Genomic DNA, 144,179 nt, shown 5'->3' with positions numbered 1-144,179 from the left:
CAATTGGTAATACTTTTGACCAAGGCAACCCAGTTGATTCAGTTAGCTTTGCCAAATGTTGTAGTTACAATACCTTGTTTAACTGTTTTACAGCTTGTTCAGTGAAACCAGTACCTCCATCACTGAAGATTTCTTCAGTCATGTTCCCTAAGAGAAACACATTTTCCAATCACCTTTCAGCTACTGTTATAGCACTGGTCTTCCCGCCTGAGAAAGCTTCACTACAACCAGAAAGCATGAATTGAAGACAGTAATTGAATGAAATCCATTTGTAACTGTTTAAATAATCCAGGAGGTACCAAAAAGATACCACCTGAGTTTTTTGTTGTCTTAATTATGAGTTTGAGAAACAAAACAATAAAGCACTTAAGCAATTTTAGAACAGTTACCACACTATTTTTTTTTCATAACTTGTATAATTTTATCTATCCCATGATAAGTCACAGAGTATGATGGAAGATTTAAGGACCAGTCAGCCATTCGGGTTCTCTATGAGTCCACACTTAACAGTGGATTAATATGCTTTTGAATGCAAGTTTTGTTTCTCCAATTCAGGTGCATAGCACTCTTTATCATAGGTAATTTGACTTGGATCAGTCTTATAAAGTTTATTAAAATTGCATATGTTAACAATTTCAGTACTGGCTGGGAGCATAGACATCTTCTGAAGCATTTCCTTGGAAGTCACTAGTTCTCATTCTGTTTGATGTTGGGTTAGCAGGTGTATGAACCAGTTTCTTCATTAAAGTTCTAAGAATTCTTACTGAGATGAGTGGTATGATATTAAAGTTATCAGAAACCTGTACTTGTCAGATTCCTTTCCATGAATCCCCTTGAAGACAAGGATGTCAGATTCACAGTTGTTTGTAATACAACAACTTTCAGGAAAAGTGTTCATTACAGTTCTAAGAATCCTTACTGAGATGAGGGGCATGATCTTAAAGTTATCAGAAACTGTACTTGTCAGATTCCTTTCCATGAATCCCCTTGAAGATAAAGCATGTCAGATTTACAGTTGTTTGTAATACAACAACTTTCATGAAAAGACTAGAGTAAAACAATTAATTCTTTGTGAACAATAATACTTAAAATTGCCATGGCTAAAGATCTGATGAGCATTTACTATAACAATGATGCAATTGATAAGGAGATTTGATTATTTCTGTGATGCACAGTGTTTTGGGGTAATACCTAGAATTATGACTCACTGCACACCAGGACTATCACATTTTTATGAATTTTATATAATTTATGAAGCACATATTAATAATACATCTATACAAATATGACTCAAAGAATGTTTAGCATTACTCATTATTTGACAGTGCTTCCCATATAATTTAATATATTAAATTAACCCAGTTAGTTTAACATATCTCTTTAGTATAAGGAAAGATATCCTTTTGAGATGTTCTAAGGGTCCATCTCAAAAATTCCAAAGTCAATTTGAAATCAAGAGAAAGAAAATTTATAATTTGATTTTTGAATGTTTGTCAAAATATCAAGGGTTTACAATACTTGATCAAACTAAGATCACAGGTAACTGTAAAATAATAATCATTTGTTTAACCAGATGTTTAAGTAAAAGACTTCAAAGGCAAATACAGAAAGTTACATAACCGGAGAAAAATCTTAAGTCTAAAGAAGCTGAACTGGTTCTCTAGAGAAGCACAGGTTCTGGGTCCATAGTTCTTAAACATAAAATTGGTTGAAGTTCCAGATGCAAGAGTTCTAGTCTCCTTCAATCAAGACAAACTTATGATTCCCTGTATTCCAGTAATCTTACCCGCCTATTCTGAACCCAGTCCAGTTTTGGTCTGATCCTGTTAGATACCTGAGGCCTTCCCTACCAGACTCAGATCTGTTTCTGTCACCACTTCTGAAGCCAGCACAGACTTATTTATTTTACGATTAAATTTGGAGGGTTTAAAACACATATTGTTGGAACTCAAATCTGACAGAGAACTCACCCATGACCCCAGAGGGTACTTTTGTTTGGTTACTTGCTGCTTCTGGGATAGGGGCCACTGAAGGTCTAACTTGGATTCTACTTCTTTTTTGTATTTTGGAGATGTAGTCTCTCTCTGTCACCCAGGCTGGAGTGCAATGGTGCAATCTAGGCCACTACAACCCCCGCCTCCTGGGTTCAAGTGATTATCCTGCCTCAGTCCCCTGAGTAGCTGGGATTAAAGGCTCACACCACCACACCCAGCTAATATTTTGTGTTTTTAGTAGAAATGGGGTTTCACCATGTTGGCCAGGATGGTCTCGGACTCCTGACCTCATGATCTGCCTGCCTTAGCCTCCCAAAGTGCTGGGATTACAGGTGTAAGCCACCGTGCCCGGCTTTGGATCCTACTTCTAATGATGAACTATCAAAAGAAAAACTTTAGACAAATTAAGCACTCAAAAATTTATTTAAGTAAAGAACAATTCACAAATCAGCCAGCTCTCAGAAACATAAGAGAATCAGAGAGCTCCATTCAGCATGTGGGCAGGCATTATTTATAGATACAAAAGGAAGTGACGTAAAAAAAACAACTTGATTGAGCCAGGCACCATGGGAGGCTGAGGCAGGAGAATCCTTTGAACCCAGGAAGTTGTGAGCCGAGATCACACCACTGCACTCCAGCCTGGGCAACAGGGCAAGACACTGTCTAAAAAAACAAACAAAAACAGCTTGATTGTTACAGCTCAGCATTTACCTTATTTGGACATGGTGTGATGAGACTTTTTTTAGAGACATAGCCTGATCAGTTGATAGCCTGTGATTGGCTGAGACTCAGGTCTCTGTTCCAAGATATGTTATTAAGTTAGTTTGCAGTTTGTTTGCATACTGTTAGGTTGCAGTTTTCTATGAACCAGGCAGCTTTAGGACAAATGTAACATAACGTAATAGCCGTAAAGAAACAGTGTTAGCAAAGGATGGGGCTATGCACTAAATTGCAAGTTAAAAGGGGATTAGAAGGTAAAATGGAAACAGAGAAATACATTTCCACAGACTTTATTCTGGGTACATTTGAATAATTATTTATATAATGAATAGTTGTTTTATGTAATATGAATTACATCATGCTAAAACATCAGTAGGTGGAAAGGTGTAATTTCACCCTTGTTAGCCAGTTATGCTTTAGCATGAGTTCATTTGTCAAATTATCAAGTTAGTCATTTAGTTTGTGCAGAGGAAGAGAAGAAAAGAAAGAACTAAAAGTTAATTTTTTCCATTTTGTAGTCATGCCTGAGAATGGCCTTAGATAGAGTGCTGGGCAAAAGGCCAATGAACACTACCCTCATATGTTCTATCTGGATGAGGCCAAAGAACATCCGTCCCTCAAGGCCCATGTTAAAGGCCCCAATTATGATCATCTCCCTCACACCCAATAAAGAATTCTTCTCCGAAATCCTAGGAGGTTTTATTCACATCTTTTAATATAACGTATAACCATCTACTTTGTATGATGATTATTTGCTTGTATGTGCTACTATCTGCGTGTATGTAAATATTTTTACATGGATTATGTGTCCTGTGAGAGAATAAGCATTGTAATCAGAATCCACCTGTGACTCCTCTTCATCATTTTCATAGCATCTTACATAGTCTCTTTATATACATGGGCTCAAAATATATTTAGTGATTGGCTAAATAAATCATATTTGAAAGCTCTATTCGCCCAGGAATTTCCTTTGCTTTATCTCTTTTATGATTTCTTTAGCAGTCAATTTTAAAGTCATACTCTAAAGACAGTTTAGATTGTAGGGCATAACAAATAAAAAGATTATACATTTACTTTCCCATTCATTTCAACTTGTTATGTGAAAATACACACAGATACACATACATCCTCTAAAATCATAAAACAAGAAAATGTTATTGGCTTCATTTTCCTTATTCCTGAACACCTGTGTCAATACCTATTTATTAAATAGAGGCAGGTGAAAAGTCACAAAGCAGCGATACACATTTGCACCAATGCCAGAGTGTAGACCCTGGGTATTACAAACTCTGAGTCAGTCTTTCAAGAAAAGCATCAGCTGGTTATCCAAGCCATCACACAAACTGGGCTTTTCCTTTTTTATACTTTTTTTTTTTTTTTTTTTTTTTTTTTGCGTTATAGTTTGAGGCTGATGCCCAGTGGGAAATGATAAAATTCAGGAGGACTCTCCTGTTGAATGATAAGCATATTTTCTTTGATTCACTCTTTGACAAAATTTTCAAATTCTTTTTTGAGATCAAGGTTTTAATTTCAATTAGTATAGAAAGGTTCTAAAGAAAGACTCATCCCATTTAGTTATTTCAGTTCATAGAATACGTCTCTGTTTTTAATGCAGTCTTTGCCTCTCGGCCCTATACTCGGAGGCAAAGAGCAAACCTCATTTCAAAGGTATCAGTGCTCCTCCAGGCTCTAATCCCTTCTGTGTAATGGGGCATTTGTTTCTCTTCATTGAACAGTAAACCTGTAATTCCCTTTAATCCTAAACGAGGCTTGAAGAGTGAGGATTTCAAGGCACGCCCACCTACCTTCTACAGGCTTTTCATAGTCACGGAAGACCCTTCAGAATTTTCACAAATCCCAGAATATCTGTCTAGTCAGTCACTAAAACGATGCATCAAATGGAGTTGAGTCAAAGTCAAGTCCATTATCTAGGGACTTATTGAACTGTGTTCAGATTTGGCTGGAATTTGTGACGAACTGATGCCTGATAACTGGTAACCGAATTTTAAAGCATTTATGGTTAGAATTTATCTAAAATTATAGATAAAATGAAATGTATCTACATATGGATATGGATATAATAAATATAAATATAGAGGAATAGCTTTTTTTTAATTAAAATGCCCTCCTTCACTCTAAGCTTTTGTGAAATTCCTAATGTAATAAAACCCAGAAATCTACTAGCAAATGAGAATAATTTTTTAACTGAATCCAGCAATAGCAGAAAAATAAGAAAAAATAAATAAAAACAGTATTTAAAAAGATCCTTTGCTTTTGGCAAACTTTAAAAGCAAATTGTCACTTTGTTTTGAAATAAGATTTCTAGGCCAAAGACATTTTTTACAACCCTATTTCAAGCATATTTTAACTGCATGTTAAGGAATTTTGAATATTAGAACAATCCAAATTTTCTACTCCTTTGGGGGCTAAGAGACTTAAATATTTGGCAACAATGTAGTTTTCATATCTTGCTCCTCAAATAGAGAGAGGCCTTTGTGTAATTTTTGATTTGATCCCTGCACAAATTTACCTTTCTTACTAGGAAACTTGAGAAGTTGAATAATGTGTGGAATTTATTCACCAGCGTCTTTATGTTACAGATCTCAGGTAATTCTTCCATTGAGTTCTTCAGTGTAGCAAATGCGCTATTCTACTCTAACAGTGATCTTCTGAAAATGATTTTTTTTCCTACATTGTAGTCCAAATTAATGACATTAGCAGTGTCAGTGAAGGATGAAGAGAAACATCTATTTTAATAATAATAAATTGCTCTCTTTTCCCATTATAGATATAAATTAAATACTTATTTCTGGTATCTACTAAAATTTAACTTTAGTGAAACACAACTCACAGAAAGACAAGGTGTTGTTATAACTGGAGAAGAAGATGGAGCTTGCTTTCAGTTTGATCTTTCTAGTTTCCTGCGCTAACCAGTGACTGATTTCTCTTGACGCATATCTAGACATGCAAGAGACTTCCGTTTGGGTGTTAATTAGAATCTTTGCCTTAAGTGTGCTTCCGACAGTGTTTGCATATAACCCTTTCCTAACGGAAAATGTCTGCAGCTTTAAAGCAATCTTACTTATTATAGATGAAGAGAGAAACGGGAAGGGGAAGAGAAGACCCACCAATGCCCAAGTGTAGAAGGTAGTTAGGAGGATTAAGAGGAAGGTGTCTTTGGACAGAGCTAAATCAGTAGTTAGGGAGTAAAAGAAAGGTGCTTTCTGGTCCAGGATGGAAATTAGAACATGTGATTTAATGACTCTGCTCTTACAAATGCTAATTGAAGTAATCCAAATAATAGGGGAAGAAGTGCAAATGAACCCTGCTGACAATGGAAGAGCCTCACTTCCCCTCAGAGATATTGAGGAATTCATGGAAGATGTGATGCGAAAAAGGACAAAGGTGAGAGGAGAACTAGTAAACTGGGGCCTTCATGGTTTTTCAGGGAAATGACTGCTTGTGTGTGGTGAGCGGATTCTTGTCTTGGGCAAACAATCCTAACAAATTTTGGATGGAATGGATTGCTTAAAAGACTATATAAGAGAATAAGATAAGACGGCACTTTTTAAATAATTTTCATTTTTAGTTTTGGGGCACTAAAGTGCAGGATGTGCAGGTTTGTTCCATAGGTAAATGTGTGCCATGGTGCTTTGCTGCACCCATCAATCCATCACCCAGGTATTATGCCCAACATGTGTCAGCTGTTTTTCCTGATGCTCTCTCTCCTCCAACCCCAGCCCCCGACAGGCCCCAGTGTATGTTGTTTCCCTTCCTGTGTCAATGTGTTCTCACTGTTATAAGAATAGAAAACAAAGCACTGCATGTCCTCACTTAAAAGCTCCCACTTAGATTCCTGCATTGGTTTCCTGCTGCATCCATGTCCCTGGAAAGGACATGATCTCATTTCTTTTTGTGGCTGTATAGTATTCCATGGCATACATGTACCACATTTTCTTTATCCAGTTTATCACTGTTGGGCATTTGGGTTGATTCCATATCTTTGCTATTGTGAGTATTGCTGCAATAAATGTACTAGGTGTTGCAATGAATGTACTAAGTACTGCCATGAATGTACTAGGTAGTATATTTTAGAAAACATTCAATAATTATATGGGCATTTATCTTTGTAATAGAATGATTTGTATTCCTCTGGGTATATACCCACTAATGGGATTGCTGGGTCAAATGGTAGTTCTGGTTCTAGATCTTTGAGGAATCACCAGATCATCTTCCATAATGGTTGAACTAATTTACATTCTCACCAACAGTGTAAAGGCGTTCCTATTTCTCCACAGCCCAACCAGCATCTGTTGTTTCTTGATTGTTTTAAACAAAGGCCATTCTGATTGGCATGAGATGGTGTCTCATTGTGCTTTTGATTTACATTTCTCTACTGATCAGTAATGTTGAGAATTTTTTTCATGTTTGTTAGTTGCATTAATATTTTCATTTGAGAAGTGTCTGTTTATGTCCTTTGCCCACTTATTAATGGGATTGTTTGTTTTTGTAAATTTAATCCCAAAATAAAGAAGGTTGAGAAATGTACTGAATGCTGAATCTCAGTGGGATACTATGTAATAGTAACAATAACAACATCTAACACTGATATAGTGTTCAGTATGTGCTGGGCACAGATTAAGTGGATTGTATAGATATTAACTCAATATTAACTCATTACAATAAACCTGTAGGTGAATACTTTGATTAGGCATCTTTAAGGATTAGGAGAAACTAACTCTTAGAGAGGTTAAGTGATCATGATAGGCTATAAGAAAATGATATGACTATCTCTCTGGACAGATAGATTCAACCCCAAATAATTAGAACTTAAAAGAGCTCTGAATTATATATCAGTTATTTAATAGATATCATGTAATAAGCAACCAGTTGGAAAATACTATGGGGAAAAGAACCCCTTAACACTAACAATTCACATAAAATGGTAAGAATAAATTTAATAAGAGTATGTAGGGTGCAGAATGAAATTATGCAATTTTACTGAAGGACATAAATAAACCAATAAATAAAAAGAGAGGGATAACAAGTCCTGTATGGGAATACTTAGTATTATAACAATATTTCTTCTCCTTTTCTATTTAGTCCATAAATTAAATGTACTATCAATCAATATCTGATTACAATTTTGAGGAGAGGACAGAATGTAATAAAAGTATCTTTCATTTTTAATTACAGAAATAATACACAAATACATAATCTAATAATTTAAAAGCTGGGTTATGGAAGTTGGCCTTACTCTTGCTCATCAGTCACCCTGCCTGTGAAAGTGCAGAGCATAAGTGCGTTATCTTACATAAGTGTAAGTAGTGAAATCATGAAGAACAGTGAGAAGCAGAGCGGTGGCGAGAAAGATGATACTCAAGGAGCTAAATTCAAGACTATATTTGATAATCACACCGAGGTACAATAGGGAGATTATGGAATTTGAACATATGATAATGGGCTTTGAAATAACTGGGATTTGTTTTAGGTAAGATGGCTGAAAAATGACATAAAAATTGCTAAAGAAGTTGGAGGTATTTATTATCTACCAGGAAAGGCACTCTGGGTCATAATTCATACTTTATGCTTCTTAGCTCTATCTTATAACCTATATATTCCCATTACTTTGATAAAAATAAAATTTAATTAAAATATCACTGGTGAAACAATGGATGCATTTGTCAATAGAATGTCATTATAATAATATTAGATGGTAAAATGTGGATAGATTGCTCAAAAAACAGTGCTAAAATAAATGGCTAACCACTGAGGTAAAAGCAGATATTTACTTCGAATCAAATCCCAAAGATCATTGCATATTAACCAAAAATTTAAACATTAAAATAATAAAATGAGTAGGAACAAATATAGCTGAATATTTTCATGATCTTAGAATGAAAAAGTCTTTCATCCACTTATTACCGTAGAAAGCAATCCAAAAGAAATACAATTAAAATTAAAATTAAAAACATAAATGAAGAAAATATATTTGCAATATAAGACAAATAAGTACTATTTATAGATTAAGAATTGTTTTAGATCAACAAGAAAAACATGAACACCTCAATTAAAAATCAGTGAAGAAAATGAATAGACAATTCCTAGAGAAAGAAATAGGAACAGCCAATAAGCATTATTTCCAAAAGTTCAGGATTGCTAGAACTCAAAGATACATAAAGTAAAAACACTATGTGCTATAGTATGCATCTGGAAAAATTTTAAATGTTTTCAAATAATATTTTCTAATGCTTGTAAGTGCAGGAAAATGGACATTCTTGTACACTCTGGTTGTAGTTATAGACAAAAGAAGAAAGAAAAGGGCAATTTTCTTTCCCAACTATTTTACATGAGCTTTAAATATTTGCTAAATCAATACATTCATTAATAAAAGTGTTTTCAAAGAATGAGAATAGAAAACTTAATATGAGTTTTATAAAAATTAATTTATAACAGATCCACTGTATGAACCAGTATATAAGATTCTGGATATATCTTGTATAATCATTGAGATGAGGAGACGATTTTTTTTTCTCTTTTTGTTTTGCTTTGTTTTCTTTTCCTTTCTTTTCTTTTCTGGAGGTAGGGTTTCGCTCTGTTGCTCAGGCTGAAGTGCAGTGGTGCAATCTCAGTTCATGGCAACCTCTGTCCCTGAGCTCAGGTGATCCACCTCAGCCTCTTGAGTAGCTGGAATTACAGGTGTGTGACACCATGGTCAGCTAGTTTTTGTTTTTGTTTTTGTTTTTGTTTTTGTTTTTTGCAGAAACTGGTTCTCAGCAGGCTGCCCAGGCTGTCTCAAACTTCTGGGCTCAAGCGATACACCCACCTCAGGTTCCCAAAGTGTTGGGGTTACAGGTGCGAGCCTGTAACTCCACATCTGTCCAAGGAGATGGTTTTTCACCCACTGAAATTCCTCTCATGGAAAGCCCAGCTCATTTGTGTATTTGCTTTTTTCTTATCTGCTTTTAAGTTAAATACGTAACTGGTCACAAAATATAATCATTAAACACATCTGATGAGGCATCCTCTCATTTTTAACCCTGAAGTGAGCAGCAGGCATAGAGAAAGTGAGATGGGAATGAAGAGGAGTTGCAACAGTGATCAGAGACTGACAGGGCTCCACTAATATCAATTTACACAATGATGAACCCGAGAAGACTTTTTTAAACAGTGAAAGAGCCTGGGCGCAGTGGCTCACACCTGTAATCCTAGCACTTTGGGAGGCTGAAGAGGGCTGATCACTTGTGAAGGTCAGGAGTTTGAAAGCAGCCTAGCCAACACGGTGAAACCCTGTCTCTACTAAAAATACAAAAAAAAAAAAAAAAAAAAAAAAAATTAGGGCCAGTCTTGGTGTCTCACACCTCTAATCCCAGCACTTTGGGAGGCCAAGGTCGGCGGATTACCTGAGGTCAGGAGTTTGAGACCAACTTGGCCAACATGGTGAAACCTCGTCTCTACTTTTTAGTATTTTTATACAAAAATTAGCCAGTGTGGTGGTGCATGCCTGTAATCTCAGCTACTAGGGAGGTTGAGGCAGGAGACTCACTGGAACCCGGGAGGCAGAGATTGCAGTGAGCCGAAATTGCACACTCCAGCCTGGGCAATGGAGCAAAACTCCCTCTCAAAAAACAAACAAACAAACAAACAAAAATAAAACAAAAAAGTTAGCTGGGCTTTGTGGCTGGCATCTGTATTCCCAGATACTCAGGAGGCTGAGGCAGGAGAATAGCTTGAACCCAAAAGGCAGAGGTTGCAGATAGCGGACATCATGCCACTGCACTCCAGCCTCGGCAACAGAGTGAGACTCCATCAAGAGAAAGAAAGAAGAAAAGAAGAAAGGAAGGGAGGGAGGGAGGGAAGGAAGGAAGAAAGGAAGGAAGGAAGGAAAGAAGGCAGGAAGGAAGGAAGGAAGAAAGAAAAGAAAAAGAGAACCGTGAAAGAACTGAGCTTCCAATGAAATGACGTAAGAATGCAATATGAGAGTGTGGAGTCTGAGGCAGGAAGCTTGTGAGGACACGACCTGGGAATTCCCAGAAATCGTGGGAAGGAGTTGGGGATTTCAGTGGCCCTGGATAATTATCCAGCTCTCCAATGCCACAATAACTCAGACTGCATTTTGTAATCTTAACATTTTTATTATTCTTGTTTTTCATTTGGTATGCACTTTTTTTTTGCATCTAAATAATGTTGTTTACCTTGAAAAAGTACAAAACAGCAAGGAAAAACATTTACACAGGAAATATTACATGCAGAGCATTTTATAAGCCACTTACATTACTAGATGCATTTTCCATTTTTCTGTATAAAGATTTCATCTAGCACCCTACACCTACTCCCCTTTCTTAATACTCTCCCGAGTTTAACACTTGGCCTCCTTAGCTCATTGGTTGGCTGTGGTTTGTTTTGTTTTAACAAAGTGGAACCCGAGTCCTACATCCTAGTGGTTGCAGTTTGATTCCATAAGTGGCTTCATACTGTGAGGTGGAGTGAATGCTTTACTGCCTTTCCATCAAGCTGTAGTTAGCCAACAAACCCCTTACATGCCCCAGCTGATTACCTGGCAGTGTGTAAACTCTGAAGTTAGTTAGACACCATTCACTAGGGAATAATCATCAATTCAGGTGACCGTCATAAACAATTCACATCCTTCATTCATTGGTGGGACTCAAAAAGCACTATTTGGTTTCTCAGATTAATTCAGGTCCTTGATTCTTAAAATCCTTCATGGTTAGTTTGTAAATTAATCAAACTTCAAGGTCACTTTCCAATTATCTTTTTTGATTTGATAGATTACTTGATTACTTGAAGATGCTCAAAGACCTAAAAAGACTTATGAATACTAGGTGCTTTGAAAAATATAATAATGGCAATGAAGGGTGTAATTTCTGTAGAAAAAAAAGCCACATTCATGCATTTTTAAATAAGGAAACAAAATCTGTTTTTTAATTAAAGAAAAAGAGTGACTATCCCAGAATAAAAAAGGCCTTGAAAGAGGCGAGCCAAACCTGAACTGTCAGAATAGTTCTCAAGCAGACTTTGTTTAATTTATACATTTATAAATTACAGTCTACTCACTGCCCCTGCCTTTATTTTCAAGGCCACAGTCAATGCCTCTAAGATAAGAATCGTAAATTTCCACACGGAATCACAAGCAGCCAGACCTTTGGGGATCTCTTTCTTTTCTGAGATCGGAGTCTCTGCGTGCTTACGGGAAGTGACAGGACGGGTTTGTGGAGCCTCCGAGATAACCTTGCTTTATTTCACCTGACATGCTATAGATGTAAAACCATAGCTGCTCCCCCTGCAGTAAGACAGCCTACTCGCTCACTTTCCAACATATATTTTCCCACTTTCTAGCATTTATCATCCTTATTCCACAGTGTACTATAATGATTGCATCCCAGGTTGTATAGATAACCTGAATAAAATACGGTAGTTTGACAATCTTTAAAATTATGACTTTCAGGTGACACGTGTGTGCACATATTCTAGCATCTTACAGAAAGTAGGCCTAGATGCAGAGAAGCAATGTGTCTGACTTTAATTTCTTTATACACTAGTTCTTGCTCAGAATGCTACCTGTGTATGCATAGGCGATATTGTTTAGTACAGAATTCCCTTTTCTGGTCTTCCAGACATAATCAGGCATGCCTGAATTCTAGAATGAAGACAGCTATGACCACATTTACCCATTCATTTAGTTTTCATTCAATTCTTCATGGCATATTTATTGAGCACTTACTATGTGTCGGGCAGGATGAAAAGTAAAGGGGACATAGAAAAAAAATCAAGGAGGATGAGAAGGATAAAGCATCTTCCCTAGAAGGGCTTACGTGTCTATGCAGGAGTCAGACAATTCAAAAGTATGGAAATAAATCGCCAAAAATAATTAAGCTTACAGTAAGGGGTAAGAAAGCAAGAGAGTTTTAAGGCAAAGGATATCTTGGATGGGCGGAGGGTCAGAAAAAACCTTTCCAAAGCGATGGTATTAAAGCTGAGATCTGAGGAACTAAATAAATAAAAAAGCCAGTCACACTATTCTAACATATTTGTGTAACAGAACTCGTTTTGAAAATGAAAGCATTAGTGAAACACCACTCAAAAGCAAGCAAAACAGACCTGCTTTGATAGAAGTTATTTAGGGCTTCTGCTCTGCTCACTCAGCCTCTCCTAACCCCAAGGAGGCTCTGGATATTCTTGGAGATCTTTTTCCAGCATCAGGATGAGTTGTCCCAATAAATAATCCTCCAAAAAATAATCCAGGGCTCCGTGGAACAGGGATTGAAAAACAATGGCCTGGGTGAAGCCAGGAGGCAACTGTTTCATGTTGTCCTGCCTGGTAATTCAACACAAACATACGTACCTTTCACTCAGCAGTTGAGCCTGTGTTTGGCCCTGGCACAGATTTTAATCTTTCCCTTTTATGTCCTGAAAGTTTAGATACACAAAGCACCACCGCTATGTTCTTTGTCTAAAGCGTCAGTGATTAATACCCTAGCTAAATTGCTTTAGATACTTGAATTAACATGAGATCATTAATGATAATAATAAATGGCTCTTAATTGTATTTAAATATAGTGAACCTTAATTAAATATTGAGAGAAGAAGCACTTCCCTTGGACATCTCCTTTTGGATATAATGGAAGAGGGCTTCACTTCCATACCTCTGCTTTCTGTTCATTCATTCTCGTTCTGTACTGCATAAGACAAACCTAAGCAATTTATACTTTTGAGTAGTCAACATGCTTTCTTTTTTTTATTTTAATTTCATTAACATATGTCAAAGAATGAAATACTTCAAAAAACATAGTACTTAATTTCGGCTGGTTGTTGTTAATTTGTTATGGTAGAAGTATCCGAGCATAAAGAAAGAATAATTTAATCAAATCACTCACACTAGGTTTAAGAAGCAGTATTTGCCTTTGTGCACTATATAGCTAATTACCTTACACTGCCATTTAAATAGTGATTAACAAACAAACATCCAGATTTTTCTTATAGAATCCAGTCAAACTACATTTCATTTGTACTGAAACATTTTTAAGTCATGAATGACTAAAGTCCATCAAATACATGATAACTAAGGATGCACAATTTTTCTTCAGGATCACTGGAATTTAAATAAGACAGAGTGCTTTGGTAAACTGATTATAAAAACATCATAAGAAGCATCATCTTTTCAATGTCATAAAGAGCTAATGTTCCCCTGGTGAAATCCAAATAAATATAAGCTATATCCGGCTTTGATCTATGGTTTTATTTTACTAGAACTCCATTTTAAAAGTTTGTGCCTATCATTTTTAGCATTAAGTTGCCAGTCACTATATCATACATGCAACATAGAAGATAATGCAATGAATTGAATCACTATTCCAAGGCCAGGAGACTTAGGAAGGGAAAGTGGTATGTAGTGGGTTATTAGAAAGCAATGGAAGAACCGGGCGCTGTGGCTCACACCTGTAATCCCAGCACTTTGGGAGGCTGAGATGGGCGGATCATGGGGTCAAGAGATTGAGACCAACCTGGCCAACATAGTGAAACCCCGTCTCTACTAAAAATACAAAAATTAGCTGGGTGTGGTGGTGCGCGCCTGTAGTCCCACAGGACTCGGGAGGCTGAGGCAGGAGAATTGCTTGAACGTGGGAGGCGGAGGTTGCAGCTGTGATTCATGTGACACAAGTTTCTTCCCAAGCCTAAGCTCTCCCAGTTTACACACACACACACACACACACACACACGCACACACACACACATCCTCCTTGCTCTCTTCTCAAAAAGCTGCATTCCTTTTCAGACCAGAGAATACAATTTGTACCTTTGTGCAGTGCCCTACAAAATCAGGGATCAGTGACCAACAGCCCCTGGGCTGGAACTGGAGCTCTTGAAACTGCACATAATAAGCTATAGTGATTAAGAAGGTAAGGAGAAATGGGACTGAACTTTAACTGAGATTCTCCTGCTGTGTATTTGCAAAAGCTCTTAGGGGCCACCACTTGAGAGGTTTTTTTTAGCAGCTGGAATTCACTGACACAGAAAGAAAAATCTTCAGAGCTTTTTATATTGTCCTGAGGAAGCCACACAAGGTTCAAACTGGTTACACCAACCCTTTCTGAGAAGTTCAGAGCATCTCAGTGAAGGACACTTAACCATGAGTTACAGCCTCCTTCTCACAAACATCCTTACAGGTCATCGTGCTTGATGGTATGTGACTCTGTCCAAGAGATAAATTAAACTAGATTGAGTTCTTGACCACAGAACAAAATGTGTATGCTGGTGAGTGGCCTGAAGGATGGAGCATGATAACACATATACCCAACTAGAATCTTCCCTATTGGATGGTGGCTGTCTAATCCAATTGTATCTCCCGTCTCTTAAGGAGTCAGAATACAAAATTATAAATAACACAAAGAGCAGAGTATTGTATAAATCAGCACACACAGCTATAAGAAACAAACAAAACCCGATTGCATAGGCTAAAATAATTTATTGGAAGGATATTGGGGCTCCCAGGATTGATTTGAGGCTAGAGGACTAGGCTGGGAAAATAGCAGGATGCAGGGATCTGTGGAAGACTGGACGGCAGGAGACACAGCAGGAACACAGTGTCCCTGAGGCGTTGTGTTGTAGCAGTGGTGAAATGACCTCCAGACGTCTCGTACAACATAGAATGGTTTTCTCTGAGATTCAAGGACCCCAGGCTCCTGGACTAACTCTGTATCAAATATTCATTCCTTGGTTATCCGGGTAGGGAAGGGGCCAGGTTAGCTCCAGTGGACTTTGCAGCAGGAGCTGGGTACTAGCACCTTTGATGATCACACACAATGAAAGATTATTCTGAAGGATCGAAGTGCCATTTGGAAGAGGGGCTTGGAACATTTGTCAACTACAAATTCTGTATGTCAAATGCCAACTGTCTTCACTCCATTTTACTGCTTAACATGCACACTTACACCGTTTTTCCCAAATCTACATGAAAAGTAGAAAACAAAACAAAAATAGAAAACTCCACTGCCTATACAATGCCATTGTGCTTTACAGTTCAGTGAACTGCTTCCCTTTGCTTTGTAAGAATTATACTCAAATTCCTATAAATTACTTGCCTCAGCTCTGAATTGAGGATTTCTGGGCCATTCACCAACTTTCCAGAATTATCAAACCAACTTTATTTTATAATATTCACCTACATTTCCTGTGTCTAGTAGAAGAAATGAAAAGGAAAGTCAAGGAAAATTAGTTACAATATATAAATATATTCATTAACCATTGAGGAAGGGAATAGGGTGGCAGAGTTTTTGTTTCTGAAATTACTGTGAACTGAATTTATGACTCCCATCTTGCCTTACCACATTCCCCCTGCATTTGGCAAGAACGTTAGCTGATCAGTGTTCTTTGAGCATTAAAATATCAATTTAATTTCTGATGGATCTTGGCCACAAATGGCCAAGAAGTGTTGTCAGCTTCTTAATTCAATAGTATCATGGCTTTGTTTCCTGTTCGAAGCAGTTTTTGCTTAGGGACTAGAACATCTAAACCAATGGAGTCCAGATTCGTATGCTAACTAAAATTCACCATGACTTAGAACTGTTTCTTGAAAGAATATGACATATTTGCAAAAGGCCATAGCACTCCCTTTTCTCTCTATCAGGGACTCAAAATACAGGAAAATTAGGCTATATACATGTATATGGAACTTGAAGCTTTCCCGTAGGTCACTGATACTCTGCTCATGATTTTTTTTTTTTTTTGCCGTTTTCTTCTGTATTTGAATGGTTTCTATTGCAACGTCTTCCAGTTCACAAATCTTTGCTTATGTAGTGTCTTATCTGCCATTAATCCCATTTACTGCATTTAAAAATCTCACTGTAGTTTTCATCTTTAGAATTTTAATTTGGTTATTTTAAAAACATTTAATATGTCACTCCTTAACTTTCTGAATACATAAAAGAGAGTTACAATAAGCGTTTTAGTTTTCTGTCTGATAATTGCAACATCTGTGTCAGTACTGAAACAGTTTTTATTGATTTTTCTCCTCCTTTGGGTCACAGTTTCCTGATTCTTTTCATGCATTAAAACATTTTCACTGGATGCCAGACATTGTGATTTTACCGTGTTGGTTGCTGGATGTCTTTGGATTTCGAAAAGTTATCTTCACTTTTGTACTAGAACATGTTAAGTTACTTGGAAATAATCTGATCCCTTTTTGCTTTGCTTCCACTTGTAGGAAGAAAGCATTTGATACTCTACTATTAAGTATGCTGTTTTCTATGGGTTTTTCACAGATGCCTTTTATCGGGTTGAGAAAGCTCCATTCTATTTCTAGATTGCTCAGAGTTTTCTTCATGAATGTGTGTTGACTTTTGTCAGATACTTTCTCCATCTATTACGATGATAACATAATTTTTTTTTACTCTGTAAACATGCATATATATTTTCTTTTCTCTCATTTTTTAGTTTTGTTTTTTGTTTTTCAGATGGAGTTTCACTCTTGTCACCCAGGCTGGAGTTCAATGGTGCAATCTCAGCTCACTGCAACCTCCACCTCCTGGATTCAAGTGTTTCTCCTGCCTCAGCCTCCTGAGTAGCTGGGGTTTTCAGCTGCTCGCCACCATGCCCAGCTAATTTTTGTATTTTTTAGCAGAAATGGAGTTTTGTCACGTTAGCTTGGCTAGTCTTGAACTCCTGACCTGAGGTGATCCTTAGCCTCCCAAAGAGCTGGGATTACAGGCATGAGCCACCACACCTAGCTAACATGCATATATATTTTCTATTATAATCTGTTAATCAAGTGAGTTACATTTATCGATTTTGAAACTTTAAGCAAACTACATTTCTGGTATATTTTTTCTGCCATATTTTTATGATGTACTACCCCTTTTATGTATTACTGTATTTGATTTTTTAATATTTCGTAAATAAATATCTGAGTCAATATTGATGAGGTATATCAATATATAGTTTTATTTTTTTCTTACAATGTCTTTTCTGGTTTTGATGCAGAATAATGCTGGACTCATAAAATTAGTTGGAAATTGTTTCTCTCTCTATATATAAATAAACAATTTGTACATAATTGCTCCGATTTAGTTCTTAAATATTTATGGAATTTATCAGTGAAGACATCTGGGCCTATCGTTTTCTTTATGGAAAAATGTTAAACTATGAATTCAGTTTATTTAATATATACAGGGAAATTGAAGTTATCTATTTCTTCTTGAGTGAGCTCTGATAGTTTCCATCTTTCAAGTAGTTTGTTCATTTAATCCAAGTTGTAGATTTGGTGACACATTATTTAGAATATTTCTCTTTCTGTTATTAATTTTAGTTTAGTTTATTTCTTTTGTGGTCATAGAAAAACATAGAAAGACTTCAATCTTTTTAAATGTATTGAAACGTGTTTTATGAGCCAGAATATGGTCTATCTTAGTAGATATTCCATATGTACTTGAAAAGAATGTATATTCCTCTGCTGTTGGATGAATTCCATTGTGAATGAGTTAAATTTCATAACTACGTTGTTAAGCCTTCTATTTCTTTAGTGATATTTTGCCTACTCTTTCCCAAATTACTGAGTAATGACTGTTGAAATACAAAAAAATTGAATTTTTAATTTCTATTTGTTTTTGCTTAATCTATTTTGAAGCTCTGTATTTAGGTGCTTACATAGTATTATTAGGTCTTCTTGATGAATCAACTCCCGTAAATGTTCTTCTTTATTCCTGCTACTTTTTAAAATCTGAATTCCTTTTGGTCTGACATCAATTTAAAAACTTTATCACTTATTTAATTAATTTTGCATTTTCTAACATATTGGTTACTTTATATTTAAAATGGGTTTCTTATAAATGATAGACTTCTTGGAAACAATATATAATTGAGTTTTTTCTTTTAACGCAATCTAAATCTATATTTTTAAATTGTTGTAACCCATGTATACTGAATGTAATTATCAATATATTAGATTTAAATCTATCATTTTGCTATTTTCTTTAGATTTGCTCCATCTGTTCTTGGTTTCCGTTTTCATTCTTTGGTTCCTTCTCTTAAAGAGAGCTAAAAAATTCTCTTGTATCATTAAAAGTATATCATTTTACCTCTACTATTGACTTATAATTTATATTTCTTGTTTCCTTATTTTGTGTTTCCTGTGAGCTTTCTACTATAAATTTTTAAGTCATTATAGTCTATTTTCAAGCACTATTATACTGAATAATGTATAATTCAGTACACTTTTATTCCACTTTTCTGCTTTTTGTTGTGTTTTGTCTTGATTCTGTTCTTGTTCTTATGAATTTTACTTCTGCATGTGCTTTAAACCCCAATCATATTGTTATTAGTTTTGAATTATGATTCATCTTTTAAAGATACTAAAAATGGAAAAAACATATTTATGTAGATATTTACCATTTCTGATGCTCTTCATTTCATCATATAGATTCAAGTTTTTACTTGATAACTTTTTATTTCAGCCTAAATAATTTTCTTTAATGTTTCTTTTTTTTCTTTTTCTTTCTTTTTCTTTCTTTCTTTTTTTTTTTTTTAAGACAGAGTCTTGCTCTGTTGCCCAGGCTGGAGTGCAATGGCATGATCTCAGCTCACTGCAACCTCTGCCTCCTGGGTTCAAGTAATTACTCCACCTCATCCTCCCAAGTAGCTGGAATTACAGACACTCCTTATCATGTGCAGCTAATTCTTGTATTTTTTGAATTGTTAGTGGAAATGGGGTTTCACCATGTTGGCCAGGCTGGTCTTGAACTCCTGACCTCAGGTGATCCACCCACCTTGGCCACTCAATTCTTTAACATTTCTTGTAGTGCAAGACTGCTGCAATAAATTCTGTCTGCTTTTGCTTGTCTGGAGGAAACTTGATTCAATAGTTATTTTTCAAAGGCATTTCTATTGCATATAGAATTGTAGTTTGATAATATCTTTCAATGCTAAAAAGGTGTTACTTCATTTTTTTTTTGGATAACGTGCTTTCTGATGAGCTATCTACTACAAATTGTTCTGTTTCTGGATATAATGTATTATGGCTTTCTGATTGCTTTAAATATTTTCTTTATTACTCATTTTCAGCAATGTGATAATGTGTCTTGTTGTAGGTTTATTAATGTTTATTTTGTTTGTGGTTTATAGAGCTTCTTAGATCATGGGTTTACAGTTTTCAATAGATTTTACAGGTGACCTGTTATTTCTTCAAGTGGTTTTCTGTTTCAACTTCTCTTTCTCTCTGTCTCTATCTCTACCTCTATCTCTATCTCTATCTCTATCTCTATCTCTATCTCTATCTCTATCTCTATCTCTATCTCTATCTCCATCTCTATCATCTCTATCTCTATCTCTCATTCTCTTGATTGAATTACACGTTTATTAGAGTGACTAATACCCTATGCAGTACAAGGTCTCTCCAGTTTAAATGATGGGGGAAAATATGAGTGAGTCTGGGGAATTATTCAACCTACTTCTTTTCTATCTCCTTTCTCAAGACTTGTAGAATTTCATGCCAGGCAGGCACAGAAAAGCTTTGCTCAAAGATTCAAGAGCATTTCTTGCAGGTCTCTGTAGCCTTTGCTCTATGTAGCTTCCTTCTCTTCAATATTGTACCCTACAAATTTTAAGAATCAAAGTTTTTTAAGTTTCAATCTCAGTCTCAACCCAGCCAAGTCTTTGGGTGTGGCGATCCAAGCTGCATCTGTATTAAGGGGCACTTCAAGCAGAAGCAAGCTACTTGGCTCTGCTTGAGTGTCTCTTCTTGCATCGCAGCGTAGAAACTTGATAGCAACATAAACTGACATTTCATTGTTTAATTTGGTCATTTAACAGGCATTTATTGAGCACCTACTCTGTATGAAGTATTGCTTGATGTACTAAGTATTCACAGTGAATAAAGCAGAAAAATTTCCCAGCCTCATGAACTTGACATTGTAATACTTCACAAAAATAGTGGGGGGTGGGGGGGTGTAATTTACGGGACCAATATCTCTAAGAGGCACAGAGGAAATATAGCAGATGTTTAGGAAATGCAGAGAGTCTGGAAAATAAACAGGGGTAAAGGAACAGGAGCAATATATATTGCACTTGTGCCTGCTGTTGAGATGACTAGCCCTCTATCCATCTTCTAATTCTTGTACATTTGCTCAAGATTGGAAGTCTTAGAAAAAAGAGCCATCTTGACAATATCTAAGTCCATGCTCACCCCCAGAGTCCTCAAAGGCAGAAAGAGAAAGAAATCAGGACTTAATTTCTGAAGTGGAATGAGGCATTATTTCTACCAAGACAACACCAAATCAAGAAGTATTTATAAGGGGGATTAGGAGGGAGAGTTGTGGAGAGATATTGGACAGTCAGAAAATTGACAAAGTTCACTACAATTGCATGGAAGAGTTGAGACTCACAGAGATGACAGAAAGGAAGAAACAAAAAGAAAGTAGAAGCTAAATTCAAAAGCCAGAGAAAAAAAGAATAAAAGTCAGCTAGTCATTAGCAGAGACAAAATGAACAAAAAGGAGAGGAGAAGTGAGTTCTGAGCAACTGGGGTGGTTGTTACGTCATTCACAGTGTTGCAGGCTAACCAGAGCTACTGCCGTGTGTTGGACAGCAATGACTCCTGTTCCCACTGCTCGGGAGGACTGGATTTGTGACAAACATGACATATTTCTCTGCCTTTTTATTATCATATGTATTTGTGAACCTATCCTTGAACAAAGAAACTGGAGTATATCTTCTCCTTGATATCTGAAAGAGCTGAAAAAATCCTGCTCTGCTAAATAATGAGGAAGTTACGTAAGGGTCAGGAAATGCCAGAAGCTCTCCAACTGTGTGAAGTTTTTTTGGTCTCAGAAACTGATAGATCCTCCAAGGGTGTCAGCTGGGAACCTCCACATCTTTCCACCTACAACGGGCTTGCTATTCTGCTATTCTAGGACTTTCATTTTAAAGGATATAGCAAAAGATATCAATGTTTTACTACTGTTTCACTGTTGATTGCCGAACAAGCATAATTTACTCAAAATAAGTCACCGAGCGTGAAAGTTTTCCCTCTCATATTTAGAGAAATTAAGCATTCTACTTTGATTTTAGACTTTCTTTTTTTTTGCCATGTCAAAGGGTTGGACACAGCGGAAGTTCTCTCCCAAGAATCAACTCTTCCCTTAAGCACAATTGGCTGGAAATTGGGAGTTTGTAAAGTGGAGAGGACAATCAAAATCAATGACAAAATGCAGATCCTGCCAAGACTAGCTTGCCCAGTTAACAGACAGCACTAAGATGCCTGTGGTGCACCGAGAACACCCTGGGCTAGCTGGTTGCTCAGCTGGGAATGCACTAATTGCTTTTATTAATGAGGTGAGCTCCCCTTCCTCCACCAATGTTTCTTGAACTTCCATCTCATACTCAGTTGGTGAAGCATAAACCACTACAAGCCAAACCAAAATTATAATATCTCTCTCCTCATCAAAATCAGTGAGCATATTTTGAATGAAGAAATGGGGAAAACAATAAATTTGAATTCTTAACTATTCTTTTAAATTGTGGTCATTTTAGAGTCAAAAATCAAGGTATTATCAAATGAATTTAACATGACTGAGATGTGGAGGGTTCAGAGTCAGAGCAAGAGGGCAGAATAGAATGCTCAACCTTGCCCCTGCAAAGACACCAATTTTACAACTATCTACATTTTTAAAAAGCACCTTCATAGGGGCCAAAAATAAAGTGAGCATTCGCAGTGCCTGGTTTTAACTTAATGGTGTTGATAGAGGCACTGAAGAGGTAGGAAAAACAATCTTGAGTTGCTGATGCCATTCCTCTCCCATTCCCTGGCAGCCACTGCTTGGCACAAAGAAAGAATCTATGTGCTTAGAAGAGGAAGAGTGCAGCAATTGTGAGACACTGCATTGGACTCAGTGCTGCTCTATTATAGCAGTAAGTAAAACCAGACCAAAGTCACCAGATACCCACCCACAGGAGTATTTAAACAAGCTCTATCCAAAAGAGAAGAGCCTATGCCAGTGGTCAGAACTCCAGTTTCTACAACCCTGGCCACCTCTGATTAGAGTGATCTGGTGCCCTAAGTAAGTTTGAAAGGAAATCTGGATCATAAGGACTCTAACTCCTGGATGAGTCCTAGTGCTGAACGGATCTCAGAGCCAGTGCACTAGAGGGGCACATGAGCTACTGAGACACCAGCCAGGGCAGCCAGAGGAATGCTGGCACCACTCCTGCCTTAACCACAGGCTGCACAACTTGTGGCTCCAAAAGAGACCTTTGCTTTCCACTTGAGGAGAGGAGAAGAAATAATGGGGAGGACATTATCTGACATCTTTGACACCAGCTCAGTCACAGCAGAATAAGACACTAGTTAGCATTGTGAGGCCCTCTTTCCAGCCTCTAGCTCCTGGAGGACATTTCTAGATATGCCCTCGGCCAGAAGAGAGCCCACTCTCTTGAAGGGAAGAACCCAGTCCCGGCAGAATTCATCACTGGCACGGAAGAGCCTTTGGTCCTTGAATAAACAGTAGTAATATACATGAGCCTTGGGTGAGTCCAATACACAGGTAGTATGTCATGGGCCTTGGGGGAAATTTGCTGGCTTCGGGTGAGAATCAGCACATTCACAAATATGGTGAATACACAGGGAGATTCTGCTTGAAGAAAGCAAAGGAAAAAGTAAAGTGACTTTGTCTTGCACCTTAGGTACCAGCTCTGCCACAGGGAGTTAGAGCACCAAGCAGGCTCTTGGGGTCCCTGATTCCAGGCCTTGGCTCTTAGATGACATTTCTGGACCTGTCTGGACCAAAGGGGAGCCCATTGCCTTGAAAGGTTAGTCCCAGGCCAGGAAGCTTTCATCCCAACCTGACGTAACAGCTCTTGAGTCTTAAGGGAACAGTGGAGGTTGCTTGGCAGTGCTCCTATGTGCCTGTGGTGGCCAGTAGCCATGGGGTGTGGCTCCTCCAGCTTTGGAAAAGGGATAAAAGAGTGGGAAGGACCACATCTTTGGGTTTGTGTGCCAGCTCAGCCATGGTACAATAGAACACCAGGTAGATTTCTAAAGTTTTTGACTCTACTCCTTGGCTCCTGAATGGCATCTCAGGGCATGCCCAGAGCCTGGGATATCTTGCCACCTTAAAAGAAGGACACAGCATTGTCAGGCTTCACTATCTGCTGATTGTGGAACCCCAGAGCCTTGAGAAAACATAGGTAAATAGCCAGGGAGTGGTTACAACAGGCCTTAGGTGAGACCCAGTGCTGTACTGGTTTCAGATCTGACTCAGCGCAGTCATAGTGGTTGTGTCCACAGGGGTGCTATATTCATTGGCAGATAGTAGCCACAGTAGCCCCTAATGATCCTGTGAATTTCTGTGGTATCTTTTGTAATGCCTCCTTTTTCATTTATGATTTTATTTCAGTCTTCTTTCTCTTTTTCTGAGTTAGTCTGACTAAAGTCTGACTAAATTCAAAACCTGAACAGACCAATAACAAGTAAAATATGTAAGTTTTCATCAAAAGACTTCTAGCAATAACAAAAGCCTATCAGTTGACTTATATTCATTAACCCCAAGCTTCAAGTGGCTCAGAACAAAATGAGGAACTCCAATTTTGTGGGATAAAGTAAGGGAAGAGAACAAGAGTCTCTGGATAATAATCCAAAGAATTATTTCGAGTAATGCCCAAGACCACAAGACAATACCTCTAAAAGTTTGAAAAAAAACACAGCATTACTAGGCTTGAGGTGCCCCTAATTCAGATGCAGCTTAGATCACCACACCCAAGTCTTTTTTAATACCTGGAAAGCCTTCCTAAGAAGGACAAGTATAAACAAGCCTACACTGTGAAAACAATGATAAATACCTAAGTCTTCAAAGCCTAGACATAGAAGAACATGCACAAGTATCAAGGCCATCCAGGAATACAAGACCTCAAAAAATGAACCAAATAAGGCACTGGGCACCAAGAAACATAGATATGTGACCTTTCAAACAACAGGGAATTCAAAATAGCTGTTTTGAGGAAACTCAAAGAGATTCAAGATAACACAGAGAAAAAGTTCAGAATTTTGTGAGATAAATTTAACAAAGGCATGGGAATAATTAAAAAGAATCAAGCAAAAATTCTGAAGCTGAAAAGTGCAATTGAGACATTGAAGAAGGCACCAAAGTCTTTCAGTAACAGAATTGATCAATTTGAAGAGTTAGTATGAAGACAGGCTATTTGAAAAAGACTACTAGATGGAAAAGTGGTCGAATGGAATAAAAAAGAAAACTCAGAAAAAAATGGAACATCCAAAAACATGAAAAGTAAGGCAATAACGAAACATTTCATACTTTATAAACTGGCAATAATCTGATACCTAAATTTACTAAATGCTGGTGAGGATGTCTGAAATGAACTCTCAGATATTAGGGGTATGTTTAAATTGGTATCTATACTTTGAAGCACATTTTGGTAATGCCTAGTAAAGCTAGGACATTTGAGCATTGAATGCCATTGGATGCCTACTAGTATCCTTTCTCAATCTCTTACTTTTTTTTTTTTTTTAATAGAAATCTGATTTTGTTTGCCCAGCCATTCATTCCCCAGTACTATCCTGTGTTTCAATGGAAGAAGATATAACCCCAGTTCCAGGAATGGGATTGATTTTTTTTTCTTTTTTCTTTTCTTTTCTTTTTTTTTTTTTTTGAGACGGAGTTTCGCTCTTGTTACCCAGGCTGGAGTGCAATGGCGCAATCTCAGCTCACCGCAACCTCCGCCTCCTGGGTTCAGGCAATTCTCTTTCCTTAGCTTCCTGAGTAGCTGGGATTACAGGCACGCACCACCATGCCCAGCTAATTTTTTGCATTTTTAGTAGAGACAGGGTTTCACCATGTTGACCAGGCTGGTCTCGATCTCTTGACCTCGTGATCCACCCGCCTCGGCCTCCCAAAGTGCTGGGATTACAGGCTTGAGCCACCGCGCCCGGCCGGTTGATTTTTTTTTTTTCTAAAAGTGATTGTATTGCTATTGGCAGTGACACAATTGCAGCCAATGAATTATAAGGGGAGGTCTTCTGGCAGTATCCTGCAGAAAGGCAAAACAGCCTTCCCTCTTCTACTGGGCACTTTTATTTGGATGCAACATATGCAAATGTTTTCATCATTCCACTACTAGCCTGAGAAAAAGCTGCACCCAGCACAGCTGGGTGGAAGATGGAAGGGAATAATTCCTTGACAACCTTACTGAGTCTTGAATAAACCAACCCTAAAATGCCAACCCACCTTAAAACGTCCTTTCAAGTAAAATGATAAACACTTTCATTTAAGCTAGGTTGACTGAAAGTTTTCATTTTTATTGGCAATATCTAGGTCTGTATGCCTGAGAACTCCCACTCAGGTATAAGTGGATGTATGTAGAATGATACATTTTGTAGCAATCTTTGCGAAATCCCCAAACTGCAAACAATTAAATTGTCTATTTTCAATTGAAAATATACTCTAGTATAATTAAGTAATGGAAGACTATAAAGCAATTAAAAATTTATTAAAATGAACACATTTGATCTGTTTTTATGGACATAGGTATATATCAAAATGATAACATACAGTGTAAAAAGAACAAGTTCCTGAACAATATGTACAGCATATCATTTGTGTAAACTAGGTAAGCACACAAAACAATTCTATTTGGGGCCAATTTAATCACATCAAAAATGACCAGTAAGAACATACATACAATCATAATAAAGTGAGTGGAGAAACATGCTAGAGTTACAAAGACAAGTCTAAGTGTATCTGTAATATTTTATTTCTTATAAAGATGTAAACCATATATGAAGAAATGTTATCATTTGTTAATGCAGCTTAATGACAATGGAGTTTTCTTATACTACTCTAATTTTCTGAATGTCTAAAATAACTCCTATTTTCAAAAACTAAAATAAATATTAAAATAAAGCTAATTAGCAAAAAGACAGAAAAGAGATAAAGGGAATGGAATTGGGGATGGGATTGCCTTTCACTATTAAATTAAAAGAGTTCTTTATTGTTTGAATACTGCAACAAGCATGGGTTTCATTGATAATTTCTTCAAAGCAGAGGATTTTGAAGAGAAGTTCAGTCTGTTTCAGACCACCAATTCCCTCTGCGTTGCAACTCCTTCCCTAGTTTGACTGAGCAGTATGGTGGTTTGCTGTGATCCCTGCTTTACAGGAACTTGTAACTTTCTATGCGTCTTTGAGAAGTTTACAACATGCTGAAAATAAACATCAACATATGAGACTGCTGGAGAACACTACACTCCTGGCATTCCTTCAAATCTTCCCTGATGATTTTCTCCCTAGCTCAAACCAATAGTCAAATTTCTCTTTTCCTAAGCCTAGCTATTAAGAAAATAATAAGGAAATATAAGAAAATAATCACTACAGTGCTAATTTAGTACAGGACTCAGTCCATCCTCTGTGTGCTTTGGGTGGCATCCTGCATTCGTGCCTGAGATGTTCATTACCACCATACACTTTGTCTCTCAGATAGTGTAACTCCAGTCTGATCTCTACACTCAGCCTCAGTCTAGGCTTCAGCTTCACTATTAGACTTCTCTATCCAGTTATGTCAGGTAGAACACATCGTTTTACCCAAAGTAAGAATGGGCATGGTTAGGATCAGTACTGGTGATCTATAAATGGAAGCTGGGCAAGATACAGAATCACGGACTGATCAATGCAATTCGTTTAAAGATGGCCGTAACTTTCTGACACTTTTTCATTGGATCTGAAATTTTTGACCCTCTTCTCGTGAGACTTAGGGCCCATGACTCTTCTTCTTGAATATGTGTGGACTTTCTAACTGTTTTGATCAATAAAGCATGGCAAATGTTAGCACTGTGCCAAATTCTGAGCCTAAACCTTAAGTCACTGGTGGCTTTCATTTCCTCCCTCTCAGCACCCTGTCTCTGAGAGTTTTGCCACCACATCAGAAGTCTGGTTACCAAGACCGCCATGCTGAAGAGACCCTGTGGAGCTTCCTCTGCTGCCAGTCTTCCAACCACACTCCGAAAGTTACAGCTCTGTGAATAAATCATCTTGAGCACTCTGGACAAACCCACCCACCAGCTGAAGACCACTGGGTGACCCTGCAGAGCCATGTGGAGCAGAAGAATCATGCACTGAGCCCTGCTCACATCTCTGACCCATGAAATTATGAACTACAACAAATAAGTTTAAGATACTAAGTTTCTGAATTTGTTATTGAACAATGGACAACAAGACAACTTTCTCCTCCCCAGGGCTATTTAGGGGGCCTCCTAGAGCTATGCTTACTTCTCTTCCCAGAAACATTTTCCAATTGTCATGAGTTATTAAAAAATAATTACATATTCCCTCAATGCTAGAAAAAATTATATAAAATAAAATTTTAAGATTCTCTTTTATTCCCTGTTTCCATCCCTTTCTTCATCTCAAAGTTAATCACTGCTTCTATTAATGGATATTTAGATTATTTCTAGTTTTTTTTTTTATTAACTAAAACAAGGCTGCAGTAAACAGGCTTGTACATATTCTCTGTAAATTTCAGATCCACAGAAGTCAAATTACTAACGCATAAGTTATTAAAATTATAATATGTGATACCAAATTGCTCTCCCCCAAAATTAAAATGTTTGCAAATTTCTAATATTACCAATATTTCACAATAGTATTCATTCACCTAAATACCAGCCACAAATGGATGTTGTCATTTAAATTTTGCCACTATGAGTAAAAAAAAGTAGTAGCTTACTGTTTTAATTGAGATTTCTGATTATTTGTGAAGTTGGGAGCATCTTTTCATATATTTATTACTACTTGGGTTTCTTCTTCAGTGAATTCACTGTTGATTATCCTTTTCTAGGAAAAAAAATTTATTAGATTGCCTTTCTGTTTATTGATTTGTGGTAGCTCTTTGCATTCTGACTATTAATTTGTTGCATGCTCCATATGCCACAAATACTTTTTTCCAGTCTGCGATTTGTCCTATATTCATTGATTAATTTATTTAAAAGGTATTTATTGGAAACTTTGTGCCGGGCATTGTCACTGCATACTGGGAATACAGATGTAAGACAAAGTCCCACTCACCTAGACTTAGTTTCTTGCGGAAGATGTACAGTAAACAATGAAATGCAGACATCATGTTTTATAAGTGTTACAAAGAGTAACAGAGTTGTGTAAGTGACATACAATGATGAAGTGTGCTATTTAGATGGGGCAGTCAGGGAGGCCATCTGAGCACTGAAATGAGTTAATATCTGGAGGAAAAACATTTCCTCTGAGGATGTAGTATATGCAAAGGCCTTGAGATGAGAGCATAACTGTTGTGTTCCAGAAACTTGCAAGGAAGCTGGTTTGGCGAGAGGACCACAGGTAAAGACAGAGGTAGTAAGATGCCAGCCTAGAGCGACAGCCAGGGCCCAGAAAATTTAAATTGTAAATTGTGGACTGTGGATTTATTTCATTGGAGGATAAAAGCTATTCAGGATTTTGCATAAGGAAGTAATGCAATCTGATTTCCATCTGAGAAGGACCAGGCTGGCCACTGGGCAGGATAGGCTGTGTGTGTGCATGTATGTGCAAGGCAGTGTCGTGAAGAATGGGAGCTGAAGGATCACAGGGAAAGTCGTCACCTTACCTCAGAGGTTATTTCAGTTGTCCAGGCAAGAGATAACTAGACTGGGGTTTTGGCAATAAAGGTAGTAAAATATCACCAGATTACAAATATACTGTGAGTGTAAAGCTGACAAGTGCAGTTGATGGATGAGGAGAAAGAGAGAAAAGATCATTCTGAGATGTTTGTTTGGTCTGAACACTAGGTGAGTGGTGGTACCCTTTGCTGAGATGAAGCCTGGAAGGAAGAGCAAGGAAGAGCCTCACACATGTTGAACTTGAGAAGCTTATTTGCCCTCTCACTGTCTTCTAGGCAGAAATGTGAAGGAATCTGGAGTTCAAGGGGGGGGGTGGTGGAGGAGGTAGCAGGAGCCTGTGAGTCACCAGTGTATAGATGGTATTTAAAGCCATGGAACTCTAGAAATCAGTGTAGGCCTGAACGTGAAGCTATCCAAGATCAAGTCCCAAAGCACGTCAATGTCCATGGGGGAAGAACAAGAGGAGACTCATCATGGAGGCCTTAGAAGAAGTGACCAGTGAGATGGGAGAAAACACAGGAAAGTATGGGATCCCAAAAGCCAAGGAAAGCATTTAGAGCAGGGCCTGCTACACAGTAAATTCAAGTTATTATGTAGCTGTTAGTATTTATCCTTTTGAAGCTCTATGATCTCCACGTAGTCCTTTCTTCTCTGACTTCAACTAGGACTGGAATCTGTGATAGCTTTGACCAGTAGAATATGGCAGAGATATGGTTCATATCAGATTCCAAGCTCAAATATTAAGTGACCAAGAAATAGATTTAAATTGAGGATTTAGAAGAGACTATTGAGAAGGTCATTGGTTATTTTGAGAAAAGAAGTTTTAGTGGAGGAAGACAGAAATTCTAAGTGAATTGGTCTCTAGAGAAAATGGCAGAGGAAATGGGCATGCCAAGTCCATTTTGGAGAAATTTTGCTTTAGAGCACAGAAAACTCTTCAGAGCAATTTAATTGTTTTAAAGCAATAAGAAGATTTACTTTATTTTTGTAATATGGAAATGTTCTAAGATGTTTGCATGGTAACAACAATGAGCCAATAGATTAATGATGTTGAAGAGAGCAGATAATTGCAGAAACAACTTCGTTGAGCAGATTGGAAGCTACCTGATTAAGTGCACACGTGAAGCCTCTGAATTTAGCTAAGAGCACAGATTTTTCATCCATTTGTAGGAAGAAGCAACAAGTATAATATCCACATGCACATCAGGTGGACGGGTTGATGTGTTGGTCAGAGAACAAGGAAGTTTGCTCTAATTTATTGATTCTGTTTTCTCAGTGAAATGGGAAAGTCATCAGCCGAGAATGAGAAGGAAGGAGTGGGTGTTAGAGGTATGTAAAGAAAGTGGCATGAATGGACTACTTGACTTGGGTAATGTAACTTCAGTATGAAACTTTTCAGGGCACCCTGAGAGGCCGTTAGATACGTGTGCTCACATGAAAGTTGGTCTGGCTTGTTCTTATTCAACCATTGTTGTTTTCAGCTGCATGGTTTATGTTAATTATGACATCTTTAGTCACATGGAAGGTGTTTTTTTTTTTCCCTCTTTGTGCAGTTAACTCAGATTGGCTAATTTTTTCCACATAGATTCTTGAATTTCCACGTTCTTAAGAAGGCTCCACTTCCACCTCGAAATTACAAAACAAAACAAACAAACAAGAAACTTCCCTATTTTCTTCTAATCTTGTCATAATACATACATTTTATTTCACATGGCCTTTTTTTGTATTTATAAGTGTGTGACTTTATTTTTCCCGTAATGGATAAAATGATGTTTCAATATTATTTTTCAAAAATCCACCCTTTCTTCTCTGAAACGTCACGTTGGTCTTGTGCAGGGGCTTACTTTTGGGCTCCTGCGGCTGTTTCACTGGTCCTTCCTGCATTCTTACCACTTTGGCTTCATTTCTGTGGTATTTTTTCAGTAGCTATAGTAAAACTAACCATCCAGATCTCTTTTTCAAAAGCTTTATGGCAATCCTTGAGAATTTTATCTTTCAGGTGAAATTGAAATTTATCTTCCAGATGAGTACAATTCACTATAATAATTTCTTTGTAAAGCATCATTTATAATTCAGAAAAGATTTTGGTTGGGATTTAACTGAATGTATAGATTAGTTTGGGGCATATTGACATTTACAGTCTGCTATTTTTCCATAGAGAAGCCTGTTATTTACAATATTTATTTGGGTCTTCATTTATGCACTTTAAAATGGTTTTATAGGTTTGTTCAATGCAGAAACTTCATGGCATCTTAAAGGTATTTCTTGATTCTGACACCGTAAAACAAAACTCATCTATTATCTTCTATGTGGCACCTTAAGTACACTAACATGTTTGTGCCATAGTTTCCTAGTCTGTTGAAAGAAAACTTATAAGGAATAAACAAGCTAATACACATGAAATGCTTAAAACAATGCCGGGTGTTGCTATTACTATTTCCCCTTTTGAAGTTCCAAGTAAATCATTTGTGTTCTAATTGCATCAAACCACTGCAGTTACACAAAGAACATGCGCCTGAGCCTTTGCACACATTATTCCAAAGGCATTGGAAAAATGGAGTTTCCAGACTTTCAGCATCCGTAATACAGAAGAGAGCTTAGAAGGGCAGTGTGTCACTGAAAATTTCAGAGAAATGAGAAAGATTTTATGTGTGATTATAAAATTATGTAAAAAATTATTTTAGAACTGTTCTATAGTTGGCTATTTATATTTAATGTATCACATTTTTTCTTTGCGATGTTTTACATAATCTAAAAAAACCAGATAAGTTAAAATAAAATTCAGTCACTAAATGTTATTAAGAGAGGGGCACTTTGCAATAGATAAGTTCTGTAAATATCAGTATATTTCTATATATAACGAATTACGTACATCATTTGAAACAGCCGTACAAACACATGACATATTTAGTGACTAAATTTTATACCTTATTATGCTTTTTTTTCCATATGGGTTCAATATCATGACTTTACAAAAATAATAGAGGTACCAGCTAATCACCAAGAGGGGGAGGCCATGACACAACTCCTCTAGATCACTATATTTTTTTTGCCTGATGACTTGATTAGCAGAAGCAAAAGACTTACTAGATCCTTTATCTCTTAAAATATATTTTTCTATAAAACATCGAATGTTCTTAGTATCAGAAACCCCCCACAGAGCACTTTGCTAGGCAGAATGCACGTATGCCACATGAAAAGTCTTCCTATATATTATCTATCCCCTCTCCCTTCAGAAAGAAGTGATTTAAACAAAAATTCCAGAAACTTCTAGGCTGGGCTTAGAATTTCCACAGTGGCCTTTGACTGGGGAGGGAACAAATGATGGTAAAAAGAAAAATATCTGTCTTTCTCTCCCTCTCTCCCCCACTTTCCACGCTTACACTAAAACTAGAATATACAAGTAGTTTTAGAACATACTAGTTTCTCCTTTATTATTTATCAATATCAGCATAACAGCTTCAGGGAGGCATTATCATGGTGTTTAAATCACTGAATGTGACAGCTCTGGGATCATTTCTGTAGACATGTTCTGACTTCCAAGAGTTCAACACAAGCTACATAGCTAACTCAGTTAAGCACTGAAAAAAAAACCAACAACAGCCTCGGTCTCTGGAGAATGTCTTCAGAAGAACAAGGTAACTGGGGTACTAGGTCACTGCAAAGCTGCTGCTGAAAATAAGTAAAACAGACAGAGGAGAAAATAGTTCATGCAATATTAATGTATATTGCATTTAAAAAAGAAATACGCTCTGATTGCCCTGTCACTGTGACCTGGTGCCCTAATTGTACACACTCTTGAACTTACGCACTCTCAAACCATCTGCCTGATTTTTCTGTCCCTCCCTGAAATGTTTATTTCTCAAAATTCTTCACTTCATCTTTTTTAGAGAATGGGATCATCAAGATGTAAGCTATGTTCAAGTGAAAAACAAAACAAAGTTGAATCAAGGAAAGAAACTACTGTAGTTTTCCAGAGGACTGCAAATGCCTGAAAACTCATTGGGGATGGAAAGTATGACTTCCCTCTAGTTTCTTCATTCTGGGTTTGTCAAGGCTACACACCCTACAGAGAGACCCCTCACCTTTCCTCACAAACAGTACCTCCTTTTCCTGCCCCTACTCAGTAGGGATGTGCTCTTTGAGGATTCTGCAAGTGGAGAACTGGTGAGAAAAGTGCGTCAAAAAACAGAGCTATAGACTTCCATCCTCACACAGTACAGAGCACAGGCGCTGTATGTGAATACTTAGTATATTTCTTTTTATGTCTGTTATGATCAGAAAGTCATTACTGGCTTCACCATTATAGACAACGAAGCACCAAGCTATGAATGATGATTTACAGTGAAAATACGGCAGAGGAGTTGCTAAAACACCTTATACTGCATCATACAATAATGTAATAATCCCCAACCCAGCAAATACGCTGCCACGGAAAACTGGTAACATTTGCCAAGAAAAAAAGATGCACTGAAATTTTTATTCAGCTTAGGAGAGTGTCTACCATTTCTTTTGGTCTGTGTAATTTCTCTGTCATTTAGTTTCTAGGAGAGCACTGCTTGGCAGGTTTTGTAACTGTTTTCTTCAGATGGAGGACAATGATGATAAAGGTCACATTTCCACGGCTGAGTCCTCTAGGATATGATGGTCCTGAAGAAACTGCTGCCTGTGGAGACTGCAGTGATGGAACAGGGGAGCCACAGTCCATTCATTAGGGAGAGAAGGCATGTCCTAAGACAAAGCCAATTCTTACGAAATTTACATGATTTAGAATGTATGTTTCCATGTAAACCCATAAAATATAATCCACACAATTTCAGAACAACATTACACTCTAATTTACAAGGAACAGGAAAATCAGCTCTATAATTTGCTATTTCTTTTGCCTAAATGTGTCAATACTTACTGATCCTTGCCCTTCCTTTTTGGTTGAGCTAATCAAGATAAATGTAAAAGCAACAGTGCCTAAAAGAACAGGTACTCAGCATATATATAGTTGATTGAAATAAGTAAAAGGGAGATCCATAGAGAAACTATGAGCATGATGAAAACCATTGATCAAAGCAATATTGTCAGTTTGCTGTCTTTCATTTATTTATTTTTTTGTATATTTATTTATTTATTTATTTATTTTTATTTTTATTTTTTATTTTTTATTGCATTTTAGGTTTTGGGGTACATGTGATGAACATGCAAGATTGTTGCATAGGTACACACATGGCAGTGTGCTTTGCTGCCTTCCGTCCCCTCACCTGTATCTGTCATTTCTCCCCATGCTATCTCTTCCCACCTCCCCACCCCCCGCCCCTCCCCCATTTCCCCCCAACGGACCCCAGTGTGTAGTGCTCCCCTCCCTGTGTCCATGTGTTCTCATTGTTCAACACCCGTCTATGAGCGAGAATATACGGTGTTTGATTTTCTGCTCTTGTGTCAGTTTGCTGAGAATGATGGTTTCCAGGTTCATCCATGTCCCTACAAAGGACGTGAACTCATCGTTTTTGATGGCTGCATAATATTCCATGGTGTATATGTACCACATTTTCCCTATCCAGTCTATCATCGTTGGGCATTTGGGTTGGTTCCAGGTCTTTGCTATTGTAAACAGTGCTGCAATGAACATTCGTGTGCACGTGTCCTTATAGTAGAATGATTTATAATCCTTTGGATATATACCCAGTAATGGGATTGCTGGGTCAAATGGGATTTCTATTTTTAGGTCCTTGAGGAATCGCCACACTGTCTTCCACAATGGTTGAATTAATTTACATTCCCACCAACAGTGTAAAAGTGTTCCTATTTCTCCACATCCTCTCCAGCATCTGTTGTTTCCCGATTTTTTAATGATCGCCATTCTGACTGGTGTGAGATGGTATCTCAATGTGGTTTTGATTTGCATTTCTCTGATGACCAGTGATGATGAGCATTTTTTCATATGTTTGTTGGCCTCCTGTATGTCTTCTTTTGTAAAATATCTGTTCATATCCTTCGCCCATTTTTGAATGGGCTTTTTTGTTTTTTTCTTGTAGGTCTGCTTTAGTTGTTTGTAAATTCTGGATATCAGCCCCTTGTCAGATGGGTAGGCTGCAAAAATTTTTTCCCATTCTGTTGGTTGCCGATTCACTCTACTGACTGTTTCTTTTGCCGTGCAGAAGCTGTGGAGTTTGATTAGGTCCCATTTGTCTATTTCGGCTTTTGTTGCCATTGCTTTTGGCGTTTTGGTCATGAAGTCCTTGCCTACACCTATGTCCTGAATGGTTTTGCCTAGATTTTCTTCTAAGGTTTTTATGGTATTAGGTTGCTGTCTTTCATTTATTTACATGAATGTGCCAATAAAATCAATGTTTACTCTGCTGTATGGAAAATGCGGGTACATATAATTCATTTGAAAATCAGAATCTGTACAATTTCAGATAGAGCAGCAATTAGAGAGTCATTGAAAAGTTAGTAAGGGGAGTGGAAAAAGATAAAGTGGGCAAAGTATAACGTAGAAAGAGGTGCCACTGAGAAGAGAGTGAGGTATGATGGTGAAGATGGTCAGTGGGAGGGCGGATCCGACGGTAGTTTTCCAGTTCATCACTGGCTTCCTTGAAAGGTACCGTTTTAATTCTGGAAAGGTTTCTTGGATGAGGCGAGTTTTTACATGAAGGATGTGGAGGAAGTAAGGAGGCTGGCTCTCAGAGCGGAATATCATTCGTGAACAGCAGGGAAGAATGCCTGCATGCTAGAAAGAAATGAAGAATGAGGAAATGAGCTCAGTGCATTAGCCTGGAAGGAGAGCGGCAGAGGGGCTGAGAAAGGATGCACTGTGGCAGATACACAGCCACCTCGGGGAACAGCAGGCCTAACGATAACCATGTCAAAACTCAATTCCATATTAAGGAGAAAGATGTTGTGAGGAATTTAAATCAAACAAAAATAAAGGCCATCAAAGCATACAGAGAATAGCGTAGTGCAAAAATAATGATGCCCCCTCAACTACATCATCCTTAAACTTCCCAGCTCTAGAGTCTAAAGTCATTGTGACCAGAGGTACCACGCAGCAACCTTCATGTTTCCGTAAATAGCAGCAGATGATGCAAGGTTGTCCATTAGGAACTGGCAATTTTTAGCCTTCTTTCATCCTTAAGGAAATAATTAAAATAATCATAGCTTGTTTTACCAAGTGCTTCTGACTTGGCAGACGCTGCTCTGTGCGCTACATGCATGAACTCATACTATCCTTACAGAAACTCGATGCTATTATTATCCCCATTTCTCAGCTGAGAAAAACAAGTACAGAGACATTAAGCAACACTCCCAGAGTCACAGAGTTAGTAAGCAGGGAGGTGTGGGTCCTCCTGCGCCCATGTTCATGATCAATACACATTGGCTGTCTCCCGAGACACTGGCACCAACACGGAGTTTAACCTTGGAAAATCCTGTGCTGCCTTCCAAGGCCCTCATTTTCATAGGCAGACAAGACCTATAGGTGCACACTGAGTTACTCCATCTCTATCAGATGCATGCCCGTGGAGAGAGCGCATGAGCTAATGCCTAGGACCCAGGAAGAGTTTCACACATTTGTCCTTCACATTTTCATTCCTGAAAGAATCAACACAGTTTCTAGGTCTTAGAAAAATCATTGTCACTTGATGTCTCTTCTAAAGTTGAGCATACCATAGGTTGAGCTTTAAAAAAACTCCGAATTTGTTATCTGATTTAATTTTTAAAGTGCAAAGACCATCTTATAAAGACAGCTGTAAGAGATGGTCTTTTCACTTTAAAAATTAGCTGTCAGCTAACCAAGTACGCGGATGTTTGCCTAATATTGCCTGTATTGGTTAGATCTTAAGCTTATCTGGGATTTGCTAATTACCGCTATTTATTTTCCTATAGCATGATACCGGGTTTCTGGATTTTCAGATTTGTAGAAGGTGTACCTCCATGTTTGTCCTTGTGTGAGCAGTGTGATTCATTGCTGGTTTACAAGAGCAAGTTCTTTCACAATAATGGCAGTAGAATGGAGGAAGGTTAGGGAGGTGTAAAAGAGGGTGAAGAATAGGATTTGTGCACGAGGAACATACGTATACACACATATATAATATTTGAGTGGAAAAATATTATCTGAGCAAATCAGTTACATAAAGACACTCCTCTTTCATGAGAGAAAAATGTTGATAGGAATGCATTTTCTTTTAATAATCTGATCGAGGTCATCTCATTAAAGGCAATATTCACCGCTAAACAGCTTTTGCTGTTCTCCAGCCCTCCATCCATCCCTGTCTTGGCAATTTTGGAGCATGTGGCATCTTCTTTGTTGGCTCCAATAAATTGCAGTGTTTGCTGCTCATCTTCTTATCCTATTATGAAAATGGACATCTGAAGGTAATAGGCAGTCTAAGCCCCTGAAGATAGCTTGGTTTGAAGAAAGAGAGAAACTTACAAATGAGGCAATAAAAAATAAATTGCACAATGTTGCATTTACTAAGTAAGCAAGATAATAGTCTGGAAACCAAAGGTGCTGAGTGAGCAAGCTTTCACCCCCTTCAGAGCTGAGCTTTGATGTGACTCGCATGCTAATCCTGTCATGTGTAAGATGCATTATTGAGATGACGTTCGTTATTGGCATTAGGTATTCAGTTTGTTTGACATTTTTCATTACTAACCTTCTCCTTTCCAAAGCCGGTAACTCAGTGGTAAAAATTTATATCTTTTGTTATTTTTAAAGGGCCAAATTTGGCATCCAAATTCTAGTGCTTAAAATGGAATTTTATTCCAGGGGAAAATTGGGCTTCATTTGAGTGAGATTCTATTAAATATCACACAGGGTTACTAGCCAGCCTAACTGTTAAATCTAATGATGAGAAGAGCAGTGGATAGTGGATACCAAGGTGAATAATATTTTTATTTCTGTGTATATACTATAAACAGACTTGCAATCATATTAAAATCCTGGTCTAGCAAGTTTGAAGGCCCCGGAAAATAGAACAACTCTTGTGTGGCCAATGAGAGTATTTCTGGGAATGGGAGTCTAGAACAAAGCCTTACAGTACAGTCTTCCTGTTTAGAGGAAAGCCAGGAGACTTGTAAATGTAAAGAGCCCGCAAGTGACAACAGGGATGAGATGAAGACTCAGGGCCAGGTGCAGGAATGCTCATGTGCTTCTGGCGAAGACAAACTTGTGAGGGGTGTGGCCTCTCCCCAGTGAGCTGGGGATGGTGATGCTATCACTGGACGTCCGGCCATGGGCCCAAGACAGCATTTCTCAACATTTTACTTACCATACCCCCTTTAATATACTTGGTAATCTTGTCATTCACACACAATTATAGTTTTCCCCAGAGGGCTCCACATTGAGTAATATTAAAATGGAAATGTAATAGCTTCCCTAACACGTGACTCTTCCTGTTTTCTTTTTTTCTCTTTTTTATTATACTTTAAGCTCTGGGGTACATGTGCAGATTGTGCAGGATTATTACATACGTATACACATGCCATGGTGGTTTATATCCATCCATCCGTCACCTATTTTAGGTATTTCTCCTAATGCTATCCTTTCCCTGTCCCTCCACCCCCTGCTATGCCTCCCTTAGTCCCCCACCCCACAACAGACCCCAGTGAGTGATGCTCCCCTCCCTGTGTTCATGTGTTCTCATTTTTCAACACCCACGTATGAGTGAGAACATGCGATGTCTTATGGCTACATAGTATTCCATGGGGTGTATATGTGCCACGTTGTTGTTGTTTTTTTTAATACAGTCTATTATTGATGGGCATTTGGGTGGGTTCCAGGTCTTTGCTATTTTGAACAGTACCGCAATGAACATACGTGCACATGTGTCTTTATAATAGAACGACTTTCAATTCTTTGGGAATATACCCAGTAATGGGATCAAACCATATTTCTATTTCTAGATCCTTGAGGAATCGCCACACCATCTTCAACAATAGTTGAACTAATTTATACTCCCACCAACACAAATTTGTTGCGTTCTCCTCTAAAAAGCAGGCTTTGACTGGAGGGAAAGGAGTTAGCGGGAAAGTGCCTTTCACAGTGCCTGGTACATAGCAGGCTCTCAAAAAGGTTAGTCCTCCAGCTGGGCTGCTGGTAGTGAAAGGTGGAAAAAGGAAAACTAGTATTTTCAGTCCTAAGAGATTTTGTAATTACTGGGTAATTTTCATTCAGCCCAGGCCTGATTGTGGGTCTCTAACCCTGATGGAGAGTATCCCACCGGGCTGATTATCCACAGAAAACTGAAGTTGTTACCAGCAAAGAGAAGAAAAGTGATTAGAGATAGGGAGTTAGTAGAATTGTTGGCCCTAATATTTTGCATAAGGTTTTTTTTTTTAAGGTGTTATTATCCTGAGTCTTCATATATTTTCTTTATTTTGCATGCCTGTTTCTCTATGGTGTCACATGCAAGCTTTTTGAGGACAGAATTGGATGTTCTACTCGAAGGCCTCAATGGCAGCCTTGAGCTTCAAGCCCGTATGTGTCCATCAGACTGAAGGTCAGTCCAGGTTTGATACTGCAGCTTCACCCCACTCCCCTCCCTGCAGTTTCAAGAAATGCCAAGTACAAAATTACTGTTCTTACGTTGTTTTAGCATAGTTTGGGCATACAATAGATTGGTTCAAATTGTACTTCAAGTTGGGTGGAAACTAAACAGATACACTTTTCGGTCTATTTGCCCAACAGTACATACTTTTTGGATAAAGTGAATAACTCACAATACAAATCCTAAATAGAGCACAAAATGCTCTATTCAAAGCAATACGTGTTGATCAGATCATGAATAAGCTTTGAATCTTTTACATCTATGAATGCCTGGAGCTATAGGAAATCAGTTTCCTATGAATTCTAAAATAACAATTGCATTGCTATATATTGTTAATTTTTGTAAAAAAAAAAATGTGACAAACTTGAGGAGACTCTAATTGAAGGTATATAGTACATTTTATTCATGTTTTGCATTTCTGTTGGGGTCTTACCATAGACTCCAGCCACTTAAGTGTACATTTATTAATAAACATTTGCATTCCTAAGAGTTTACAACACCTAAAAACTTAAAACTATCTGTCTACTTCCTACAACATAGCTCCTAGATGTGCTAAATTTATTGTTCATTTCTAGCTACTTTAAAACTAGAAAATCCTATTCAACAAAATCATTTTACTTCTTCAGGAATTTAGAGTGAAAGAAAACATTGGTTTGATCTAAATGATAATCACCACACACATTCAGATTGACTGCATACCTTCAGGTTTACACTCCACAGGAGTCTGGGCTTACATCAGTCCCCAGCCACCCAGCAAGGCTCTGCTTGGTGTATAGAGAATCACCTTGGAAAGGCTAACCTGTCTGAGACTCAGAGAGACAAAGCTTCAATACACTGTCACACTCTATGTCTCTGTGAAGGCCTTCAGAGTTGACACCATGTGATATGGTTTGGTTCTGTGTCACCACCCAAATTTCATCTTGTTGCTCCCACAATTTCCATGTGTTGTGAGAGGGACCCAGTGGGATATAACTGAGTCATGGGGGCGGGTGTTACTCATGCTGTTCTCATGATAGTGAATAAGATCTGATAGTTTTAAAAAGGGGAGTTTCCCTGCACAAGCTCTCTTCTCTTGTCTGCTGCCAGGTGAGATGTGCCTTTCACCTTCCACCATAATTGTGAGGCTTCCCCAGTCATGTGGAACTGTAAGTCCGCTAAACCTTTTTCTTTTGTAAATTTCCCAGTCTTGGATATGTCTTTCTCAGCAGTGTGAGAACAAACTAATACACCTTATTTCTAGCCTTCCATGGACTGTCACATTGGACCTATGGCCAAAGCCTCATCAGTCTTCATCAAGGTTAACCAGGAGGCAGCAGTAACATAAAACAAGATGAGGTCACTGAGTTCTCTGGTATATTAGAGCTCTTCCCACTAGAGCAGTGTTGATAACACTGACATGAGCTGCCAACTATTAACCAGCATTCAATTGTGAAAGGTACCAAGTATTGAGTATGGTGATACCCATGTGAGTCTTCTCAACCTTCTTTCTCTCTCTCTCTTTCCCACTTTTCATGTTCTCATGCCTCAGCATGCTTTCTCATCACCAAGGAAGGCAAGCTTACTTATTTGTTTATTCAACATTTATTGAGCACTTAATGTATGCCAGGCTCAAAATTAGCTCTTTATTGCAAGGACCTCTTTATTTAGCAAGGTAGAGTGACATGAAAACCACTGATAAAACATTGACTTCAGTACTAAATTAGAGGTTTATTAAAAGCATTGATTACACATGGAAAGGAGTAAGCAATTGTGCCCAGTGGAGAGGAGATGGCGGATCAGAGGAGGATAAGAAAGAAGAGATATTAGAGCAGGTTTGAGAGGGAAGCACATTGTTGCTAGGCTTGCAAGAAATCATAGAAGTTTGCTAATAAATCAATTTACACTGTAAGTGACATAATGGTTTTTCTGCCTGTCCCATACAAGTTTGAAACTGAGCTAACTCACCTGAATCACACACTGATCCATGCCCGACTTACTCTCCTTGATTTCTCTAGGTCAGTTTTTGGTATCATTAACCAACCATATCTAGTCTTGGAAACTGAGGGTTAGCTTTGAATCTAGTTTTTCCTTTTTACCTTACATCACGTGATCACCAGACCAAATCCATCAAGAAATGTCCATTTGATCCATCTCCTCATCTTCTCCATGCCAAGTCCTTGTCAACTTTCTCCTGAACTAATTTCAGTACACTCTTTACTGCAAATCGCTTCTTAGAAAAGAACATATTCTTGGCTCTCCTGCTATGATGAATGTTCTCCCTCCACTGCAGTGCTGCAGGACCCTATACTGACCATGCTTCTGTGCTTCTGCTGTGGGGTGTGTGTGTGTGTGTCTGTGTGTGTGTGTGTGTGTGTGTGTGTGTATGAGAGAAAGAGAGAGAGTGCATGTGTGTGTGCACATATGTGCATTCAGGCACCCACATGGCCAGGAAATTCCTCTCCTTTGCTTTATTTCAGCCATATTCAGTGGTTGTTTCTTATGGAAACCTCCTATTCATAACTCTAAACCAGCTTAAATGCTTCTGTAATTTTTCTTACTCCTCTTACCCATATATTCTGTAGAACACAGCACAATGAATTGTAACAAGTTATCTGAACAAGCTGGACACAGCAGGATACAAGCAGAAAGCAATTTGATTTTTTGTTTACAACTGCCTGTTAAACTTGTCCATTGATACAGTTTTCTCCTCCATTCCTCTGTGTAATCTTGAGATCTTATAGCTTTTGTAGTCATTCTAAGATATTATTAAATTGTCTCTCCTTCCATAAATTAAAAGTCTAGACACACCTAATATCAACAATTATTCTGTGATTAAACCTAATGCTTATCCCTTCTCTATATAGCTCAGGCAACATGGGGTCTTAAAATTCTGAAGCAGGAACATGGTTGCTCAGTTTCTTCTCTCTTCTTCACTCCTCCTTCTCCTTTACTTGCTAACTGCCATCTTGGACCCTCCATCTTTGGGCCTGGGGAATACAGGGTATGAAAGTCATGGCAGTAGGAGAAAGGCCATCGTCTTAATGTGACCAACGTGGTGTGTCCTGTGGCCAAGATCAACTGCGCTTGTTCGATGACCAAATGTTGGCTGTTTCTCTTGAAGGCATTTGGCTGGTTCTTCAGTGAGCCACCCTGCCCCTCCTCTACCACCTAGGATGACTTACTGTAATTCCCTGAACAAGTTCAGCTACCTCCAGCTGGCCATGAGTGACTACCCTCCACCCCCATCTTCTGGCCATCTGCCCCAGAGAATCTCCCTCTGCTGGTGGTCGTCTTCTCCAACTGGACATGGTCACCTTCCACAACTGGATGGTCAGCTGGACAGAATCTTTTATACAACAAAATCTTTTATACAGGAAGCCTGCAGAGTTCCCATGTACCCCATGCCTAGTTTCCTCTATATTCACCCTCATGTACAACTAATTAACCAATATTGATACTTTGTTATGAGCTAAAGTCCATACTTTATTCATATTTCTTTAGATGTCTAATATCCTTTTCCTGTGTCAGTATCTCATGGAGGACACCACATTATCTTTAGGTGTTATGTCCCCTCAGCCTCCTCTTGGCTGTGAAAGTTTCTCAGGCTTTCCTTGTGTGTGTGTTTCGTTTGTTTGTTTGTTTGTTTGTTTTTTGAGATGGAGTCTCACTCTGACACCCAAGCTAGAGTGCAGTGGTGTGATCTCAGTTCACCACAACCTCTGCCTCCCAGGTTTAAGCAATTTTCCTGTCTCAGCCCTCTGAGTAGTTGGGATTACAGGTGCACTCCACCGCACCCAGCTAATTTTTTAAAACGTATTTTTAGTAGAGATGGAGTTTCACCACGTTGTCCAGGCTGGTCTCGAATTCCTGATCTCAGGTGATCAGCCCTCCTCGGCCTCCCAAATTGCTGGGATTATAGGTGTGAGGCACCTTGCCTGGCCCCTTTCCTTGTTTTGAATGACTTTGACAGTTTTGAGGAGTAGTAATCAGGTAGAATGTTCCTCAACTGAGATTCTTCTGATGTCCTTTCATGACTGCTCTGGGATTATGGGTTTGGGGAGGGAAGACCACAGAGGTGAAGTGCCATTCCCATCCTATTACACCAAGAGTGCACACCATCCACATGGTTCAGCACTGTGAGTGTGAACCTTGACCACGTGGCCAAGGTTGCCTTTGTCCGATTTCTCCACTGGAAAAGTTACTCTTTATATTCTTCCTTTTCAGACTGTACTTTTTAGAATTAAGTTACTGTGCACAACCCAGACTAAGGAACAGAAGGAAGTATGCTCTACTTCAGAAAGATCTATGGAAATTATTTGGGATCCTTCAGCATGGGACATTATTCTCATCAATTTATTTATTTATGCTTTCATTAATTTATTCAATTATTTATTTATGTCAACATATATTCATGGATAACTACTTTATATCTTGGATTGCAATCTGACAGAATCTTTTTTAAAGACAATTTCAGGCTAGTGGCCTTTTGCAGATTCATTTGACCCATGGGAATCTCACCCATCTTTGTCTCAGCAAGCCCTGGAAATCTAGGCTGTTCCAAACACAGCCTTTGCTTAGAACTCTCTAGACAGCCTAATACCTTTAAATTTTCCAGACCCGAGTCAGAGCATCAGTTCGTACCTCCTCCAAACTCCAAGGCACAGCTGTCAGGTAGATTTTTTGAAAACTGGCTAAATTTCTTCTCTTGGCCAAGGTACTTGCTGATACTCTCTCTTTTTTTTTAATTTTATTTTTTATTGCATTTTAGGTTTTGGGGTACATGTGAAGAATATGCAAGATTGTTGCTTAGGTACACACATGGCAGTGTGATTTGCTGCCTTCCTCCCCATCACCTGTATCTGGCATTTGTCCCCATGCTATCTCTCCCCAAAGCAGGCTTTACTGTGGGCCTCTCTGATCCATTCATTAACCTAACTAAAACAACCCTGAAGAAGATAGTGAGCTAAGATACAAAGACAGCTTTACATGCCCTTAGCCTCTTCTGCATAAATGGTCTGCCACTTGTTTCTCTCCAAATTTGTGACCTCTTCCCTGGAAACTATAGGGACAGTCATATTAAGTATCTTGTTATACTGTCATAATTTAATGGTTCCTCAAATCGTGTTCCTGATCCAGCAGCATCAGAATCGTCTGGTGACATGGAAATGCAAACTCTCAGGTCATACTCCATACCTACTGAATCAGAAAACCAGAGACCGGGGCCCAGCGATATGTCTTTTAACAAGTCCTGGGGACTCCCTGTTTGGATCTCCTTCCACAAACACTCCCTTCATGGAAGCCTCTCTTCTCCTCCTAAACTCCATCTCTCTCTATTCCCTTCCACTCAGTGTGGAAGCTGCGTTCCTTTCCTGCATTCCGTCTTTCTGGGTTCTCTCACTCAGTGTGAGAGTTAGCTGTTTCTTTCTCTCTCCTTCTCCTGTTTCTCTCTCTCTCTCTCTAAATAAATCACTTTCTACAAAAACAAACAAAAAACAAGTCCTGCATCTGATTCTGCTGCAAGCTGAAGTCTGAGAGCTACTGCACAGTTAGTAGCTTGTGTGCTGTCTCCCCACAACTTACCCACAGGCTCTTTTAGAACCATCAAATAGCCTAGTGCCTGACTTGACACAGGGTAGGGGTTCAAACAATGAACTGAAGTTGCATTTTTATTATTAACTCTATTCAAATTGAACCCTGTTATTTCCAAAGGGGAGTATGAGTTCTTACTGTTGGGTGTCCTGGGTGCCTCTCCATTCCTGATGAGCTCCTTCAATTCTGTTAGCATATTTTGTTAAAATATTTCTAGTGAAAATGTTTGGAGCATGCCATCTGTTTTCTGTCAGAACCTTGATGAATACAATGTCCCAAGAGTATATTTATTTTTATGAAGGACCACAAATAAGAATGCTTATTCCAAAGAAGAAAATTGCTAATGGTGTACATTTAGGCTTTGGTTAATTGAGGGTGAATAACTTCCCTACACTCTTCTAGAGATATAGCCAGGTTTTTTTCTACATTATATATGTCAGAACTATGCTAATAGTTTATTATAAATGGTTTATGTATAAATGTTTATTATATATTGTCTATTTAATTCTCACAATTAATAACCATGAGGTTTTAATTATTTCCATGTCACTGGAAATCAAAACTCAAAACAGTTATGACCTGCATCAGCTTACAAAGCCAGAAGGTGGGAGAACCAGGACTGCAGCATCTACCTGATGACAAAAACGGTGTCCTTAGCCCCTCTATAGGTCTCAAGCATTGTCCCTTTGTTTAGGTGATGCTGCTAGTAGATATACACTAATGGGGTTTCAGGTCAGGCCAGTGGGAGGCAGAGGAAGGGACACTAAAGATAAGTAGAATGTGACTTCCTTGTCTATGGCTAAGGGCAGAGAGCTTCAGTGGTGGCCTGACTGTCTGCTACAGTGAAGAATAGAATAAGAAAAGAGAGATAAGGAGAAGTCAACATTACTGGTGTGCATGTCGCAAAAAGTGTGCATTGTTTCAAGAGTTGGGCTGGAAAGACAGAAGGAAATTATACCAGTACTGATAGGTGAAGAAAAGGACAAAACTGATCATATTGCAATTAAATTTTAACAAAAGAGGCAATTATGAGAAACAAACACAGGGATAACACAGGTTACCATTTGGAGACTGAGTGTGATGAACCTAATATATCAACTCCACTTGCCAGTGGCTTTTCTGGCCTCATTATCCCAAGGCGGAGGGAGGTACTCACCGGAATACAGCATGACAGCTTGTCCAGGGAAGTGGTGACAGATGCTTTAACCATTATCATGCTAACTAACCACACTTCTCTTCTTTTTGAGAACAAATGCTAACCCCTGATATGAGCCTAGTAGATCTCAAATCCAAGTTTACACAGAGCACACCAAGCTGCCCTTGTCTTCCACAAGAAGTAACAATCAGAATCTGTCTTGAAAAGTGCCTTTTAGTGAATCGTTCATATCATGGTAAATAAATAAATTAATGCCTGTTGAATGAGTAGGAATGGGACTCATAACAAGATTGAAACATAGGGGACCACTTTCCTGTACATAGGGAACAAAAATGGTAACACTATCATCCCAACTGTGTTCTCAATGCTGGACACATCATGGCAAATGAGCCTTCCTGAAAGCTTCCTCCACACTGTAGCAGGAGGCTCAGACAGCACAGAGGTAAACTTGCAAACCAAGGTAGATACCATCAGGAAATAAACAATTAGTGGTAGAGAATATTATGGTGGTAACAGGCCTCTAAGGAAGAAACGTTTGAGCACAAATCTTGTTAACAGTCATTTTTCACACTGCTATGAAGACATATCCAAGACTGGGTAATTTATAAAGAAAAGAAGTTTAATGGACTCACAGTTCCACATGGCTAGGGAGACTTCCAGAAACTTACAATCATAGTGAAAAGGGAAGCAGGCACATCTTACATGGTGGCAAGCAAGAGACAGCCAGCAAGAGCAGAGAAAACTGCCTTATAAAACCATCAAATCCATGAAAATTCACTTACTATCATAAGAACAATATGGGGGAAACCATCCCCATGATCCAACCACCTCCCATCCAGTCCCTTCCTTGACATGTGGGGATTATAAAGAGATGAGATTTTAGTGGGGACACGGAGCCAAACCATATCATTCTGTCCCTGATCCCTCCCAAATCTCATGGCCTCACATTTCAAAACACACCCATGCCTTCCCAACAGTCCCCCAAAGTCTTAACTCATTCCAGCATGCACTCAAAAGTCCAACTTCAAAGTCTCGTCTGGGACAAGTCAAGTCCCTTCCACCTATGAGCCTGCAAAATAAAAAATAAAGTAGTTACTTTCAAGATACAATGAAGGTACAGGCACTGGATAAATATTCACACTTCAAATGGGAGAAATTGGCCAAAACAAAGGGGCTGCAGGTCCCGTGTCAGGCCAAAATCAAGCAGAGCATTCATTAAATTTTAAAGCTCCAAAATGATCTCCTTTGACTCCATGTCTCACATCCAGGGAACGCTGACACAGAGGATTGGTTCCCACAGCTTGGGGCATTTCTCCCTGTGTGGCTTTGCAGGCAAAGCCTGCAAAGGCTACTGCCCAGGCTGCTTTCATGGCTGGTGTTGAGTGTTTGTGGCTTTTACAGGTGCACAATGAAAACTGTTGGTGGGTCTAACATTCTGGGGTCTGAGGACAAAGACCCTCTTCTCACAGATCCACTAGGCTGTGCCCCAATGAGGACTCTGTGTGGCTGCCGTCCACACTACCCTAGCAGAGGATCTCCGTGAGTGCTCCGCTCCTAGAGCAAATTTCTGCCTAGACATCCAGACATTTCCATACATCCTCTAAAATGTAGGCAGAGGTTCCCAAACCTCAATTCTTGACTTCTGTGCAACCACAGGCCCAACACTCCCTGGAAGCTGCCAAGGCTTGGAGCTTGCACCCTCTGAAGCAATGTCCTGAACTGTATTTTGCAGGAGGCCATGTCCTGAGGCTGCACAGAGCAGTGGGTCTTGGGCTTTGCCCATAAAACCATTTGTTCTGTCCCTCCTAGGCATCTGGGCCTGTGACAGGAGGGGCTACCATGAAGACCTCTGGCATGCCCTGGAGACATTTTCCCCATTATCTTGGCTCTTAACATTTGGCTCCTCGTTACTCATGCAAATTTCTGCAGCTGGCTTGAATTCCTCCCCAGAAAATGGGATTTTCCTTTTGACTACATGGTTGTAGTAGGCTGCAAATTTTCCCAACTTTTACACTCTGCTTCCTTTTTAAACTTAAGTTTCAATTTCAAACCATCGCTTTGTGAATATATAAGACTGAACACTTTCAAAAGCAACCAGATAAACTCTCGAATGTTTGGTGCTTAGAAATTTATTCTGCCAGATACCCTAAGTCATCCGTCTTAAGTTCAAAGTTCCACAGATTTCTAGTGCCACCCAGTCTCTTTTCTAAGGTGTAGCAAAAGTGACCTTTGCTCCAGTTCCCAAGAAATTTCTCATTTCCATCGGAGACGACCTCAGCTTGGATTTCGTTGTACACATCATCATCAGCATTTTGGTGAAAACTATTCAACAGTACTCTAATAAGTTCCAAGTTCTCCCTCATCCTCCTGTCTTCTTCTGAGCCCGCCAAACTGTCCAGCCTCTGCCTGTTACCCTGTTCCAAAGTCGCTTCCACATTTTCAAGTAACTTTATATATCAGTTTACTGCATTCGTCCGTTCTCACACTGTTGTAAATAACTGCCCTGAACTAGGTGATTTATAAAGGAAAGAGGTTTAATTGACTCACAGTTTTGCATGTCTGGAGAGGCCTCAGGAAACTTACAAGCATAGTGGAAGGGTAAGCAGGCACAGCTTACATGGCAGCAGGCAAGAGGGAGCAAGCAAGAGCAGGGGAAACTGCCTTATAAAACCATCAGATCTTGTGAGAACTCACTATCACAACAGCATGGGGCAAACCACCCCCATGATCCAATCACCTCCCATCTGGTCCCTCTCTCAACATGTGGAGATTATGAGGATTACAATTTGAGATGAAATTTGGGTGGGGACACACAACCAAATGATAGTAGACCTAAAATATTACAAGAAACAAACAAACAAACCTGACTGTTCAAAATATAGAAGCAAAGCTTTTCAGATGGAGAGAGCAGCCAGGACAAAGGCCATGCGGTAGGAAGGCTCTTGGTACCTTCAAATGTGTTTTCTCAGTATAGACGGAGGAAGAGGAGAGTGCAGGGACGAATTTAGAAAGATGAGTCCATGCAGACCATGCATGAGCCGTGGGGAGCCCTCCGTCTCCCAGCTCCACGATCTTACGATTCCAACCCAGCCTTGTGTCTCTGTGAAAAAAAGAGAACAGCAGATGGATTTTTCTTTCTTTGCTGGGAATCAGGTTCTGCTCCTGGCAAGCTGTCCAGAGTGCTCTCACTTGGCAGGTATGGGCTCCTTGGACTTTATAAATGGGCAGCCTGTAGTCAAGAATTTCCAAACGTGATTAAAATGGAACTGCCATTGAAATCAGGTTTGGCTGCCTGTGTCTCTGGTGCTCAGAGAGAAGAGCCCCTCCTGGACCTGGCAGGCAAGCTCAGCGAGACTGTTTGGACTAGATTTAGGAAGGGCTGCCAGGTAGAGAGGAGATTTCAATAACTGTGAGGCCAAATTAGTAATTACAGCAACTGGGTACTGGGGACGCACCGTGAAAAACCCGATGACCTCTCGATAGTTGAAGTCATTGAGATAAATGAGCTTCGAGGCCAGGGCTTCATTTTAGAGAACACACATACTTTATGATTAACTCCAGATGACTGCAGTGCCCAGAGACTGACCAAGTGCCGTTCATTGAAATCAGAAAATGCTATAACTGCTCAATAGTTTCTTTTGGCCAGTTCAGCCCTCGAACAGTTCAAAAAAAAGGGAAGGGCTGGCCCAAAATGTCCTGTATCAGCAGAGAAATACAGATGAAATACATTTTCCTGGATGGTTTCAGATTGAATCCAAGGCCAGCAGACTAAATCTCTACAATTTCCTCTCTCAGTGGTGAGTGATGCCGTGGAAGAGATGGTTCCAAAACGATAAACGAAGGTAATGCTTTAAGTAAACGGACTGTACCTGCTCATGACAGCAATGGTGATCACAGGCACCAGGGCCTCAGCACACCTCCTCTGTGGCTTGTTTTAATTGAAACTGATGGAACTGTGGAGCTGACTGGGTTCTGCATAAATCATCATCGTAATATTCTTTCAAGGGTAATCACAACATTAATATACCAAGCAGGAAGTGCAATAATTAAAATTTAGCACATTGCAGTATTGAAGTTTCTAAAATTAAGCTAAAGCACCTTTTCTCAGTGCAAATGAGCAATCGCTTCAATCCACAGAAACAGGCATTTTGTGCAAACGTTACCTAGACCATTTGTGCAAACATTACCTAGACCACCAGCAACAAAGAAGTTCCACTTTTCTTTCTACCTTACAAATCATCTGCTTATGTTTAAAACCCTTTCTTCTTGCTTGATGCTAGATTTTTTTTCTCTTTTTTTGTTTTACCTGACTCTAGCTAAATATGTGGCATAAGGCCATGTAAAATAGAAACCCTATAAATCTGGGGATATTGTAAAGAAAATCCTTCTCACAGTACCATTAGGAAGACAACTCCAGCTCAGAGAGTGAATACGGATATGTGCAGGGGCGAGACACCTGTGGTGATGAGCATCTCATTTCAATATATCTGTACAGAAGGCAATAAAATATCCAGTCTAGGTTTCTATGGTGAGCCACAGGGGTAAGATATTCAGTAGCACTGAACGGCTCACTCACCCTGATGAAGTAAGTATCTTTCATGCTTGGTGTCTTACAAAAGATCATAAGCCAAAAAAGCTCCCTGTTGTAATATATAATCTCACATGCAGACAGCTTAAAACAGCAATATTTTGCAGAGAACTGCACCCTACTGTCACAAGGTTGAAAATACCCTGACCTGAAAGCACTAAGATAGTGATTTTGGTGCTTCCTCTTACCAAAACATTAAACAGAAGCTCCTTCCAATGGTCAAGATCCTCAATACCCAGACGGCATTCCAGCTAACAGCCCACCTGCCCCAAACTGTAAAGCTGGCAAAGTTTGCCTTTAGTGCCCCCTGATGCAACTCAGTATTGTTTCTTTTTTCCTCAATTTCACGTCTTCTATGAGAAGGTAGGAATTGCCCAGTGTCTGGAGAGAAAAGAAGGTAATGAGCCCTTGTCACCCTTGTAAGAGTTACTCAATCAGGCAATTTCACCTAGACTTACTTGGAGAGAGGGACCCCAAAGTAGAATTTTTCCAGTGGTATTTCAGACATTTTGGAAGGGGAATTAGCAGTGAGAGACAGAATAGGGCCCCAGTGTCTCTTTTATCACATTATTCAAGTCATACTTCCATGCTGCCTGTATGTGAAGTCAGTTCTGATAACTCATCAGTTGAGGCAGACACTGCCATTTCCTGTACTGAGAAATTTTCTGGCAGGCTTGGTCACCTTCAAGTGATGGGATATGTAAGAATAAATTTGAGTAAAGGGAGCTGTCAATTAGAGTCAGGTTTCTGAGGATTGCTTGGACAATAAGAATTCCCAGCAAATCGTGAGTAGAAAAACTGCTTCACTTGGAAAATAGTAAGGACTCTCACCAGATTATATTGTGCCTTTTTGAATGAAAATTTACTTAGATGTTTGAAGTGAGACTCTTCATGTTCATACCAGAGAGTCCAGATATAAGCAAGTCCCACTGAAACTCTGTAGATACAATCAAAGCAGAAGTAGAGGCCAGCATCTTTGATCAAAACATCAGTGTACTTAAGTGTATCTCTAAACCATACCTGGTACATAAACCAAAGCTTTCACATTCATCAGGTCAAGAGATGTTGACTGAGTGCATACGAAGATGGAAAAATAGAAGGAGAGAAGCAGGAAAGAAAGAGGTAACGCAGAAGCAAATGGAAGAGCAGGAGAGAAAGGAGGGAAAAGAAGGAAATGAAAGAAGAAGAACAGAGGAAGAAGGATGAGGAGGATGGAAGAAGAGAAAGAGAAAGGGAAGGGAGATGAGGAAGAGGAAGACGTGGAGAAGAAAGGGAAGAAGAAGGAACAATTTTTACAAAATGGAAATTGCCTTCAGCTTAACTAAGCACCATTATTGTGAATGTCTTCTTCATCACTTGACGCTTGCCTGTCGCCCTGCCTTCGTGTGGTGTTATTCCTTGGTTACACTCACCAATGCGTAAAAGAATCTATAGTATTTCTAAAACTTTCACCATTTAGTTACCAAAGTAGCCAACTCACAGGGTGGTTTTAACCATGGGTCTAGTTACTTCCCCTCCTGGAAATTTGTGAAGTGTCCTCTTTATAAATTACTGTGATGAAACAGCAGGAGACATTTTGCTCCCAGATTTTATTTTGGTTTTGAGCGTGTTGAATTTTGATAACTTTGTCATCCAGTATAATTAAGAAAATAATGCAATTAAGGAGTGCACAGCACAGGTGAAGCATAATTATTTGGGCTCCCAGGAAATCAGCTCTTAGAAGCAAAGCTGCAACTTGAGGGGGGATCAGGAAACCGTGTGTCATCCGCCTCTGAGGTAGAGATGCTGCCATCTGCACTGCGCGCAATCCAAGCAAACAGCCAGCCAGCCAGGAAGCTAAATGCAGGAACAGTGGGGATGCAACCCCAGGAACACATCTGATCCCTTGAGTAGCCAAGTTAATTCTATAAATGGTTAGAGTTGATAGGCATTCAGAGAAACATAAAAAAATGAAAATTTCAACCTGGATGGAACTGGAGACTATTATCTGAAGCGAAGTAACTGAGGAATGGAAAACCAAACATCACATGTTCTCACTCCTAATTGGGAGCTGAGCTATGAGGATGCAAAGGCATAAGAATGACTCTGGGGACTCAAGGTGAAGAGTGGGATAAAAGACTACTCATTGGGTAGAGCACACACTGCTCGGGTGATGGGTGCACCAAAGTCTTAGAAATCACCACTAAAGAACTGATTCATAGGCCGGGCGCGGTGGCTCAAGCCTGTAATCCCAGCACTTTGGGAGGCCGAGGTGGGTGGATCACGAGGTCAAGAGATGGAGAACATCCTGGTCAACATGGTGAAACCCCGTCTCTACTAAAAATACAAAGATTAGCTGGGCATGGTGGCGCACGCCTGTAGTCCCAGCTTCTCAAGAGGCTGAGGCAGGAGAATTGCTTGAACCCAGGAGACAGAGGTTGCAGTGAGCCGAGATCACGCCATTGCACTCCAGCCTGGGTAACAAGAGTGAAACTCCGTCTCAAAAAAAAAAAAAAAAAAAAGAACTGATTCATGTGACCAAACACCACCTATTTCCCAAAACCCTATTAAAATTTTTAAAAAAAATTAAAGAGAGAAAAAAATGAAAAGTTCAAAATTTTCTCCTGTCAGCTGATCTCTACTTTGACCCTCTCTCACAAGAAAGTGTAAAGTATAGCCTGCAATAAAATACTAACTAGATAAGTAAAGTTGTTTGGTTAACAACGTAGAACTTGAGAGCAGGAGCTTGCACAATACATGGCATAAAATAAGTGTTCAGTTAAATAAGTGTTGAGCTGTTAAGTCCAGACCAACCTGGAACTGCAATGGAGATTGACGTTAAAATAGACCTGACCCAGAGATTACAAATGGCTCTGGGATTTTTCTCTACTAAAACCAGGGAATTTTAGAAGCTGGTTCAGAACCCCAGTTCACAGGGAACAGCCTCAAAGAAGGTGAGCAGACAAAGTTTAGACAGGTGGGATCCCAGCTGTGCGTTTGCCAGAAGACAGGATTAACATTTGCACCAAAGGGTAAGTAGAAGCTTGCTTCAGTTTATGCAAATCGCAGACAGAGAAGGAATACAGAATAAGAACAGAGCACCAGGAATCTTTGGGATATACATTAACGTCTCCTCATGTATGATGCAAATGAGTTTTCCTTTGAAGTTTTGATCTTTATGTTACCTAGAAAAGAAAATGCCTTTTTACTAAGCTTGTTTACAATTTTTTAAAATTATTTTGTAAATATTTTATAATATTTAAAACAGTATATAATATAATGAGGGCTCTATGCCTCTTGCTGCAAAAATAATTAATAACACTTGGCAGTTAATGACACTTTTCATCATTAAATATCTTTGTAGACATTCATTAAGGGAAAGATACTTCATCTTTTTAAATTTGCTGTTATCCTGGTATCACTGCATTTCATGAATATCAGTTGCAATGGGAAGTAAATATGTAGAATCAAAACCACAAATTTACCGAAGCCTTGCTGGATAGGTAAAAATAAGCTTTTGTGTGCCTTTTGCTGTCCTTTGTCTGTGCAATTACATTCGTAAATCACTTTCATTCATGGCACTATTTTAAGGTCTATTTTTTATTGATTACAACTTCTGTGATATTATATTTTAAAAAACCAAATAGTTTATAATGTCTTTTGAATTTTCAGGTGTAAAACCTTCATGAATAAAGGCACCAAAGGTACTCAGATTTGTCAGAAAATAGTCCAACTGGCCAAGTCAGCTCAGACTCTGCTTTTCTTCTCTGGAAAGTAGAGGTTCATTTGTCAGGAGAGGGGATCCTTTCAGTCTTCCTTCTTCCTTGCTCGCAAGGTACAAAATCTTGTTCATTTCGAGGGCCAGAATTAGCCTTATTTCAATGCCCTTCTTCTTCAGAAGTCTCTCCCCATTTGTTTCCTATCTCTGGGATTCTTAAGATAATCCTTATACCTCCTACTTCTCACATAAAATAGCTGCCAGCAGGCCAGGACCCTCAGCATCTTCCGTTCCCTTCTTCCCCTGTGTTCACCTCCTTCAATCCTGTCTTGGAGCCTCACTCCGCCCCCCTCCAGCTCAGTCCTCTCCCAAACCTTGGTGCTGCCCTGGTGTTCCCCCGGTAACCAACTTCTTTTTTACATTTCTGTTTAACTTTGCCCTCCTTTCTGACTTGTCCTCACAGAAATTCTTTAAATGTAAATGACATGTGTTTTATGCATCCTTTCTAGGTATCGTCCTATCCTCTTTTGGGGGGGCTTCTTGTGCAAGAGTAGCCTTCTGTAAGAATAATACCTTAGTTCATTTGCGTTGCTCTAAAGGACTATGTAAGACTGGACACTTTATAAAGGAAATAGGTTTATTTGGATCACAGTTCTGCAGGCTGTACAAGAAACATGGTTCCAGCATCTGCTTCCAACGAGGAGCTTAGGCTGCCCCCATTCATAGGGGAAGTACGAAGCCAACATGTACTGAGATCACATGGTGAGAAAGGAAGCAAGGGGTGGGGGAGGTGCCAGGCTCTTTTTCACAGCTGGTACTCGCGGGAACAAATAGAGCAAGAACTCACTCATTACCGTGAGGATGACACCACACCATTCATAAGGCTTCCACTCCCATGACCCAAACACCTCCCGTTAGGCCCCATGTCCAATGTCGGGGATCAAATGTCAACATGAGGTTAGGAGGATCAACTATGCAAACTACAGCAAATAGCCTACATCAATGTCTGTACTTTCTCTTCTCCCAGCCTTCATAACTTCCTGAACTATGACCTTGCCATCCTGCCAAGAAAACTAGTGATCATCTCAGTGTCAACTCAATGGGTGCCTTCCACTCAACCTCTCCTTCCTGGGCTCCTTCAGTATTGCCCTTTGCTGGTCCTCCCCATACCTGTGGAATGCTCCTTTTCCATGTTTTTCAGGCTTCTCATCTCCCTGAATGTTAGTGTTTCCAAGAATTCTTCTTACGAGTTCATAATAACTGCCTTCTTTCTTCCTGTAGGACTTCATTTTTCCTGGGTATCAATTAACATTTTACAACTACAGGTTGAACATGTTATACCCTGTACGTCTCTGTCTTTCACAACCTATTTCCTCTGCCTGGGGTGTCATTCATTCCTAGACGGTCAGAAGAATTCCTTACCAATCTTCAAGACCCAGGTCCAGAAGAATTCTCAAATGCCCTTTCTTCTTTTCTATTCTTCCCCCTACCCATCCTTAAGAGAATACATTACTCTCTCCTCAGTGCTCTCATGGCATCTTACATGTATTTTTATGTATGTGTGGATGAGTGTGTGTGTTTGTGTGTGTTTAATTTATCAATATCTCAAGGTTTCTTAAGGGAAGGGACTCCTGCTAGGTGATCTTTGCATTCCCAGCACACAGAAAAGATCTGACCTAAGAGGACGGTTTCAGATTACAGGATGGGAGAGAATAGCAATGTGGAATCAGTTCAGGGTTACTTTTTCTTTGTTTTACTCCCAAAACAGCTAATGAGCATTGCATAAGATATAAATCAGGCAGGGGTGCTGGGAACAAGTGCAGCTCCCACTGATTCTCTTTGAGGCTTACAATAGCATGCCCAGAGTTGGTGGTACTGACAGACCTCCAAAGGGAGACGTTTACTATGTCAGGAAAGTTGAGATGTGTAGCTTCGCTGCCTTTTATAGCCACAACCATGTCAGCATCCAGAAAAGTTGCTTACCACTATATAAGAAATCAGTTTTGCAACTCAAATGGGTGAGCCCCATCCAGCTTGAGGACCAAGTTCCCTAACCTGAAAAGACTTACCGCATCAGCACTGGGTCAAACTTCCCTTATTTATACTTAACGTTTTAAGGCCTAGGAATTTTCTAGTATGTCCACTTCAAAATTTTTCATGGCCAAAACAGGACTATATGAATTTCATAAATATTTAATGAATATATTAGTCAATGAGTAAATGACCATTTGGTTAAAATAAAGCATTGACGGTGTGATTCATCACCCAGTCACCCACTGATAGTGCAGGCAAGACAGATTCACTGAGTATGATCAGAAAAAGTTTCTCATCACAGATTATTTGAGATGAGCAGTTATCTGAGACAACCCAGCATCATGAGTCAGGAAGACTTTTTGAGTTCGGATAATGGAGTCCAATTGTTCTATCTTCCACTGTAATTCCAATGTTATACTCTGTTTTAAACTGCTTTCCATCCAGTTGAAAAAGGTAGTAACATGAATTATGATTTATTCTGATTCCATTAAGAAAACTCCTTACGAAGGATCTGAGAGTAGAGTGGACGAATGTATGGGTGTATGTATATTGTATATGTCTTATTCAGCGTTCTCAAGAGGGACAGAACTCACAGGATATATGTGTATACAAAATGGAGTTTATTAAGGAGAATTCACGCACAGGATAACAGGTGAAGTCCCACAGTAGGGCATCTGCAAGATGAGGAGCAAGGAAGCCAATGGTGGATCGGTCCCCAAAACCTCAAAAGTAGGAAGGCAGACAGTGCAGCCTTCAGTCTGTGGCCAAAGGCCCGAGAGCCCCTGGCAAAGCACTGGTTAAGTCCAAGAGTCCAAAAGCTGAAGAACATGGAGTCTGATGTTCGAGGGCAGGAAGCATTCAGCAGGGGAGGAAGACGGAGTCCTGAAAACTCAGCAAGTCTGCTCTTCCATCTCCCCCTGCCTGCTTTATCCTAGCCATGCTGGCAGCTGATCGGATGCTGCCCACCCAGCCTGAGGGTGGGTCTGCCTCTCCCAGTCCACTGACTCAAGTGTTAATCTCCCTTGGCAACACCCTCCCGCACACACCCAGGATACATACTTTGCATCCTTTAATCCAATCAGGTTGACGCTCAACATACCATCACAGTATAAATGTTCATTCCGAGAAATTCAATATTCATTCTGTTTCAATCGAACTTTGTGTTCTAAGAACTCTATTTTCAACAGTATCCTTTACATATGAAATAGCAGCGTATATAGTGAGGATTTAATAACAATTTGGCTGATTGTCTCTAAATATATAAGAGAAATATAATTCCCTAAGTAGCAAAGATTTATAGAAGGCTTTCTGTGTGCCAAAAACTACAAAAGACTGTTCTTTGGACTCAGAAGCATATAAATGTATTGATGAGGTAAAATATCATGACAACATACATGAAATATCATAAAACACAAATGAAACATTAGGAAAGAGTATATTGAATCATGTGCTAAATGATGATTCCAGTCAAATGCTATAAAATAGAGATGGTGTGAGAATGACACTGCCAGCACATCATTAGATGAGCAGCGGGTCCTTTGAAGCCAATAATAGGTTTAAGTTCTGCCTCTGCGCCTTACCTTTCACAGGAAGTAGTCCTGAAAAGACCTCTCTATGCCCCAGCTTCCTTATCAGTAGAGATGATTCATCTATTTCATTGACTTGCCAATTTGCACCCTCCAGAATTTTCTTCCATGCAGTGTTGGCATCAGACAAATTAGTTGAGGCAATATGAATACAGAAATATTTAATTTGTTTACAATGCTTATGGTGAAATCAGAGAAAGATGCACATTCGGTATCCGAAAGAGGTTCTTGCACACTTGGTCTCAGATTAACTCCAATATACAAAATCTATAGTCACTGGCTTCCAAATCTGCTATTTCATCTGTCATTCAAACTCCTCCCAAACCCAAGTCCCAGTGTTCCTTAATAGTGGTGGGGTGAATGTGATAGCATGTTATTCCTTGTTGATTACTTTTTATTTTTCACTTAAAGTGTAAAATTATGACTGTGATGCATAGCCAATCGTGCGAAGATGGGGGACGTTTTTTCCCCAGGAAAAGAAACGAGAGTACAAAGCTCTGAGGTAGAAACAACAGGGATGTGTTCCAGATAGAGGGACGAAGGGCTGGCAAAGCTGGGACATAGTGAGGAAGGGGGGACAGTAATGGGGAGAGATCTGATAGGCAGGAAGCCATCAGATCACAAAGGCTAAGTTAGGAGGTATGTGTCTCTTCCAAGAGCAATGTAAAGTCATTGTAGGCTTAAGGCAGTGGGGTGATGTGACTGGATTCATGATTCAAGGCACATTCTTCTGCTGGATCTTTATAAAGGAACCAGAAAGAAATCATGCAGACAAATCAGGAGATTTTCCATATTCCAAGCTGGAGATGATAGCGCTTAAGCTAAGGTTATTTGAACAAAAAAGGAAGAGCTTAATGAGATACATTAAATATGGATTTCTAACAAGCAGGACTGATTTAAGGAACAGAATAGCCAGTGTAGCTGGGGAAGTGAAAAGAGCGATGGGAAGGTGAGATCTGAGAGATAAGCCAGAATCACATCAAAGAAGCCAGAGATTATTTGTTGTCAAATCCGGGGCAGGGGAAAGGGGCAATGGGAAAGAGATAAATCAAAGATGACTCATTTTCAAGTTTGAGATCAGAGCAAATTAGTAACTGGCATTACCGTCTACTGAGATGGGGAACTCGTAAGGAAGAATCGTTGTTGAGAGGTGAAATTTGGAATTTTGTTGTAGGCATAAGATAATAATAGTAGCCCCTTTGTATGATTGTTGGGTCAACTAAATGACCAAATGCAAAGAAAGAGCTTCCCTCAACAACCTTGCGCATAGTAAGGACTCAAAAATATTGATTGTTACTTTCCTTATCAACATTGTTATTCACTAGACTCTCTTCATCAACACAAAAGTTACCAAAAGGGACAGCCTCATTTTTTTTCCATGACCTACCTATCCCATCACTTGTGGGCACTGACAGTGTATGATACATTTGGTGGAAAAACAAAATGTCTGGTTGGGTTCTCTCTCATGCACATGCAATCAATTATTTTTTGAATGGAAAGGAAGTGAAGCAGAAGTAAATGAAATTTACAAAGCCCTTATGCATCTGATATTTTCCATGAAGATTAAGAGTTTTTCACAAACGGATTACATTCTTTCCATCATTAGTTAAGCCCATCTTAGTAAAAATTCTATTCGGGAAAATACCTGAGAAAGGGAGTCAATCTGGTTATGTAAAGAGCTTCTCTTGTTTTTTATATGTAAAATCAGAGTATCTGTTTAAAAGAAATTACAGCTGAAAGTGGAGAGGTAGGAATCTCTCACCTCCCTCCACATCTACCCTGATATCTGCCCCACCACTACCTCTAGATAATAAACAGTCAGCCTCTCGACACATTCATATGCTGAAAAAGGAGCATTGACATAGAAAATAATTGCCAAGCAGAACACATAGCTTTCATTTGCCCTCAGGATATAAAATGCACCAGGACACCTTCTGTGAGATGGCTGAGGGGAAGCAATTATTTAGATCTACACTCTTTATCAACATCCCTGAAGCAGAAAGCAAAATGAATAACCAGTAAATGGATGTCACTCCCAGACAGGGTGCCTCTAAAAATAAAAGCTAAAAGGACAAACATCTGTCTTGAGCTTGGTCTTGGATGTTCCTGGACAGAGGGTAGACAGAGGTGAATGTAGTTGGTCATTCTCACGAAGAGCAAGGAAGGAAGGAAAAACCAGAGAAATGTTGCTGTGACATTCTGAAAGCTAATGGCTCCTCGAAATACTTGCATACTGCATGCGACCTCCCAGACTTTCCCACGATGATGGTCATTTCACAGGGTATACCAGATTAAATTTTCAGGATGATTCCAGTGCAGCTGAAATCTTAGGTCATCATATGGTTGACACAGGCTGATCATTTGTCTGCCTGTGAGAAGCTAAATATATCATTTTTAATTGACAAGAATACTCTGAATTTAGTCAAAGCCAAATGTGAGGAGGACTGAGAATCACTGAAAATGCTACTAGGAAAGGTCTGTTTCCCAAAAGGGCGTTTTGCCCTTAAGGAAGCACAAATGAGGCAGGCATATTTGCGAATGTTTGTTTCTTTACACAAATGCACATTTTTTCTCATATCACCTGTGCATCATGTCAAGTGACATTTCCTCTAGTAAATATGCATTTTCTTTTGGCTGCAGAGGGAATTTTCACATGAAAGGCATGTAACTGTCAGCCCATGAAGTAGTGCTTTTCAGGAAGCTTAATCCCTGACGCCCAGAGCCTAAATTTGGTTCCTGAGGGTCATATGTTGTTCTTCAAATAAAATGCATATCCCAAACATAGGAGTCCATACAAAAACTAACGTGAAATCTTAAAGTTCTAAACCACAAAAATCCCAACACTTAAAAAAAAAAAAAAAAAAAAAAAAAACAGAGTTGAAAACAGCCACAGCAGGCCATTCATCCACAGCTGCACGGTGATGCTCTGCAAATCATGGCAACATGAGGGCAGGAAGGGAAGGAGATAATTTTCATACTTGATGTATGTGATTGAATATACACATGTGAATAAACACAAAGATGAAGGGTTGGATACAGTAAGACCCAGTCGAGTGTAAGCTAAGAAAATGCATTAAGAAATCTTTTTTTTTTTTTAATTAGAGAAAAAGTATTCATGTTAAAGTCTTAACCTGGGTCAAGCCTTTTTCCAGGGAGCTAACTAGGCCAATCTTCTTCATTATAATCATACCAATCTGGTGCAATACAATCTCTCCAGAATGCCTGCTTACGTATTGTTCAGTTGAGAGGAATGTGTTATACATGATTCAGTACCAAACCACAGGCTTATTTAAAGCTGTAAATAGTTTTATGCTCATATTATCACTTTTAAGAAGGACAAGGAAAAGATCAAACAGGGTCTTGTCTCCAAGCCCTCTCTGTGGTGATCCTTTCCCAAAGTTTTGTACACATGACTCTTCTCTGAAGTCACGGAATTTGATCCCAGGTTCCTACTCTACAGCAAAATGAACTGTGACCATAAATGGTATCAGGAATCTAGCAAAAATAGAGACACAAGTGACAGCCATGACATGTCCTCTAGACTCTCCCTGGCCTCTGATGGTCACTGTCTAGGCTCCGATTCTAGGCTCCTTCCACAGGTGCATGGAAGGAAATCACACAATTTTAGAATCTCACAAGTTTCTCAAAGACTGTCTAGTCCACATGGCCAGTGTCAGGGTAGACAGAGGCAAAGATACGTTCCCTCCTTGACCACGTATACCTTCTTGTTGCAAATTATGACCCAATAAGAGTCATTCAGGGAGACACAGGGGAAAAGGACCCTACACCCTTGCCCCTGTAGACCAACAAGAGCTCTCTGAGGAGCAGAGGATGGGCACTGCTGTGCTATTTTACAGCTTAAGTCACATGTCACATGTTCTTGCTCTGTCCCCTCTTAACAGCAAAGATCCTGTCAAATGTGTTCGGTAAGGGATTAGTAAACTAGAGCTGACACACACAGTTCTGGACCCAGAGGGACTTTCATAGAACCCTCTAGTTCATTCATCTGCCTTTACGAAGAGCTGTGGGGACATCACCTGCCTTGTTTTCTTAAAATAAAGAAAGTAGGGGGCATGTGGGAGGAAGGAGAGGAGCAGAAAAGATAACTATTGGGTACTGGGCTTAATACCTGGGTGACGATATCATCTGTGTGACAACCACCCCATGACACATGTTTACCTATGTAATAAACCTTTGCATGTACCCCCAAGCCTAAAATGAAAGATAAAAATATATATACATAAAGCAAGTGTCTTCAGGATGTATCTGTGGCTTTTAATCCATGTGCTCTCTGTTTTGTAAGAACTCCTTGTATCAAAGTCTAGCTTTGTGACACTGAAGGTGACCAGGTCACCCTTGCTGGCTTCAACTGATGACTCCCCTGTGAAGTCCCTTGTTTGCTGTATTTGTATTAAGCCACCAAGAACTTGAGTGACCGGTTTCAGAGGAGAGTATATATCCTGAATCACTTCCTGGACATTTGATTGAGGTCTTGTAAGGGAAACTGAAGGAACTGTGTGTTGAACAGGATGGCTTGGACCTGCTCAGCTTCTGAGAACTGAGGTAACTGCCTGACACCAGCGTGATTTCTGTTTAGCACAAGTGGGAGTCTTAATGAAACTGATCTTTGAGATAATAAATGTAAATGACTGATTCAGGTGTCATTTTCGAAAGTGTATTTTTGAATCCATATGGTTTTTGTGGCTGTGCACATCACTGCTAGAAGTTAGAGTTTAACTCGGGTCATATTTGCAGACTGACAGGGGGCAGATGGAAGCCAGCTGCCAAGTGAGAGAATCCACCTGCTTGCCAGTTGGCGTGTGATACGAGGCAAACAGCCCTGACAGAGACTCTATTTCTAGGCACACTGGCAGATCATTTGGTGAAGGGCCACTACACTTTCCTTCATCTATACCATGAAGCCAACCTGAAACTCTGTCAGGAGAGGGACCAGACTCTCCCAAGAAGATCGAGGGAACCAGGGACACAGAGCATCCTCCCTACTCAGGTCCCTATTGCTATGGTGAAGGAGAAGAGGAAAGATGGGTGAACTGAGGAGACTATTCCAGAAACTAGGTGTAAAATGGGGTGGTAAGACATTGCCATGAGGCATTGCTGAAGCAATCAGACATCCGAGTCTAGTCTGAAGGACATAAGACCAGGGAGACCTTGAGTTGTAGAGCATGCTGCCTGGGCTTGGAACCCTTGCAGAGAGAGAGCCCCAAACACTGTAGAATGTGCCTAGCAAGTCAAAGCCTCCTTTGTGCCACGTTTCTATGCTCCTGCTCTCTACCGCTCTACTTTCTACTCCATAGCAAAAAGTCCAAGAAAATCCTATCTTCCTCTTTGCTCTCCAGCCCTAATCCCAGCCTTCAATTTTGTTTTGTTTTTTGTCTCTGTTTATCAAAGGAGTGGAATGCATCAGGCAAGAAGGTACCTACTTGCTACACCTTATCCATTTTCTTCCTGCTCACCTCAAACCTGTGAGTGTCTGTAGCCAGTGAGGCACATCTCATTAAATGGATGAACTGAGACCTGGGGTGTGTGGCAAGCCACACACAATACTGAATAATCTGCGTATGGAACAATCTCCTGAGAAACCAGGGTATGACAGTTTAACCCTTGTGCTCATGTTTGCTCACCCAGGACTTTGGATGCCCCTAAAAATGCCTCACTGGGCAAGCCCATGGCCAGGGCAAAGGATATGAAGAGATGCCCCAATGGGAATGTGTACGCTAGAGTGTTGTGAATACTGGGTGCTGAGCCATCTCCAGGACTGTTTTACTGTTAAGCCAGAAGAGGCTATGTCCTGGAATGCCTGGTAAAGTCCTTCTTTGAGTTTAGTCAAAAACTATGGATTCTGCACTCTGGAAGTCAAGTGCGGTTTTATTGCACTCACCGATTTCCAGTGTGACTCATTTGTCCCAGCAACCGGACATCTGTGTCCACACAATCGAGGGCACCCAGCCAGGTGTGGGGATGTTTTGATGAAGTTTGGAATTTGTGCAATTTTTCATGCTCTGCTGAATTATTGGTAGAAAGCAGGATGCTGCCTGATGAACACCCCAGAAAGCACAGCATACACTTTCCTGGGATCGTGAGTGACTAAGCAGTTCACTCTTGCCTGTTATTCTAGCTGAAAAGATACAGAGATGATATTGTGTAAGGTGCATTAGCATCTTGCTATGGAATTGCCTTTTTATTTTAACCCTTCCAGAGCCTCTCCTTCTTTCTCGTTGTGCCTTGACAACTTTCCTGTGAGCAAGAAGTCTGGTGTTACACAACTTTCAGTGGAGAAAAACCACACACAAATGGGTTTAGACTTGCTTTAGGGTCCCATTACTTCAGTTGGTCTGTGTATCAGTGAGACCTTGGCATAAAATTGGGACAAGTTAAGGCTAATAAATGGAATTATTACAAAGTCATGAACAAAGGGTAGGAAAATCACCGGAGATCGTGCAAGAGGCTAGAGCTGTTAAAATCAGTTCCTGTTTCCATTCTAGGCCTGATGGGAAAAGATGAGGTAGCAGATACCCAAGGGGCTGTCATAGGAGTGTGTATTTCAGTCAAGGGGCGCAACCAGCCTAAAGCAACCCTTATGGAGAACCCAGGGGAGTACATATCCAGCCTAACTTTCCCCTAGACCCCTAGCCTGCTGCTTGTGTCCCCATCCCCCGATGGCTATTCCCATCACCACCACCACTGACCAAATGGAAGTGAAATCCAAAAGGCAAGAAAGCCCATTAATGGAGTTCAAAGAATGGGGCCACTGGAGAAGATTTCTAGAAAGGTAGAAGCTTCAAAATATAGCCTGTGGAATCGACCTCAGAAATAGGCCTTCTGGTTGCCATTTCTTCTGTCATTTATTATTGTCACATGGACAACTAAAGACAGGCACGTTATAAAGAATTCACTCCACCTTTGCTGGTGACTGAATGACTCAATTCCCTGGAGTAGTCCTGGCAAAGTTGTGCTCCTGCCTTCAATTTAATGCAACAATGCGATTCAGAAAGCATGTCTGAGTTCTGTAAAGTGAGCTACATGGTATTTAAATTCTTATGAGAGATGCGCCAATTAGTACAATGCTGCCTTTTCTTACTAGTCCCCAAAATATTTACTACACCTGATCTCATCCCTAACACACAGACACATGCACCCATACACATACACATGTGCATGAATACAAATATACACATGGAAGCATGTAGGTACACAGAAGCATGTGCACATGGGCACTGGCACACAGAGGCACACACACACATGCACACAGGCACATGAATGCAGGCTGGGAATGAAGCACAGCTTGTGTTTCTGGCTCAGATGCCAAAAAGTTAATTTTAGTTGGAAAACTCCTTGACAGACTTCCAGGAAATTACCACTCAGAACCACAGAGCTCCTGTTAACATCTGTCTGCTGTTTTCCCAGTGACACCCAATGCCAATCTTTAAGTTTCTGATTCTCAAAACTTCCTCTGAAATTAGTCACCTTGATGAGGCTCATGATTATATAGAAGCAGCTGTTACTAAAAGGAATTGCTACATTTTTGGTGATGGTGGTGGTAATCAGGAAGTAAGTAAGTATATGGAAGAGTAGATAGATGAGTGGATGGATGGATGGGTGAATGGATGGATAGATGGATTAATGAGTGGATGAGTGCAAGATAATGGATTGATGAATGAATAGAGGGATTATGGATGAATGGATGAGTAGATGGATGGATATGCAGAGAGATGGATGGATAGATGAAAGGATGTTTGGATAAGTGGAGTGATAGATGGAGGGAAAGATTAATGGGTGAATTGATGAGTGAAGGGGTGACGGATTATGGATGAGTAGAGGGATGATGGATGGATGGATGATTGGATAGTGGAGGGATGGCTGGCTGGCTGGGCGGGTGGATAAGTTGAAAGTACGTATGGATGAGTGAGTGTGGAAGGACGGATGAATGGGTGGATGGATGGAGAGTTTTAGAAGGAAGACAATTCTGTAAGAATTAATAAGGGGGAAGAATCTACCTAACAGTCACCTCATTACTTTTGGTGAAAACAAACCTGAGGGCAAAGACGTCTCTGTCAAACGCCACGGCATTCAGAGAGGATATATATCATAGGAGTTAAGAACACAGGGTCTGGATTCAGAGTCTTAGATTTGAATCCTGGACTTAACGACACCCTAATCTGTGCCTCTGTGATGCTGTCTCTCTGCAAGGAATTGCTTCTCCCACTGTGTAACTGGCTGGCTCTGCTAGTGATAACAGGAGAGCAGTGGAAAGGACAGATGCTGCAGGGGTGTCCGAGAGAGAGAATACAGTCATTTGTTTTCAGTTTCTGTTTCTGATTGCGCCAGTAAAGCCCCTTTCTCATCTCTCTTTTCCACTTATCACTAGAGACAGAAACTAAAAACCATGGCTTCAGACTGCAAAAAGCCTAAAACAAAACAAAACAGAACCACACAACAACAAAATTAGGCAGGTTGGACAAAATTTCTGGTATTATAGGCATGAGGATTACCCCATAACACCCAAGACATAGTTCTCTGAGAACATTTAAAAAATGAAATCATGCCCAGGCACATATTTCTCAGAAAAAAATATATTTATATAGGAATTACAGTCAAATATCTATGACTGGATTGATTAGAAAATAAAATAGCCGGGCGCGGTGGCTCAAGCCTGTCATCCCAGCACTTTGGGAGGCCGAGGTGGGTGGATCACGAGGTCCAGAGATCGAGACCATCCCGGTCAACACGGTGAAACCCCATCTCTACTAAAAATACAAAAAATTAGCTGGGCATGGTGGCTCGTGCCTGTAATCCCAGCTACTCAGGAGGCTGAGGCAGGAGAATTGCCTGAGCCCAGGAGGCGGAGGTTGCGGTGAGCCGAGATCGCGCCATTGCACTCCAGCCTGGGCAACAAGAGCGAAACTCCATCTCCAAAAAAAAAAAAAAAAGAAAAAAAAAGAAAATAAAATAATCTTATCACTTATGCATGACATATATATAGGAGGAAGCAAATTGTATTTAGAACTCAGAATTTAGAAACCCAGTGCAGGCATTGCCTTACCTAGAGCAATTTCCTTAACTTCCCTAAGCCTATGCAAGTGGTGAAAACTGGTTTTGCTGTGGCCAAAACTGTCCCACTGGTTTGATTCTTTTGGGTCACAAATTGTTTTAAGCACATGTGAACCACGATTTTAAAGTTGAGAGATTCCACTAAAGCATTTCAATTTCTAACTTTGTGGAAAAATTAAGGATGTCCAGCAACAGCAAACCTGCACTCATCCATCCACCCATTAATTCATCTATCGGTCCATTCACCCATCCATCCATCCATCCACTCATCTATCTATTCTTCCATATACTTACTTCCTGACCACCACCACCGAAAATGTAGCAATTCCTTTTAGTAGCAGCTGTTTCTCTTTAACCATGAGCCTCATGAAGGTGACTAAGTGGGCCCAGATTCCCAAACAGCACCTGTTGAGTGAGGCTGAGTCACGGCCGCTCCCTTTAGACTGGGCCAGGTCTCCATAAGTCCTTCCACTTTCTCTTGGCTACTGCCCACTTTCTCTTCAATGTTACCTGCTGGCTCTCAAAGCCCTTGGCGTTGTTATCTCTGCTCCCATATGTGAAAAGAAAAATAATATCTGAGCTGAGATTTTTGTGAAAAATAAATAAAATCAAGTAAGCGAAGGGCCCGACATGTGTATGACACACCATAGCATCGGAATACGTGTCATCTCCTTTCTCTCCACTGGTCATATACTCATTCAACAAATGCTAAGTGTTCACTATATGCCAGATAACGTGCTAAGTGCTAGAAACAAAAAGATCAATACGACACAGAGTCTGCCCATGCAAAAGGTTTGCCTTCCCATGAAGGGAGATAGACTTCTAAACAAAGTATAAGACCCATCTGAGCAGGCTACTCCATCTTTCCAACCTGCAATGTTTCCTGGAGGGAATCTAAAAGAGTAAGAATGTGGAGGAGAATATAAATGATTCCAGGTCGGAGGCATGTTCTAACCTGGGCTCAGGGAATCTCCTTACGTGGTTTTCCAAATCTATCCATTTTACCAAATTAGACACTTTCTTGGAAATTTCATTTACATTTGATACTAGAATGGACAATAATAGGTCTCACATGGCAAGATAAGGGCACTGTGAAAGAACACCTGGGTCCTGTTTCACCAACTGTAAAGAGATTAAAATAAAACCTTGTCACCCTAGTCAGATAGAGTCAATGAAAAGAAAATGGATTCATAAAAGCTCAGAATATTAATCCCACCTCAGTCTTCCTTTTAATATCATGCATCCCTGGATTTAGGTTTGCAGAAATTCTCATTGCTGTGTCACACAAGCTAAAATCTCCCAGAAGGGCACAGAGCGCTGCAGGGCACATCCATTATACATCAGCATTACACAATGCATTGCACAGCGTCAGTGCTAAAGTCATGATACGCCCTGTGCTACACTCCTCCCCTATTCCTCTGTCCTAAGACTGACTTCTGCTTACTCCTCACCATGGCTACGCTTTCATTCTTTTCAAAATCTGCGATTTCATCATTTTACCCCTTTTCTACAAGCTTCTGAGACAAGGTTGTTCATTTGTCTAGCTGGCCCCAGTCACAAAGCTAAAACTTCCATATTCACTGGATTTCTAGAATGTTAATGTTGGGTCTTAAACCTTATGCTCAAATAACATATTTTTATTTTAAAAGATCAGTGCAGTGTAGAAGAAAAAATATATGGCTTTGAGGCCAAATACATCCAAATCCAAATCCTTGCTCTCCCAGTTATTAGCTCAGTGACAAAGGACCCAGCCTCTCTGAGCAGTTTTCCCAAATATTATAGAGTTTGTAGTTAAAATCATGAGTAAATTGCATGAGATCACCAGAAGTCCCAACACATAGCAGGCACTCATCGAGATACTTGTCCATCATCATGAAATAAGGTGTGATTATTGGTTTTACCTATAGTAGCTGACCCTCATATGCTGCCTAATGTAAAGGCACTAGGTGAGGTGATTACATGTGTACCCCTGATCTTTACAAGAAACTATTTACTATTTGAGAAACCTTTGCTTGGGGACATTAAGTAAGTGCTTTGTGTGAATTAACCTATTTGATTCTCATGACAGCTTATTATTATCTTTATTTGATAAATGAGAAAACTAAAGCATAAAGAGTTCAGGCAACTGGCCCCAAGTTATAGTGAGTAAGTGGTGGAAATGACATTCAGTCCCTGTCTGGTTTCAAAAGCATGCTCTTACTGAGAAGGTTATTAAGAGCATAAGGTCATTCAATAGCAAATTTTGAGAAGAATGAAAGCATAGCCATGGTGACCAGTAGGCAGAAGTCAGCAAGGGAGAAGACAGCCAAGTCAGGACCACCTCACCCACATGCGCGCGCACACACACACACACACACACTCAGAACACACAAATGCACACACAGGTACAGTCTCCCCAGTGCTTTGGGATGAACCTGGGCATGGCTCACCCTAGGAACTGTGAGTCCCGGTGCAGGTGAGTGTGGAGTCTAGGGCCCTGTAAGGCACCCCACCGTGACTACCACGTTAAACCTCTCTAAGATTTCTGCAGAACTGCCCCAAATCCTGAAGGACTTCTAGAACCGAGCAGACCTCATAGATCCCAACCCCTGAAATGAAAGAGCAATGCACCGTACACACATATTTATCTCCCCTCTTCCAATATGCTTTGTATTCATTTACAGGCACCTTAGGGAAGCAAATGTTGAAATGGGAAACCTTATAAATTGTGTTGCAGTCTCACCAAACAGCTTGTCACTCACCACACTTTGAAAAGGAAGTCCCTCGATGGCACTGAATGTCCTAGAGTCCTACTGGAACTTCAGGGGGTGTAGAGCTTGGGAAAATGGTCTGCTATGGGGAAGAGAAGGGGCCCTGTGTGCCACCGAATTTGGAGGAGCCAGAACATATGGTGGAGGAGAGAGATGCAGCGGGGCAAGAGGACAGGGATGTTAAAAGCATCTCTCCTCATTGGTAACCACTTGTTTCAGCAGCGTTTGAACCGAAGAATGTGATCCCCTGATGGAAAGAGGGCAGAGCCATCTTTGCCGGGTGATTTGAGGAATACTGAGAATATGCACCTGCCCACCCCTGCCCTGTTCCAGTAGCCCATTCTCACTGGTGTTCAAATGTCACAGCTACATCATCTTTTTAGGCCCCCTTCTTTTGCAAAAGCATTGTCTTCTTCATTGAGAAAACGGTCGTTGGATGGATTATCATCTACATCTAATTAAAAGGCAAAACAAGAGTTACAGAGGAGATACAGCAATAGCAGACCATGCTTCTGAAAAAGTCAACAAACATTCCAAGCTTCAGCCTCAACAAAGCCCTTTCCCATCCTCACCACGCCCTGCAACCTCTTCCTAACTCCCTAGCATTGGCCCTGCCCGACCCCCTTACTTCACATGGTTGAGATCTCTTTTCCAAAGAAACGCTTCTCACGGGAGGGTTCTGCACTCATTCACTCTTAGACAGACATGACTACGCAACGGAGAATTTTTTGCTCTCTGGGAACCCTGACAGCAAAGAGGGGACAAAGCCTTGTGATAAGAAAGTCAGGGAGATGGGGTGGCTATTTCTTTGAGGTCAGATTGTTGTGGCCACAGTTTGCTTGCTCACCACTCTCCCTGTCTGTAGGCTGGTCTTGCATCTGCTGATGTTCCTTTGCCATTTGTTTGGGTGATTACATAAAGAGGGCAGCATTTCTGCAAGTTGGGTGGAAGAGGAGAGGAAGCTGAACTTCCTGGTCCATTCTTCCCCTAGCTCCCATTCTTTGGTGGAAACCAGCAACACAGAATGATTTGTACAGGGCATATCTGAGGATACGTTGAGCTACTGTTTTCACTAACGTTACTGCAAATCCACTTATCTGCTTAGCTTCAGGAATTGAACTGGGATGGTAGGGAGCGGGAGAAGCAAACTCACTCACACAGGCCTGGCTTGGGAGAAGTGCCCAGGCATGGAGGGGAGTTGAACACAGTGGCTTACATGGGAAGCACAGTAGGAAAGGGCTGTGAGGAGGGCTGAGCACGTGGCTCACACCTGTAATTCCAGCACTTTGGGAGGCCAAGGCAGCTGGATCACGAAGTCAGAAGATCAAGACCTTCCTGGCCAACATGGTGAAACCCTGTCAATACTAAAAATACAAAAAAAAAAAAAAAATTAGCTGGGCATGGTGGCACGCACCTGTGGTCCCAGCTACTCGGGAGGTTGAGGCAGGGGAATAGCTTAAACCCAGGAGGCAGAGGTTGCAGTGAGCCGGGATTGCACCACTGCACTCCAGCCTGGCAACAGAGCAAGACTCCATCTCACAAAAAAAAGAAAAAGAAAGAAAGAAAGAAAGAAAGAGAGAAAGGAGTGTGAGGAGGTAGAAAACTGGCCAGGGCCCAGGGGACATCTCTGCCATAGGATCTAAAGAAAAAGTGGTTTAATCCTCCCTGGGCACATTGTGGTTAGTGACCTGAAACCCCTCAATCAATATGCACCTGCTGAAATTCACCGGAGTTTTGATCTGCAGCAACATTCCAAAAACTGCGTTTGTTTGTTTTGTATTGTTTTCAGAAATAAGCTATCAAGGCATGAGAATATACGGGTGTCTTTCTTTCTGCTCGGTAAGCCCAGCGATGTCATCAAGATGGGGAAGTGACACATCATAGCGCCTCCTGACGTGCTGGAGCAGCTTTCTCTAAAGCTAGCCGTCTTCCGCCAGCTCGGTGTCTGGGCATGGAGACAAGGTCTTGCGGATGTGATTAATGATCAGCAGACGGTCTGCTCTTCAGGTGACTCTCCGTTCAGCCTGGGCAGGCGCTGAGGAGGGAGTTGTGAGAGTTGCCCAGGGTAGGAGGTTTGACAGGGGCCAAGGTTCTCCATGGGATGCTGCACACCTGCCATCTGCTCTCAGAGTTCAGAGCCCAGAGCCACACCAGTTGCAGTGAGCTGGGTGCTGCGTGAGCTCAGGGATGCGCTGTCTAAGGAGATTTTCATCTGCCCTCCCCACCTTCACTACTTACCCTGACTCTCTTTTTTGGACTGTTCAGGGAGGGTATGAAAAGGCATGGGAGTAAGCAGTAGGGTTAAGCCCTCTCAAGGGAGACTCCTGGGTTCAGGGAAGCCTGCAGAGGGCTGTGTCTGGAAGCCCGAGCAGCCATAGGAATCTGCCCTCCCCTCCGCCACTTCAAGCCTTTAGCAAAGTTCTCCTGGTCCCTGATGTGCAAGCCCTGGTCAGTGGACTACCACCAGCCTTGAAACAGCCTGAGGGCTTGATGGAAACAGAAAAGTGCAGTCCCCACCCAGATGTGCTGAATCAGAATGTACCTTTTGTTAAAACCCCCCAAGTGATTCACATGCACTTTAAACACTTTATGTTTGAGAAACCGCAGCTCTAAATCATCTTCTGATATAAACGGGGCAGTCATTTTTGTCTCAGGAATTGAAGCAGAAACACAAACCCACCCCCACCCTGCCCCAAATTACCTTTCTCACTAGTATCAAAACATCAGTTAGAGATTCACGCTTTTAGATCCTCGATCCTCTTCTTTTGTATAAACAGGTCTATTATTTATTAAAATTCAAATCTTCCAGGCTGGGCATAGTGGCTCATGCCTGTAGTCTTAACACTTTTGGAGGCCAGGGTGGGTGGATCACCTGAGATCAGAAGTTTGAGACTCGCCTGGCCAACATGGAGAAACCAGTCTCTACTAAAAACACAAAAGTTAGCCAGGCATGGTGGTGGGCACCTGTAATCCTAGCTATTCAGGAGGCTGAGGCAGGAGAATCACTTGAACCCAGGAGGTGGAGGTTGCAGTAAGTTGAGATCGTGTCACTGCACTCCAGCCTGGGTGACAGAACTGGCTTCATCTCAAAACAAAAACAGACAGACTCTGTCTCAAAAAAAAAAAAAAAAATTCAAATGTTTCTTGGGAGGGAGAACACGTGGGATCTCTCACTGAGTAACAAGGTTAAAATTTTTTTATTGAGCTCATATTAGGTACCACATATACAAGATGCTAGGGTGAATGTGTGTAATGTAAACCAATTACTTTTCCTTGGAGTCAAGAAAGCCAGGTTTAGGAGAATAGCAGCCTTCTTTTTAGGGGGAACGATTACTCAAAGGACAGAAGAGCAGGAACATCCAAGACAAACAAGTGTGACCTTCCATTCCATCCTGATGAAATTTGTCTCTCAAAGCTTTCCAAGTTATTGAGATGATGCTTCCATTCAAAATCATCCTCTGTCATTTCAACTCAATGGGAAAAACCAATGGCATTTTGCAGACAAGATGTCTGGGTGCACTTTTATTTTTAGAAGGAAACAGTCCACAGCACATTCATTCTGCAAGGAAGGAGCGAGCAAGTCTTGCTCTGTATACTGAATCAGTGAGCAGCACCTCAAAAGTGGAAAGATTAAACTCTGCGAAGAACGGGCAGTGGCCCCAGCTTACTTATTTTCTTCCAGGAAACAGCACAGAACTGGTGTGCCAGAACTGCAGAAGCAGCAACATAATAAACAAAACCTCTTCTTGAGCCTTCTGACTCTGTTTGGGTACCCATGAATGAATGATGTCTATTTCAGCTCCTCAAATGTATAATGCATGATGACTTGTTTGTATTTGCCTTTCAGTTTCACTGTAAGTGAATGAGACCATCCTTCCAGTATTAAGGTAGAATCATCTTTGTGACTCAATAATGGTAACAATCACAGTGACCGAGTCATTACTGTCTGCCAGGTACCATGACACGTGCTTTTCAAGCTGGGAGACAGTGCTCCATGGGTTGCTCACCTTGTTGCAAGTGATTCCAGCAGAGGCATTGACTGCCTTTGTTCTGGATTGTATTTTTCAAAATGTTTGTATACCAAACAGCTCTGCAAGATTGATACAGTGTCTCCCTCCTGAGCTAGGAGTATGTGTGCTTACTGCCCAGTTCAATAAACATAATATCTCACTCTGGAGCAATGGACAGTATACTTACCTCCTGTTACAAAATATTCAATTTTGCTAAGCTCAGCCTTCTTCTGTAACCAAGCCCATCATGTGTACAGGTATTTCCTGGCCTTTTTGTGTTGCCCTGCGGGAACTGGGGCTTGGAGACTGGTACAAAAGAATGCTGATACTCTGCTTCCTGCTTTTGCTGTGAATAACAAAGTCCTTTTTCTCTGACCCAGGAGTCTCATGCTTTCTGCTGGTGTCCTGTAAGTGTGGCAGGCTAACTCATTAGACTGCAAGTGGGTTTAAAATCTCAGATCTTGATAAAAGCAATATCTCATTTTAACCTCTGAAAAATCTTAGGAAAGCACTATTATTTTCACATGGAATCACAGATGCCATCACTGAACTATATTGACATATCCACAGGGGGTTGTAGACTGAAATTCCATCCAGAGAGAGACCTTATTTTGTATGAAGTATTGTCTTTTTATACACTTTTTAAAATTGAAAATACTTCTGAGAAGGGGATTCTAAGTTAGTATACTAAATTGGCATCCCCGACCGCTTAGTATATCTTAAACATAAAAGGTAGGCCTAAAAATTAGGATGCTAGAAGAGAACAGAGGGTTACAGAAAGGAGGGAAGGAAGACATAGTTTTGCTTCCCTATTTTTGACTGTGGCTGGCCCAGGCAATGCCCAATTCTCTTTATCAAGCAGTGCAGAAAAGGTTTCATTAGTGCGTAGAAGGTTTCCTCTGTAGCATGAACTGAGAAGGGAATTCATCTTCCTCTTCCCAGAGGCAGCTCTGTTCTTGGCCATTCCACTGGCATGGTGCATGTGACAATGTGTCACTTCATCCACAACACCTGGAAGCCACAATTCTCTGAGGTGTTGGCATAAATGAAATCTGCCAGAGACACTGGCCACTAATATTTGCTATTTGAAATAGGCTGATTGGTCTAATGTTTTCCTAAAATTCAGTACAGGAACTCTTCTGCACAGAGGCAGGGAAGTGAGTTAATGAGGAGCTTAAATATTGATTGTATGTCCCACTTGCAGGCCATAAACATAGGGTGCAAGGTGAATGGGGAGTTAAGCCTACATTTATTTATTCATTCAATGAACATTTAACTTCTAGAAATACTTTGGTATAGAGTTGAACAGGGGATAGGATACAGAGATGACTGAGATTCAGACATTCATCACACCTAAAACTTTACAATTTAAAAGCAAAAATACAACAGATATTCCAATAATAAAATATACCCAACTAGAGAACATGTAGCATAGACTTAGATAAACCATGATCTGTCAGGACTCAGATCAGGAAGTAATTATATCAGGCTAGGGGCTCAGGACCGGATCTTTTTTTAGAGGGTGGATAGGGTTTTCATAGGAAAGGCTGAGGAGGTGAGCCATTCTGTGAGGTTCCTAGTGAGAAAGGAGGCTGGAAAGCAGGCTGGGATCAGATGGAGGAAAACCATGAATGCCACATGAAAGATTCATAGCTTTATTCCAGAGGGACCGAAGAATCATTAAACGTAGGTTGCCCAGGGCAGGGGACATCAGCAGATGTTACAGAAACTGAAGGCTCCTAAGAAGCCAGTGTTCTCATCCATAAAATCAAACCTTGGAAAGAGGCCTCAGGCAAGACATCAACAAAACACAGACTTATTATTTGCTAAACAGAAAGAGAGGAGTTGCTCTTTTGAGCTGCTGAAGGGTAGTGACCAGCTTTTGTGCATCATTCACTTGGAGATTACTTAGTATCTTAGTATCCAGTTTCAAATGACATTAACCAAACATCTGTTATAGACTTATGTGGGTTTTTTGGCTCCTTCATAGAAAAATTAATAGTACTTCAATTACCCACTATGTAACATAGTGTCAGGCATCAAGTAGATGCTCAATAAATATTTGTCTAATACATTACATTTAATAAAGCATAAAAACAAATGGATATCTCCAATAAGTCAAGACCAGATGGTATGTAATGTCTGCAACAGTTATAAAAAGTTAGCAAAACGATTCACTTTGTTTTTGTTTTACTGTCTTTGTTGAGGGCTACTTTTTTTTTTTTAACGGTATGGCTATAAGTGCAATTTTTTTCAGCAAACTTTTAACTACAGCATTTAATATCAGAAAGCCAAGCTCAGCTACCACCTTCATGTGCCTGAGACATCAATGCCAAACATATTGGCCTCACTTAAACCATAATTAACCCAGTCACACAAATTTCAGTAAATAGAACTAAATTTAAACAATCTGACAGTTTTCCCTTCCTGCTGTTATGCATTTTAGTTTGGATTTTTCATTTATCTAGAGCACACCATTTATACAGACCTCCAGAAACCAATATGCCATCAGATTGTAAAGAAACATTTATACAGACCTCCAGAAACAGATATGTAATAAGATTGTAAAGAAACCAAGGAAATCATGGAGTCATAACTGAATCTGTAGAGTTCATCACATTATTAATACAGAAACATCAAGAGTCGCATCCCTTTGAATGCTGAAACCTTCATTAACATAGTGAAACCACTATGTCTTTGCAGACAGGTAGAAAATGTGGTTCCTCACGTCCAGTCTGTTGAAATTTCAAATAGTTTAATGAACTTAAAGGAGAGCAAAGAGTCATCCTCGAGAGCATTGAAGTTATTTCATCTGCTGTGGAGATTTAATTAATGACTTGTCGGATTTCCCCAAACTTTAAAAATTGATATTTTCACCATCAGTTCCAGCTGACCTTGTTTCTTGCAGCAGCAGCCTCTCCAGGGCCTGCCACCCAAAACGCCAGGTTCCCACTTGAGGGCTCACAGCCAGTCCAGCAAAGAATGAGGGAAATGAGTGGCATCTCCTGGTGTCTTGTGATGTAGTTTGGAGGGTGGGAAAATCCCTGGGTAGGCTCCTCTTTCATTTGTGGATGAATAATCACTATAGAGGCAGAGAGGAAGGAAAATGGTAAAGCCCCTAAATAATAACTAGCAAGACTCTTTTTTGCACCAGGAGAGTGTGGGTCAGGGTAGTCAGGAGACAAGGCTTTTGAGCCAGAAAAATCTGGGATCAAATCTTGCATATTGGCCAGGCACAGTGGCTCATACCTGTAATCCCAACACTTAGGGAGGCCAAGGTGGGTGGATCACCTGAGATCAGGAGTTCAAGACCAGCCTGGCCAGCATGGAGAAACCTCATGTATACTAAAAATATGAAAAAAATGTATCTGGGCTTGTTGGTGCCTGCCTGTAGTCCCAGCTATTTGGGAGGCTGAGGTAGGAGGATCTTTTGAGACTGGGAGGTTGAGGCTGCAGTGAGCAGAGATTGAGCCACTGTACCCCAGCCTGGGCACAGAGCAATACTTCATCTCAAAAAAAAAAAAAAAAAAAAAAAAAATCTTGCCTATTAGCGATGTGTCTGAATAAGTAACCTCACTTTCCTGAACCTCAGTTTCTTCATCTGTAATGGAGAAAATGCAAGGGTATATGTGGAAGATCTTGTTATAGGCCAAACACCCCTCGATCTCAATGTCGACCTACTACTGAGAAAGAAACCTGAATCCAGATGTTAATCAAGGGAAATGGCAGCAAGTTTTGGCAAGAGGGCAAGTCATTGTCATAACCTGAATGACGATAGGAGAATTTAAGCTGGTTAATACAGAGAACCTGAAACTTTGTCTTCACCGTCAACTCTGTCTATACATCTATTTGATGCCTTTGAAAACATTTGATAATGGAAGGAGACAAAGGGAAGACATGGAAAAGAGAAGAAAAAGGCTTTCAGAAGGAAAAGTATCAACTGTAAATACTCTCTGTCTTTCTGCATGAGCTTCATTTTCTCTTCTTTTAAATGATGTTTATGTCAGGTACATGGGTTGAAAATGTCATAAACAAGAATGTAGTGCTGATTCAAATGTTTTATATTCACACATCCATGCAATTTTATACAGATGAATTGACAGCTAGTTTAACATCCCAATAAGAGAAGGTTAATGCATTTTGTTGAAGCAGGTGCCATTTGGATTGTTTTATGTTTAAGTAAAAAGAGACTTAATTAATAATGTTAATTTCAATATTTTCATTACATGAATGCATTTCTTTAACATTTTCTGGAGAAATGAATTTATAAACAAAATTTATTAAAATAAAGGGAATGTTTCACTGAGCAAAATGTAGTGAGAATTCTGATAAACCATAATATATCTGCTGTGTTTTAAGTGAAGGGGTACCCAGGATAACTTTTATGATTCTGATAACATTCAGCAAACGTTTACTCCCCGCTGGTGCTCTGTGGCTTCATACAAACATAGCGTGTGCGTGTGTGTGTGACTGTGTGTGTGTTGGAGCTAGAGGAGTTCCCTAGAGCAAGAAATGAAAAGACACTACTGTACCAGTCAGCAAAACAGCAAACACCTACCTCAACCATTCAGTGACCCCTGGGCAGTCAGACTCTAGGCAAAGACCAAGTTTAAAAGTTACTGAAAGGAATAGCTGAAGGATATTTGACTCAGGTAATTCTTAATTCAGGTGAGGAATTTCCCCAGAGATCGCTAATTTGTCTCCTGCCCAGAAAAGAAAGGGAGAATTGCTTTCATTGAAAAAATGAATCTTCAGAGAATGCCCAGCTCTTTGGCACAGTTGTCTGCATCTCAGGAAATACACATGCAATTGTCACCAAGAGCAAGGGCTAGTAGCAAGAACACTAAAAGGAAGATGTTCATTTTCAAAGTACTCTGCAGTTGCTAACTTATTTTGCATGGTAACATTCCTAAAATATAGTAAGATAATTAGACGTTTACTTATGAAGAAAGTTCATCAAAGCAAAAAAAGCCCTCCCACCCTATATGTATATATATACAAACACACATATATGTATTTGTTTATATATGACTACATATATACAGACACATATATAAATCTATACTTTTATAGTATGATGATATATGTATATACATGTGTGTGTGTATAGGTAGATAAATATAGTCAGAGCCTCAAGGAAGCTCAGAAGTTCCACGTTCTGGTTTCTTGTTTGGGAAATCTATTTATATATGATTTTACTAAAAATTTGGCAATTATTAGGTAAGTTTGACCAATACCAGTGGCCAACCTAATGATTCATGTCACCAAAAACATTCTAGAGTTTGAATGATCTATAGTTCTGCCCACATTTATTTTTGAATATTGAGGTTTCTACACATTTATTCACTTATTATGGTGTAGACGGAAATCCATGTGCATATTCATAAGGCTGTTTTCATCAAAGCTGCTGCTTCCACCTAAGCCATATGCAGCCAATGCCAAATGGTCAGATTACCGACATAGAAATCGTACACTAAATTCATAGATAATCTGCAAACCTCATTTCGGATAGTGGTTTTAGTTTCTCCCCTCAGCAGATCTCTTATGAAAGCTGTTAACAGGTTGATTGGAATTTTCTATCCTCTCCACCCTCTGGTGGAAACACTAATAAGCAATGAAATGGCTAAAGCGTGGTGCACAGGAGGAAAGGGAGGATAACCAAAGGCCCTGAAAACCCTCCAGCTTCATAATCACATCCTGAATAATCAGCAATCGACAGAAGGTCCACACTCAAAGTGCTTTCTCCACACTGGGGAGTAATCCGAGCCAAGACTGTGAAACCTTAATGTTACGCATACACTTGTTCTGAAGTTGCTCGACAGGCTGTCTAAGGAGGTGAAATCAAAGTCTGATTTGCTATCACTGCCAGTCAGATTTCCCTGGTACTATTAGCTATCTTTAAGACATATTTCCATGGCAACTAGTTTAAAAACATATTTAGCTGTAGAGCCTTTTGTGTTATGAGAGCCAGAATAACCTAACTGGCCTTTCTTGTCAGGGCTCTTTGCCACCAAGACAGTGATCTGAAGCCTGGGGGTGAGTAGGACAGCCCCTGATGGACAGGCAGTGTGGCATCTGGTGTCCTGGGCCGGGCTGGCCTTCAGGGTACTGGAGAAGCCAGCTTCTGGCCTTTTTGTAATTGCCATTTCAGCCTTGGGTTGAGACTTAACCCAGGGATTCTGGCACTTCTTTATTATTATCCTTTCATAAGAGAAATCATGAATTTTCTGTAGAGGTGACTGTTAGGGCAAGACCAGCAATGCCCCACCCTTAAGGCCAAGGTAGGACATCGGCTCATCTTTTGACCAGAGCTGAGTCTATATGTGGACTACTTTGACAGAGGGGCCTAAGATCGCTATTGACTGCAGCAGCAGTGACCTGCCCCTCCACCAAACTGTATCATCTCCCGTACCACTGAGGGGCTGCAGATTCCTGCTTCTTCAGTTTGATTTCATTCCTCATTTTTTTCAGTTTCGTTATCTTCTAAATGAGATGTGTATCTGCAAGCATCAAATCCTTTTGAAATTAAGGCAAGATAACCTCAAGATTCCAATTTCCAGTGACGGATACACTAATTGCAAGCACTTTTTTTCTCTTCAAACAAGGTATTCCTATTAGTTTATTAGAAGAAGTTTTCTACAAATGTTTAGTGAACGCAGTTGATGTTCTGGGTTCTAGTACTCTGGTTTTAGTATTTTGTGCCCTTGGATAGTGGCAAACACAGCTTAAAGCTAGGCTAAGTCCACTGCTAAGTAACCCAAGGAACCTCTCTAATGTCTGGCATACTTCTCCTTACATGACAAAAACTAGCCCCAAACCTCACTAAAATTATTATTAAAGCATCTGAATCAAACCATATACCTTAGGTCAAAGTATAGGCAATAAACATTTTCACCCTGGCACAATAGACATAGTACCATAAGGGAAAGATGAAAGAACTGAATCAAGCATCAAAAAGGAAAGACACATCCTTTACCCTCTGTCTAATGGGTTAACCAGAATTAACTTTGCACAGAGAACCACTGCCTCCATTGGAAACTATCTGGCCATATGAGCTAGGCTGCTGAGGGAAGCCACAAGCAGTTCATTTACATGAACTGACTCTTTGGGGATCTTAGTTGAAAGACATGTACATTTGCATAGTGAGTGATGGGGAGGGAGGAGGCATAAGTCTCAGAATCTGCTTCCTTGGCAGCCTCATAAAGATTATTTGAAGACAGAACCTGAAGGAGCTATTTTCAGCAGTGATTCTCTGAGGCTTTGGGCCCTTGTCTCATTAGATGACTCCTTAGGTGACAATATGTAGGAAAGGGTAAGGAGAAAAGTCTTCCTTCATGAAGCATCTCATGACTTCACATCTTCAAGAAGGGAAGAATGAGGGAAGGTGGTTTGCATTAGGTGGTAGTCGGGATGCATGTATGAGCACATGGGTGATGGGACTTTTAGATTTGAGAGTCACAGAGAAAATTATGGGCAAGGGACAATGTGGGGACCAGACAGGATACCTGGCAATACAGAAGAGTGAGGCTTAAAGATTCAGCCAAATAGGGTTTATTGCAATAAAAGTGGCATCATTTGTATTCATAAGCTGATATTGCCATGAAACATTTCAGCTACCTTTAAAAATAGTAAAACTCATTTTTAAAATATTTGAAAGGGGGATAATATGGTAGAACATAGGCTTTCAATCAGCACTGAATTCAAACTCTGTCTCTGCCAATTATTACCTGTATGACTTTGGGCATATTATGTCATGTGACAGATGCCACACATTTACCAAAACCCATTTAATCTCCCTACTGAAAACACAACTCTGATGTCTTCTGGCCTCTCTGGCAGCCTAGAGTATCCGTGGAACTAAGCTCTGGCAAATGCACTGTGGACAGAAGTGATATATGTCATTTCCAGGTCAAAGCCATTAAAATTTCTTGTGCCCAGGAAGCTTGCATTAATCTGAACATCAATCTGAGATTTATATAACTCAGAAGAGCCAAGCTGAAATCTAATTTTGTCTTACCTATAAAGCCTTTATTGATTGTATAAACAGTATTTCTAACATGAACATTCAGAGAATTCAGTTAAAGACTTTATGTCCTTAAAGGGTGGCAGAGCCCAGAGCCCTTACTGGCCAACAGAGGGCCACTCACCAGCCAGAGACACTGGCATTAGACTCTATAGGAGCAAGAAATTAACTTCTATTCTCTTAAACCACTAAGATTGGGACTTAAGTGATACAGTAATTAGTATCATTTACATTGCTTAATCTACCTGAATTTCCGTTTCTTCTCATTAAAAAGAAAGAATATGATTTAACTTACAGGGTAATCTAACAATGGATGATTAAAATCTGGCTCACAGTAATTGCCAATAAATAGTAGATATTATTATATAATCCTTTAGGTTATCCCTTTAGATCTCTCTCTCTCTCTCTCTCTCTCTCTCTCTCTCTCTTTCTCTCTCTGTCTCTCTCTCTCATGGTTAGTGAGTTAACAAGTGTTTTACCCCATGTGGAGGAAAATAAATCATGTTTATGAAAGCAAGAACACAGTAACAGTCTTTAATGGGAAGAAACAGTTATTTGATGAACTGTTATGGGCATCATTTGCAAGATATGTGATCTCGGACACCAATCTTAAGTTTTCTAAAAGTCAGTTTCCTCACTTATAAAGCAGGTATAAGAACCTACGTCTCACAGAAAATAAGAAAGAATAAAACAAGAAAACCAGTTGTAAAAGCATCATAGACTTTGGAATTCCATAAAAACATATAATACTATTATTATAGATTATCATTTTAAGCCCATAAAACCAAATAGGATGAATACAAACATGATTATCTTATATGGCATTTAATTTCCCACTGGACCACCAAAGCTGGTGCTTTTTGTTGTGATGTCTTTAATGGGGTGGATGTGTTACTAACATTGCCTTTCTGTTTTCTCATGTGTTTACGTTGATGAACCAACTGCATTCATGTATTTGCAATTTTCTATTTTCTTTCTATCTTGGATGAGGAAGAAAAGATATTGCTATTAATAAATCATGTATGCCCAGGCTGGATCTGACAGGTCAGGAAAACATAAGATCCTCACTTTATTTCTGTCACCGAAATACCCTTTGGAGAGAGATGCTTTGGGAGCTGGTTCTTTATTAGGATCAAACCGAATCCTAGTCGATGTCAGTTTAACCATGTTTGCAGTGACTCTATGATCCACTTGAAACCTTTCAAAATATTCTCTTAATTTTATAATTTAGAACCTCTGAATACTCTCATGTGAACTTTATGATTGTGAATTTAAGGTTATCAAGAAGTCATGCTATTCCTGGCATAGTGTTTGTTATGTTCCTCAGCCACACCATGTCACACACAGAGGGGCCTCTTCTCCAGATGCAGGGTTAAAACTCAGAATAGTATGCCTGGGCCTGAAGGAAGAAAGCCACAGTCCCTAAGAGACCCCCTGGTGTCTCAACAGGGATTGAGGAAATTATTCAGTGGGTGGTATTTTTGCTGCGTGAAGGAGAGTGAAAGGAAAACACTTTCAGTTAATAATTCAACAAAAATGTATGGAATCTTAACCAAGTGATCAAGGTTGACATCACATCGAATGTCATGTGGATCTCATGCCCCCTATGCTTGATGTGACGAGAAGGCACTGCACCACTGTGGTATCTTTCAAAACCCAACCCCTTCATCTCATGACGTGTCAGGAATGAGACAAATTCAAAATGAGGAGCATTCTGCAAAATGCCCGGCCCGGCACCTTTTGAAACTGTTACTGACCATGAAAGACATGGGAAGATGGAGAAACTCATAGGCCAGAAGAGACGGAGAAAATGTGACAACCAATGCAATGTGGTATCCTACACTGGATCTGGAACTAGAACAATGTCATTGGTGGAAAAACTGGCAAAATGCAAAATACAGTCTGAAGTCTGGCCAAGAGGAATGTGTGACGATGGCTTCTTCATTTTGACAAATGTACCTTGCAGAGTAAGATGGTAACATCAGGAGAGACTAAGACTGAGGCAGAGGCATGTGGAAGCGCTTTGTACCACCTTTGTAATTTCTCAGCAAATCTAAATTATTCAAAATTGTGTTTATAAAAAGGTATATACAATTTCAATACATACATAGAATACAATAATATTTTAATAAATTTTCAAATAATTTTATAAATAAAACTTTTAGCAATACATTAAAATACATTTAAATAAATATATATTTTCAATAAATACATTTCTCTCATGTAGAAGAATCTAACATTCTGGAAAGTAGTGGTGACAAAGCAACTCAATAGTAAAACCAATGGATACAATTTGTAATAAATCTAGGTGACACATTATCTTTAGCAACCCCAAAATGCCAGAGGTGGAGATGAATCACCAACAGCCAGCAGACCTGCGGGCTACCAGAATCTGCGCAAGATCAAGCAGAGGCAAGCGACCGATGGATCTGTGGATAGGAAAACCCCAAAAGGGCCAACAGGTGTTCACTGTAAAGCATGATCAACTAACATGAAAGCAGCTGAAACTGGCAGAGGTTTTCCTAATCTGATAGTGGGTTTGTTTGTACCAGGAGCCCTCAGTAGTGTCTGAAGAGTTGAAAGCAGTCAGACACATGAACTCCCAAGACTGAAGCCCCCACCAGAGCTCTCCACCTTAACAAAGCCGTCTGCTGGGAAAAAACTGTCAGGAGGGAAATTAAAATTGACCAAGGCAAGGACGATTAAGACGCTAGAGGGAGAGAACATCCAGATAAAAGTAGGACAAAACAATAGAGTCAGAAAATCTCAGTGAGCTGCCCTATTTGCTAATACTATTTGAAAAAAACAAAAAAAATCAAAAACAGAAGTGGATGCCCTATGAAGTTAAAAAAAAAAAAAAAAACACTAGCCTGTTCCACAAATTTTTCTATAATTTCAAAAGAAAATATGTTCTTAAAACCATCATAGACAAATCTCAGGCAAAGATATTATGAGATAAATAAGAATAAGGAATAGAATAACATCCACACAGACAATAAAAGTATACCACGAAGTCAACTGACTAAGCCGATTAACTTTATAACTATTTCAGAATGAGTTAAAAGACTTTGATTAACTGACATAAGATAGAAAAGAACAACAAAACTCACACTTACAAAAATTCGGAAATTAAGTGACAGAACTAATAATTGGAAATAAAAGAAAAAACATTGCATAAATAAAGACTACTAGAAGAAATATAAGAAGAAAATAAGCACAATAAATAATTCAGTAAGAGAAATAGAAAGGGAAAAGAAAAATATTTGCAAATCAAAGAAGAAGTGAAAAAAGACATGAAAAGATTTAAATAGAAAGTGACAAATATTATAGATAAGCAAAGAAAATCCAAAATACAGATAATAGAAATCCCTGAAGAAGAAAGCCAAAACAAAGAAATACAACAAATAGTAAAACTACAATTGAAGAAAACTAAAATTAAAATACATGATGATGGGGACCAAGGTGGGTGGATCACCTGAGGCCAGGAATTTGAGACCAGCCTGAAGAACATGGCAAAAGCCTGTCTCTACTAAGAAACCAAAAATCAGCCGGGCGTGGTGGTGCCCACCTATAGTCCCAGATACTTGGGAGGCTGAGACAAAAGAATCCCTTGAACCTGGGAGGCAGAGGTTGCAGTGAGCTGAGATCTCACCACTGTACTCCAGCCTGGGCAACAGAGAAAGACTCTGTCTCAAAAAAATAAAAATAAAATAAAAATTTAAAAATATATGAAGATACACGTCAGAAGGGTACACGATGTAATGGATAATGTCAACTCAGGATGACCAACAGCAAGGCACATTATAGTAAAATTGCCAGACTTCAGTGATTAAAAATAAAAAGTCCTTTGGCTATCTAGTCAGAGGAGAAAGTGGCTTACAAAGGAAATTTGATTGTCATCGGACTTTTAACACTGCTCTCTGTTACCAGAAGATAGGGTAACATATTTACACTCCAAAAAAGAAAATATGAATGCATGTTTTCTAAACAGCTGAACTGACTTTCTGGTATAAATTGTTTACAATGTATTATAAATATGCACAATATTGCTTCTGTGAAATCTTCCTGAAGAAACTTTAGAAAGCAAGTTCAAGATAATAAAAATTACTGGAGACATTGTATAGTAACCTGAAGAATTAAGATTAAATGAGGCTGAGTGCAGTGGCTCACACCTGTAATCCCAGCACTTTGGGAGGCCGAAGCAGGTGGATCACTTGAGGTCAGCAGTTCAAGACCAGCCTGGGCACCATGGTGAAACCCCCATCTCTACTAAAAACACAGAAATTAGCTGGGCATGGTGGTGTGTGCCTGTAATTTCAGAAGGCTGAGGCACAAGAATTGCTTGAACCTGGGAGGCAGAGGTTGCCGTGAGCTGAGATTGCACCACTGCATTCCAGTCTGGGTGACAGAGCGAGACTAGGTCTCAGAAAATAAATAAATAAATAAATAATTAAACAAATAAATAAATAAATAAATAAATACATGAGAGCTGAGAAGTAAAACAATTATGAAAAAGAAGAGTGTCTAATGTCTACATGCTTTGGCAACTACTACTATAAAAATATAAGGAGAGAATTTGGAGAACAAATGCAAAATATTTAAGTGTTTTCCATAATTGTATTGATAGTGATGGTATTTGTGTTGATATTCTGGATTGTAAGTGGGGAACATGAGGTAGAGCAAACGGATATTCACAGGATATTTCAGTTCAGTATTCTCTCACACTCGGGAAGCAGAATTTTCTGTATTAAAGAGTAAAAACCCCATAGTCTTAAATTTTAATTGGAAATGTCAGAATGGACCAGAGAAGCATTTTATCTTTTCAAAAGTTTCCATTTTTTAGCTCCACCCACTTTAAAAAACCTTAAGAAATGACAAACCCAGTAGCAATAAATATCTCTTAGTGCACAGACTGTGATCCTGTGATTCTCATTAAAAGAAACCAATGCTTTTTGGAGAATAACTGATTTGGGGAATGGTCCTAAAATACCTTTTCACAGAAGATAGCAAGGAAGCTAACAAAAACTATTAGGACCTGGGAGCCAACTTGAAGAGGGTTACACTTCACACAGAAGAAATGACTTGTGCTCCAAAAAAGCCAGCAGTTGGTATTGATTAAACCTGCCAAATCTATTTATATTCCTGAGTCCATTATCATATAAAAAATTGTTACTTCTGGAGAAAGTTAGCTATTAAACTTATTTATTTCCTGGTAAATCAATGTATAGTATCAACCATATACTCCATTTTGTAGACAAACTACTAATGAGTAACCAAATAGTAGATGAAGAAAAATGTCTCCTTGTAGAATTATTCCAGCTAATTAAATACAATGAAAGAATTTGAAAATCACTATTTTGCAACCATGAATGAATTAATGTGTCTAGGCATTGAACATTGTCAAAAGAGAGACAAATAGATACTTTGTGCCTCAGGATGAAAGCACACAACATCATCTATCATTTTGACAGTGATTGTTGACACTGGGCTATGTTGTAGACAAAATTAAGGTCTGCAAAAATGTTTACATCCTAACTCCCAGAACCTGTGGATGTGTTACCTGTTTGTGACAATAGAGACTTTGCAGATGTGATTAAGGATCTTAAGATAGGAAGGCTACTAGTGGAAATGTGCCGGAGAAGAGAATGTCATCAGAGATGAGATGCATGAAATAGAATTACGGAGAACTGCAATCATTGGTGTAGACTCTCAGTCAGGGTTCACTGAGAGAAGTCAGACCTCGTGCCTTAGGGCATGTAAACTACATAATGAATAAAACTCACTCCTAAGAAGAGTATATCCTCTGAAGTCTCAGGTTCTGGTAATGTAAGTCCCGGGGAAGAGGAGATCATTTCTCATCTCCTCTCCATAGTCGAACATACCTGGGGCTTCAGTGATTTTCCATGACTTTGTTTCTATCAGAGGCCTTTCTTTACCTCTCCCTGCTCCTGTGCTCTCCCAGACTTTGGGAAAGAAAAGATGACTTGTATGGGCCACGTTGATTAGAATTAACACAAATATCTCCAAGATTACCATTTCTCCTGGACTCCCTATAGGCAAATATGATTCTATTGTACAGGTGCTAAAACTAAAATACAGAGAGCTCCAACATCGGAGCAAAGATCATAATGGAGAAGTAGAGACAGAGGCAAGCCTAGAAAGTACATATTCAGGCTGACGGCGGGAATTCGAGTTTTCCATTTCTCAAGGGCAGGAGCTGCTTTTTTGTGCTGCCTTGTGCATTTCCTATAAACTGCCTCCTGCACCAGGTCTTTCTTAAATGTGTAGGTCATGTTGACACCTAGATTTGAAAGGACCCTCCCCATCTGTCAGCTTAGCTCTCTTCCAGTTCCCACACAGTCCTTTGCATTAGGTTTTATCTTTAGCATATCTGTGTTCAAATGCAAATAGGAAGTATTTAGTGGGCAACTATCTACAAGGTACAATTTACAGGAACTACAGGGATACAATGCTGAGAAAATGAAAAGCAGACACACTCTGGTGAAGAGTATAAACATGTATACAAATACTTCGAGTTTCAACAGAGACTGGTGAGTGCTAAAGTAAAAACTATTGCAAAAACTATTGCAGTGAAAACAATGGGAGTAATAAGAGTCTCATTTCAGGACATGAGGAAGAGATATGAAAGCGAAGTGAGGGTTTCAGGAAGAGGGAAGAATGTATCCTTCCCCCTGGAAGGATAGCAAATTATTCCCTTTTAAATTTAGCATATTTCACTTAATCACATTGTCAGAGAAACAAAAGGGGTTCAAATCATATCTGCTTAACTTGAATCCATAGATCCAAAACTGTAATATCTACTCACAGTAACTTTCCTCTGTTAACATTAAATTAAGTCATATTTTAATCTTATAAACTCCAAACCACTACAGAATTCAAGCTACACCGGCTATCTAACCTCATTTTTAAATGACATGATTGATGGTTGTTTTCTAATTTGGAAAAATACAACTTGCTCTTCTTCTTAGGTGTCAAGGTTGGAGGGGCCTTTTATTTGTCAGGATGATAAACTTTGTATGCAGAAGGTTACAAAGGAAGAAGCAAATTGGTGGTTTGACATTTAATCTAATTTAACACAAACATAATTACATGTATAAAAGTCTGAAATGGAAATATATTATAATTACGGTCTTGTTGTTTTAGATTGTGTTTCTAAGGGCTAAGAAAAAAAGAATCCATTGACTTTAGGGAAGGGATATAATTGGGCATGGAAGTCAATAAAAGAGCAAAACTTTGAGATTTATCTACATGTGTCTTTTTTACTGTCTTATCTAGATCTAGTTTCTGATTCTTGCATTCCAAATGGGTTGACCAAATAAACACAAAGAATCAAAACCCCTTGTATTCCTTCTTCTGGTTTTTTTCTTTAATTGGATTCACTCGGTTTCCAAAAGGACCATACTTCATGTAGATGGAGTTTGTTAGCCTTTGGCACCAACCATCTGTTATGCAGATTCCAAATCAACATTGGAAAGTTGTCATAGAAGTCATGGGGGAATTTCTGGTGAATGGTTACCTCTTCTGTTGACATCTGTGCCTTTCCCTAGTAAGGCTTTCGATTTCAAGATGAGAGATACTTGATTTCCTTAAATCAAATCTTCTTAGAACCAGGAAACTCAATACTCAGGAATGAACAAAATTCTAAATTATAGATGCAATAATCTTATGAGATAGGTGCATTACCTTCATTTTAGATTTAAAGACTTTCAAGTGCTTTAAATAGTTAATAATAGCTAGTAAATGGCAGGGTTGAGATTCTAGCTGTGGTGTAATGGATGTGAATAATCAGTTAAGGCAATCTGTTTATCTGATATCTATTATTCAGGCTTTATATCAATCATGTATAAATATCAACATTATAACAAGTCATCTGCATTACACATACACCATATAGTTTTTTTCATATTATATAGCCTTATATAAAATAAAATCATATGGAAAACCAGATCAACCTTCAAAATTGACAACAACAAAAATGACATGAGCTGCAATCATTCAACATTAGCTGTCTAGATTTGAAATAGAAGCAGTATAATTTCACCTTAAGGCTGTATGTTCGTGGCCACTATTTTGACTGCTGCCAGCACATGGTTTGGGGCTAAAGAGAGCAGAAGGAATTATAGACTAGGGACAAATGCAAGAAATCAGTAAGAACAGGGAGTGCACTGGAAACCCAGCAGGGCAGCTCTCAGGAGCAGGAGAACACCTCCCCGGGCCTTCAGGTCCCAGCTCCCTCAAAGAAGTGGCAGTCATGGCTGGAGGGACAAAGTGTGATTAATATCCTGGTTGACACCTTGACACCTCGTTAAGCTGAATCAACTCTAGTCAACTCAGGACTTCACTTGAAGATTGAATCACTCTCCTACTAAATTTATTCGCTCTCTAGGAACTGCTTGGCTTCCCAGCAGTGATTCCCAGACACCAGTCTCTACAGACAGTGTAGAAGTAGGAGAAAGTTCCACGAGGTGTACCCCATGGCCTCCTTGCTGCCGGACACCACCCCAAAGTTGCTGATACAGGGCAGCAATGACCTCTATGGAAGGTTGGCCTTCCCTACACACGTAGAAGGAAAACTTCCTTCCCTCCCATAATATCAACTAGTGGACAGACATGCAGCTCCAGGAGTCAGGCTGTCTGGACTCAAAGCCCACCTCTGCCATTTAAAGGCTGTGTGACTTTGAGCAAGTTATATAAACAGTTTTAGTTTCTTCATCTGTAGAACAATGGGGAAGATAATAATAAACTTAAAAGTTACCATAAAAATTAAGTAACATGTGGTAAGTTTTAGAAGACTGTGACTAATGCATAAGCCCTCAAAATATGTCTGTGATTAATATGTGCAGACTTTACAGAATGTTTCCTCTAAAAGTTGCAATATTCTACACGTTGTCTGGTAGCATGAAGAATCTCATATTCTCTTAGTAAATTCCAGATGCGATTTTCTAAAATATACAAGAATCTTGGTAAAATCTTAATGCCATTGTCAAGTAAAATATTTGTTATTCACTCTTTAAAATATTTATTATCTTTTGGAATTTGATAATGAAGATAAGTAAAATACATAGTTCTCTATATTACTAACCCAGTAGTAGAATTGTCATTACATAAGTGGCAGACACCTAGTTTTGGTGCAAAACTTTTAAAAAGCTATCCTTTATATATTACTTCTCATTATATCATCCAAATTTTAATCATATTCATTCCAGTATTTTCCTACAATGTAAAAGAACAGTATTCAAAAAGTTCGTAATTTAACTGGATGGAAAAGGTATATATGACTGAAAGTTAATAATACAAGACAACAGTTCAACAGATGTTAGATTTCAAGAAATATTCAGTGAGCATCTATCTGTAAGGCACAATTTTTAGGAGCTATGGAGACACAAAACTGAGAAAATAAATAGGAGAATCTGTGCTCCAAGGGCTCACAGTCTGGTGAAGTACAAAGGCATGTATACAAACACTTCTCGCCAGGTGTGGTGGCTCACACCTGTAATCCTAGCACTTTGGGAGGCCGAGGCGGGCAGATCATGAGATCAAGAGATTGAGACCATCCTGGCCAACATGGTGAAACCCCATCTCTACTAAAAAATAGAAAAATTAGCTGGACATGGTGGCATGCACCTGTAGTCCCAGCTACTCAGGAGGCTGAGGCAGGAGAATTGCTTGAACCTAGGAGGCGGAGATTGCAGTAAGCCAAGATTGCGCCATTGCACTCCAGCCTGGTGCCTGGCAATAGACCAAGACTCTGTCTCAAACAAAAACAAAAATAAAAACAAGTGCTTCTAATTTCAAGAAAGACTCAGGCCAATGCTACAATAAAAGCTATTGCAACGTTCAATGGAAGCAATAGGAATAGTAAGAGTCTTGCTTCAGAATATGAGGAAGAGATGTGAAAGAGAGAGGAGTATTTCAGGAAGAGGGAAGACTGTATACAGGAGCACAGGAAGAGGGATGGCCGGGGTAGGCATGGCCTTCTTTGTGTGGGACGTGCATAAAGGGAAATGATGGCAAAAACACAGCCACGGCCGGGCACAGTGGCTCACACCTATAATCCCATATTTTGAGAGGCTGAGGCAGGTGGATTATTTAAGGTCAAGAGTTCGAGACCAGCCTGGCCAATATAATGAGACCCTACCCCGTCTCTACTAAAAATACAAAAATTAGCCAGGCTTGGTGGCTCGCGCCTGTAGACCCAGCTACTTGGGCAGCTGAGGTGGGAGAGTTGCTTGAACCTGAAAGGTGGAATTTCAGGGAGCAGAGATTGTGCCACTGCACTCCAGACTGTGTGACAGAGTGAGACTCCATCTCAAAAATAAAAAAAAATAAAAAAAAATAAAAAACAGAGCCACTGCAAACAGCTTTATGTAAGAAACTCAGGAGGGCTGATGTGATGCAAAACGAATGAAGGAGAGAATCGTTGAAGGTGTTTAATCAGAACCGTGGTATCATCAGATACGTTTGTGGATATATAACTCAAACACAGCATGTAGCAAAGGAGATCAAAATAAGAGTCAGAAGATCTGAGTTCTGGCCTTAGTTCTTGCATTCTTTCTGTGACCCTGGCTTGAATCTCTCGGGGCTCAAAATGAGACAATCATTCCTTTCATACCTTCCTCCAAGGGCTCTTGTGAGAATGAACTAGGAATAAAGTCAGTTGTGATGATTCGGATCACCACATGGTAGGTGAAGACAGCAGGCCCAGGAGCTCTTAGGACCATATTTACAAAGTCCAGAGGAGCAATGAAGACCCAGGCTGGGCAAAGCAAAATAACAGGTTGTCACAGAATTGGGCTGCTTTTGCGTCTCCTATTCTCAGATCATGTATTCATTCATTACGGCTTTTTAAGTTTAGTCAATAGTAGAGGTTGTGTCGGAAGGTGTTAACCTCAGCCAAAGAGTAACACTTCGGTAGCACTTTCTACCACTTCCCAATACCTGACTAACAGTGGTATGACAGCAGACACCACTCAAGTAGTTTTATGCTTAAATCTTTCCTCTGCAATTCCATTAGGAAGTTATTTTTACTCTATTAAAATGAGAATGCACATGAATAAATCTTACCATACAGCACAATACTATATATATTATTTGAATTTCTATCTTAAATCTGTGAAACGTATATAATCTTTAATACATTCTACTTCTTATAGCACTAAACTTTGGACCCAATTTCTTTGGACTTCTTTTTTATCAATTGGTAATTGTCATTTATTAGAATGCACAAAAGTCTTCTAGCGCCTCTATTCTTTTCTCTCCACCTTTACAACTCCTGGACAATGTCATAGGCCTTTATTAATAGTTCTTCAGAGGGGAATCTTTCTCCAATGTCGAGCTCTGAGTCTCACATACAATGCTGGTCTGTGCTGCTTGCACACGCTAACAGGCAGACCCTTTCTTCCCAATAGAATCTGTCAAAGAGACACACATCTCTTAAGCATCATTAGCTTCACCAGCTGAAGCTGCAGGTGTCTAGGTTTCTGTTTCTTTTATAGTGATCCTATTCTTATCCCAAAAGGCTAGATCTTGTACTATATCACCTGACTAATTGTACAATTCCACCAGCTCCCATGTTAGGCTGTCCATTTCAGGGCTTCTAAGATTCCTGTAAAAAAAAAACAACTGAGGACTTCTTCCTTTACATCTCAGGGTGAAATAAATACTCAGAACTTACTTCATCTAGAAAATATGCAAAAATAAAAGATTCCTTAGCCTTCCGACAACCTAAATTCAGCAAAGTTTTTATAGCTTTTTAAATGTACAGTTGCATAGCATTGATAAACATCATCAGTGGAGACATAGCCCTCATTTTCCATTCCCTGCACATTGCATTATTACAATGTAAAATGGTCGTTGATTATTACTACTTTATTTCCTTGTGTGATCTCCTGACATGTAAGAGACAGAAAGTCCAGCATAAAAATACCCATGAAATTTGTATCCCACCCCTTGACGCCACTCATTAATTTGTCTTCCTTTTATCCAGCCCCGCTTGGTTTCACCTTTCTGCACAGCAAGGTACGTGTCATCACACGTAAGGATACAGCCCTGTGCACGCACAGAGGCAAGTTCAGTTTCTGGAACAGGACCCTTCCAGAGATTAAGAAAAATATTGTAAAGGCCCCCATCTTCAGTCCCTTCTCGCTTCAAGAAAAAATAAAAAGGAAGAGAAAGAAATTAAGCCAGGAGAGGTAAAGAGATTTTCTAAAATTTAATCCTACAGCTTATGTTATCTGTCTCTTTTTACCATACCATCCCTCAATTCTTAAAGGGAGGAAGAAGTATGTAAGTACTTGGAATGCATTCTGAAGCCACAAACTCTTGCTCTGAGTAGACAGTGACTAGCCTGGTTATTTGATATACATGTATCTGGCCAATATACTATCTGTCAAAGCCTAATATAAATGCTATGTTGTTCCACAAACATTCACTATGGACATTTATTATATTGCAGGGGTTTTGCTAGTTGTTGGGGATACAATGACAAACAGGTCAAAATCCTTTCCCTATTAGAGCTTTCACTATAGGGGGAGGAGATCCACACATTAAAATGATAACTCTATCATTCATCATGCAAAGTGAATCATCATGAAAGATAAGTGCTCTAACAGTTATTGATGAGGTGTCCCGGGAATCCATAGGTCAGAATGATTAAGGGAGGTGTTAGTGAAATCATCACAGGAGAGGCAACAAAACAATTGGCATTTAAAGAGTGGATAGCCTTTACCAGGTGGATAAGGGCATTTCAGGGAAAGGAAGCAGAATGAGCAAGGACTCAGAGATACAAAAGCATATGGTTACTTGGGAAGAAAGCCTATATTAGAGGAATACCTAAACACCAGTACACAGGGAAACAGAGGCAGGGAGTGATGAACACTGCAATGTAGTTTAGATTCTAACGTATCTAGATTTCATCTTGTAGCTGTAATCTTTCTAAAAATGACCTTTTCTTTCTCTAACTCCCTTTAGCAGATTATATGTTATTTGCTATATTGCTGGTGTAAAATCATTTGCGTGTCTTATCTATTCTAAAGAATATAAACACTGAAAGACAGAATCTTCTGATTATTTTCCGTGTCACATTATATTTAAGCCAGGGCTATAAATATAGTAGGCAGTAAAAAATTATGTATGTCAAATAAATGGTGTTTCTTCCTTCTGGATTATAGAGATAATGCTCTCGATAACTTCATTAAAATGCATGTGACTCTAAATGTTTCTTCTAATGAAAATAAGAACGCTCCATCTAATTGCTTCAAGATGATGCTACCATCAAAGACCTAAGAAGAATGGGAGCCGTGTTTCAAAATGCCCACCTAGGGTTAGCGTTATCAAGCACACTGTCTTCCTACTGAATCTTGATACAAACCTGAAGTATCCAGAAGTCATAAAAATTCATCTCACTGGCCGAGTGCGGTGGCTCATGCCTATAATCGCAGCACTTTGGGAGGCTGAGGCGAATGGATCATTCGAAGTCAGGAGTTCAAGACCAGCCTGGCTAACATAGCGAAACCCCGTCTCTACTAGAAATATAAAAATTAGCCAGGCAGTAGTGGTGCATGCCTGTAATCCCAGCTACTTGGCAGGTTGAGGCAGGAGAATTGCTTGAGCCTGGGGAGCGGAGGTTGCAATGAGCCAAGATTATGCCACTGCACTCCAGCCTGGGTGACAGAGTGAAATGCTGTCTCAAAAAAAAAAAAAAAAAAAAAAAAATTCATCTCACTGAACAAAAGGATTCTTTCTTGTTATGCTTTAAAAGATTTACTTAGAATAGGTTAAATATAACCATAACTCAACCTAAGTGTGGTTTGATGATACACAGGCGGAAATAGCACTAAATCAGCAATAGAATAATATCATTGCTGACTTTTATGTCATGCTGACATAAGCAGCAGGTGACAGTGCAAGTTAGAACTGACATCGGCAGAAGATGCTAAACGCATGAAGTCCTAATGCATCACAGGTAAGGTGACAGAAGTATATTCGTCCCTTATGGGACTTTTAATACTTTCCAATTTTAGTTCACCCAGCCCATACCAGGAAATCAAGATCTTACTAGCCATGTAAATGAAGTGAAACACAGCCAAATTCAAAACAATGAGAGACACATTCTGAGGAACGCCTGAACACCAGTACGCTGGGAAATCAAGAGGTAAAGAATGACGAAGTGACAGAAGACCCTGTACTGAAGGCCCTAGACTTGAGAAGGCCAGTCTGGGGAGAGTCTTAGGAATGAGTTCAAGACCTTCAGTTTGCAGTTTATCTTCACATGTCATCTCCAAGGCAGTCATTCTTGTCTCCATCTTACAAATGAGCCTTCAAGGCTCAGAAGAACTAGCTAACTTGCTCCAAATTACTGTTAAATAAGAAGCGGGCAGCTGTAACTTCAGTTCTCTGTCTATAAGCTTCAGTCATCTTAATAATCGTCTGTCAGAGCCTTCATTTCTCACCCACCTTCACCATGTTTTCTAGTTCTTGGTCAGTTTTTCTAATGGAAAAGAGCAGAGAAAGCATTTGAGTTTTAATTAAAAATTATAGTTTCTATCTCAACATTTAAAGCCATGCTTTTAACTCAGTTATAACATTCTGGTAATAAGAAATTGACATTGATTCCCTCATTTTCTTTTTCTTTTCCTTACACATTTTCTTTTTCTTTTTTCCTTTTTTTTCTCTTTCTCTGTTACTTTCTTTTTCATAACTTTTTCATGACTGGATGTTCCAGAATACTGTAAAAACAAGAATAATAAGAACATTAGGCAATGGAATAAGGAGCAAAAAGAAATATTCCTTATCTTTATTTTTGGTTATCCTTATCTTTACTCTTAGTTAATATTTAAATTGTGCCGGTAACAAATAGTGTTGGGGCACATTTCTCACAGAAAAGACCTGTGCTGGGTATGGTATTTTCTCTATAACAGGCACACTTCCTGGAACTATCAGGTCAGCCACCATGAACTAAATTTTTCAACTAAATATCAGTGAACATCTTTGTGAGCATCTTACTTTACAGCTCCATAACATCAAAACCTGTTGCCCATTCCTTTCTCAAAATGTTTCCTCTTTTAAGCTCTACCTATTTTCTCTTTCTTCTTTTTTCTTTCTTTTTCTTTCTTTCTTTCTTTCTCTCTTTTTTCCTTCTTCTTTCTTTCTTTATTTTTCTTTCTTTCTTTCTTTTTTCTTCTATTCTTTCTTTCTTTTGCCATCTCTACCTTTGGGGGCTTCTCTTCTTTGTAATCTCTAAATGTTGGAATTGACATAACTGGGTCTTTGATGCTCTTCTTTAGGCAAAATAGAAGATCTCACCTGACTCTGAGGGCTTGAATTATCATCATATAACATATTTCTAAATTTGCATTCCTAGGTTGGGTTTTTATTTTAGACACAAAAATGTGACTTACTATTCTGTTTCCTCATAGACGACTCCCAAATATGCCAATCTTACTTAATGAATCTTAATGTTGGACTTTCGTCGCCAAATCTTATTTCTTCAATGAACAAGAAATAACTTCCTTGTTACGTCAGTGAATGGCATCTTTCATCCTACTGCTCCTGACGGCAGTGGAAGGATTGCACGTACTTCACTCTAGTCCACGTCTGATCAAGCACCAAGTTCCAATTTACCAAGACTTAGAAGCCAGTCAGAGTTAGGTTTGTTCATTTGTTTGTTTGTTGTTGTTGCTTCACATTTAAAATATCTGGAGGTAGGCATGGTTGGCATCAGATCATTGGCTTGACAACATCCGGACCAGCATCCCTCATTCTTGTTACCTTTTTTGCAAGCTGGTTTCTCTACTGCTGGTATCACATACCTGCTACAAGCAGGAATAAGTGGAAAAACATCACTAGCTTCTCTGTAAGTTTGATCAGGAAAGCAACATTTTTTCAGAATTTCCACCGTACATTTTTGCCTGTTTTCCCCGAACTGGAACTTACTGCTCTCTCCTTCCCTCACAGCTGCAAGGGAGCCACAAGCAGGCAATGAAGAAGAATGCATGGTCAGCCAAGCTAGAGCATAAGTGTTTAAGCACTGGGCAGATGCCAGGTCTATATCAGATCTCTACAGACGAAAGCTTTGTCTGCTTTTTCTTTTGGAAGGTCAGGTTTTTCCTACTGTCCAGCCATGCAGGGTGTCCTCCACTTATTTACCTTCCAGATCTACTGTCTGCCCTTCTCACCCCATTATATACTCTTGGTGTCTGACCACTGGGATCCATGGCGGGTGCAGGAGGAGGGAGAGGGGAGCCAGTAAGATTCCTGACAGCAGCAAGCAGGAGAGGTCTGGGTATTTACTTCCCAGCTCCCTCCGCAGTGGACCTGGACTAACAACCATTGTTTTCTCTGCTGTTTCTGTCAGACAGCCATCTCCTACAGCTAAGCTCTCTTTGGGTGTTGGTAGCTGTTCTTCCTTGCGCCTTAGGCCAGGATGTGGTAAGGACACACCCTGCCCTGTTTCTGGCTCGTGGTCCAGTTTGGCACCCCATTTTGGCACCCCATATGAATTTCCCGTAGCAGAGCCCACGTCTTTATAAACAGCCCCTTCTTTAAACAACCTGCAGTCATCCCTTTTGAGTGTGCCATCTGACTCCTGCCAACGTAATCAATATCGTAGCATCTTATTATTCATATTATTAAGGATAACTCCACATCCCATACAGAATGACATGAGACATCTGGCTATATGCGAGTGTAGGAAAGGGAATCTAGGAAAGGGAGTCATCTCCACTGTAATGAGGTGGGTGCGGCAAGGGTATGAACCCAAAGAAATGCCTTTGAAGTGCCCTTTCCTCCTACTAAACAATTCAATCATTGGATTGGCTGACAACATTTCCTATCAGTAATTGTTCTTTAATTTAAAAACTGTACCTATCAATTTTTCTGACTCATTAACCCAGCACCTGACATAAACTGGGCCAATAACCACTGAGATAGGGGTACAGTTCCCACACTAAACAGGCGTGGGCATTCTGCTGACCTGGCATTTCTTTGCAGCAGGCATATTTTTTAAAATAGCAGGTCAGCCACCATGAGCTTGTTTTTCCTTCTAAAGGTCAGTGACCAGCAACTTAATTTACATCTCCGTGACACAAAAAATGTATCGCCCATTCCTTTCTCAAAATATTTCCTCTTCTGGACTTCATCTGGCTTTTTCCTATTTCTGCATTTGAGGGCTTCTTTTCTTCTGTGAAATCTCTAAATGTTGGAGTTATCATTACTTAGTCCTTGACACTCTTCTTTAAATAATAGGGAGAATGTCATCTTACTCCCTCACTCCTTTGTGGATGGAAGTGGAAGGAAAGTAAGGGATTTAAGATAGTGAGTGTCGCTGCAAGATGCAGCCGGGACTGGCAGAAAGTCTTCACTCCTGCGGCCCACCATTTCTTTCTGAAGACCAAATAGACTCCTTGAATGCTTGTGCACAGAGGAAAGAACTCTCCTTCCTGCTCCTCTGGAGTGATACAGTGTTCCTTTAAACACAGGCTTTTCAAAATTTCCTGGTCATATGACACCCATTTCTACTTCTCTCTACCCCACTTCTCCCAGTAGGTTTGTCCCCAACATGGTTTCATTCTTCTTCGTGTCTCTTAGCAGTCTCATTGGGACAAAAGAAGTAGGGAGTGATTCAAGTCCAGATCTGAATGTGCTGAAAACACGGGAGATCAGGGATATTGATCCAATTGCATAGCACTGGTTGCTGCAGCTTCTACTACTGCCAGCTATTAATTGCATCTACATTTTCTGTTTTCTTTTATTTCTGACACTTTGTATATTATTATTAATAACTGCACTTAATAGGAAAAAATAACAAGTAGATTTTCGAACTCGAATGCCTCATCATGTGGCTGCTATGCCACCAGCTCCTATCTGTTCCTCATAGGCTTCCGTTGCTCTGGCCAAAGTTTTAGATTTTAATGCAAAAATATCTGTGTCTTTGTAATTATTCTAGATATAATGGCATATAGGTTTGCTTGTTGGGGAGAAGAATAAAACAACTCCTTCAGAACAATATAAATGCTGTAATGAGAATTATAAAAATGTAATTAGTATAAAACATTTTCATAGGTTTCTCAGCTAATGAATAAATAAATTATATTTCCTTAAGGCATTTCTTGGTATGCTGATGCAAATTTCAGGGTACAGCCCTGACAGTCACAATAATGAAATACATGAGACCAATTATCCTGCTACACTCTTGCAGTATCTTAGATTTAATTTAAATGACTCATAGCCACAAAAGTAGAAAACATAATGCACTGGTATGAACAAGTACAGTTTTTACAAAGAAAAAGGATTTTATTAAGGAGGTTGGAGTATTATTTATGAATAAAGCAGGGTTATCTTTCCTTGATTGTGTCTAGTGATCAGAGAACAGAGGACGTGACTTTTTATTTTCTATTCTTGTGATTTATTTGCCATCAGATATGGCAGATCAAGGAATATTACAACTTTGGGAGTCTGGAAAAAATGAACAAGTACACTTAAACAATTCTCAATAAGGAAAGGGAGGAATAGGGAGGTCAATTGCTTGACTTGGGTCATGCACGTTTGAACACTGAGAACAAAACCTAGAACAGCGTTGCTCAAAGTCCAGTTCACAGTTTACTTATATCAGGCATGTTTTGTGAACTTAATAAAATATAAATGCAAATTCCCAGGGTCCACTATCACTATAAAATGCAGAAACTTTTATAAGAATTTGGAGGATAACATCCAGAAATGTGCATTTTTTAAAAGTATTACGTAGGAGCCAGGTGCGGTGGCTCACGCCTATAATCCCAGCACTTTGGGAGGCTGAGACGGGTGGATCACAAGGTCAAGAGATCGAGACCATCCTGGTCAACATGGTGAAACCCCATCTCTACTAAAAAAAATACAAAAATTAGCTGGGCGTGGTGGCACAGGCCTGTAGTCCCAGCTACCCTGGAGGCTGAGGCAGGAGAATTGCTTGAACCCAGGAGATGGAAGTTGCGGTGAGCCGAGATCGCACCATTGCACTCCAGCCTGGGTAACAAGAGTGAAACTCCGTCTCCAAAAAAAAAAAAAAAAAAAAGTATTACTTAGGATAGGTAAGTCTTGCCCACATTGATATTTCAGAACCATTTTCTGTAGCCTGGTTGGTATTCTCCCCTCCATCTATGCTTCCCATGAGCCTAGGGACTGGGTTGGGGTGCGAAGAAGATATCCATGGATTTAGATCGTGATAAGGGACAAGGCAACAAATGCCATGGAATAAACAAGAAATATCAACCTCCAGGATCCATATTATTTGAACATTTGGGAGAAATTTTATTTTATGTTAAAGCACACATTACCCATAAAGAGTTAGTGAAAGAAATATCTGCATAAACTTTTAAAATTAAACCAAGACTTTCAAGAAATCTGAAGCTGAATTGTAAAATGTCAGCTTCCAGCCAGAGCATAGGTTCCGGCTGCCTCTGCCTTACAAGTGCTTTGGTGTCATTTCTACCTCAACTTTCTCAATAGAAATTTCTCAATAAGTCAGTGTCGTAACGCTCATGACCTCTGCTGAGTTCTTGCATTACAGTTGACTTAGTGTTTTTTCTTTAAAGTAATTTAAGTACCTTACTCTTTTTACATAAATTGACCTTCAATGTGGTTTTATTTTTATTTTTTGAGACAGCATCTCACTCTGTCCCCAAGGCTGTAAGGCAATGGTGAGATGATTATAGCTCAGTGTAGCCTTGAACTCCTGGGCTCAAGTGATCCTCCCACCTCAGTCTCCCTTACAGCTGGGACTATAGACACAAGCCACCATGCCTGGCTAATTTTTAAATTTCTTTTTATAGAGACAGTCTCACTGTGTTGTATAAGCTGGTCTCAAGCTCCTGGGCTCTCACTTTGGCTTCTCAAAGTGCTGGCATTACAGGCATGAGCTACCACCACTGGCTCCCCAAATAATTTTTTTAATGTGTATACTCCAACATCAATTCTTTTACAGCAATCTTCTGGGTGTCATATGATTCAATTTAATTCTGACACTAACCATGCAAATTTAGCACAGACCCTGCAGGTGAAGGGACTCTGTCCCACAGAATCACCCCCATTTCAGACACCAGCCACAAGTCCTGAGTAATGCCAAGCCACCTGCACTTCCTACCCAACTGACTATAATTTGGGGGCTTCCCACAACCCCACCCTCTCCCCTAGATTTGATAATTTGCTAGGATGATTCACAGAACTGAAGAAAGTGATAAACTTACAATTGCAGTTTTAAAGGATACAATATAGGAAGAAGAGATACAGGGCAAGATTTTGAGGGGAATGCAAGATCTTCTGTCCCAGTAGAGCCAGCAAACGGTACATCAAAATGTGCACCAGTCAGGAAGCCCCCAAGCCCCATTGAGTTTTTAATCATGATTTCGTGACTTAGGCATTATTGATAAATCACTGACCACATGATTGAACTCAGTCTCTAGCCCCTCTCCCTTCCCCAGGTAGACTGGGGTGGGGTCTGAAAATTCCAACCTTGTAATCATGTGATTGGCTTCTCTGGCAACCAGTCCCCATTTTCAAGCTATCTGGAATCCTTTGATCAGCATAAACTTGGGTATGGTTGAAAGGAGTTTGTTATGAATAATGAAAGACATTTCTATTACTTGGAGAATTCCAAGAGATTCTAAGCTTTGAACCAGGAGCCAAGGACAAAGATAGATCGATAGATGATAGATAGATAGATAGATAGATAGATAGATAGAGATAGGGATATAAAATTATACCACAATGTGATAATTATAAGGTTTTCCAAAAGTGCTGTTAAGTATGAAAATATTAACAAAGTCAATGGCCTCTGTCTGTGTCCTTTGGCTCCAATAATGGTAGATATATCCATTGCACATGGACATATTAAAGTTCCTAAGTGCCTAAAAGGGAAATTTGTAGTTTGATGCATTTGTTTTGGCTTTAAGGTATTACTACACAAACTTCTATGCCGAAGTAGTAGTATCAGGCCCATCCTTAATTTAAATTTTGATTGTTTCGTATTTAGCTAAATAATCCACCATTATTTTTTATAAGTTAAGATATGAATACTTTTTGAAGAAGGATTGTAAGTAATCACTAAAATTCATACTTACATGTCTAAAATGAAATGTCCAGCACACCTGCTGCACTGAGATATTTGAGAATGAGAGCCATATCTTATCCTTATGCCTCCAAGAAATTAATGAAGTGTCTGGCACATTTGGCAATTGAATGCATAATTACTATTTTTCTAAAAATATGTTATCAGTCTGTTACATTGGAAACTTAATACAAACAATAATTTAGCATTGGTACCCAAATATGTAGTCAAATTCAAGCTGTCAAAACAAAACAATAATTCATCCTCACACCTATAGCATTTAGCTCTTTAAAGGTTAATTGAATTAAACTGGAGTAACTAAGTGTTGAACTTTAGATTGCAAATAATAATAATTATTATTGTTACATCTACATTTGACATCAAATTAACAGTTGTTTTGACATTCTAAATGATAATCACATTTTCCAATCAACCATACAGAAATCTAAACTGCTACTAGTGACCTGAAATATCAGAATAATTTTTCTGTACCTTGGATGTATTTATTACATTGTATTATCTTGTTTTGAGTACAGAAGTCTATGGACCACAAAGTGAAATATTTTCCAAGAAATTTGAACCACCTTGTTGATTATGCAAAGAATGTCTGTATTTCAACTTAACCTTGTGATTTTTCCCTTCTAGAATTAGTTGGAAGGAGAAATGTGACATAAGCTAATTTGTTTTCTTATTAAATAGTCTCAAAGTATAAGTTAAATTGATTTAGTGTTTGGGATAAAAGTTTGAATGAAAATAGTGTGCAGCACAATGTTAAATGGGCATAGTATCTATGTTTTTAGCTTGAATAGCAGGTAATAAATAAGCAAATGCATATAATTAACCTAAAATAATAAAAATAAAAATGAAAGCAATTATGGGTTTCGTTACCATTTATTGGATGGTTACTATGTGTCTGGTAATTGCCTAAGCACTGTATGTGTATTATCTCATCCAGACCACCCATATTCGTAAATTAGGTACCAGTTGATCCCTATATTGTAGTCTTAAGGAAGCTAAATAGTGGATTCAAATTCACTCAGTTCTAAGTAGTGCAATTGGAAATATTGAATGGAGTTTACTATTTAGGTTACTTAGGCCAAGTGACCTCACACAGAACAGGCCTGCAGGATGGAATGAAGAGCATTAAAAATGTAATTATGTAGATAAACCTAAATGAACATTGATAATACCACATAATAGAATATTATAAGCTTTAATATAAGCAAAATTAAAATGCACAGCAATAATGCTAAATATGGAATGAGCTAAATGGAGTTAAAGTGTTTTAAGTGCCTTGTATTGTCCAAGAAAATGAACAAGTATAAATTTATACAAAGCTTTAAAAATTAAGTACAAATATTTGAGTATCAAATAATGAAAGAAAAATGAAAACAAATCATATGACTGAAAAACTAATTGAGCAGAGAGACTGAAAAATAAAAAATGTCTAATTAAGAAAAAAAAGCATGTGCAACAACAATAAAATGAATAGTGTCAAATTTAACGTTAAGTATATTACTAATTATATCAAATCTAAACTATTTCTCTAATTATTATAAAAAGATTGTAAAAGTAATTTAAAAAAAAAAGATATGTTGCTTGCAAGAAACACACCTTAAATATAAGGACACATGAAGGATAAGACTGAAAAAATGGAGAAAGATTTATTATGCAAAACTAATCAGTCAGAAAAATGGCAGAGTAGGAGCTATCTGGCTTCACTCATCCCAATGTAAAACCAATTACCAACCATCCAATGGGAGATTATTATTCAGAATATACCGTAATGCAAAACCGAGATTGTGACAATCCCTTACGCTGCAGACCAGAGGAAAAACAGCAAGCAGACAGTAAGATAAATTGTTTTTCTTAACTAGGATACTCTTCCTCCAAGCTTGCAAGTTAACACATTAGAAAATTCCCTTGGATTCTGTTTTTACACTGAAAAATGTGAATTGAAGATGGACCTCCAGTTTCTCTATCCTCCTGGAAGATTGTTTCTGCCTTAGCCCACAGAAAACATTACAAACGCCTGCAGAGCTAGAACACCTGAGGCCAGCTAGAGGCAAAGAGCAGAGATGGGGCTAGAAGTGGACACCTCTTGGATCTCAAAGCCTGCTATTCATGCCAGCCAGAGGAGACATCAAATCAGAGAGGCTATTCAGTAGCACCATTCTACAGGCAGTATGATCCACAAGTGCTTTGATCATAAATCCCTGGTTGGCTTTCCCACAAAGTCTAGGCACTCCTTTAGGTTTCCTCAGTCCCAGCTGAGTTGGGGGCCACATCAACCCTGAAGCTCTCACAAGATTAGCAGTGAACCTGAGCTTAAGGTATCATCTAGTATTGAAAAGGAGAGAGTTATCTCAGACTAAGGGGACACAATAATCAATCTACACCAGATTTCTAGACAGAGACACTATAAAAAGAGCTATATAAACAAATCCAGACAGTAAATACTGAAATAAATACTCCTTTCTTCAATGTGGAGATATCAACATATGTTCATAAAAATGAAGAGTAATCAGAGAACTGTGACCTCACAAAATAGACGAAACAAATTGCCAGTGATTGACCCTAAAGTGGTGGAGATGTGTGAGATCTTAGAGCAAGAATTCAAAATTCTTATTTTTTTAGGCTGTATTTTAAGGAATTCAGCAAGTACCAATAGAACATAGAGAAACAATTTAGAGATTTATCAGAGAAATTTAACAAAGAATAAATAATTATTAAAATAAAACACAATGACATGAAAACTGAAATAGAAAAAGTTAACAGTAGAATTGATCAAGGAGAAGTAAGAATTAGTAAGCTTAGAGAGAAAATATTTGAAAATACACAGTCAGAAGAGGAAAAAACATTGAAAATGAATGACAAAAATTATATGGGGTCTATGCAGTGACATCAAAAGAGCAAATGTATGTCATTCACATTCAAATGGGAATAAAGAATAGTAAAGGGGTAAATAGCTTATTCAAGAAAATAATAGCATAAAACTTTCCCAAACTGGAGAAAGTCATAAATATCCAGCTACAGAAAGATCAAAGGCCACCAGTTGGGCTCAAATAAGACTTCTCCAAATCTTCTTCTCAAATCCTCAAAAGTCAAAGACAAATAGAGTGTCCTGAAAGAAAGGGACAAAAAAAGCAAATAACATGTAAGGGAGTTCCAATGCACATGACAGCAGACTTCACAGCAGAGAAGAACTTCACAGTCCTGGAGAGAAAGGGATTATATTTTTCAATGTGTTTAAGGAAGAAAAACAAACAGCCAACAAGAATATTACAACCAGAATAATCATTCTCAGACATAAGGAAAATGAAAAACTCCCAGACACAAAAGTTGAGAGAATTCATCACCACCAAACTGTGTTACAAGAAATGCTAAAGGATGGTCTTCATACTAAAAGAAAAGAATGCTAGTGTGTAACACAAAAATAGCGGAAGGTATAAAACTTACTGGTAAAACTAAGAGTATAGATGAATTTGGAATACTCTAGTATAGTAATCATAGCACACAAACTATTTTTTATATGGTATAAAGTATGAAGACTAAAAGACAAACTTATTAAAAATAATGTAATAATAAATTTAGAAATAATAACATGCATAAACTAAAAGTGAAGAGATGGGAAAAGATATTCCATGCAAATGGAAACCAGAAATAAGCAGGACTACCTATGCTTATATCAGGTAAGATAGACTTTTAGTAAAACACTGTAAAAAGACAAAAGGAAGGCCATTATATAATGATAATAGAGCAAGAGTGTATAACAAGTATAAGTACACTTGAACCCAATAATGAAAAACCTAAAGATATAAAGCAAATATTCATAGACCTAAACGGCACAATACAATACAAGAATAGTAGGGGACTTCAGCACTTCATCTCAGTAATGGACAAATCATTCAGACAGAAAATCAGCAAAGAAGCAGCAGAGTTAAAATTGTACACTAGACAAAATGAACCTAACAGAAACTTACAGAACATTTCTCCTAAGAGCTGCAGAATAATCATTTTTCTCAACAGCTCACAGAACATTCTCTAGGATAAATTATATGTTAGTCCACAAAAAAAAATTAACAAATTTTCAAAAATTGAAATTATTTATTTTCAGACCACGATGAAATAAAACTAGAAATCAACAATAGGAAGAACTCTGGAAATTGCACAAATATATGAAAATTAAATAACAAGCTCCTGAACAACCAATAAGTTAATGAAAAAATCAAAAAGAAAATTAAAAAAATTTTCTGAAGAAAAATGAAAATGGGAACATAACACATAACATATGAAAACCTATGGTGTATGGCAAAAACAGTCCTAACAGAGAATTCTGTATCTATAAACACCATCAAAAAAAGGTAGAAAGATATCAAATAAACACCTTAACATTATACATCAAACAGAAAACAAGAACAAACTAATCCTCAAATTATTCAAAGAAAAGAAGTAATAAAATCAGAGCAGAAATAAATAGAGATTAAAAAAATGCAAGAGATCAATGAAATAAAGAGTTGGTTTAAAAATAAAATAAAATCCACAAGCCTTTAGCTAGACTAGCTAAAGAGAGAAAAAGAAAATTCAGACAAAATCAGAAATGAAAAAGAAATGTTGCAGTTAATACCACAGAAATATAAAAGCGTATAAGAGACTATTGTGAACAATTATATGCTTATCATTTAGAAAATCCAGAAGATAAAATTTTTGGATAAATAGAACCTACCAAAATTGAATCATGAAGAAATAGAAAACTTGAATAGGTGAATAATAATTAATGAGAAAGTCTCTTCACCAAAGAAAAGCCCAGAACCTGATGGCTTCATTCCTGAATTCTGTGAAACCTTTAAGAAACTAACACCAATTCTCCTCAAACCATTCCATAAATTGAAAGGGAAGGAATTTATAACAAATTTATTCTTTGAGGTCATCATTACTCTGATACCAAAACTAAACAAGGATGCACAAAAAAGAAAACCACGGGTCAATATCCCTGACAAACATAGATGTAAAAATCTTCAACAAAATAATACTAAATCAAATTCCACAGTACATTAAAAAAATCAGTTACCACGATCAAGTGGGTTTTATCCCAAGGATGCAAGGATGGTTCAACATAGGCAAATCAATAAACATAATACATCCCATTAACAGAACCAAGAACAAAAACCACACTACCATTTCAGTATATATAGAAAAAGCTTTTGATAAAATTGAACATCCCTTCATAATAAAAACTCTCAACAAATTAGTTATAGAAACAGCATACATTAACATAACACAGCCCATATATGACAAACCCACAGCTAACATACTGAATGGGTAAAATTGAAAGCTTTTCCTCTGAAATCTGGAACAAGACAAGGATGCCCAATTCTACCACTTTCTACCATTTCTATTCAAAATATTACTAGAAATTCTAGCCAGAACAATTAGGCAAAAAATAAAAAACAAAAAGCAAAACAAACACAAACAGAATAAAGGACATCCAAATTAGAAAGGAGGAAGTCAAATTGTCCCTGTCTGTTTGTTGTTTTCTATATGTAAGATCATGATAAGATAACATGATCTTGTATATGGAAAACTCTAAAGACTTCACACACACGAAAAGAATGGAAACAAATTTAGTAAATTCGCAGGATAGAAACTCAACATACAAAAATTAGTGGAACTTTTATACACTAATGGAAAACTATTTGAAAAACATTTTTTAATACGTTTACCATAGCTATAGAAACAAAATAACTAGAAATATATTTAGTTAAAAAAGTGAAAAATCTTTGCAGTGAAAATTATAAAATAATGATAGAAGAAATTGATGAGAACACAAATAAATTTTAAAATATCCCATGTTTATTGATTGGAAGAATTCATATTATTAAAATGCCCATACTCCCAAAGCTATCTACAGATGCAATGCAATCTCTATCAAAACACCAATGACATTCTTCATAGAAGTGGAAAAAATTTTTTAAATTGATATGAAATTAGAAAGGGCCCACATAACCAAAGCAATCTTTAGCAAAAAGTACAAATCTGGAGGCATCACACTAAGTTAAAAATATATTACAAAGTGATAGTAATTAAACAGCATGCTACTGGCCAAAAAACAGACATGCAGATCAATGTAATAGAATAGAGAATCCAGAAATAAATCCATACATGTACAGCCAGCTGATCTTTCATAGGGGTCCCAAAAATATACAATGGGGAAAGGACAGTATCTTCAATAAACTAAGCTGAGTAAAACTGATAGAATGAAACTGAATCTTTGTCTCTGACCACTTAAAAAAAAAACCTCAAAATAAAGATTTAAATGTAAGACCCAAAACTATGTAACTATTTAAAGAACTCAAACCCCAATTCAATAACAACAACAACAACAAAATCAAACAAACAACCTGATTTAAAAATGAGTGAAAGACCTGAGTAGCCATTTCTCAAAAGAAAGCATGCAAATGGCCAACTGGTATGTGAAAAACTGCTCAACATTATTAATTGTCAGGGAAATGCAAATAAAAACCACAATGTATAGATAGTACCTCACTCCAGTTACAATGGAAATTATCGTAAACAAAAAATAAATGATGGCAAGGAGGTTGAGAGCAAAAAAGGAATTTTTATACACTGTTGGTTGGAATGTAAATTAGCATAACCATTATTGTCAACAGTATGAAGGTTCCTAAAAAAATTAAAAACTGAACTATCATTTGATCCAGCAATCCCCCTACAGAGTATGTATCCAAAGGAAATGAAATTAGTATGTGTAGAGATATCTGGACTCCTATCTTTATTGCAGCATTATTCACAATAGCCAAGACATAGAATCAATTTAAATGTCCGTCAACAGATGAATGGATTTAAAAGTGCAGCATATATGCACAATGAAATACTATTCAGCCATGAAAAGAATGAAATCCTGCCATTTTTTTTTGTATGTAGAAGAACCGGGAGGAAATTAAGTGAAATAAGTTAGACACAGAAGGTTAAATACCTGATCTCACTTATATGAGGGAGCTAAAAAACTTGATCTTATAGACATAGAGTGTAGAATAGTGGTTACTAGAGGCTGGGGAAAGCAGCAGGGAAGGGAAGAAAGGAGAGAGCAGTCAAAGAATGCTATGTTATGTACAGATGGAATAAGTTCTAGTGGCTATTGCACAGTAGAGAGTAATACAGTTAATACATATACAATTCAAAATAGCTGGAACTGATTTGGAATGCCCTCACACACAAAAATAATAAATGTTTGAGATAATGGATATACTATACCTTGAATTGATTACTACATTATATATATATATATATATATGTATGTATATATATATATATAAACATCAGAATACACCCCATAAATATGTACAATTATTTGTCAATTAAAAACAGAATAGTTGGCCAGGCCTGGTGGCTCATACTTATAATCCCAGCACTTTAGGAGGCTGAGGTAGGTGGATCACGAGGTCAAGAGATCGAGACCATCCTGGTCAACATGGTGAAACCCTGTCTCCACTAAAAGTACAAAAAATTGGCTGGGTATGGTGGCATGCACCTATAATCCCAGCTACTTGGGAGGCTAAGGCAGGAGAATTGCTTGAACCCAGGAGGCAGAGGTTGCGGTGAGCCAAGATTGCGCCATTGCACTTCAGCCTGGGTAACAAGAGCAAAACTCTGTCTCAAAAAAATCAATAAATAAAAATAGAATAGTTAAAAATTAACTTAAAGAGTGCTATTAACTGAAACTTTACCTTTCCATTAATAAGTTGTACCTGAAATAAAGCCAAATTTGATAATTTAGCTTTATTTGAAAGAGAAAATTACAATAATTTGAAATGTATATGCTGCTACTAACATAATACAAAAATTATTAAATAAATATTGGTAGTATCTGGAGGGAAAAGGACATACTCTAAATTATAATGGGCAATCTTAATATTGCCCTCAGCAACTTAAAGAGCAAAAAAATTTTCTAAGGATAGAGAAGATTTGAACACATTTATCAAATCTAATCTCAATTTAGTTTGCATTCAGCACCTATAGAATCTATACTCTTTTAAAGTGTATGTAGAATATTTAACAAAATAAATCCTTAGCTAGGTCATAAGGCAAGTCTCAACAAATTCTGTAAATTACAATTATACCAAGAATGCTCTCTAAACCCACAGGAATTAAGCCAATTTAAAAAGTGATAAATAAATAAAAAAAAAACTAGCAAAATTTTGGAAATTAAACAATTCACTTCTGAATAAGCCATTCAGATTCAAAGACAAAATCATACAAGAGCTTAAAAATATTTAATCTAAATAATACTAAAAACATCACATGTCAAAATTTATATTATGCATCTAAAGTTGAATAGCTTTAAATATATCTAAGAGAAAAGAAGACAAGTTGAAAATTATCTAAATATCTACCACAAAAATTTAGAAAAAAAGGCAAAATAAATTTTAAAATAAGGATGAAGAATCATAATAAGAATAAATGAATAAGGAAATGCATTAATAAAATAGTGAAAAAATACAATAGAAAAAATAAATATAACCAAAAGCAAATTCTTTGAAAAAACTAATCAAACAGGGAATCCTCTAGCAAGGCTGATTAAGAAAAGAAGGTGTAATTTATCAGTAATTTGACTAAAAAAGAGGACACTATATTAGAGATATTACATTCATTGAAAAAACAATAAAAGTATATTATATGTAATTTTACATCAGTATATCTGAAATTTAAAATGAAGTAAGCAAACTAATTAAAAAAAAAAAACTGAACCAACAAAACAAGAGAAAATTTGAACAGTCCCATACTTCTCAAGTAAATTGGATCTTTAATTTAAAACTCTCACCTCTACCCATCCAGAAAAAAAAAAAATTTCAACTCTAGGCTTCATGGACAATGTGTTTTTCAAATAGTTAAAGAAGAAATGATACCAACATAACATAAACCTTCCAAATAATAGAAAAAGAGGAAATATGTTTCAGCCTAGTTTATAAGGCAGCATAACCTCAATAACAAATCTGACAAAAGAAATAAAATTTTGACAAATATTATTCAACAACACTGAATGAGATATAACCAAATTCAATGACATAGAAAAAAGATAGTCATGCTTAAGTAAGGTTTATTCCAGGAATATGCAGTTGGTTTAACATTAGAAAATCAATCAGTATATTTCATCACATTATTAGACTAAAGGAGAAAAACATGATTTTCTTAGTAAATAGAGATAAAAGCATTAGGCAAAATTCAGTCCCTTTTTTTTTTTTTTTTTTTTTTTTTTTTTATGAGATGGAGTTTCGCTCTTGCTACTCAGGCTGGAGTGTAATGGTGCAATCTCGGCTCACCGCAACCTCCGCCTCCTGGGTTCAGGCAATTCTCCTGCCTCAGCCTCCTGAGTAGGTGGGATTACAGGCACATGCCACTATGCCAGCTAATTTTTTGTATTTTTAGTAGAGACGGGGTTTCACCATGTTGACCAGGATGGTCTCGATTTCCTGACCTCATGATCCACCCACCTCAGCCTCCCAAAGTACTGGGATTACAGGCTTGAGCCACCGTGCCCGGCCCAGTCCTCTCTTTAATGTAAGGTTTCTCTGGCTTCTATGATGTCTGTTTCAGTAAAATAATAACAATAATACTTCTCACCAAAGTGGAAACAGTGGGAAGTTGCTAATCTGATCAACGTTATCTTTAAAACTCCCTGCATGTAAATATTTACTGCTTTCTCCCTGAAGTTTGCAACAAAATAAACACATCAGTATTATACTTGAGTGCCTAGCCAGTGTAATAAGGTAAGAAAAGGAAATCAACATTGCAGATATTTGAAAGGAGAACAAAAAAAGATCATTTTTTGATAACGTAATTCTGTATGTAAAAATATCCAAAAGACTCAACAAATAAAGTCTTGGGTTGGTGCAAAAGTAATTGCAGTTTTACCATTAAAAGTAATTACTTTTGCAACAATATCAATATACGAAATAAGCAAATTAATAAAGCATCAGAATACAACATCAATGATGCAATCAACTATGTTTGTACAAAAATCATTGTGCTTTGGAGGCGATGACCAACAGATAAAAGAATGGAATAGAGAAAGATCCATATATATAGTCCTCTAATCTATAACAAAGATGCCACTGCAATTAAGTGAAGGAAGTTTGACCTTTTCAATAAATGGTGCTGGGTTGACTGGATGTACACTGAATCATAACCTCTGCCTCACTTCTGTGTCACACTATAAGCAAAAATTAGTTTGAGATGAATCACAGATATAAATATATGAAGTAAAATAGGAAAACTTATAGAAAAAAAATAGAGAACTATTTAGGAGTTTGGAGTAGGCATAAATTTTTGAAACAGAAAACATAAAGCACTAACAATAAGAAGACTTACAGTGTAGACTTCATTAAAATTAAGAACTTTGCTTCATCAAGAGAATACATTAAAATAGTAGAAAGGCAAGTCACAGACTGTGATAAATTATTTACATTACATATACCTAAAAAATGACTCACATCCAGAATATATAAAGATTGCTAAAAAAAGAATAAAGCAAACTTTTGAAACAGGCAAGAGAATTGATCAGTACATGAAAAAATCAGATGTCCAAATTATATATACATGTGTATATGTGTGTGTGTTTATGTTACATATGTGTATGTCTACATGTATATATAATTTGGACATCTGATTTTTCTCATATATATATATATATATATATATATATATATATATATATATAAAACCAGAAAAATCAGATGTCCAAATTTTATTTATCTATATCTATATAGATAGATAGATAGATAGATATGATATGGTATCATTCAACCTCAGTAGCCATCAGGGAAATCCAATTAAAATCACAATGAAATACCAATGTACATCACTACAGTGGCTAACATTTAAAAGATTTGTAATGCTATATTTTGAGAAGAGTGTAGAGCAAGAGACACTTTCATACAATGCTTTGGGAGTGTGTATACATAGGTACTTTGGAAAATACTTTGGCAATATCTATTGACACAACACATTAATATTCCCTATGTTCTAGCAATTCCACTTCTCAATATTTGCTCAAAGAATGAGATCTTATGGCCACAGAAGACATGACAGATACAATAATGTTTATAACTTCAGGCCACTTCCTTCATAAAGTTTATGACCAGATGCACTACTCACTGTTCTTCCCATTTGCAAGAGAAGACTCCCCTTTCTCTATCTTTAAGAACCATTACAGAGAGTAGCTGTAATGCAATCACCATCTATTTTTGGCTTGCATCCATCCATAAGCCAAACTTTGTTGATTTTCTCCTCTACTGTTAATTGTAAAGGATGCCTTATTCTGCCATTGGAACAAGCTGAAGAAGATACATTTACTGCAACCATAATTTGAGACATGGGAATGTTTGGGTTACCAGTCCATGAAGCTTACTCAGACTTCCTGGTCCTTCTCAGGCTCACCCGTAAGTACCTTTTCCATCTTATAATGAAATGCTGCTCAGCACATCCAACTTTATAACTTCATAGATCTTTATGGTTTGGTAAATCATAACCCAGCTCAAAAATGGGTATTTCTAGGTCCATTGTGACTCAGTGTGCTATGTTAAAGCAGAACATCATCACCACAGCCCAGTAACACACCAGGAGCTATTTCTAGAAAAGCATATGATGCCTGCAGTGGACTTCAGATGGCATAGCATTGCTTCAGAACCCCAGTGGCCTACACAGTGATGTTCCTATGGAAATTTTCTGTAAACTCCACAATTTATCTTCTTCTACCACTGACACCTCCAATACTATAGTGTCTGTTGGATCACCAGGCACAATTGGCAGCACAGTCTGCAAAGTCTGGATCTGCTGTATAGTCTTTTCCTGCTCTGAGTCCCAGTCAAAGCTGCTCTGAGTCCCAAAGTCAAAGTCCCTTAGGTGACAGCCTAAGGTGTTACCTGGTATCTGGGCCTGACCAATATTTCTTGGAATGAAATGTGTTGTCTCAAAAACCTGAGCAGTTCTTTCAGATGTCCTTTTTTTTTTATAGTAGGGGAAACAAGATGTAGCAATTTGACTTTGACTTTGGACCCGTGCCAGCTTTGCTAAAATAATACGTTCATGAATCTCCTTAGAATTTATTTTCCACCATCTTGAGTTTCATATGACCTTCCATGGTCTCAAGTCTTCTCTTGCTTTTTCTGCCTAATCAGCATGATGTCATAAGTCTAATGGATCAATGTGAGTAAGCACTTGTTTCTGAAGGAGAAGGCATTTTAGCCTACGTACATTCACTAATGAACACATTAGCTGAAGAACATATTCACTAAATCAATGGCACCTTATCACATTCCATTATTATTATTCTGCTCTAGCAATGATATCATCTAGCATGGCAGCTGCAATCAGGACTGCTAGCTGGCTGAGCTTGCAATTCTCTGAGATCCACCCTTCTGTAGAAGGGTGGACTAGGTGAATTAAATGGAGATATGATAGAGAACACCACCCTTGCCTCTCTTAGATTTTAATGGGAATATTGATCTCTACCAGTCACCATGGAATGCAATAGTGATTTTTATTTGCTATTTTGACCAGAGCAAGGATCAGTTTCAGAGCCTTCCATTTTACTTTCACCAATATGATAGATCGTACCCTGCAGGACCAAATCACCCAATATCAGCATCTTTCCCTGCCAAGCATATCATGCCAATTGTATATTTGGGGAGTAGGAAAATCACTGTCAGTGGTTTTATGGACCTCATAGTCCCATTGCAAGTGAGACTTTAGCCAGAGTTTCTCTTTTTACCCTGCCAGCATATGCATTCTTTCTAACAAGGAGACATAATAACACTTTGCATCTCTGGGTTAACAATGTCCATTTTTACCCTTTGTTCAGTAATCCTTAAAATATCTGGATAATTCCTACATATAAAATTTCCACATATACAATCCTCAAAAAACATGTTCATATGTGTCTGTGATGGTTAATATTGACTGCCAACCTTGATCGGATCATAGGTTGTGAAGTATTGTTCCTGGGTGTGTCTTTGAGGGTGTTGCCAAAGGAGATTCATATTTGGGTCAGTGGACAGGAAAAGGCAGACCCACCCTCAATTCGGGTGGGCACAACCTAATCAGCTGCCAGCATGGCCAGAATAGAAACAGCCAGAAGAATGTGGAAGGACTAGACTGGCTTAGTCTCCAGCCTACATCTTTCTCTCATGCTGGATGCTTCCTGCCCTCGAACATCGAACTCCACGTTCTATTCTTGGGCCTTCCACTGCAGACTGGAGGCTGCACTGCTGGCTTTCCTACCTTTGAGTTTTGAGGACTCAGGCTGACTTCCTTGCTCCTCGGGTTGCAGACGGCCTATTGTGGGACCTCACCTTGTGGTCGTGTGACTCAATACTCCTTAAAAAACTCTCCTTTATATATACATCTATCCTATTAGCTTTGTCCCTCTAGAGAGCCCTGACTAATAGATTGCCTTTGGGAAAGAACTGCAGGAAGTATTGAAGTACATCCTCACTGCAGTACTGCCGTGTCCTCCGCAGGGACCTGGCCTCCTCCTAAATCAGTGGGTTCCAGAATTAGAAATTAGTCTGGCTTCAAAAACCTATGGAAATGACCTTGATTTTCTGTTAGGATGACAATCCTCAGCCTTCCACCTCTTCATTACTTCCTCTTCTGATTGCAGATGTAAAGCAAATTTCATAATGGCTGCCTATCTTCTTTGCCTCTAGGGATACCGTGTTCCTTTAAGCATCTTCACAACTTCCTGCAATTAGTGTTCCCTAGGCAGACCCTCTGATCTTCTAGGCATTATGGTCATTGTGGCTCTCTGGCCTATGGTGGTCTCTATTGCTTCAGGGTCTGATCATCCCATCAATGGTAACAAATCTGATTCTGCGACCTCCCTCTCCTACCTGCCTGCAGAGGAGAGGCTCCCCTGAGCTTTAATGACGCTGGTGTTCCTCTCATTCATGCATTGCTAATGGCCCCTGGTTCTTTACATGCAAATAATCCTGGGGTGAGTCTTTCTGCCTCACACATACCTTCAATGTATATTCAAGCACTCTGGGCTTTTTTTTTTTTTTATCCCTTTCTCTGTCATCTGCCAATGGCACTCAGGTATTTCATCTTCATTAGCAAAAGGCACCACTCACTTTAACCTTTTGGACTCACCTTAGCATTGAGGCTGTCCCATGTCTGGGGACCTTGCCAGATATTAAATTCTCTGTTTCGAAACAATGCCCCCAAGTCTCTAAATTCTTGCTTATGGAAATTTTTCTAGCTCCCTTGATCCAGTACACTCAAAATCCAGTCCCAAAGGTACTTTCTTAGCTGCTAATAGTATATGCTAGCTAATTCTTACAGCTTCTTTGCAATGTAGTATCTTCTTTCTTTATCATGTCCAACACATCCCAGCAGATTATACTGGGATTTAACTCTACTGAATGGTTTGGCATCCAGGAGAAGTGAGGGGACAATTCCTGAAAAGGGCATCTGCTGCCTTGCAAGGGAGAAGCCTCTGCAGTCTTTCCATAGTGGGAATGGGGGTCATCTCTGCAATCACGTTGGCTGCAGGAAAGTCTGCAGATACACAGTCTTCAGGGATGTAACCCACATTTCAGGGTCTTGAGTTATTTGTTTGTTTGTTTGTTTAAATTCAGGGCCCTGACCTTTGTGTAACAGACTTTCCCGGGCTCAGCATTTGAATGTCTGGAGCTCTACAACTGTCACTTAGCCTTATGCTTGCTGTTCAGCTGTGTCTGCTTTTCTACTGCAAGACAAGCTTTGGTAGCTTATAAAAAGGCCCTCAGGTCCTCACACATCCTTTAACTCTTCATAAACCACCTTTGATTCCTCATTATCCCTCTGCAGGTGATCAATACAATTTCCGGATAAGTAGCAGATTCCACTCTCCGTTAGCACTGTTCACTCAATGCCTTTTAAATGCTAGAGTCATTGCAGCAGTAAGAGAGTTCCCTCCCACCAGGATGTTTTCCCAGGTTACTAACAGTGAAAGTTTTAGCAGTTGGGCCACTGCTCTGTGCCAGGAACCATCTGTGCCCCACATACCACTCAGGGCCTTTCGTGCCAGCCAGTTGGCAAGCAACCTGGTCCCCTAACTCCATCTTACCAACTGCTTTTCTGGCACCAACTGTTTTACTTAGGTCCTCCGAGAAGCAGACACCACAGCTGAATTATAAATGCATGAGATTTATTAGAGAAAATGCCCATGAAGGCTAAAGGAGAGCGAGAACAGGTAGGTGAGCCTCAAACCACAATGCGGATTTGACGCCATGAGGAAAAAGAGGCACCGAATAAGAATTTGATCAGAAGCCCCCCACTCTATGGTGCATCTCTGAAAAGATCTTGGCCAGACCCATAGGGAGCCCAGAGCACAGACTGTTCATTACAGGACTCTGTGGTGAGCAGAAATGGGATGCTTTAGAGTCCAGGCCATGTGTGGTCATTGGCTGGGAGCAGCTCAGGGAGAGAGTTGCACTGGCATGTATACTCTGGAGGATCCTGAAAGGTGTCTCATAACTAACAGGTGTCCTTAAAGGGATATGAATAAATAGGGCATTCAAGTACTTGAGATACTCTGTGTACTGGCCTAGAAAATGGTCACATAGGTATATGCACTTTGTAATAATTAACTTAGTCATAAATACAAGACAAGTATTTTTGTAATATAAGACAAATATAAGACAAATATAAATATAGGACAAGTATATATGTATTTTATATACAAATACATGTGTTATGTAAATGCACTCCAAAGATGTCATGTAAAGAATGGAAGCCACTATTCTGAATAATTCTACCTAAATGTCCTAGGAGCAACCCACCCTTAGAAAAAAATCACATAGTAAATTATAAGTAGTTTGGCTTTTATTTGTGTCATTCAGAAAATTGACTCATTTCTCCCACCACACTCTGTATAATCTCAAAATAATGAGTTATTTCTGCATGCTATATAGTAACCAAAGACAAGGACTCCTTTTTTGAATCACAACATTCTTAGAATCGCTAAGCCTCTTAAATGTCTATTTTTTTCATGCATGATTTTAGGCTGTACAGAAACCCCATGTTTAATGCATTCTTTTGGGGCTTCTGCCCAGGCCAGAGTCTGATTGCCTCTGGGACGGAAAGAGAATAGCTGATATTTCAAGTCGTGTTGTGCAAAATCTGTAGCTGTTCAAGCTCCTTAGATAGAATTTGGATGAGTAGCCTGGAGTATTGGCCAAGATATGTTCCCAGTACTGTTGATATAGTCCCATTATCTGTCTGCTTTGACAGCCACAACTCAGAGCCTTTATCTCAAAAAGAAAAATCATAATAATAAATGGAAACATAAGTAGCATAGTGTGAAATTCAGTACCAGTTAGAAAGCAATTCCCATATTTAGGTACAGGCTCCTTTAGTTTTGCAAATTTTAGCTTAGAATCTCTGCTTTAGGTCTCAAAACAGCTCTCTTGTTCTGGTCATGGCCTTTCTCTCCAGAAGCAGGATAAAGTCACATTTACAAATGTGAGAAAATCTTCCCCCTTCAAAAAAAAGAGGAAATATCAAGTACATTCGGAATTTCCAACTGTGAGCTCTCTATGAATGGAAGATTTCAAAAAGTAAAGTGTAGAAAACTTCCTGAAACTATAAGGACAACTGTCTTTTTTATTACTATTGGACATTGTATCGTTTTCTTTCTCAAATTTCACAAATGCCTCTTAATTAATAAGTATTTCATCAATAAAACGTCAGAAGTAAAAAAGAATTGACTTTGTTCTGTCTGTCTCGTAAAATGACTTCCAGGTTCCACAAAATGAAATTATAAATAAAACATAATCATTTTCAAGTGTGTTTTGATGGGACTATTTTTCAAAATGTGATTAGAAAGTCACAGCTATGTTAAAACGTATGACATAAATTCAACATAGGGTTTTTAGAAGGATTTTTTTCTTAATAACAAAGTTATGTTACTCAAGATTAATGCGACAACAACAAAAAATGCTCTATTTCTGTCCTGCCTTCTTCAGAGGGCAGCTTTAAACCTGGCTGCTGCAGGTTTCAAAGACAGATGTCAGACACATGTTTTTAGGCATTTGTTCAACAAAGCTACATGTCATGATCTGGCCCCAGCAGAAAGAGTGATGTAAAGAAGTGTCCTTCGGTTGACAAGGGAAGAAAGAATTGGAAAAAAAAAATTGTAACATCCTGAAATAAATTTCATACATCCATGAAAATAAAGGAATGTAAAACTGAATAGATTTTTTGGAGCTCTTTTTTAATTCATGTCAGCCAAAAGCGTTCCAGTCAGTAGTCTGAACATACCACAGATGAGGACAGATTTACCACTTGACTTCACTGAATAACAATCTCAAAGCTTACAGGAATCTTTGTAAAAGAGACATAGTGAAGCTTAATGCATTCCGATTTTTTTCTAAAGGCAGAATGTTGCTTACACATGAAGTCTCAGAATACAAAATGTAAAGATAAGGAAGCCTCTCTCGAATACACAATGACTTTGGAAACAGGGGGGAAAACCCTGAAACAGTGCCTGGAAAAACCAAGGAGTCTTTCTAGAACAAGAATGTAGAATGAAGGAAACGCCTAAGGTTTTGGCCTGGAGCTATGTGTATACAGCAAGACTGATTCAGTTATTCTGTAGCTGTTTCCTTTTTTTTGTTTAAAATAATCCAGTAGCTGCAAAATCAACCTGACACCTTCATGGCTTATGTGATTCAATTTTCAAGACAGAAGCAAAAATGACCAAACTGCACTTACCGATCAGCCATTTCTATAAGCAAAACTTCTATGATGAAGATAAGTGGGAAATGTTTGTTGTTGCTCCTGTTTAGTGTAACCCTTTTCCTATCAAGTTTATCTAGAATGCGTACAAATCACATTAATAAAGCAATAATGCCAACTTCTGTTTTAAAGTGCTATTGTGGAGAAACTGTTACCTCAGATGACAGTTGTAAAGCTGACTACTACCTGGAATTGGTACTTTATTATCCATGAACATTTGTAGTATAATCCATATAAAAGCGTGATGAAATAATCAAGTCGTACCACCTCAATATAACCCGGGAGTGTGGAAGAGGAGAGAGTGTTTATGAGATGTGGAATCAACCACAAATGAACGGGCTCCGGAAAAAGAGTAGATGTTTACAGCGAATTCATAACCTGGCTGTTCATCTTTCCCCCGTAAAAAGCAGAGACGTCTAGGAAAATCTTTCCCAGCATCCATGAAACATATTCACAGATACAGTCATTCATCACTTAACAGCAGAGACATATTCTGAGAAATGCATTGCTAGGTGATTCTGTCATTGTGCAAACATCATAGATGGTACTCACACAAATCTAGATTGGATAGCCTGCAACATACCTAGGCTATATGGTACAGCCTATTGCTCCAAAGCTAACCTGTATAGCATGTTACTATATGGAATATCGTAGGCAATTGTAACACAGTGGTAAGCATGTGTGCATCTAAACCTATCTGAACGTAGAAAAGGTATAGTAAAAATATGGTATTATAATCTTATGAGACCCCATTGGATATGCAATGCATGACCATGTTTTAGCTGAAAGCATCAGTCTGCTTATTTTAGAGAGAAGCAGAGCCACGCCCCCCAGTCTTCCTACCATGTATTTAAATCTTAGAGATTAGGAATTAAAAACATGAGCAACGCAAGCAAAAATGCAGATGATAAGATTTGTGTGAGGCAATACAAGATGGAAGGTTTCTATATGGAGGAATTCAGTTTAAGCAATCAAAGCAAGAGATGGGCAGAGACCTCTAGTGTATGAGCTCCAAGTCTTTTGGTCAACACAGTGTGTGGATTAGCAGAAAAAGTTGAAACAGGACCTGGAGCTACCAAGGAACAGAGGGATCTGGAGAGAGATGCTAATCAAGCCATTAGGAATGCAGGATTTAGCAATACCCAACTGAGAAAAGGCTGTTAACATTGCAGTTTTATCTGCATGATATTTATAATTGCTGTAAATATGTGTAATCTTGAATGTCCACATGCCACTCCAGTTTGCCGGCAAAATTAGTCTCAGCAAAAAATTGTACTGAACTTTAGCCCCTGAAAGTCCTCACCAGCATAATTACTATGTCAGCCCCTGTCCCTCATCATGTCTTCAATTGGTTTTAGGAATTCTCAAGCACACTAATGGTCTTACTTTTGGACTCATCATTTAAGTTGCCACCCACTTAAATGATGAGTTTAAGTTGCTACCCCACTTAGGTTTTGTGAGGTAGTCACCTCGCCTCTGCCACTGCCGCCATTCTATAAAATGAACTCTCTGTTTCCCTATCACTCTAGCAGGCACAGCCAGTACCTCCACCACTGAAAATTTCCAGGGCCCTCTGGTTGCAACCACTGCATGCTGCACAGAAAGAGAAAGAATGCCCTTCTCCCAAACTCTGTGCGATGCTGTCTTCTGGGTCTTAATGCAGTACTGTGGGTGCCATGAGTCACCAAGATCTCTTGTTAAACAGTCCCTGTTTCTCAGGAGTCAAACAGAAATGGCCCTGCCCTCGTATCCACAGTCATCATCTCTTTCTGCTCAACACTCAGATCTCCATCAGCCCTCACCCTTATCCCCAAAATACCCCCTTTTAGCTGAAGTAAGTCAAGCCAGAAAAAGTTATCAAGCACAGCAATGAAAATCCATGACAAGGAATGATGGGCACTGGCCTGGCATATCCGGTGGCTTACTCTATTGTTGTTATATCATAGTGCTATAAAGAAATTGCCCTCAAAAAGATGACTCCCATTGGGTATCAGTCCTAGGAAGTCAAAGTCCTCATCTGTAAGAAAGCATAAGGCAATTATTTGCTTCTAGAAGTTTCTCTGGGCTCTTGCCACAGGACAAAAGCTTTCAGAGGGGAACAGGAGGTATTGCCTTTTACTCACTGCCAAGGTGGAGGGAAAGATAGATGCTGCAGGCATGGCAGCACATTGCTGGGGGTTTTGACAGAAAAAAAAGCCTTTAGGAGCTTGACTTGAACTACAGCTGGAGCAACTGATAGGAAAGATATTAAAGAGGGACACAGAAATGCACTGTGGCTGTCTTCTGAATGGTGTTTCGGAAAATTTGACATCACATGAAATCAAGAGGAAAAAAATCTGGTTCTATTTGGAAGGCATAGGCAGGTCTGACTTTAAGTTAAGAAATGTAATAGAATGCGTTATTGCGGGGGAAACTGCTGAGCATGGCGCTCACCATGGAGCATGCAGTGGCAGGTGGCTCTGTGGGAGTGTGCCTGGAGGGAAAAACCAATCCACTGACACTACAGGAACTCTCTGAGATACAACTTACGGGCCTGATGGGGCCCACTTCATCCCCTGAAGATAATTGCGGAGACATGAGCAGGGACGCAGAACGCACACAGACACAGACTCTACAGTCTCATTGAGTGTCCCGAAGGAGCAGCCCTATGAAATACATCTTGTACTCCTAAAGGCACTGCATGCATTATGCAGGTGCTCCCAGCTGCCCAGGAACACCAAAGTCTGCTTGGTTACTCATCAGCTCAACTGAACTTTATGCACTGACACACTAGCACCTGCAGAAACTGGATTCCTTGTGTGGGTGAAAAGTGGGTCACAGAGAGAAGCTGCACAAAGTCTTTTCTGAGAGTTACAAGGCAAACTGAATAGAGCTGAATTAAAATCATGTGTGACTGTCTCCATTTCACAGATTATCATCTACATCTATAACCAGAAATCCAATGATGAAAAATAATATAGACAGATAAAATTATGGGGAATATTTTGAAAACCATGAATGTGAATTTTTAATTTGACTTTCTACATTCATGATCTCTACCCCACTTAGCCCAAGGCAACCATCTGCGTGGAAAATTGGGATTTGTTCCAGAAAGAATGAGCAGGCAAAGACTGAGATTATGCTTAGCTTCTGACACTGAAAACAGGGACTTTTAGCAACATGGCTTCTTACTAATACTGTAAGTTTCTTTATTGTCTCTGCTGAAGGATTCTACTCATTTTCTTATTCTGCTCTGTGTGTGTGTGTGTGTGTGTGTGTGTGTGTGTGTCTTTCTAGATAAGTTCTGGCTAGAGGAGCAAGTCAACATGACATGCAGTGTTGGGATCAACTAAAAGCATTATATACTAGAAGGATATGGGAATACAGGGGATAAAAACCAGAGAGAAGAAAGGGAGGAGAGAAGGCCATGACATGTGTGACCTGACTTGTTCCTCTCTAAGCTTTGTCTAAAAGGGGTGTGCATATTAAATAATTGACATTAGGGGATTGAAGTCAGTTGGAGGCTTCTGGAATTACAGAAGAGTACTGAATTGCAGTTGTTCCATATCCACCCTATTCATGTCCTTATTCTAATCAACCTAGTTGATTGGCAAAGTCAGGCCTGTGTTTTAGCTTTACTGGGTCATCTATGCTCTCAAGTAACATGGACGGGACCCAAGGACGCCTGAGAATCTGGCTGGGGCCATGTTTGAGAGCCGTGTCATCACTGCAGTGAGGCAGCACGGCATCCAGGACACGATCCAGACGAGCAGCAACTGGGGGTTGCCCTCAGGGCTAGGAGGGCTTCATCCCAACCATAGGAGAGGAGTTGCAGACAAAGTAACCTGCGATGCATCACAGGCACTGACCAAAGCAAGGGAGAAGACATGGCAGCTGGAATGTAGCTATGGAACCACAAGGGACAAGGGACGTCACTCCAGAAGCCAAGGAACCCCAGGAGAGCACATGTGAGGACCCTGGTTTTGCTTTTGTCATGAGATCTTGTAAGTCTCACCATTTCTGACACATACCAACATGACTTCTTGAAATGCGTCCAGGTGCTAAGCAGAAGACGGACAAATAAGCAATCAGATAAACAATGTCTGTTTTTTTTCCTAAAAGACTGAGGTGAACATCTTTTTCAAATTGCAAATCAAATTACATTTTAACCGGAGTATGAATGTCAGTTGTGTATTGTTTCATCTTTTTTGTTTGCTCCCAGGTAAACAGTAGCAGGAAACCAGATTCATTATGGCAAACATAACAGGGCTACATACACTCTGTTCATTTCAGCTAAAGTGAAAGTGGAATTTGCCATCCTCCTTTGTAATTACATCATACGAGAGCTAGGAAAGGATAGATGGTCAAATAAAAGTACTGGGTATTTGCGCCTTGCCAAAATGAACTCCCTGAATGAAGGGATTTATTACACTAATAAGAATTGACGGCCAGGAACAGTGGCTCATGCCTGTAATCCCAGCACTTTGGGAGACCGAGGTGGGTGGATCAATTGAGCTCAGGAGTTTGAGACCAGCCCAGGCAAAATGGTGAAATCCAGTCTCTACTAAAAAGACAAAAGTTAGCTGGGCATAGTGGCATGTACCTGTAATCCCGGCTACTCAGGAGGCTGAGGCAGGAGAATCACTTGAACCCGGGAGATAAAGGCTGCAGTGAGCTGAGATCATGCGACTGCACTGCAGCCTGGGAGACAGAGTGAGATTCTGTCAAAAGAAAAGTAAAATAGAAAGAAAGAAAGAAAGAAAGAGGGAGGGAGGGAGGGAAAGAAAGAAAGAAGAAAGAAAGAAAAAGAAAGAAAGAAAAGAAAGAAAGAAAGAAAGAAAAGAAAGAAATGGCAAGATTAGATGTTGAATCTGCTCCTGTATATTTATATATAGATATGTATATTTTAAACAATACATCAAACTGGAGTGAATGTCACTAATTAACTGATGCTAAGAAGCAAGACCAATAAATAGCTTTTTTTTTTTTTACAGCATACATTCAAATCCACATCCATGACTAAGTAATGAATACGTCTAGTACTTGACTCACTGGTTCCATTCCGGAAGTGACGTTTGACAGCGTTTCTCAGTCACTGGTTATGCATAGGCTCCCCTGTGAGATAACCTGTTGCTACACAACTCCTCCAAAACAGGATGCTTAAAAAAGCAGACTTTTATCTCACAGTCTCTGAGGGTCAGGAAACCAGGAGTGGCTTAGCTGGGAGATTCTGGCTCAGAGCATCTCCTGACATTGCAGGGAAGCTGTAGCCAGCGGGCTGCAGTCATCAGAAGGCTGGGGCTGGCAGGTCCACTTCCAAGATGGCCCACTTGCATGGCTGTGACAGGAGCCCTCAGCTCCTCATCACATGAGCTTCTTCACAGAACACCAAAGGGTTTTCATGACATGGCATCTGGCTTTTCCAGATTGAGTGACTGGAGAGAGGGAGAGAGAGAGAGAGTCACACTGTCTTTTATGACTTCATTTCAAATGACCACTTCTTTAATGTTCCATTGGCCACACAGACCAACATTTATACCTCGTGGGAACAAGGCACTCAGGACATGAATACCAGAAGGTGGAAATTATTGGGAAGCATCTTAACAGCTATCTTCCACAATTTCTTTTGAAGTAAAAATAAAGTCAACAGACCTTTAGTGTGGGTGTACATTATTTGTACTAGGTGTACATTATTTGTACTATTTTATTTTGCAAAAAAAAAAAAGACAAAACTAAATACAAACCTTTTTGATATAAATAGGTTGCACAAAAAACACACTATGGCTTTTTCTTTGTTGGCTAGTTCAAAAGCATCAGGCCTCGTAAAATCCAAAACTTTGTCAATTCTTGGATGCAAATTTTAATATGATTTCCCTTGATAACTCTGCAACTGTCTTGTTTGTTCACATGAAGATAAGTTTCACGTTGCAGGGTTATTGAAATCTGAATTAAATAGATATCTAATCCACTTACTGCTAGAATCAACAGAAAATTCTGCACTGCTTTTTTACTGCTGCACTTTTTGCTGATGAATGGTTGCAAGTTTTTCTGTGCAAAAAATGGAATCTGCATAATACATCTGTTCCCAGCAAAAATATGGTACTGACTGCCACAGCACAAATTCTTTGGATTTCAGCATGCCTAAATTCTGTAGGCCCCAAAATGATTCATTTGTCCTACCCCCTTTCCAATTTGAACCTCTGTGGCATTTTCCTTTTCAAATGCTATGATATCATTTGCCTTTACTTGGTACAAGAGATCATAAAAGAAAATTCAAAGCAGTGACTTAAATCATGCAACAACGCTCAATGATAAGGCCAATCTCTAAGTGACATAAAACATGCTTATATTAATTATTGTCACAAAAATTGAAAAGTGATCACAACTTCTGATGTACTGAGATAAATGTTATTCCAGCATGTAACTCTGTCCTGAGGCCACAGTTTAAGCTGACACCCTCAATCAGATGAAAAAGGATCCATATTCATCTATAGGCACATCAGCATGTTACCCAAAGAGAGAAGGGGGTAAGGATATCACTGGAGGGCACAGCTTTTGCCTACACTGCTAACACCTGTCTCCCTGTGTGCTGCAAGAGTAGGTGTCATGCCTAGATCTGAGCCTTCCTCTCGTGATTTTCTATCATATTTTTCCTGTCTTCTAGATTGTGAGACTCCCATTTCTAGCCAGATATCACCACTTCGAAGGCATAATAAAAAGGCCAGAACTGCAGTGGGCATTAGGAAGCAGTTGCTGCCGTGGAGTTGGCATGGTATTAGAATACAGCATCCACGTGTTGGAGGGGATTTCTGAACCCCTTTGCACCTCTACCTTCCAGAAGATACTCTCTGGGCCTGAGTGCTTCTTAACAAAAAATTCTCTGGCTTTGACACTGAGCATGGCTTTCAAAGATGATGGGGAGCCTCTGACCCTAGAAATCTAGACTGTCAGCCAGCAGCTGTTATGTTTCTAAGGGTGTATCAAAAGTTTTTGCCCATGTTAACAGATAAAAGAATCCTCACGAAGTAGCTTCTTCCCCCACAGTGCAGAAGGCCCCTTGGTACCAGCTCACAGAAATCCTGCAGGAGGAGGTTGTAGTTTCGGCTTCTCTAGCTCTGTCTGTTGGGCTTACTGCAGCTGGCTCCAATGCCCGTACTGGAGAGTCACCATGTGTGGGGTCTTCCTGATTATCCTCCCTCTTGCCTGCTGCTGGGAGATGAAGAGTTCACATCCTCATTGAAAGAGACAGGCAAGTGAAATCTCTCACACACAGTTGAGCATGCACCCACTTTAGGCCTTTGTCAAAGAGTAACTGCAGCTGCGTTTTCTCCATGGAGAAAGCTGCCTGCCTGCTCTGCTCTCTTACTTATCAGGACATTGCCTGGGAGTGCTTTTCAGCAGGACTGGAGAGAAAGCACTGGGAAGCTGGGAAGCGAGGTATTCATGTGTGCCTGTGCTGATGCCGACTTCACTCCAGAGCCTTTGCTTTTTAAAAACATACTTTCGAAACCCTAAAGATAAAAATCTTAAAAGGGTGTGGTGGTGAGAATGATTGAAGACAGGGAAAATGCTTTGTTAAGAAACTGGTTGGGATAAGATACTCTGATAATCAGGGTCCAGTTCAGGGAGGGGAAGTTTTCAGGAATCCATTTGACTGAGGGTCACGTTCATTCTTTGTTGCTGAACTGCGGCAGGGAATCCTAAAAACAGCATAAGGAGGATGAGAAAAGCCTCCCAGCAGCTGAGCCAGATCTGCCAGCAGTAGGCTTGGGTCCCCTGGGCAAAAATTTCATGCAGCTTAGCAGCAGTCAGACTCACCTTCCATTGCTAATGCAAATATCCCCTAAAGATGCCACGAAGGGGATCATTAAAAGTGAGCTGTAAGCTCTCACTTTAGCTGCTGTCATCCAGGCTGGGAGGAGCCGACAGTATCGAGAATTGCATTAGCTCTGCAGCCAGGAAGCATTTTACAGCATGACATCATGAGGTTGTCAAGGTAACTGGCCAGGCTACCTCTCTGGACTCCTGTGGTCCATCATGACAGGATCTTTAAATGAAAACTGAGCCACAGGAAGGGACATGCAGAGAAGTGGCCTGCAGCCTGAGGTACGACTGCTGGCAGCCTCTACACTCAGGCAAGTTGTGCCCACGCTGGGATTGTGTTGCTGGACTGGATCACACAGTGATCAACAGCAGTGCAACGACCCTCACTGACCACTATGAGATGGGAACGACTCTCTCTGGTATTATCAACTGCCAAGAGTTCCAGGAGAATGCTCCCTTCCCTGCCCTCACCCTGACTCTGAAAGAGGCTGCGAAACTCAGAATGCCTTTTACTCTCTGAGAGCACCAGGCAGCAGCATGCTTGTCCATCCTACAACGGAACCCTATTAATTTCCTAGGGCTATGTCACAAAGCACCACAAACTGGGCCGGCCATGGTGGCTCATGCCTGTAATCCCAGCACTTTGGGACATGACACAAGTCATCACTTGAGGTCAGGAGTTTGAGACCTGCCTTGCCAACATGACAAAACCCATCTCTACTAAAAAATACAAAAAAATTAGCCGGGCATGGCAGCATGTGTCTGTAGTCCCAGCTACTCGAGAGATTGAGGCAGGAGAATCACTCGAACTCTGGAGTCAGAGGTTGTAAGACTCCAGCTCAAAATGAACAAACAAGCAAACCAACCCCAAAGCACCACAAACTGAGTGGCTTTAAATGACAGAAATTTAGTCTTTCACTGTTTTGGAGGCTAGAAGTCCAAGATTAAGGTATTGGCTAGCCCATGCTCCCTCCAAAGCCTCTAGGGGAGGATTCTCCTAGCACCAACTATTTCTTGGTTTGCAGCAGCCTTCACCTTCATGTATCTGTGGCTCCACATGACATTCTTCTCTGTGTGTGTCCCTGTGCAAATTTCCTTCTTCGATCAAAACACTTCTCATATTAGATCTGGGCCCACCCAATGACTTCATCTTTCCAAAGATTTGATTTCATCTGCAGAGACCCTCTTTCCAAAACAGGCCCCATTTACAGGTTCTGGGGGTTAGGACTTCAGGGCATTTCTTTGGGAGGACAAAATTCAACCGGCAACAGGCCCAGTCTTCATTCTGCACAAAGAAAAGTGCACATACGACTTGTCCCAGCAAGACAGGCCCTGAGTGAGCTGAAGACAAGAAGAAAAATCAGCTGTAGCCATGCTGTGGGAGTAGAAAGGTTGGTGAAATGCAGAGCCACCCATGGCCTTGGAAATCAAGTCCACTTGTTGACTCCGAGCCTGCCAACAGCTACCATCACTGCTCCTGTCTCCTTTTCTGTGACTAAAAGAAAGTCTTTGGAACAAGGAGCTCATCAGTAAAGCCAACTGGGCGGGGCTGCACTTTCTGTCAAAGGGAGTAGACTGTACCACCCCAACCGGTGCCATAAGAATTATTTTGAGCTAAAGCCAATTGAAAAGAAACAGACACTAGAAAAATTCTCAGCCCTCCCTTTTTCTACCAGAAAGGGCAGGATGATTCTTAATCACCAAAGACAATGCTGGATCCTTATCTAGACTGTACAGAGGAATCTGCATAACAAACCTTACATAATCAACCCTTGTCTACCAATAGTTTCTCCTCTATATTTACATTCCCATAATTTGCATCCCCTGGAAGCTCAAAGTCCTTTTCCTTAGTGTCACTGCTTCTCTTAAAAAAAAAAAAAAAAATTTGTCCTTTTGCAAAGGTGCTATATTAGCTTAAATTCAAACCACCCTTAGAGTTGTTCGTCTCTGTGTGCTAATGTGAATGCACGATGCACATGCCCATAAACTTATGTTTGCTTTTCTCTTGTTAAGCTGTCTTTCACCGGTCTTATTTACAGGGTCCTCACTGAAGAACCCAAGATGGGTAGAAGAAGATTTTTTTTTTCTCCTCTACACCATGTTCATCAGGAAAATATACAGAATAATATCCTGGTTTTCTGTTCAGTATTCCTCCCCAAGACCTCTAGGCTTGGCAAAGATTTCTGAGTTCTGTGAATCCTTCAGCCGGAGCAGCTCCGGAGGAAATGCTCCTGTGAGATGTGCCTACTTTGCTCTCTCTGAATCGATGCTGTCCCTGTGAGGTTAGCACAGAACTTTCGCATCATCTTAATATCAGGAGCCTGCCAGAATTCTTTGGAAAAATATTCTTCTTGTGAATCAAAGGAACAGGGTGGAGAATTCCACTCCCAGAACCCTAAAAGACCTAAAGGCTGTGTCTCTCCTCTCGTGCCCTTTTTCTCAGGAGTGCAGACAGAAGGCTCTGAGGATTTCTGCCAGAAGCTACTACTGTGCTCTTTGAAACATCACCCTTAGCAATGGGATGAAGACCACAGACTCTGAAATAGCAGTTTTCTTTCTGGAAATAAGAATATGCTTAATTTCAGGTGCTAAGGTATTAATGAACAATGAAATAGGAGAACGTGATTCCCAGAGCCAAAGGAAGTAAGTAGATAAAAGGAGAGATTTGATGTCCATTCCAGAGGTTTTTTTTCCATGTTTCGGGATTATTTTTTCCACATCTTGAAGCCAACTTGGTCTTAGGAAAACTGTGACTTTCATGTAGTCACTTGCTGGGTGCTTTACATAAATATCTCACTTAGTCTTCACAGACCCCTAAGGAGGTAATGCAGCATAGCACTAGATAGCCAAGGCTCTAGAGTCTGATGGTTCCACTTAAGTCCATTCTCCCACATTATACCTCAGTATGTGACTCCAGGCAAGTTCTTGGTGCTGTAAAATGGGAGACCCAAATTCCAATTTCATAGCATGGCTGTGAAGATTAAAAAAGAGAACCCGTTGAAATGCCCGATGAACAATGGCTCCTATTATTGCGTGCTGTGAGTATGGTATTCTTACTCTCTACAAAGGTTTCTGAGATTCAGAAAGGCTGACTAACATGCTCTGCTCATAAATGTAATGTGCCGGACAGAATTCAACCTGAGATTGTCCGACTGCAAGCTCTGTCTCCCTCAGTGTTGACTATTATGCATGACTGCCTCCTTGATGATCTGGGCCAACGTTGCCTTTGGGGCTTCCTGACCTCCATTTCAGTTCAGGCTCCTGCCTTTCAGTTTCCTCCTGGCAGTCCAGTACTCTCACGGGCTCTCCTCAGCCCAAAGCCGAGGGCTTCCTTTTGGAACCATCCTCCCCAGAGGCCACCTCTGACCAAACCTCTTCTCTCATCAAGATGCTTTCCTCAAGATCCCTTCTGTCAGCGCTGCCCTTGGCTTTCTGATGTGAGAGTGGCCACGCAGGTTTGCAAAAATATCAATAGCTGATGGTGGTTTAATTCCTTCCCCTTCAGTAATTCAACAACAGCACGAAGGACAGCATTGCAAGCCACGTGGCCAGGCAGTGAGAGCCACTGCTGATGCAACCCAAGCTTATAAAACATGATCCTGCTTCTCAGAGAATTCACAGTCTAGAAAGGAAGGAAGACATGAAAATAACGAACTCTCACGCTCTAAGGAAAGTGGTTTTGAACTGGGCTGATGTCTATAAATGATGTGTGGTGGGAGCACCAAGGTGGAGACATATTGGCTGGGTCTGGATGACTAGATCAGGTTGCGCCAAGAGACACATGGCAAAGCATTACAGATAAGAGCAAAAGATGATAGAATAAACATGAACCTGAGTGACCTGAAGGCATAGGCTGCCAGAAGGAGAATGATAGGACATGGCTTTAGACCACAAAGAGGCCTAATGAGCAGGTCTTTGAATGCCTGCTGAGAAAGCCCTTTGCATTTTCTCCTGTAGGCCAATGTTCCTGAAACTTCAGCCTACTTGAATCAACTGCCAGCTTGATAAAGCACAGTTTTCTGGGCCTCATCCCCAGAGTTTTTGATTCAGTTATCTAGGGTGGGACCTGAGAATTTACATTTCTAACATTCCCAGGTGACTCTGAGGCCACTCCTCCTAGGACCACTGTATGAATCTGTTCTCACACTGCCGTGAAGGAATACCCAAGACTGGGTAATTTATAAAGAATGTAGGTTTAACTGACTCTCAGTTTCTCGTGGTTGGGGAGGCCTCAGGAAACTTGCAATCGTGGCGGAAGGCACCTCTTCACAGAACCGCAGGAGAGAGAATGAGTGTCATGCAAAGGGAGAAACCCCTTATGAAACCATCAGATCTTGTAATCACTCACTCACTATCACAAGAACAGCATGGGGGAAACCCTCCCCAGGATTCAGTGATCTCCACCTGGCCCCACCCTTAGCACACGGGGATTATTAGAATTGAAGAGTAAGATCTGCCTCAACCAGATGCTAAAGTTTGCAGGAGGAGGATAAACTGAGATTGACATTATAGAAGGGCTGTAAAACAAGAACTGTAATACAAATGTAAGTTATTATTTATAAAGATCTTCCAATTCCCCCAAAAGAATATAACATATATATTCAAAGAAATTGTTACTAGGGCCAGTAATTTTTTTTCAAGAATACTCTAATAGGCAGTTTTCTTTGTTTCACTGTGTGTTCATAAATAACTCTTCTTATGTGTTATAGGAATAGAAAGCAATGTGAAAGCTGTTAACAGTGAGGAAAATAAATAGAAATAAGTCAAGTGTAAGATTATTCAGTCGAGTGTGTTTAGTTAATGTATAAACAATGATGAGTGACATTAAGTTTCATGGCTATTGCGGGAATTCCACTTAATATCATCTGAGTAAAGTAATTGGAAAAAGCAAATATTCATCTGTTTTATTAATATACGTAATTTAAATGTCTCCAGGCCTCCTCAAACTATGGGTTGCACTGAGATCACACTGACATGCATTCATAGATTTGGCTGGCAGACATGATAACAGGCCCTCTGTAAAACTACAGGCAATCTGCAAAGACTTTGCCAGTTAGTCTAAGAATCCCTGGGGTATTTTACATCTGTTCATGATTATTTCCAGTTTTTGTTGATGTCCACCACCCACAAGCCTCACAAAAATGTACCTTCTTAGAGAATATGTCTTTAGCATCTCGAAAACCATTTTTTGCAGGGTTGCAAAATTACATAACCTCTGAAAAGCCTGTAGATACTACCTAAATGGAAATCCTACAGTGTCAGATTCCGGAATGGGGGGCTGGCCCCCTTCCTTGGTTCTTGCAGCTGGATCCTGGGGACGGGCTGGGGAATGACCAACAAAAAGCCAACAGCCTTTTCTCTTGCTTCATGTCATTTAGATTAAGGCAACTCTCATAAAATGGCCATTACCAGAAAACATACCTTCATGCCACCATAGAACAATCCTTACTGTTTTACAGACATTATCTCTTCATCTCAGATATCTTGAAAGCTTTATTGGTCTTCTAGTGGTGACTCTGATAAAGGGATTTTAAAGAAAACAAGTAAAGTATCAAAAAACAGAAAAGAGATAAGATATAGTCTCCAGCTCCAATGAGACTAACCACAACTACACTTGGCTAGTCTAGTGATCCGCACACCCAGCCATTTCCAGAGCATTCCTGGCCTCCCCGGTAGCCCGCTCTGTGTTCATAGAAAGTTCATCCCTGCTGTGCTAATTTCCTGGTTGCTTTTCTCTGGCAAGGGGACATTTGTGCGATTCTCCATTCAAGCTGTAAAGAATGACTCTCAATCTTTTTGCTTTTGTTGGGAAATAACAGATCAGGTCGCCCTGCCTTCCAGAGCAACACAATGGAGGAACATCACAGGTAATAGCCTTTGTGGCTGTGCTCCCAAGAGGAGGTGCTGCCACCGCCCCGCTGCTCTGCTGCACACGTTGTGAGGCCCTCACCGCATGCTCAAGCACAGGGAGTCTTGGGGGGTTGTGTATACACGGCTGTGGGGTGGTCCACATTCTAATAAATGGGTAGTCTCCTCTCAATTAACTCATTGCAGGTAGCCTCACATTCAAATGCTGTGTAGAACCTCTCCCCTAAACAGTGACGAGCCTTTCCTCTTTTTGTTGGTTTTCATACACCCACAAATGATAAATTTACCTGTAAGTTACGATCTGTGCAATGCTCAAACACTGACCGTGTGTTATCCACCCTGCCTGGAAGAGGGTATGAAATACAGCCACACACTGCAGAGCCATATGAGTTGATAGAGTTGGAACAGTTGTTTTGAGCTAATGGGAGGTTTATACTCCTAAGGAGACACAATGCCACTGGTGTTACTTAATTCCAGATCTAAATTTGAAATCTTGATGTTGTTGCTCGTAAACAATTTTACAGTCTTGCATCTTGTAACTTGTTTTTTAAAAGATAAAACATGCAAAGGAAATGGCAGAACATTAAATCAATGTCATTATCTTTGGTTTCTGTTTCATTTGGTATTTAGAAGCAAACTGACTGGGATTATGGGAGACAGTAGATTTGGGATTAAAATTAACTGAAAACAAAACAAAAATTGTGGATAATTTGGAAAGTTTTGTTAAACTGTGAGGTTGACATGTTTCCTTCTAATTCTTTAAATTCCATGAAAAGAAAGGTTTAATCCATTAATTTCTTTTATTTCTTGAACATTTCATTTTAATATAAATTAAATACAAAGTAATGAATAATTACTGTGTTCTCTAAATCCTTCCATTTGTCTAAAAAAAATTGTGCCAATAAAAGTTAATTTTTTAATGTAATTTCTTTGCTTATAGTTATACAAATGTTCACTAAGAGTAATCACTAAGTCTATGAAAAACTTGGGAGGACATTGATGGAATAATGGTGAAACAGTTTAAAAACTGTCAAAAATAAACATCAGCCTCTCAATTTCTGAAAAATGTGAGTTGCTAAGGATTATCCTTATATTAGTCAAAGTTGTCCAGAGAAAAAGAACTGATATGACATACATAGAGGTAGAGAGAGATGTCAATTGTAGGAACTCTAAAGGCAAGTCTAAAGTCTGGCTGGCAGGCCCTTAGGCTGGAACTTAAGCAGAGGCAGGCTAGAGACAAAATTCCTTCTTCTTCCCAAAACCTCAGTATTTGCTCTTAAGGCCTCCAGTTGACTGGATGAAGTCTGCTCATATTGTGAAGGGCAATCTATTTAAAGACTGTAAATACTGATCACATCTGAAAAATGTCTTCACAGCAATATCTAGAGTGGCATTTCACCAAACAACCAGACACCATAGCATAGTCAAATTGGCATGTAGAATTAACCGTCACACTCCTTAAAGTAGAAAGTGTGCTGGCTGTGTGCAGTGGCTCACACCTGTAATCCCAGTACTTTGGGAGGCAGAGGCAGGTGGATCACCTGAGGTCAGAAGTTCGAGACCAGCCTGGCCAACATGGTAAAACCCTGTCTCTACTAAAAATACAAAAATTAGCCAGGCGTGGTGCTGGGCATCTGTAATTCCAGCTACTCGGGAGGATTCAGGAGAATCAGGAGATTCAGGAGAATCACTTGAACCTGGGAGACAGAGACTGCAGTGAGCTGAGATCGTGCCATTGCACCCCATCCTGGGTGACAAGAGCGAAACTCTGTCTCAAAAATAAAAAAGAATGCTAAGAGTAAAGTTGAGAGTCAGAATTCCCTCAACTATTAATTTCCCACAAGAAACACTACTTATTATTTGGTCCTCATAGAAACAGTTTTCTGTCTTTAAGAATGTATGTGTGTTTTCGTAAGAGTTAACACAATTAAGCTATAATTAATAATGACTTTAACTCATAACTTTGATTTAATTATAAAATTTGGTTATAAATTTTAAAGGAAATATCTTATTCACAGGCACTTATTAGCCCAGGGACTTGACATATAAATAAAATGAATTATTTTTACAAATCAAATGGTGATCTGATAATGGTGGATTATCTCATACTGAATCAACCCCTGCACAGGTAATTAATATAAATTCAGTTCAAAATGTAAATCTATTTCAAGGCATCAAGAACACCTAAAAACAGACAGGCACTGGGGCTTGGGAGGAGGTGGCATATGAAGGAGGGAACTGTAGTGGCTGAGATCTACATTTATAGAAATTTTCTCTTAGGACCTTTCTTTGTCTGTAGCCCAGAATGCTTAGAACTCACAGAAAGCAACATTCTTATGGCTTAACAGTGTTAGAGAAGGCTGTTTGAGGCTTTCAGAGAACCTGGAAATTAAGGGAGAAAAATCCTGTGAAGGATGTCACTGTAGGCATATGGGTGGGGAGCCTCCAAATTACAAATAATGATCTTTAAATCCTGTCTGAACCCTGAATTGTGTATACCCAAAGAAAACAACACAATCCAGCAGAAGGCAACAGCTGGAAGGCTAAGAAAAAATCTGAGCACAGGTTCCCATTGCTGCCTGGCACAAAAGAAAGAATTTGGAGTTTGAGTCCTGCCAATGACCTAGTTTAATAGAGAAACCTGAGATATTTAAAGTTTACAGTCTGGTATAGCCAGTATGACTTTGTTGTAGCTTTTGTTCTTGTCCCAAGAAAACTGATGAGTAATAATGTTGGCAAATGTGGCCTGCATAAGTGTAGGATTGATGCATCACAATTTGGTGAATGATGATGAAAAATAATGATCTCAGCCATGATTCCTCTGTGTCAGGTGATTTTCATCAAAATGCTATCTGGTGAATAGGGAGCAGCTCTTTTAACTTACAGAATCATCAAAATGGGGGAAAAGAGAATGGGTGGAACTCTAATCATCAAGATCTAGATTCAAATGGCCTTGATAAGTTGAAGAAGTGGTTAAAATTTAATTGAGTGGAGGAATGCTGGGAAGATGGCCGCCTAAGAACAGCGCAGGACTTCAGCTCCCAGTGAAAGTGCAGAGGGTGAGTGGACGCCGCATTTCCAGACGAACTCTTATTGCCCACAGACCAGGAGATACCCAGGCAGAGGGGTCGCCAGCGTCGCAGTCCCAGCCGGTGCGGCTGTTTTGGCCCCCGCGGGGCTAATTCCGCCTGCGCGGCTGCTGTGACCACTCCCTGTTGCTGCGGTTCTCCGTACAAAAGCCACTGGTCTGGGAGCCCTCTTAGCTGGCCAGCAGAGCCCTGAGACGGCAGAGTTGCCCATTCATCTGAAATAGCGAGTCAGGCCAGGAGATTCCTAGGCAAAAAGTCCGCCACGAGCCGGCGCCGCAGTTTGCGAGCCGACTCCGTGAGTCGCAGCACGGGAGATCCCGGCGCCTTTTCAACAAGCGAGCGGAACGCGGGGTCGTTCAACTTAAAAGACTCTGAGTTAGGGAGCCAGGTGATCAGGCTCGGTTGGTCCCACCCCTCCACCCCCAACAACAACGAAAACAAAAACAGTAATTGGAAACCCTCTGGGTTGAGCCCTTCAAACCAAGCACAGCTGAACCGGGGCGGTCCGGCTCCGTGGGGGAGGGGCTTCCGCCATTACTGAGACTCTCCACCGCTACGGAGGCAGGCTGCCGTTGCCGAGGCAACCCGCCGTTGCCGAGGCAACCTGCCACAACAGAGAGAGTCCACCATAACAGAGGCGGGGCCACCATTGCCGAGACAGTTCTAACTATGCCCATATAAAAAGGACTACAGGGAAGAGCTCAGGGCAGCTGCGCGGAGCCCACAGCAGCTCAGCAAAGCCGCTGTGGGCAGGCAGTGGCTAGGCGTGCTGCTAGCTGGGCGGGTCCGACCTGAAAGAAAAATCAAAAAAGGCAGTAGTGCAACGGAAACTCATAAAGCTCCAACTCCCTGGGACAGAGACAGACAACAGGTGGATAAACCCACAAAAATGGGAAGAAACCAGCGAAAAAAGGATGAAAACTCCCGAAACCAGAACACCTCTCCTCCTAAAAGGGATCACAACTCCTCACCAGCAAGGGAACCAGACCGGATGGAGAAGGAGGGTGATGAAATGACAGAATCAGACTTCAGAAGGTGGGTAGTAAGAAACTACAATGAGCTAAAAGAACATGTTCTAACCCAACGCAAAGAAAATAGGAACCTTGAAAAAAGATTGGACGAACTGCTGACGAGAATGGACAGCATAGAGAGGAGTATAAGTGAATTGATGGAGCTGAAAAACGCAACACGAGAACTTCGTGAAGCATGCACAAGCTTCAACAGCCGAATTGACCAAGCAGAAGAAAGGATATCAGAGGTCGAAGATCAACTCAATGAAATAAAAAGAGAAGGCAAGAACAGAGAAAAAAGTGCAAAAAGGAATGAACAAAATCTTCAAGAAATGTGTGACTATGTGAAAAGACCTAATCTACGTCTGATAGGTGTACCTGAATGTGATGAAGAGAATGAATCCAAGCTGGAAAATACTCTTCAGGATATTATCCAGGAAAACTTCCCCAACCTAGCAAGGCAGACCAATATTCAAATCCAGGAAATACAGAGAACACCACAAAGATATTCCTCAAGAAGAGCAACCCCAAGGCACATAATCATCAGATTCACCAGGGTTGAAATGAAAGAGAAAATGCTAAGGGCAGCCAGAGAGAAAGGTCGGGTTACCCACAAAGGGAAGCCCATTAGACTCACAGCAGATCTCTCAGCAGAAACCCTACAAGCCAGAAGAGATTGGGGGCCAATATTCAACATCCTTAAAGAAAAGAACTTTCAACCCAGAATCTCCTATCCAGCCAAACTCAGCTTCATAAGTGAAGGAAAAATAAAATCCTTTGTGAACAAGCAAGCACTCAGAGATTTCATCACCACCAAACCTGCTCTACAAGAACTCCTGAAAGAGGCTCTACACATATAAAGGAACAACCAGTACCAGCCACTCCAAAAACACACCAAATGGTAAAAGAGCATCAACACAATCAAGAATCTGCATCAACTAACCAACAAAACAGCCAGGTAGCATCAAAATGACAGCATCAAATTCACACATAACAATACTATCCCTAAATGTCAATGGACTAAATACCCCAATCTAAAGACACAGACTGGCAAATTGGATAAAAAGCCAAAACCCATCAGTGTGCTGTATCCAGGAAACCCATCTTACATGCAAGGATACACAAAGGCTCAAAATAAAGGGATGGAGGAAGATCTACCAAGCAAATGGAGAGCAAAAAAAGGCAGGAGTAGCAATTCTCATCTCTGATAAAATAGACTTTAAAGCAACAAAGATCAAAAGAGACAAAGGATCACTGCAACAAGAAGAGCTAACGATCCTAAATATATACGCACCCAATACAGGAGCACCCAGATACATAAGGCAAGTTCTTAATGACTTACAAAGAGACTTAGACTCCCACACAATAATAGTGGGAGACTTTAACACCCCATTGTCAATATTAGACAGATCAACTAGACAGAAAATCAACAAGGATATCCAGGACCTGAATACAGACCTGAAACAAGCAAACCTAATAGACATTTACAGAACTCTCCACCCCAAATCCACAGAATATACATTCTTCTCAGCACCACATCACACCTACTCTAAAATTGACCACATAATTAGCAATAAATCACTCCTCAGCAAATGCAAAAGAACAGAAATCATAACAAACAGTCTCTCAGACCACAGTGCAATCGAGTTAGAACTCAGAATGCAGAAACTAACGCATGGGGGAGGGGCGGCGGGTGGGGAGGTGGGAAGAGATAGCATGGGGAGAAATGACAGATACAGGTGAGGGGGGAAGGCAGCAAAGCACACTGCCATGTGTGTACCTATGCAACAATCTTGCATGTTCATCACATGTACCCCAAAACCTAAAATGCAATAAAAAAAAATGAAAAAAAAAATTTAATAGAGTGCAATTTAATGGACAAACCCTTAGGAAAAAGGACCAGAAAGCATAAAGAAATACAACAAGGCAAGGGACAGACTAGTTCAGTGGTTCTTGAACTTTTGGTATCAGGACCCCTTCATTCTCTTAAAAAGTATTGTGGATCTACAACACTATAATTTGTATGAATTCTGTCTATTGGTATTTAATAGAAAATTGAAACTTTTTGAAATGTATTTTTAATTCATTTAAATATAGCAATATGAATTCTATTTTATATTAACATAAGTAATATATTTTTATGAAAAATAAAAAAGTGGCTGACAAGCCTGGCATTATTTTACATTTCTGCAAATCTCCTTAATTTCTGACTCACTAGAAGGCAGCTAGAATCTCACAGCTGATTCTACGTTCAGTATGTTAATATATCACATATCATGTGCCCTCTGGAAAACTCTACACTTGTGAAAGCATGTGAGTGAAAACTACAAATAACATCCTGATATTATTACAAAAATAGTTTTTACTTTGTGGACCATCTGCAATGGTCTCAAGAACCTCCAGGAATTCCCTTGGAGAATATGTACATGGAGTATAAATATTCCCATGCTCTGGGTCACTTTTTACAGTTCCATTAACATGTTTCTTTTCTGCTTCTTTCCTACTGACACTAGTCCTTGAATCTTCTTTTTTATAGCTTTCAGGCCACATCTGTGCTTGTGTCTCCTTCTAGGCAATGTGGGCGACCCAGATGTATCACTTGATTTTCTGACTACTGGGAGAATTTCCCTTCATCGCTGCACTTCAGGGATATCCCTCAGGTAAGGTTATAAACCTGCAACCTCCCACTTCAGACTGATTCCAGTTCATTGTACAGACATGTCTTTAAATCAGGCTAGACTATTTTTCTCAGTCCCCGTGAGGACACAGTTGTAGGGTGAGGGAGTTGTACACATGGCAGCAAAAGTAGCTGCATTAAGACTATGTGCCAAATGACCATGCAATATTCTGGTGCTTTCAGTACCTGCTGAAATCTAATTTAATAATTTACAAAAATCAACTTCTCAAATTTATGGCTCAGTGGGTCACAGGATACCCTGTTTATGATGAAAGCTCAATTTGCATGGACATTGATATCTCTAGGACTTAATAACAAGCCACAGGCTATTTCTGAAGAAAAAAAAATAAGTATTTTTGGAAGAAGGTACAACTCTGCTCCAAAACCCAAGAGGCCTGCACCATGATTATCTTAATTTATCTTAATGGGACTTTCCACAATAACCCTAGAGTATCTTAATTTACCATAGAGAATTTGAAAAGTGTGGGTCAGCTATGACATAAAGTCCAAGAAATAAATAGAGGTGCTTAAATGGAACCTGGTTTAGCTGCTCCCAAATGTGATAAATTGTTTCCTTGAAAAGCCTCAGAGTTCCTGTTTTATGTGGTAAGAGTTGTGCAAAATTTAGAAACTTGTCTTTCCCTTTAGATGTAATATTCTGACATGCCCTGAACTATAGGAGTGACAGAAATTTCTCAGGGATAACAGGCACATAAATATTTGTTGTGTTTGTATTCCATCTTTGACAGGCATGTATCTCAATGGGTGTTTGGGTTGTCTATTGGTCTGTAACAAATCACTAAATTGTGGTAGCTTAAGAAAACAACAATCATTGTATTACCTCTCACGTTTTCTGCATGTCAAATGAGAAGGTCTTGGCTGGGTACTTGTGACTCAGGGCCTCTGCTGTAGCTGTGGTCAGAGAAAGATGAGGAGCTGAGGCATCTGGAGGAAGGCTGGGCATTTCTCTCTTCATAGAATCTCAGGACACTCTGTATGATCCTTCCACTTCCCTCCAGCAGGACAATCTTTCCATTTATATGAAAGATGGAAGTATCAAGCACAAAGATTCTACTGACTAAAATGAAAGCCATTTGCTCTTGCATAACTAATATGGTTTGACTGTGTCCCCACCCAAAATCTCATCTTGAACTGTGACTCCCGTAATTCCCACATTTCATGGGAGGGACCCAGTGGGAGGTAATTGGATCATGGGGATGGGTCTTTCCCATGTTCTTGTGATGGTGAATAAGTCTCAGGATCTGATGGTTTGGTAAAGAAGAGTTCCCCCTGCACAAGCTCTTTCTTGCCTGCCACCATGTAAGATGTGACTTTGCTCCTCTTTTCTCTTCTCCGTGATTGTGAGGCCTCCCTAGCCATGTAGAACTGTGAGTCAATTAAACCTCTTTCCTTTATAAATTACCCAGTCTTGGGTATGTCTTTTTTAGCAGTGTGAGAACAGACTAATACAATAACCTAACCTTGTAGGACTCAGAACACCTTCTGATGTGCTTTTTTGGTTGAAGCTGTTAGAAAAGCCGACCCAATAGCTGAGCCATTTGGGGAAAATACAATCTTTCAAACTGAGTATCAAGGGTATCTACTAATGTCTGCTGCAGAGGTGCTGTAGCATGAAATTAATATAGAGGGCCAGAGTGATGTGGAATGATGGGACAATCACGGTTTAGATTATGACATTCTGTAGGATAGTTGGCCTTGCCCTGAAGTGATATTGCAAAAGAATACTACTATGCCTTTCAGGTGAAAGTAGATTGTTTCTAGTACCCTATTTATTAGCATAATTATATATTTTTTTCTTGAAAAATAACCGTTACATAGCAAGAACAGAGCAGAGTTTTTTGCTTTAGAAAAGAGATTGCACCTGGAACAAGAGACATAATTTAAATCACCACCTGATTGGTTTACCATAGTTTCCTATTATTCTCCTAGATGGGAAGAAAATCTATATTTCCGATGCATTTATATTTTTGGATGTTGGCTGAAATTTACCTTGGGTTCAGTATTGCTTAAATTTAACTTTTCTAGTTAGAAGTGTAATTCCAAACTTGTATGTTTGACTCTTCCTACCATAATAGTCTTTACTTCCTTTGTCAGAAGAGTTATTGTAGGAAATCTGCCAGCAGCCAAGTTTGCCTGTTATTGCCAGGCTTTCAGAAACCAGGCATAATCATTTTCATTGTGTTTGTATTCCACCTTTGACAGGCAAGTATCTTACCAAGTGTTTGGATTGTCTTGTCGTGTGACAAATCACTCTAAATTTTAGTGGCTTAAAAGAACAATAATCATTTTATTACCTCTCATAGTTTCTGCAAGTCAAGTGGGGAGGGACATTTCTGGGTATATTTGAAGACACTGGGACCCACTGTCAGACAGACTTGGGCCCCAACTCCACTTAACCCTTGATCTCTAAAAGCCCCCATGGTTATGTTTTATGTCCTCAGA

The 144,179-nt window shown here is 39.5% G+C and overlaps 1 long non-coding RNA gene across 2 annotated transcripts; it reads right to left on the bottom strand.

Moving 5' to 3' along the window:
* Positions 1-77,072: 77,072 nt before the first annotated feature.
* On the bottom strand, positions 77,073-134,901 carry LOC141581661 (uncharacterized). 2 transcript variants are annotated; one of them, XR_012514427.1, is made up of 5 exons: positions 134,494-134,901; positions 128,313-128,457; positions 126,301-126,683; positions 125,852-125,969; positions 77,073-77,432 (listed from the first exon to the last, which is right to left on the bottom strand). It is a non-coding gene; the product is annotated as an uncharacterized LOC141581661 (long non-coding RNA). The 2 variants fall into 2 exon arrangements; XR_012514426.1 differs by having other exon boundaries at positions 128,321-128,457.
* Between the last annotated feature and the right edge of the window lie 9,278 nt (positions 134,902-144,179).

The sequence above is a fragment of the Saimiri boliviensis genome, chromosome 16 (genome assembly GCF_048565385.1).
Source record: "Saimiri boliviensis isolate mSaiBol1 chromosome 16, mSaiBol1.pri, whole genome shotgun sequence".
Taxonomy (NCBI): domain Eukaryota; kingdom Metazoa; phylum Chordata; class Mammalia; order Primates; family Cebidae; genus Saimiri; species Saimiri boliviensis.
The sequence above is the reverse complement of the archived record's forward strand: the minus strand, read 5'-3'. Positions and strand labels throughout refer to the sequence as shown.